Below are 139,572 nucleotides of genomic sequence, written 5' to 3' on the forward strand. Positions count from 1 at the left end.
TACTTCTAAATTCAAACAAAATATAATAACTAAATATTAAATAAAATATCAACCATGAAATCATATGCATTATGTTGACAAGTCTCGTAATTAAAACAATTAAGAGAAATCATACGTATTCTTTTATTAAGTTAATTGTAACAAAATCATAATTTGAACTTTTTGATTAAGGTATTAAGAGTGTAGATGAATTTGTAAATATTCAAAAATCATGAAATTTACAACAATTTAAATTTTTTTGTATCTATTTATAATTATCCAAAATCACATTAATAGGAATAAATATCTGACTAAAATTCGTGTACTACTCTTCCTAAAAACAAATCATTTTACTGTCCTAGCCAAGCTCAACTGATAAAAGTAAACCTACGGTTGGGGAGTCGAGACTTGTCCCGTGGCACTGGGCTAGTGCTAAGAATTGAAGCCCGGCATTGCTGGATCAAGAATGCTAAATGAGTGGGCCTAAGTTTACAGTGGGACGAAAATCGTTAGATCCCCATTTTAGCCGTTGAGAAGTGGTAATGATTGCAAAAAACACGTTGATTTCCAATCCAGTGATTCATTCCACTTGGATTCTTGATTACGTTGGATATTTTTTCATGTTTGTCTGCTGGTGTGCACCTTCTATGAGTGGGGTTGGGACTCCATCACCCATCATTCAACCCTTCTTCCTTCCTCTTTCTACCTGAAACCTAATAAAGGTTCACTTAAATTCAAGATCCTACTTGCACTTTCAATTCATTAAAACAAAAGACCGGGTTTCATAAATAGCAGGACGACTTTCCATGGCCGTAAAAAAATTCAACCACATCGTTTTCTCCTTGCCCAAATGGGTTTAGAGATAGAGAGAGCCCAAGTCAGCAAGTGAGAAACTACAATCAATAACGCCGTCCAAATCATAACTTTAAACAATTTTTTATCTTTGTGTCTTTTGTTGGTTCCCAAAGCCTTGCTCGGTCAAAATTTCAACTTAGGAGCTTCCAGATTTCTTATATTCTTCCTCCTCAAGTCAAAATTTCACGTTTTTTATTGAGTTGCTGGGGTAATACTGGTTATTAGCTGCCTAGCCCCAGTCATGTTTTCATATTATCATTATTACTAAATAACCACAGACTTATTTGTCCAATCCTCTAATCTTCTTCTTCTTTTTAAATGTTATTTTGTAGGATATATTGATACTTATATAAATGGTTAAGAATTTAGCAGATAAATTTTGCGATTAAATGGAAGGAAACATCAATTAGTTTACTTTTTTGGGTGGCTCTATTGGTTTATTTTCTTTCCGGATAAAATAGCGACCATTATCCCCAAGATAAAGACTATGGATGTTTCCCTTTTAGTACGTGCCGGGTGAGATTTCAGACCAATAAAGTGCGGATAAGCACGTGCATTTGCTTCCTAAGGTAAGAAATCCCATGCAATGGAGAACACGGGAAAACTTCACTTCTTACCAAACAAGTCAAATGCATATCTAAAGAGTAAAGGGTCGATTTCGAAAATACTACCATGTGGTACCCCACATCAACTCTTCCTGTCTGATGCAGTCATGCACAAAAATGGGCTTCATCGATAACTTGTCTTCTGTCCCCACCTTACCGGACTCATATGAATAAAAAAAAAAAAAGCTGAAAATGGCCAAAAGAAGGGGAGCACTCTCGGCAACCCTAATCATGCCTGTTAATTATTTGCCTACTTCCCCACGCCACCCTTCAAATTAAAAGCCTAATTTTCCTCACTTTAACCTATCTTACATCATTTGACCAGGCAATGAGCCCGTTTGGTCCCCTAACTTATCAAGCAATCAAGCCTTTTCCACGCAAATATAGATAGATGTACTTCTTATAAATGCAATCTTTTAATTTTTAAGATCCCAACATAAAAAATTTTAAGAAATAATTCAAGGTCTCACTAATCATATCTTATCGTATGAACAAAGTATTATCATTTATGTTTATAATGGCAAAACCTAGACAAATAATTTGTTATTTCTATTTTTATTATTTTTTCAATAATAATATCTTACTTGTCTAAAATTATATTCGACATAATACTTGAAAAAAATTTTAATTTTTTATTACATTCAATCAAATTATATATTTTTATTTTAAATTAAGTTTTTTATTATTCTCAATTTAATAATTGTTATTAGTAAAAATATTATTTTTTATTTTATATTCATATAATGTTATCGTAGAAAGTGAAAATATTGCGTTGCATCATATATTATAATATGTTAATATGTCAAATTAATATAAAGTTATGTAAAATGATAAATAGTACTTAATTAATAATAATTAATTATTAATTTAAATATTTATTTTATTTAAAATAAAAATATAAAATTTTGAATAAATGTAATAAAAAATAAAAATTTGTTTAGATTCTTTCAAATAGTTTAAAAATATTTTAAATATTATATCATTATAATTCAATAAAATTACAATAAATTGTCAATCCATTTAATAATGCTTAACACTTGATTAATTCAAATTAAAGAAAAATACTTGGAAACCTTTACTTTGTACTAAAGTTATGGTGGTACCAAATTGTTGAGAAAAAAGATGCTTGAAAATGGGGAGATTTAAAGAAATTCTAGATTGAACAAGAAATTGGTCTGAATTTGTTGAAGCTGTTTTAATTTGAAAAAAGGTTTTCATAATCTCTGCACCAAAAGGAGTAAGTTTCAGTCAAAGCGAAACAGAACTCAAAAAACACCCAATCGTATTTCAAGGATCCTGTCCACACACGTGGTCAATGCCACGTGTCAATATTCTAGTCATATCAAAATTAAACAATATATGATCTCCTACACAAGAACTCTCCCCTCCCCCCACGCCCTATGGCCTACCCTAGTGGCGCATTGCGCGCCGTGCGAATCAGATAAAATAATTACCGTTTCTAAGAAAAAGAATTAAAAATAATGCTCAATTAATTAAGCTAATGCTTTTTGTTTATAGATTAAGATTATATTTAGGACAGGATTGCTAAATAAAAAAAATTAAAAAAAAAGATTTTAAGTGGGGGCATTGGATGCTTTAATTAAATGGATCATTACCAGACAAAGCCTTATTCTTGTTTTAATTAATTTTCCATAGTTTCATCTGTGTAATAAGCTTTCTCTCTCCCAAGTCTTAAGCCGTGTACACATGGGACACAACAGCATGACAACAAGAACCAGAGAAGGGAAAAACTGACCGTCCACTTACGTTGTATTTTTCTTTTTTGTTTGCAGCTTTCTATTTTTTCTGTTTTTTTTTTACAAGAATATTATCATCATCTTCGACGGCGCATACGAGGAAAAAGAAAACCCTCTTTTTTTTTTTTTTTTTCCTCTTGTGTTCTAAAAGGCCTTCATTAATTAACAGAATAAATTAATTTAAAGCGATAATAGTCGTGTCTTTGATTTCTTTTTTTTTGGGGCTTTGCTTTCTCCAAAACGAAGAGAAAGAAACCGAAGCTTTTTTATTCACCTTAAACGGAGAGCTTTTTTTCTTAATATGGCGGCCGCTTAAATCCCTCTCTGTTTTCTGTCTTTGCTTATTTTGATTTTTTTTCCCCTTGCTGAAGTTAAAAGCCTAAAAGAATAGTTCGCTTTGTTGCGGCTCCATATTGTTCTTTGAAGGTAAGTTCGAATTTTTTTTCTATATTTTTGGGTTTTTTTTTCTCGATTCTGTGTTTGATTTCTGTCTGGAGATTAATTTTCAATCCCCATGTTCACCTCAAAAACTCCTTTTTTTATTTTGTTTTTTCCTTTCCTTTTAAGCTCTGACCTTCGTGGATTCAAAGTTTCTGTTTTTCAGATTGTTGATTTTTTTTTTTTTATGATTGAATTGCACGAATATCTGCAAAATTATGTGCGAATCATTTTGGAGAACCATACTTTATTGGAAGAAATTTGTAGTTTTTTTATTTATTTCCTCTTTTCTAACTTTTGTCTTTTTCTGAAGCTTGTTGTAAGTTGTAACTGAATTTTTTTTTTAATGGAAGGGAAGCAACTGAATGATTTTTTTTTTCAACTCAGATAGACGTTTAATTACTAAACCTTGTGTGAGTCAAAAGTGTAATTTTAGTAATTTCTTGAACTTGTTCTTGTTGATTAGATAAACAATCGATCTTTAGATGATTGATTATGGATTGTTGCAAAGAGGGTTTTCAATTTTTTCCACCTGAAAGGCGAAATTGATCAAGCTAGTAATTTTGGTCAAATTTAATTAAAATTTCAATTTTTTGTTAATTGTTTATGGCTATTCTTGGTTTATTTTGTGTATTTTAACAGTTGAGAAGCTTTAAGGATGTCTAAGAGTGAAGATTCTGGTAGCCCTGGATGGAGTGCATCGTTTTTCATGCAGACCACTGAGGATGTTGCAAGAGCAGTTGCTGCTGCTGCTGCAGCTGCGACTGCTGTTCGTTCTCCCCGACCCTCGGCTGTATATTCATCAAGAGATGAAAATGGTGGTAGCCAATTTCAGAAGCTACATCGTCATGTTTCAAGAGTGTTAAAAGGATTCTCGCAACCCCCTGAAGTGAGAAGTGGAACTTACAATCCAGAAGTTCTGACTAGCCAAAAGCGTCAATGGGCAAGCTTTCAGTTGCAGTACTTGGTATGGTACTTAAATTCGAGTGTACATGTTCTTGTTAATGCTACAAAGATCAGCAAGTGTCTGCTGAAGGATTATAACTCTTTTTATGTAGCTGTCATTTTTCTTTGTTTCAATAAGTCTTATAGTGCAGCATTCAGTACTCTCAAAGTGTGAAGTGGTTGCTTGTTTAATTGTCACTCAATATATATTTTCGAGGCCAATATGATGTCTGATAAACCTCATTATGAATTGTAATTATTTTTAACTGATAACCAAAATTTTCAAAGTGTTTTCATAACAATTTGTTGTTAAGTGTGCAGGATCATAGAGCTTTGAAAGAACCATCGAGGCTTTTCGAGAGCATGGTTGTTGTCGGACTTCCTCCTAATTGTGATATTCAGGCGCTTCAAAGGCAATATGTGACCAGAAAGTTTGAAGGTTCTGGGAAATTGCGAAATGCTCTTAGTTATCAGAATAATTCTCGTGTGGAACCTAACCTTGAACCCCAGGTAGGTGTTCTTTCTGAAATGAGTAACTTATCTGTAAATGAAGGGAAAAAGAGAGGAGGGGGGGCGGTGGGGGGGTTGCATATGGCTTTGGGTATTGATTGCCTTTCCTATACTTTCAGGTCTTATTTGTTTATCCCCCAGAAAAGCAGCTGCCACTTAAATACAAAGATCTTCTTTCGTTTTGCTTCCCTGGAGGCGTAGAGGTTGGCTATGTGCTCCCTTCTTATTATAAAATTTGGTTTTAATGATCCTGCTGATCTATGTTAATAACTTTGCTGTAAGTAGTGCTTAGTTGAGAGTGAAATATGAACACTAAAAAATGAACACTAAGAAGATTTTAAGTCATGCTGTAATCTGAACACCCAGTTGAGAGATTTTTCAATTTAATCTGTTTCTATCCTGTGTAAATATGTATTTGCAAAATAGATCTGCACTGTAAGCCGCTTTATCTGAAATTCAGTTTGTGTTATTTTAGGTTCATGCTATCGAGAAAACTCCTTCAATGAGTGAGCTGAATGAAATTCTTCTGTCACAGGTATTTATGCTAAAATGTAATGCTAATGCTCTTCCGCTTGATAAAAGATTATCTGGGGTTGTTTGCTTGTACCTTCTCAATGTTCCTTGTTTTGGAGTGTCACTTTAAAAATTAGTTGTCTAATTGAGTTGTAGATGTATTAGAACCGAAATCTTCTTCAAACTGCATATTTTGCATTTTTATCACTAAGTCATAACAGTTGATTGACAATGTAAAGAACTTCCTTTTTCCCATACTGATACCATAGTGGGGTCATATATGACACTGACAAATTTTTTGAGGTTAGGTCAGGTTGCAATTGCTTGTCTCCATACACTATATTAGCTACTTCCAGCCTCTGCATCTGGTTATGTTGTAAATTTAAATGCAGGAGTGCTTATATAAGCACACAAATGTACATGTGTAGTTGCATAATGAAAGGTTATGTCTTGTCAAATGCTAATTTTTTCTTCACAATACTTGTCTTGCAGGAACACCTAAAACAAAGTGACCTGTCATTTGTGTTTCGGTTACAGGTACCTTTGAAATTTTATGTTATTTGGTTCTTTATTGTTGAAATCTTTTTTTCCCCATTATGTTTTCTGCTTGCAGTTGTGTTGCCTATTACCTATGTGATCAAAGTTTGACATGTTGAATGGTGATCACCATTTTAAAATTCTGTAACTGTGGAGATAGTTACAGAAAAGTGACTCATGAGAAGCCTTCTTGAGCATTCATGCTCTAGCCAGCTAGTAATGGAGGCTAGTCTATTCTGGAATTTTGGTGAACTGACTTGGTCTGGTCTTTTTCAGATCCCAAAATCCTTGCTGCTCTTGTTTCTATTTTGTCCTAAAAGATTTTGCTTTAGTTTGTTGTTTTTGATTTGCTAGCATTTGTTAATGGCTGTTATCAACTTGTACTTCATGTGTCAGCAATACATTTTACTTGATCTTTAAGTTTATAAGTTTACAATACATTTTAATGGCTCTATCATTTATATATTTAAGGATGATTTGAATTTTATTTTTCTCTCATATCTTTAATTGATTATAAGAAGTTTAATCTGCTGTTGATTTTGCTGCTTCAGTTCTAATTTTCTTTCATCATGGCATTGTAAATTATGATGGCTTTCTTTCTATTTTTTAAATTTTTTGATGACTTGTTTTGTTTTTTTTTTTCCCTTTAGGTTGCTGATGATTCCACTTTGTATGGATGCTGTGTGTTAGTTGAAGAAATAGTACAAAAGCCCTCTGGATTGCTTTCTTTGATTTCAGATAAACAACCTGCCTACCCGTCTCTGAGTCGTTATGTGATGACCACTCGCAGATGTTATTGCATTCTTTCGAGGCTTCCATTCTTTGAGTTGCACTTTGGTGTGTTGAATAGGTGTGTTTTTTTACTTATTAGATGCAACACATGATAATGAGGACCACTAACAAATCTCTCCCTCTGCATAACTTACTATTGTTATTGTTAAGGGCAAACTATAGCTTGATTTGGTCTTACACTTTCGGATCTTTTATTTGCTTAAAATATACTGGTCAATTCATGCATTGATGGATTACACTTGATAAAATTAATTGGACTGAAATTTTTAGGATTTGATGCCAACAATATGGTTTTAGTTCATCTCAGTGGTTATCATGACTTTTTTTTCTTCTTTAAATTTCATGCAGCATATTTGATGAAGAAAGGTTGGAACGGTTAACCAAAAGTATTGGTGATATAGATTTAGAAATGTCAGAGAGTTATAGCAATGAAGCAAATATAGATGATGTATCGACAGATCAAGGAGCTCTAGAGGACATACAGGACACAACAATTGAAGCCTCTGAGTCAAGTTCAGGAGATTCTAAACTTGGAGGTACAGATGATGGGAATAGCTTGGAGCATCAAATGCTTGAGAGGGATTTGGATGTAAACAAAGCTGTTAATCATGATCCTGTTGTTCCCATTGATCTGGAAACTGATACGTTTGCAAGCAAAAAAGAATCTAGCGGCACAAATCCTGAAGATTGTGATACTGATGTTGATGATTTCACAACAAATAAGCAAGCAGCAGAAAGACGTTTGCCAAATGCTGTTCTGCCGCTACTGCGCTATTATCAGTATGAAAGCTCTGAATCGTCTTGCAGGTTCAATGTTTGCAATGCTCCCATTTGTTTAGTTGGTTACACATATTTATGGATGCTTATACGGTGAATCAATTTGAATCAATTTTGTATTGTTTTGCTGAAGTATGCTTTTGGTTCTTTTGTGTATTGGAGTCTTTCTTTGGGTCAATTTTTTTAATAATTCAGAAAGTGGCACTTTTATGCTATCTGTTGTTTTCTACATCTGCAATTATGTGCATGACTATACCATGTAACCTGCATATGATTTCAAATTTTAATATGGTGTGCATTTGTGTTTCAGTGTGCATTTAAGTCGAAGTTTTCCCATTTCGTCTCTGTGTCCAATTTCACAAACGCACATGTATTTACATGTTAATGTACAAATGTTTTTCCAGGTTGAAGTGATTTGGTCAATTGCTGTTTGATGAAACTATGATATTTATATGTTTCTATGCAGTTTTCAAGGTTCTCCTTGCGAAGACAGGAATTTGAGGAGTGATGTTGATGATACAGAAACAGAAGAGGCATCTATCTCTGGCCAGGAAGATTCCAGTGATCACCTTGATATCCTTGAATGGGCTAAGGTCTGAATATGTCTTGCTTTAAGTTGATTTAAGCTTTTAGCTTTACCCTTATGGCATGTCGCACTTGTTTTGTGGTATATGGTAGAAAATTTGATTTCTGCCAATTTCCAGGCAAACAATCATGGGTCATTACAGATACTATGTGAGTATTATCAGTTACCTTGCCCTGCAAGGGGATCAACACTTAGGTTTCATCCTTTGGAGCACCTTCATCCGCTGGAATATCATAGACCTGATGAAAAAGTTTTGCATATTGCTGGCTCAACCGTCGACTTGAGATCTTGCAGTACAAGTCTTGAATTTTCTGAGGTAATTATGATTATTAATTTCATAGGATGAAGTAACTTTGTTGTGTCTCTTGTTTTGGACTTGGTGGGTGAATTATATCTCACTATTGTCTGCTTTTATCAGGCACACACTGCCCTGTTGGCCGAAGAGGAAGCAACTGCTTTATCAACATGGGCTGTTGCATGCATGTGTGGATCTCTGCGGCTTGAACATGTAATCATATGTCCCTATTTTATTCGCGGAAGCACAACATGCTGTTTTAGGTTTTCGTTTTAGTTGAGTGTTGTTGATGCTATGTTTGACTTTTTGGATGTCATGTAAAATTTTCTCTCTTGGGTTTTAGTGTTGTGAATTTCTAGTGAAATAAATTTGTTTTTGCACTTTTCCAAATGGGCCGATATGTCCAGTGGTGATGCTGCATTAGTAATTCTCAGCTGTTGCTGTTCATTAATCTATGAAGTGCAACCATGATATTAATTGCTTAATGCTGATGTTTCTAATATTGTTCTATTTGTTATCGTGACATATCACCAAACACCATTAATCTGCTCTATTTTGTGTGAGTTAATTGTTCCTCTAGTTGTGATGGGCATTAGTGATTTAAATTTGCTTGGTCTTGTATGGATTTTTGAGAAGTTAGCAGAATTGATTTTTCTTGTACCCTGCAGGTGTTAACCATCTTTGCTGGAGCATTGCTGGAGAAACAGATTGTGGTTGTTTGTTCGAATTTGGTATGTGTTATGTATCATCTTAATTGATGGTGGTCTTTTAGTGGTTGACTATGTTTCAACTGCCAATCTTTTGGTTGAAACATGATGAATGTGTTGCATTTATGCAGTCCGAACTTCAAACCCAGTGTACCTCCTGTCCTGGCCCCAAGGGCTGGTTGCATTCATTAGCCTGGAATGTTTTATAATTAGATTCTTGCAGCCTGCATATTTAGGAGCACAAATGTGGATCTTATATGTGTATAATTAGGAGACCTCATCTCAATTCTTTGAATCAGATGGATTGTGTCTTGTGTTTTTTTCTTCACTAGTTGATAGTTAGAAGTATAGAACCTCTGCATTTAAATTAGATTTGAAATTTTTTGCAGGGAATCTTATCTGCTACAGTTTTGTCCATTGTCCCCCTAATCCGTCCATACCAATGGCAAAGCCTCTTGATGCCGGTATCATCTCTTAATTATCTCTTCAGATCTTCTAAATTGATTTTCGAACTGTTCATAATTTCAGTTCTTGCATTCATAAATTTCCAGGTTTTGCCAGATGATATGCTGGACTTTTTAGATGCACCTGTTCCTTACATAGTAAGCTTTCAAAACCGAGGCCCGATCAATTTCTTTTATTTCTTTTGCAAAAATGCTCAATGTTGCTTGCCTGAGTTATTTAGTTGGAATGGAAATCATAAGTCATAATTTGTTTATTAGTACAAATGAGACTATATTCTTAATGGATGATACTAATGTCAAAAGGAAAAGGGTGAGGGAAGACCAAAGATGAGGGAAACTGTCAAAAAGGATCTTGTTTTTATTGAGCTTATGAGGCTATAGTATCAAGTAGAGCACAATGGTGCTACATAACCCATGTAGCTGAATTCATATACCGGGAAAAGGCTTGGTTCTATAGTATATGTACAAAAAAACTCTTACTAAGTTTTCTTTCTAGTTATCAGGTAGAAAGTAATATGTTCTGTCTGAATAAATTATCTCCCTGTAAATATGTTTTCAATGTACCATGGCGCATTAAAGGTGAACATCATTGTGATGGAATATAGATTTTAATGTACTCTTCACATGTTATAATCATGTGTTTTTTCGGTTAGTTTATTCCCTGAACTCTGAAGTTGTACTGGCTTGATAAAATTTCACTCATTTGTAGGTTGGTGTAAAGAATAAAACAAGTGAAGTACAGTCAAAGTTAGCCAATGTCATTCTGGTTGATGCTAATAAGAACCAGGTTTGCATCTTCTCATATGTTTACATTGCATTGTAACTTATTAGATGCATGCACACCCTTTTATTTTTTTGTGAGGAAATGACTATTACGTTATTTTTGTTTTCTAACTCTGAGATTTAAATGTTTTGTTTGATTGCAAGCTTTTATAGTTTGATTAGTATGCTATTCACTCCCGCCCTCTTTTTTTTGTTTATTTTTCATATCGGGTGGTCTGCTTGTGAAATTATTGTTTCGGTGGAGAAACCAATGGTTTATGTCTGTTTTTGTTATACTACCATATATCTAATCATATGAAATTTCTGATAGATCTGTTTGATTTTTCTCAGTCTAACAGAAAGAAGTTAATTACATTGTTTTCAAATTTAATCTGGAGGTCTAAAAGCCTGCTGTCTTGCTTAGCAAACAGAAGTGTGAATTCACAAAAATTGCTTGCTTTTATTTTTCATCATTTTAATTCTTACAAGTTTGGACATTATGTTTCTATTACCTAGTTGCACTGTGCATTTAAAGAGGATGTTCATTTTTGAAACATAGTTTAGTTTAAGGTTTGAGCCTTATTTTCCGCTATAACTTTCTCATTGCATGATGTGATAGATAAAGGCATCGACAATACCGCAACTGCCACAACATAGAGAGTTGTTCTCATGCTTAAGTCCTTATCATGCAAAGCTTGTTGGGGAAAGTTATTTGGGGAGGAAAAGACCAGTATATGAGTGTACAGATGTGCAGGTATGCTTTTTGCCTGATCACTATTTCAGTTTTGCATTTTCTATGCAACCATTAAACCAAAGGACATTTTCCTGACGAGTTCACTTTACCTACAATGAATTGTATACAATTATGCCATCTCAGACATTCATGGGTGTGGTCCATGTGGGCTCAATATAAAGTTCAGGTGGACCCCCCACAAAGCTCATGATTGGCACTGAATAATTGTAGAATTGTAGAATTGTAGATGTAGATGATATTAATTTTTTCCTGACAGCATACTACTGAACTTGACTGGTGAGATTGTAGCATGACACTGCTTTCAATGTGCACAGCAGTGTCATTATGGATTATCTCATAAAGATGGCTACTCTTTCATATTTTGTTTCTTGCACTGGCAGATAGTTTTCATTTTGATAATAAACTCATATTCTGAAGTTTATTATTTGATTATGTTTTCATATGATCTTATTTGATTTGTTTTAATAGTTTGTTCAAGGTCATCTAATAAAGTGCTGCCGTCATTTCAGTGGTTTGCTAATTCTTGTTTCTGTGTTTTAAGATTGAAGCTGCCAAAGGTTTTCTATCAGTCTTAAGATCATACTTGGATTCTCTTTGCTCTAACATGCGGTCACACACAATTACAAATGTACAGTCCAACAATGATAAGGTTTGTGTTATTTTGAATTAGAATATTTCAGCAAAGCAGCTTTGTTTGGTTGTTCTTTTAGTAGCCAAATAAACCTACCATGCTGTCATACTGCTTTTGTCTTACACTGTATCAGTAGATTATTTACAATGTGGATTAGTAGAATTCTCTATCATAATATTGCTGTTGCCAGATATGGGTTACAAGTTTGTGTGAAAAGGATATCTGATCTATATGTCATAAGGATGTCAAAACCATACTTGGGTTTGTTGGATGGATATTGCCAACATACTAAGATCTTGGTTACTTATTAATACTATTTCAATTTGATCAATGTGCCCCTGGAGCCTGGAAGATTTATATGATTTAACCATGAGTATAGATTGAAATTAATTACATTATAACCCTCCATAAAGAAGATCAGTTAAAAGACTAATATGGCTTAAGTCGAGGCATTTTAGCCTCTTCAGAATTTGCACCATGCAGTGCAATGGGTGTTTTTGTGTAAAATGTCAAAAAGGAAATACAATATTAATTGATTATTATATTTCAACATTTTATTCACAATGTTTTAAGTGGGGAAGCCTCGGCAGAAAAGTAGGTCCTTTCCAATCTAGTCACGAACACAAAATTAGGGGTTTTCCCTACCCTTGGGTTGAGGAAAGTTTCTAAGCATTTATGTTTGAAAGAGGTAATTATGGTTTTATGCTATATGTAGATAGATAGCCTTGTGAGAATTTAGTCTTGCTTAGGCAGATGGAAAATTGAGTTGGAAATAATACAGTATTTGTATGTCCTGTTCTGATACCTTGTGTTGTTCAAAAAACAACTGATAAAATCCTGAATTTCTTTTATGTCCAGGTATCATTGCTTTTAAAAGAGAGTTTCATTGATTCATTCCCTAGTCGTGATCGACCATTTATGAAGGTGAGCTTCTCAATTCCCTTGGGCAGATGGTTGCCACCAGTCTTGATTTGAGAATAATTATTTTTTCCTCCATTGTTTATGTTTCTTTTTTGTGGAATGGTAGAATGCTTTTAAATTTAATTGTTAATGGTAAGCTTATATTAAATTCAAAAAGGCTATAGTACTAATAATAGCTGAAAAGATACTCACGGTTTTCCTCTCTTATCCCAGCTGTTTGTGGACACACAACTCTTCTCTGTACATACAGATCTTGTTCTCTCATTTATCCAGAAGGAATAGGACCACAACCATGCAAAGATGGCCTGGAATTGTAGTCTTGTAACTTGAACGTAAGTTCAGCCATGTATAATGTCCAAATATTTTATCAATATGGGTTAAAAATGTTATAGTTTCGTGAAAGCATTCATTTCTTTTACCCTTCATTTTCTCTGTTGCCATTTTCTTCTGGGCACCCTGAAATTTTAAGGAGTAATAATTAAACGAAATATTTATACTGAATGGGCATTGATCAGGCGGTAGCAGAGGGCTTGGAATTCGGCTTCTCTTTGTTTTACGTATCGTTAGTAAACAGCTCGTACAAAGACGAACAATGAAAAGAAGCCCTTATTGGCTATGAGGGTCAAGAAAGACTAGCTCTAATTATGAACTGTTATATGGCCCGTATCCAAGCTATTTGAAGTGTGAATAAGCAAGGTGCATTGATTGCATGAAATTTGCTGGACAAGACTACCTTGGTGTGGTGGGTAACGAGGCATGAGAAACATTATTTCTTAAGCATTTAGAGTGGACACATAGCATGTGCTGGCTTAAAATTTGCATTATGAAATGGCAGAAAATTTAGATAAAATAATGAAGTTAGAAGAATTGAAGGGTCTCTCTTTTTCATCATTATTTGCGTTTGGCAAATTTAAGGCAAACGAGTCTTTGGTAACACCCAACGAGGCAGAGGGAATGGGAGAGAGAAATGCTAAGGGTGGTACATGACTGTACTCAGAATGAAACTCTAGTATTGCTTTGCCCTCTTGGGGAGGGGGAAAAAACAAACGGAAACAAAGAGGATTTAGTGATATTCCATTCTTTCTGTTTGTGCTCCCTGAAAGGTTGAAAGTAAGTATATACATATTTATTAGCTTCAGTTGGAATCTATGTGCTTTTTCAGAGGTAGATGAAGTTTTCAATATAAACAGCACATCTCGAATCTAGAGAAGCAACCTTTGTTAAGGTCTTTGCTCCCTCTTACCGAACATTTAGCAAAACCAACAGTGTCTTTGCTGGGGTTTAAATTTTAATGGTCCATGGACCGTCCGTCCAGGGTTCTAGCAAAATCCTGTTGGGTCATTGACCAGTAAAATGATGGAAATGAGCTGTTTTTGTTAGCCTTCAAATATGCCTTGAGCCAATAGAAACACCCACCTTGTGCTACCTTGCATAGCCCTACGGCGGACCATGTGGCTCTCGTTTCCTTGACTTGATAGAGCAGGGGAGTGTAGGCAACATGGGTTTAATTGATGAAGGGAGTTGGAACTTAGAAATGAAATAGGAATAGTGATCTAGATTGTTGAGCAATAGTCTTGGAAGTCTTTGTCAAGCTATATAGGAGCAGAGGGTAATGAATGAGAAAACAAGCAAACTGTTGGCAAAGTGGCGTATACATGGAAGGGGTCATAAACTTGCTGGATTTTTAAAGACAGGAATGACCATAAATATTTGTAAGCTGTCAAACTGTTTCTGGAGTAGCATGTTTGAGTTTAATCCCATGACCCACATTTTGAGTTGTGCAACTGGAGCCCTGAAGGTAAAAACACTGGTGGCCAATGTTTCTTCCAGGAACATCAGTCAAGGTGAATATATATATATATATATTTGCATTTGCTCACAGAATCATAGGATCCAAGGATTAAAAAAAACATCTCTCGTTATTCATTAGTCACTACTTTCGGGAGCAATGCGAAGCAATGAAAGTGGGCTCTACCGGACTATGCTTAGGGAAGTTTGAAAAGGGTATTTCTTCAAGAAATGCAATGGGAGCTGGGCCGTTCTGGGAAGTGGGGTTCTTTTTTGTAGAGAAAAGGTGCTTTGCATGTGTTTGAACCTGCCAGAGGATAGGGACAGCGTCTGGGAACAGGGCCAAAGTGTCCACTATTTTGTACAACACCTGCCAAACTTATAATACAAGAATAGTGCCAGGGAATTAAATGCAACCAAACAAAATAAAGAGTGCTACACTCTCTTCCCTATCTCACTGCTGCAATGCTCTTTCCACCCAGATGAAGGCTCAATATTTATCCACTGACCTTAAAGTAAAACTATACAATAGTCCCAAACTACAGGGGGAAGAAGTATCATCTGGAAACTGTTCAAACAGTTCTGTCCACTTCACTTTTTTAGGACACGAACCATAGCTGTTATAGGAGATGATAATGAAATGCTGCCACAGAGCTGATGATCGCCAGTTTTTGCCTAAAGAATATTATCCTTGGGTTAAGCAATGAAACCAATGGATTCGGTCTCCACCCTCCATTAATAAAATAGGTATAAATCAATGGCAATGCTTAAGAGATTACCTAACTGAGCTGGTTTATGCAGACTCTAGACTTTAGCTTCTTTATAAAAGACAGGCAAACCAGCACATGTTCGTCTGATTTGAGAATTAGAAAAAGAACAAACTACGGAAAAATATACAAAGATATATTTTTGAGACAAAAACCAAAAAAAATAAAGGCACATGAGAGAAAAGTTGGAAGAGTTAGCCTGATTAGGCCCCAAAAGAACCCTAGAACTAACCTTTCATTGTCCAAATTTCCCAAATTGAAAAAGATCGTATAGTAAGTGGGGGATACTGGGGTCTGAGGTAAAGGAACAGAAAAAGTTAAAGAGTTAGTAGCAGTAAAAGCCCAAGTCCGTACAAACTTCTCAGGAAGGCAGGCATTTGGCTCCAGACACCAACTCTTGTAGTTAATAATAATAATTCTCTCTTTTGTTTTTACAGTCTTTTTAATCCACTCACCTTTAGTTTATGGGTTTCCGTAGAGATGTCAGAGACAAGAGCTGCCACTGAGGCAGCTTAGCTGCAGGACCAGAAAGCAACAGAGAGGTGCAGTCATAATATGAGCAGCTCTCTCCCTCAGGGCTCAGGAGTCAGGGAAGAAAAGAGAGAGAAAAGAGAGGTGGCAGCATTATAATCAGAACCATTAGTTTTATCCATGTACAGAAGATTCTGCAGGGAAATGGTCCCTGAAATAAATATACCTACTCTACACAGTCTACAGCAGCAAGCAGGCCTCTCAAGTAATAAGTAATGACCAACCCACAAACACACTTACAGAGAAACCAACCCACAAACACACTTGTAGAGAAACCAACCCTGTTTCCATCTCTTCTTCATGTTTGCCACTCTTCCACTGAACTGTGTGGTCTAATAACTGCCCTTTTTCCCCACCTTTCTTATTAGTTTGCTTTCAACATTTTCTTCTCCTTTCTTATTCTCTCTTGAATGATGAGTGGCAGAAACAGATTTCCTTTTACTGCATCTCAGTGGCAAGAGCTTGAACACCAAGCTCTAATCTTCAAGTACATGGTCTCAGGCATTCCCATACCACCTGATCTCCTCTTCACCATCAAGAGAAGCTGCTTGGACTCGTCACTATCTTCTAGGCTTTTCTCTCGCCAGCCCCAACATAGTAATGCCCAAACTATACCCGCTTAAAATTTCTAATGCTTTGCTTCCCTCCGTTTTGGTTTTTCTAGCCGTTTTTTTTCCTTTGGGTTTTAACAATGGGTTCTTGTTGTATTTGGCAGTTGGATGGAATTGTTTTCAGATGGGATTGGGGAGAAAAGTAGACCCAGAGCCAGGGAGGTGTAGGAGAACAGATGGAAAGAAATGGAGATGCTCAAAAGAAGCCTACCCAGATTCAAAGTACTGTGAAAGACACATGCATAGAGGCAAAAACCGTTCAAGAAAGCCTGTGGAAGTTACTACTGCAACAATAGCAAACCCTTCAACAGCAACCCCAAACATCTCATCAATCACCAAGACTCACCCCTCTTCTTTTTCTTCTCTTTCTTCCATGTCCTTGCCCTCCTCCGAGTCCCAACAGCACCACCATCAACTTCGTTACCCTGGTTATCATTCCCAGGTCAATCATCCCTTTTTATATCCCCATGCATCAAGACCTCCAGGGATTGGCCTGTCACCCCAAGAAAACACCACCCACTCTCTCCTGGACTCTGGCACTTACTCCCAGACAAACACTGATTATAGGTTCGCTTTCAAAGAACCTTGAAATTTCTTTACTGTACTTGTTTTATTTTGCTTTTTTTTTGTAGAATTCTTCATAATTTTAGTACTACTATTTGCTAATGAGTTAGGTTTGTTGTGGTTTTTGTGAAGAAGAAACAGTTATGTTTACGGGCTGAAAGAAGAGGTGGATGAGCATGCTTTTTTCTCTGAGCCTTCTGGGACAATGAGGAGCTTCTCAGGTCCATCTGTGGATGACTCATGGCAACTTACACCACTAACAATGAGCTCCTCTTTTTCAAAGCAGAGGAGCTGCTCTGGCTTACAGAGTGAATACTCGTACTTGCAGCTTCAAAGTCTCACTGATCACACCTCAAAACAAAACAAGCAGGATGATGAGCATTGCTACATATTGGGAAGTGATATCAAATGTGAAATGCCTATTAAATTGGAGAAGGGAGAACCCCAAAAGACAGTCCATCGTTTCTTTGATGAATGGCCACCAAAACATAGAGACTCATGGCTTGATTTGGATGATAAATCATCAAACAGCTCATCAGTTTCAACAACCAGGCTCTCAATATCCATTCCTTCCACTTCACACGACTTTCCCATTTTCAATTCAAGAGCTCATAATGGTACTATAAAAATAAAAAAGAAAGAGTTGAACTTAATTACTGGTTCTTTTGCTCCTAAGCCACTCGTTTATCTTTCTTTGAAGACATTTAACTCGTTTCTTCTTTTGGCCTGAATACTTAAATTTTTTATTTGCAGATGCTTGAGTATCCAGTGGTTGGTTTCTGCATTACGGTCCAAGAATGTACTGACTTGGTGGGGATCACTTCTTTCTGTGAATTCTGACTATTTAGTTTCCTTTATTTATGTCTCTTTTTTTTTTTTTTGCAAAATTTGGTGTGTGTCTTTAATGAAGGATCCAATGACTTCCATCTTTACTGGTTTCTGTTCTTTTCATAGTGCAAATTATAGTAGTTCATAAATATAAGATTGAATGGCTCGTCCAAACGTGATTTGCTGGCTAGCTAACAGGGTGATGCGGTGTTCTGGTGTTTTTATGTTGCTTTTAATTTCACAAGCACTTACTGGACCTCCTGCTGCTACTTATTGTAATAAATAATAATAGTTGGGGACCCCATGTTTCCAGGATTTGCTAATTTGTCGCTTCCACTTCACCTAACTTCAACTTTGCCAAACCCCTCTCTCTTTTGTACACATAATGCCAAGGCAAATGCTCCAATCACCATATTTGCATTCTACACTTATGCCCTTGTTTTTGGGACAAAATATTGTTCTTCAAATGGATCTTGCTTTTTTACTTTTTCCTCATTCTTCTTCATTATACAATAAAGACAATGTGTTTTTTTTTTCTTTTCTTACTAAATTAAGAAAATTCATCCCTTATATTGGAAAAGAGGTGAGAAAACATCATCTGTATGGTCCATAATAATCATTCAAGTGTTGGGAATTCAGGATTCCATTCCCTTTCCCTAGGTTTCAAGGATAGATATCCTCTTATGCATTATATCCTTTGGGAGGGCTATGCTTTTCTATTTCACTTCCAAAATATCGAACTCTAAGTTGGTAGCTGTGGTTTAGAACCATGGCTGAACAATTCCTCTCATTCCATTTAGGCTTTTCGGAACATATAATAATATTCCAATATGAATACAAAGAAGCATCCTCCATTTCCTTTCAGGCAGTCGCGGCAGCGTCTTTTTACCATGTTCATCTTCTACTTTGGCATAACTCAACATGCAACTTTAGTGTTCCACCAAGCTTTTTTGTTTCCATCTCTTTCTTTTATGTACTGCCTGCCCGTACTCACTTCTCATTAGTACAGCAGTGTACCCATAAACACCGAAAGTTTCCCACAGTATCTTGTTGTGATTTTTTTTTAACCAAAACGAAATTAAAACAAAAAAGAAGGGGGGTTCACCATTGTTAACCAAAAGTAGACTCGGGCTAATTAGAGCAGTTGAAGTCATGGGTATTTCCCCAAGTTCTAGCTTCTGTCTCTCGTGGAAAATAAAAGGAAAAAAGATACAGCGACAGCATGCTGAGTTACATAAAACTGGCTGGTCAATAGATAAAAGGAAGGGCAATTTGGGGTGAGGAAGAAAAAAAAAAAAGAAAGGAGCCAGGCCAGCCAAGCAGTAAGGAGCAGTTGAGGTCAGGTGAATTCAGATGGGTCAGGTTAAGCTTTGGCAAAAAGAGGACTGCCCTGCATCGCTCTGAAGCTTCTGGTGGTGGGTAAGTGGGTTGCTTTGCCCTAAAAACAGAGATAGAGAGACATCTATGTGCTTACAGAAAGGACTTACCCATCAGGCTCATCAGTTGGCAGTTCTCTCTGTAACTTAAGGTACACTTTTAATCCTCCACACATACACGCACGCACCCCAGCCCATCTGACTCTCTGACTCTCTGACCCTGACTCTTTCCTGTCATTGTTTTTTTGTCAGTCACCTCCCCTAAAATATCTGGCAGGGCTTCTCCTCGCATTTTGAACTACACCTCTCGTAACGTTGTCGTTTCGATTGTATGTAAACCGACCCCTTGAAAGATCACTTTTGACGTGGATGGACCTTCCGAGTCTGAATGTTTCTATATTTGACACTTTTTTCTGCCCATTCCGGATTGCATGTTCCCGTTTTTCATGTTTATCCGCGCTCCAGGCCTTTTAATCTTTGATAGCTTCCAACTCTACATCCGAATGATATAGAGAATATTAGCATGACCCACACAAGTCGAGCAATGGTTCAAAACTTTCTACCTTTCAAAAAAATATTCACTCCTTCACATTTGCCTCCACAACGTCATAACGTCCTTGGCTGAAATTACACCGTACAACTGCCAGACCTGATAGAACAAATATAATAACACAGTGCTGCGCGATATTGGCAGATGGAATACAAGTGCGGGCTTTGGCTCTATTACACTAACGTGGAAATACTTTCACTTACATTGGTGAACCCACGGCTTCCAAGGAACCTTAAAAGATTTGAAGAAAGATGTCTATTAACATCACTGTAATGTACAACATGAAGATTGGCTCTTAAATAAAAAACGGCATCATCTATAAACAACATTGTGATCCCCTCCACAATCAAAACAAATGAACTACTTCCCGTTTGCTCCACCTCAATCCTCCTCATCAAGCCCACCACCTCCATTTAGCTTACTGTTATCCTCCCTAATCTCTCCATCACTCTCCTGTAGCTCAGCCGAGTTCTCTCTGACAGGACTCGACTCTGTCCCCCTATGTAAAGGTTCATCATCATCAGATTCTGACCATGCCCGCCTCCTGCGTCCTGCAGCTGATGAAGGTGCGGCAGCCTTCACAAAGATAAACAAATAGCAACATCTCAGGCAACAGAGAATATGAATCTCCCTATCACTCCACAGTATCCTCCACATAAAAATCTAGCACTATTCCTTTGTATGTTATTAAAAGTTTTGCCAAATCACGTAATAAGCAGAAGCACGCCAACGCAGCAGGTATACAGCATGCTATTAGAATCATTTTTGTGAAAAGATTTTAACCGCCTAAAGAATCTAAATCAATGCATCAAAAACTATGGCATATTTATCTACTGTCATTGTAAGTCCTGCCAAAAAAAGGGTCATGGCAGTATGGTTCTGCCCATATAACATTTTAAATGCTACTGCACATCTAGTAATTCAATTAAAAATGAAACTACCTCCTACTCAACGACCAGTAACCGGCACTAACAAAATGTAATTAGATTTAAAATATGTCAGCTGCCAATAAAAGAAATGATAGTAAAAACATTACCGCCTCATCCTCCACATCAGAATCTTCTAATCCAGCAGCAGCAAGAAGATCCTGAGCATTTTCTCCATTGTCATCATCCTGATCATTCATCTGTGTTGTGGATTCCCCATAATTCATGTTGGCATCTTCATCTCCCAATTCTTCCCGATCATCCATCATGTAAGGTTCCTCATCATCCCTCTCATAACGTGATTTATTCTTGTCCTTCTTTCTCCTCTTTCCACCTTTTCTTCTCTTCTCACTATGCCCACCATCTTCATCATCAACTTCAGACCTTTCCCTTCGCTTGGATGCAGGGGTGCTACTCTTCCATTGCTCCTGGAGATGGCAGAAGACAAACAAATCATATGCAATGTCATAAAGCCCAAATCTTACATAACTAAATAGTGCTCTTTGAAAACAAATATAAATGAACCCTAAACGGTGTTAATGCCTGGATTGTCAGGTAGGTAAAATATCCCATAGAGACACAAGAAATCTATTACAGGACTATGCATCCCTGAGGCAGACAAATAAGTAATTAGATGTCCACACATAACAAGGTAATGGTCAAGTTTTTTAGTGCCTCCACAGCGGGAAAAAACAAAACTTCTAACAAGAAATTCTTTATTTCTGACCAACAGAAAATAGATTGCAATGAACCTTTACTGCAATATCTGACCAATCAGTAACAAAAAAAGGGAGAGAAGTAAGGAATAAGTTCTGAAAGTTGATCAACTCCATTTTTAATTCTTTATTATTAGTTTTACCTTGTGACTAACTTTTGAAAGAATTAAAATGATATTGGCTAATCTATAGCACTAAAGTCAGCAGCTTTGATTACATATAACATAGTTCAAAATCTTGCCTGTACACGCTTAAAATGTTCCTCTGCCTGCTGGAGTCTTTTCTGCTCATCTTCTTGTTTTCTTCTCTCCAACTATTTTGGCACAAAAGGAATTAGGCAAACATAAGCTAGCCATCTTCAATCAGAATAACAACATTCCCATCACAATAATCATAGTTGTAAAAAAGAAGAAAGCAAGTTTACAAAATGCAGACCAGGTATTTTCTTTGCTCTTCAGCCTTACGGCGGGCTTCCTCAGCCAATGCAAGTTGACGAGCTGCTTCTTGTTTCTGCCTGTTCTGCTGCTCTTCACGCTCAGCTGCTTCTCGGTGAACTTTTGCTGCTACAAGCAAGTGTTTGCAGTACTCAACATGGGTGTTAATCTTCTTCTCATCAAATCCATGAAGATGAAGGTTGGATGCAGCAGACAATTGACTAAATATACGAACAGCATTCTCTAGCTCTGCAACTGTTGAACGTACCTATAACATGGTGAAAAAAGGAAGATAATTAGAGGGCATATCAATCTCTTTTCATCCACTGCATCCAGTTCTAAACAACATTATCATTCTCAAACAGTATTCATTTTCACTGAACATTCCAACAGATCTCCACTCATGAATGAAATGCATCAGAGACGAGCCTCATTTCAAGTTTTGGATAAAAGGAAGCCAAACGGAGAAAGAATGAAGAGGAAAGCTGATATTACTGTAATGAAACAACCTCATCTGCAGTTCGCTTTTCCTTCTGTAATGTTGATGTCGAGAACTTCTGCATTGCTACTCCTGCATCAAACCTTAGTGTGTAATTTGACGGAGCTAAGTGGATGGCTCTCAACAGAGTTTTCTTGCACTCTTGCCATTGTTCAGCTTCATAATGAGTCCGAGCAAGGTAGAGAAGAATTTGAGAGTCTGTATTGTAATAGAACTTCCGCAAGCAATTTTGATACTGCAAGATGACAAGTATCATCAATAGCAATCAAGCTAAAGATCTAATTAAATGGAAAAAAGAAAAAAAGAAAGCATATTAAATCAATAACTCACCATTTTTACAGCCAAAGCAAAATTTCCTTGAGCAAAGAAAACATGAGCCAAATTTATCCACACATCTGGCATTTGGACAAAAACACTCCCACTTGCAGCTTCTTGAACCTACAGTAACTATAACTGGATCACAAACTTTAAGTTTTATGTTACATGTAATAAAGATGAAACAAATTATAAGCTCAAACCTGAGTAAAAATATCTTTTGAAACATCAAAGTGACCTTTTTCAGCCAAAACCACTCCAGCACCATTAGCAGCATATAAATTAGCTGTATGCTGAACAAGGACCTGTCATGTATATGGATAAATGAGCTGTATACTTACATGCGATACTTTATAGTGCACTCATAGTTAGCGTCTTCTCGTTTAATACCATAGATAATTGTTAATACTTATTCTGCTGCTATTAAATGCAGATAAACTAAAAATATTCCAATTACGCTGACTAACAAATATATTCTGGAAACAATAATTGGAATAAATGCAAGACATGCAACAAAATTTCTTTAGAAATTTAAGGACATCAGAAACCTAAGTAGAATAATCTGCTAATAAAAGATACTGCAAAAATGGCCCTTAAGGGTGAGCAAAAAAAAAAGAAGAAATCATACTCTTGTATAGAGTTCCTTGGCTTTTTCCAAATGGGTAGCTTCCAACTTAGGAGCTCTTTTCTCATTGCGAATTGCTGCAAAGTAGTTCCAGTTCCCCTACCAAGCGTCAAATAAGGATATATCAGATTGAAATGTTGTTTCGGTAACAATGATGACAGTGAAAAAGCAAACAGAAACAAAAACAACAAAAAGCCTATCCATAATGACAATGAGATGCACACAAGTGATTTTTTTTTGGATAATTGAAGTTGAATTCATTCATTCAAAGAAAGGGAAATCACCTGCTACAAGAAATACAATATAGGGAAGACCCCAAACTATGAGCAATACAAATAAAAAAGAGATTTTAAACCTTCTGGAAAGGCATTGTCAGTAGTTATTAGAGAATAACACCATGCCATTGTTGAAACTTGAGAAAAATAATGGCAAGTTAAGAGAAGAGGAAATGCTTTCTTAAAAGGAAAAGTAAAATGAATACTGTACACACCAGAGAAAGAATAGCATAGGAATCTTTCCCATCAGTTGCATCACTTGCGGAACGAAATGTTTCCTTTGCCTTAACCCAGTCATCATTCTTAAGCTCCAAGTCACCAAGCATAGATAACGCATTGGGGCATTTGTCATTCACCTTCAGTGCCTCATTAACCTATACTTACAAAGGGGGGAATCATTATCAGACAAACATGTATATGATAAAACAAGAAATAGCAGCTGGGATGTTAAAGGTTTAATAACAACCAGTTCAATGCTTAATTGAAGATTACTTCGAGCTTTTGCTATGGCAGCAAGCCTCAGATAAGCATCAACGTAGTCTGGATACTGTAAAAAAGTAACAAACTTGTTAAACAAAATAGAGAGTGCATACAAACCAATAGAGAAAGGAAAAGGAGAAAAAAAAGAGAGGATATTATGGCCATGTCTGTAGCCAAAATTATGGCATTTGCCATCAGTCAACCATGATGTATTTTAAGGAATCGATAAAGCGAAAATGCTATATCAGATTTCAAGATATACAAAAGAAAAAAGATAACAGGCCTATTTACTAAATTGGAGACAGTTTGAGTTAGCAAACGCACACAGAAAAAGATACAGATAGCCTGAAATTGAGGGGGGAGATCTAAAAAACATGAGCAACAGAATACAAATGGTTTTAAGTCATGCCAGAAACAGTGGAAAATCTGAACAGCAGCAAATCAGGTTGGTCTTTCAGCCAACTATACAATGGGTCCCTTACAATCAACTAGTCAGATAAATAGTTGTCTCCAACAACTTGTTTGCAAGTCCAGCTTACCAGATAGACTGCCCTTATCCTCTGTTGTGGTAAGGAATTAAGTAGAAAATACAAGTTAAAAAGGAATGCAAATTTGCAGATCATACCTTGAACAATATCAGGTGATACAATATGTTTGCAGTTCCAGTGTTATGTAACTGCTCATGTAATCTGGCCAGGTTAAATACAACTGTTACTTTATTCCAGGGTAGTTCTACAGGAAGACCATCTTCTTCCAGTCGATGAAATAACTGCATATCCTTGTAGTCAAGGATAGATGCACTGGCTTCAATAACATAGGATTTTGGCTTATTCCCAGTTAATATAAGCCATATACCATCTCCCAGAGCCTTGTTGAGACTTTCCAAGGCTAGCTGTAAAATACAAGAACATCAACTTCTATAAGTAAATTCCCAAGGTAGGCAAGCTAAAAATTGTGAAAATGTCAAGTGCTCCGAGTAGCAATAATCTAATTTCCAAGACAATGATAAGCAAAAAAATTAAATAGCAATGTAAAACATTTGCATAATAAAATTGAATAGCATTAAATTTGCCCTGAGAAATGTTCACAAACCTCAAACTCTTCCCTTTCAAAATGTAGAACGCCAATATTGTTGAGCACTTCTATTGGCACAGCTTGACCTCCCTTTTCCATTAGAGAACGTGCCTTTACAAAAGGTTTTAGTTATTAAAAAATCAATAGTAGATACATGAGTTAAAATTGAACAATTTTAATCCAGCAGGAGGAATGTAAAAAATTAGGTAACAATTCATGAGAAGGAAGCCCTACTGTTTTGAAGGCATCAAGAGCAGCTCCTGTGTCAGATGAAATTAACAACTCACCAAGATCAAGAAATGCCTGTGTAAAAGTTAGATCTATTAGAAACTGTAATACCAAATATTACCTAATATCGTCAGTTTAACTAAAACACATGCAATCTTGTAATCATGAAACTGCCTTAATGTACAACGCTGAGATAATAAAAGGTGGAAATGGCAAACCCTAATATCCACCAGCCTATCCCTGAACATTCAGGTCAATCATTCAAGAAAATATTATGTTAAATCATTTGAATACAATAGCAAACATCAATTCTGAAACATATATTGCAACTTTCTCTTCTCAAAGAAAATCATATATAAATTGTAACTTTCTTAAAATATTTAAACAAGAATATAAATTACCTGTGCATCACGGGGGTCAATTTTTATGGCCTTTCTCATAAATTCTTGGGCCTTTTCAACCTGACCAAGCTGAACATATATGTGCCCAAGAGCCTATCCGAAACAATGAATAAAAATTCAATAAAATCTAAAAGGAAAAAGCTCAAACAACAAAGCTCTAATGAGTTAAAAACCAACAATAATGCCATTTTTACTCACCTTCAATGTCTCACAGTTATCAGGGTAAACCTCTAAAACTTTTTCAAAGTTTGAAAGTGCACTCCTAAAATCTCCTGACTTTAGTTTCACTTGTCCCAAACCTGTTGCAATACAATCAAATTGACTGACAGCATTTAGTGCTTATGAGAGACAAATGACAGTCCATGAATAACATTGTTATAGTCATCAAGCTTGAAAAATTCATCTAATGATTTTCCTCCTGATCATCCAGTATCACTTGTCATTAAATGTTAGAAAGTACACCCTCCATCACACTGATGTTGTCACTTCCACACTTTAAAATTGTCTCATTCAAACTGACAACATGAATGGGACAAAGAGGTATTACTTTATTTGTTAATTCAAACCCATGTGATAATTGAGCTCATAGTATTAACAAATTAAACAACCCAGTGGCGTACTGCATAAAATTCAGCTGAACAGTTGAACTTGACAGTATATTAAATGTGTTTCTTACCATAGTACGGAAATACAAATTCATGGGGCTTATTGATTTCCTTGATAGATGCCATGTAATAGAACCCAGCTTTTTCATAATCCCCCTACACTAAGAAGAAATAACATTGCTCCCATCAGTAATAATAAGAATCAAAATCATCACAATTTGATAAGCATGACAAATTCAGCCACCTGAAATCTAAGTTTTAAGTTGCAGACATAAGACATCATTAACATTTACATTGACCTATGTAAGATTCTGAGAACAATAGGTAGCCAAATGTAAACAACATTATAGTTACTTCAGGTTAAGGTTGGCAAATTATCTGTCTACCAGAACTTCAATAGTAGATAAAGGAAGAAGCAACCTTATTATCACACTGAACTGCCAAATAATCACTGATATAAGAGTAACTATGGATGGTAAGAGATGAGTAAAAAATATAAATAAACGAGGTCACTTAGATAGCTGGCTTTATTCAGCATATATCCCACCTATTTCCTTTTAAGACAAAATCAGGTCAAAAGGGGAAATGAGATTTTTGCTAATGCATTTTCTGTTTGCTATGAACAAAGAACAAGAGATAATATCCTCAACTTTCCACATCTTTCAGCCCAAAGTACAAACATTAAAAAGCAGTCTATTAGAAATAGTGAAGCAAAGGGATAGCATTTGAACCTTGCTATGGTAAGAGCGTGCTAGATTATAATAAGAATGTGACTTTGTTGGTCCATGATTGGTGACAGCAAGAGCTGTTTCAGTCAGTTGCTCCACTAAAAAGTGTTGGCCAGTGAAGAAAAAGTGATTTGCTAGATAGTTTAGTGCCATTGCACAATAGGGATATATCTCAAAAGCCCTACGCATTTTGTCCATTCCTTTTTGAATCCCAGAAGCTGTGGAGACATAATAAATCATCATCACTACACTAAAATTAGAGAATAGAATGGACAACCAGACAATAACCAAAAGAAATAGAACATTGATTATAAGTGGAATAATCATATCTCCCAATCTACCTTCATTTGCTTGCAAATCCATAATTGCAAGTGCAACAAGAGCTTCAACATTTTCTGAGTCTAACTACAAACATTAATTTTTTAACACAAAGAGAACAGCATCAGCAGTGAACATATGGCATATGTAGTATTTAACTGTAATTAGAAACATAAACAACTGCAAAACTTTCATTTAAAAAAAAAATGTAAACAATTGAACCAACTTACCTGTAAAACCCGCTGAAATGCCAGTCTAGCTTTTTCAAATTGACCCAATTTATATCGACAGAGACCAATACCGAGTCTGACGGCCCCAGGACAATTAGGAAATACTTGCAAGGCCCTCTTGCAAAATTTATGTTTTATGAGAGTTAACATGCTTTTCATGATCTTAAATCCTAAAGCTAAAGAAGCATAAATGCTGAATAAGATTAAGGTAACAAACCTTGTATAACTCCAATGAATCAGAATAACGACTGCGGTTGAACTCAACACATGCCTAAAGATATACACAACAAGTTATTTACGGTAGAAGCATGCTAACAAATTAAACCATGCCCCAAATTGGGATCCCTAGGCCATTCCAGGCAGAACTTCACTCCTTTATAGAAGACACAAATTTCTTTAAATTTATGTGTGCACTGTTTATCAATTCTTTAAAGATTTGATGACTATGGTCGCTACGGAAACACCATCATAAAATTAACAACTCAGAGTAGGCAATTAGTCTGAATATTTTGCAAAATCTTCAATACAATCAACAAATCTAATTGCTAGCATATTACATTGAGAACAAATGAATAATTCAATACACCTGACCAAGAAGAGCAGGAACATTATCACGATCTCCTTCCAAAACAATTTTAAACGCAGCAAACGCCTGTTCTACTTCACCTTTTGCCAGGAGAAGCTGACCTGTAAGCAGTAGACATGTGCTGAAGTTAAAGGCTTTTCAAACAACATCAGTTGCCCTAATAATATGAAACAGTACATGACCCTAGTAGGCAGTAACAAGAATGATAACACTAGAAGTTCAGAAATGAACTAGACTAGACATCAAGTATAAGCTGGTGTCAATATGACAAGTAGCAAAAATATAAATTATATTTAAACTCAGTTCAAGATTGATCACCCTACCCCTTGTCTACAATGTAATTGAAACTTTAATGAGATATGCGATAACATAAGACAATTTTCACCTTTGCCAACCCAAGTCGAAGGCTCATGCATATCAATTCTTGACGCTTTATTGTAATATTGAGTAGCCAGAATAAAATGTTCCTCTTTTTCTCTTTGTTTTGTCTCAATTTTTCCAAGGTAGCTGTAGTAAGCCCCTAAAGCATTTAGGATAGCAATCCTCTCGTATCTAACATCAGCATAATATTCGTCTATTTCTGCAAAACGGAAAAACAACAATCAGATCATGCGGATAATGAATTTATCACAAATTCAACAAAATCAGTAACATAATACTAGAAGTAAGTAAAGTGCATGAAAAAGAAAGCGCTTGCATACCAGGACTGGATCCTTCTTCGAGAATTTGTCGAAATTGTTCAATCTTCCCTTGTTTAAAGTACTCCCTCTACACGATTAAGAAAAACAATAATAAATGAAAAGCAAATTTAAAGAAAAAAATAAAGACAAGTTTAAAAAAGAGCTAATTTTTCAAATTTAGACCAATTTGGGCAAGCATTTAAAACCACGTTCCGGAAAGAGACGAAATAAAGAAAAAGAAAAGAACGAACCGCGATGATGAGCCAAAGATCAAGAGGAGCTTGTTCAGCTTTGAGGATATCAAGAATATCAGAAGCGTCTCGTGGAAGCTGATCCAAAGCCACCCGCACTTCCTCTTCTGAGTTCTGAACCGGTATATAAACGCACGCCATTGATCTCCAGATTTCAACTAGAGATTTTTCGAAAATATTTGATGCGAGATAAACCCTAGCTAGCTCTACCTCTATCTCTGTTTTGCTCTCTCTCCTTTTCTGGTTTCTTTAAAAAAAAACAAAAAAACGGGTGAGAGAAGGAAATATTGTGAGCCAACTGGAGTGAACACGGGAACCCGTGTCGAGTGATTCTTCTTCGGGCGTATTTTTAATAATTTGGTTTAACGACTACGTTAGTCGTGGTTAAATAAGGTTTTCCATTTTTTTTTCTTTTCTGCTCTTTTTCATCTTTCGATGATTTGAGTTTAAAGTTTTGAATATTGCAATTATACCCTTTGTTTTTTTTCAATTTGCCCTAACCACTGTTTAAGAAAATTCGTTAAGATTAACTAAATATTTTTTTAATTAATATTTTATATTAAATATAGTAACTGAAAAATCATTTAATTAATATTTTTACATTAATATAATAATTAACAAAATATGTAATTATTTTTTACTATATTAAAAATATATATAGTTGTAATATAATAATCTTAAATAATATTATTGTAGGATAAATCTCTCTTCTAGAAGATTTGAAAATTTAAATTAAATATATTCTTCTAACAATTTCAATATTTTTGTTTTTGAACTCCGTCAATGTCTCAATGACAGTAAATATTTATTAAAAAATAACACTAAAGATAATATATTCATTATTTTCATTTATGAAATCGTGAAGCCAATCAGTGTGCTGATTGGATGACAACACATACAAACAATCTATAATTGGGTTTACATATTTTCGAATATTCATCACATGGTATTATTTTTTATTTATTTGTAGACAATCTAGGCATATCATGATCTATAATGATGTAATAATTTTATCTTTTTTCTTATATATAAAAAAAATATACGTAGTATAAGTCATCAAACTACCTATCAAGTATCAACTACATTAATCTTTGAATCTAAGGTTATATTAATAAATTTAAACTTTATGTAATTTCATTTTCATGAAATTTGAGGTTTGAGTAATATAATTAACAATAAATTTCATGATTTTTTTTATATCTTAGGTTTTTTTTTTGGTGTCAACTAAATAACTAAAATACATCATAAGATCATTGGAATAGTTACCTCAAAAGGTTACTACTTACATATTTAGATTTGAAAATATTGTGTTAAATTTTGAGAATAGGATAGTAGAATTTAAGTGTAAAAACCAAAAGAGGTGTAGACATGCACAAAGCACAATGAATGAATTTAAATTACATTATTGTAGGCAATAATTTAAATGTGGTGAAAGTAATGTATATTCTATAAAGAAAATATAATAAATATATAAATTAAGTTAGATTATATAATTAATCTCCATGTTTTATAAAAAATGTGAATTTAGTTTTTATATAAATTTAATTTTTATATTTTTTAAATTTATTAATTTCAGTACAAACATTAATACTATTAAATTTTGACCGTTAAATATGTTGATGTGATATTAATTGAGATGATATGATATTTTCTTATTAACGTGATTTTGATTATGTACTATGTTATCTTAATTAACATCATGCCAATTTGGTTATAATGTCACCTTAATATATTTAAAAATAAAAAATTAAGTTATTGAAATTTAAAATTATAAAAAATTTAATTTATATAAATTATTATATTATATAAATATTAAATCCACACTTTTAAAAAATATAAAGATTAATTATATAATTTAACCAAGCCCAAATCAAACATAAGGTTTTCTTTAAAAAAAAAAAATTTATAATTAGTACCACTATCTATCGCTTGAAACGGCACCCTCTTAATAATCAAGTCCCTAAAGCTAAAATTTCTTGCGTTGTCCTTCACAGTTCCGCGCTTGAATATCTGCGTTACCATCCCGACTCAAAAACGATGCCTCTTAAATGGTAAATAAACCAAAAAGTGTTTGCTCAAACTCCAACTCTCCCCATTTATTTTCATAATTTTTGGGTTCAAAATCCTGTTTCATTTTCGTTTGTTTTTTTTCCCTTAGGGTTCTCAATTGGCAGCCCAATGCAGGATCCACGGTGAACAGCCAAATCCTAAACGAAGTTTCACAATGCGTCGAGAGCATCAACGGCGTCAAAGAAGGGCGCTGGAAAGCTACTCTCACTTTCTACAAACCGATGTTACGAGGTCAATATCTATCTCTTTCTTTTTAATTTCTTTTTTTTCTAATTTAATTTTTATGGATTGGATTTTGAACTATTATTCTTCAGATCAAGCGTTAGCCGCCGACTTCCCGCGTGATTTCCTTGGGATTTCACTTCCAGAGCAACCCAACAAGTATTATTTCATACTTCGAGGTCATAAGATTGTTCTGGAAGCGGATTCTTCTATTCAGTTGATAATGGAGAAATTGCAGTCCTATAAATCCAGGGTCGCCCTTAATTTCGAGGTGTATTATTGCACTTCTCTTTTCAATTCCATTTTTTTTACAGCTCGTTGGGAATTTTTGTGCAATGGTTTTGTTTTCTGATACCGTTTTTATCTATTTATTTGTAGGGTTTTCAGTACCAACTCGGAGACTTTCAATTGAGAGTAGGGAAAGTTGTACCTACTCATTCTGAAAATTTGAGAGGAATAGTTATGGAGGTACGGTATTTTTATTTGTCTTATACTTTTACATATTTTTTGGAATGGTGGTGTGGTTAATTCTTTCATAAAGCCCTTTTTATGTATTCTTATGGTATGAGGAAGGTTAATGGTTTTTTTGTTGGTTAGCACATGCCATAAAGATTGGAACACAAGCTGATGTGGATTCTTCACTAAAACATATCCTGATTTCTATTAGTTAGATAGGTTTCGGCATTGTTTAATCATAAGTAGTGGGAAATTGTTGCACTATTTGTGGTTCATGCTTGCCGAAATGTTAAATGATTATGATTTTGTATTTTGTGGTACTCTGGCATCATAGTTGTTTTCTATTTGCTTGCAAATTCAGAATTGGTCATGTTTTTTTTTTTTTCGGAATTAATGCAAAACTTAATACCCTTTTGTTCGTCTGTCTTTTGGTTGAATTATCTGTGGTTGTTGCTTTGAAATTCTTGAGAAATTTGTTTGGTGTTTTAAGCTGTGGAGTATGATAATATGAGTAGTTGTCTAACTTACCTAGCAGTATTACTTTGAATCATTGAATTGTAATTCGTTCTAATTGTAATTGAAGTTGTTTGTTCCTTTGCAGGTGGAGTATCTTCCGATTTCTTCACTAGAGAAATCCAGACAAATCATGGATGAGTTTGTTGATATTTGGCAAGATACTGTATCTAAACGATCATTGCCCGGCCATTTTTTGCATATAGAACCAAACTTCTCAGATTATGGCCTTGCAGACCACTATACTTCACAACACACAGCTGTTCAGTACGCTCATGTCATGGCTCAACTTATTGCATCAGTGCAAGCAGGACAAGCTGCAAGAAATTAGTATATATATTTTGGCCATTTAGAAATTAAGATATTGATATTCCACAAAGATGGATATTGAGAGAGAGTTTAAGATGATCCATGTATGCTACTTGTATGACTGGATTCTTTCTGAAAGGTTGGAGTTAGGAATTTGAGTCTTTACATACTTTGCTACATATTCTTCAGCTTAAATATTACTCTTTAGTTTGAACAGACTGTAGAAGGAACATATAAAGTAAATGAAGCATAAATGGACAATTAAAAGCAACATTAACGCCTCCACCCCAGGCAACCTGGTATCAAGCAAAGATAGCAGCTTGTTTAATTTTATAGGGAGAGCTTAATCGTGAATCTGATACAGTTACTTAAACTGCTATAAAAATACCAGAATACAATTAATAAGCTAAGTTCTGAGCTGCATACTTCTAACATCTTGAAGCCGCCTACGTTAGGATACGTTGCAGTTCGATGTACAGTAACCCACCAAGGGTATCTTAAACCGACATGGTGTCATGGCACGAGTGGCGCACTTTTTGCTTTTTGGGTTTTGAAGATGAAGCCATCTAGGTTTCAGTTACACATATAAATAGTCCACGTTTGATCACGACACGAGTTTGCTATTTTAGTTGGCCGCTTCCTATCTCCTTCTCCTTCTCCTTCTCCTTCTTGTTACTGCTCTGCTCTTTTAGTCTTTTTCTATCTAACAAAGTTTAACATCCCTCACAGTCATATCTCCTTATTCGCTCAATTCAATTCTCACTCTTTATCCGATCTACCCAGATTGTATTCAGACATCAAGTAATCCTTTTATTTACTTGAAGACGAAGACTTTTGTTTATCTCCAATGGAACAAAAAGACAACAAAACCAACGCCCCCAGGAAGGTCTTTCTCGCACACATACCTTTGATATCTTCACATATTTATAGTTGAGCAGTGATCTTTATTCTATATGTGTTCTCTGATAATTCTCTTTTCTGGGGTTTTCGCAGATGAGATTTGCACCTAAAGCCCCACCTCGCCAAGCACCAAAGCTCGAGGTTAAAACGTATATATCATTTGGTATCTGGATAGCAATGCAAGGTGCCCATTCCTTGACTTTGAAACTGGCCTTTTAATCCCTATCTTCTTTGTTTTGGTTGTTTGCTTGTTTCAGGGAAGTGGTTGAGGACACTGATGCTGTTCAGGCGAGGGATTTGCTGCAGCGTTTAAATGTATATGTGTTTGCCAATTTATTATTGCCGTTCTTTTCATGTTTATCTAATTATCTTGCTTTAGTTTTCTTGTGTTCTTCTGTTTCAATCTTTTTTTTTTCCTGATAGCAAACATCGGCAAAGACAAAGCCTAAAGTTGAAAAGAAAGGTAAATTCTTTACACTGATAGGATGCTATTGAATAACTAATTCAGATATGTATTCCACTATTCTTCTGTACTAATATGCAGTTTTAGTTTCTCTTTTGTTCTTTCGACTTTCATTTGCATTCTTTATATGGAGCTAAAAATAAAAGAAGAACCAAATTGCTGCCTAAATTTCCTATAGATGGTACAATGATGGTCCATAAGATTGCATTTTATTGAGAAAATTTTAGGTTGATAACAATCCGGAACCAGAGTGCATATAGTAGCAAACATTAAAAGAATGAGAAATGTAGATATGATAAATGGCACCATTGCATTGAGAGAAAAGAAGCTTGTTTAGTTTTCATTCTATAGTAGTCTTATCTCTGTTCGAGAAGGTCCTGAACATATTTTGGCAACATTTTTTGAGAGAAGCTAAAAAGGTGAGACACCTCCTGAATCCTGATTTACCCAAGAAGCTTAAAACTTGATCTTGCTTCTTTTGTCATATGATTACAATATTAAATTTCCCTGACTTTCTGCTAGCTTGTTGAATGAAATAGACAATAAAGTAACAACGATATTTTCCAGACAAATACATACAATAGTTGCATGGTGTCATTAGTGCAAGGATTTATTTCAGGCACCTCATTTTTCTTCAATATATTTTGGCTATCTCTGTGCTTTGAAATCTGATGAAACCAACACCTCAAACAGGTGTCAGATTAATGCAAGCATCTCTACTTTTACCATTGCATGTTAAGTCTTAAAACCTTTGGTTGATCAGCTGCTTTAGTTTGATGGTAGATCCAAAAGATACTTCTATTGCAAGCTGTATTAAAAGAACCAGAATTTGGACAGATTGCATGCATTGTTTGCCAGTAGAAAATTTTACTGGGTACTATAACATAAATGTGAGTTCTTAATTCACTTTTCTTGATATGCAGTTGCTTCTTCACAGGTTGCATTCGGTCATGGAGGAGCATCAGCTTCAATGAAATTATTTGGTGTTTCCAAAGGTGCAAGTCGTACTAGCAGAGAAACTCTCAATGGTATGCACTCCTTAGATAAGATGGCTCACTAGCGATGAGATGCCTTCAGTCTGTTACATAGTGTTGATGTTTATGTAGGTGTTGTCCACACTCCAGGCTTGAGAGAGGAGAAAGAATACAGAGAACCATGGGTCTGTAAACTTAGGTTTATTAATGCAATTTAAGATGACTCTGCCTGTTTATTGGATTCCTTTGCTCCACTGATCACTCCCTCTCTGCATGTATGCCATACTTGGTTCATCGGTTTTTCCTTGTTTGGATGCTCTTGCAGGATTATTATAGTTATTATCCTGTAACCCTTCCTATGAGGAGACCATATTCAGGAAATCCAGGTATGTGGTGAGTTTCATTTTAAGAGCAAAAGGAACTGCTTATATTGTAAACATCAGACATTGCATTATAGTACTGACAATAGACACACCCATTTTGGAAGGGACCAGCCATTGTTAACTGGTTCACATCTTGTGGGTGGTTTGCTTGAAAGCTCAAAATTCTTTACTTCTTCTGGAGTTGAAATTTGAGTAGCTTTTATTAAATTTGCAATTGTAGAGTTTCTTGATGAGGAGGAGTTTGCTTCAGAGAATATAACTTTTGATGAAAATTTAGTGGAGCCAGCAGTGGAGCTTGGTCTAATGGTTAGTAGCATAACAAGTGAATCAAATATTATATGTGCCTAGTTTCTTTATGCTAATGCTCAGTCATGGTTGGTTACAGGACGAGAATTTGGAGCCAAGTATGTTCTTTCTTCAGTTACCACCAACTCTACCTATGATAAAGCAATCAGGAACAACAGCTGGGCTTGAGGTCGATAGCAGCTCAAAGCCAGCTGCACGTGTAGGTTCAGTAAAGAAGACATGTGGCTTAGAAGAGTTACCTGCAGGTCTCATGGGTAAAATGCTAGTGCATAAAAGTGGAGCTGTCAAGTTGAAGTTAGGGGATACCCTTTATGATGTGAGTAACTAACATTTTGAAAAACTTTTCATGTTAAAAAAGTAATAATTTCTGATTTTTTAGTTTCATTTAAATGCTAAAGGGGCTCTTGTATGTTATTTGATTACATGTGTACCCCATAGATTTGATGTTTGTGACGGTTACTCTTTTTACTTGTCATGTGTTCTGGATTTCAGCATGACAAACTTGCGTTGGTTACTATTCTGAACTTTTTTGAATCGGTGCAGGTTACTCCAGGTTTGAATTGCGTATTTGCCCAGGATGTTGTAGCTGTTAATACTGCAGAAAAGCAGTGTTGTGTTGTTGGGGAGCTTGATAAGCGTGCTGTTTTAACCCCAGATGTTGATTCTGTTCTGAATAGTATGGCTGATCTTTGATGGTTTTTTCCCCTTTTGATTTGTTTCTTAGTTTACACGAGGAAATTGAAAAAAACAAAATTATATGGTTATTTAACATTTATCAATGGAAACAGAATCTTATTGATTCTTCGGGAAAGAGAAAATGAGAAGTCAGTCAAGGTCTGGGGTTCAGAATCCAGCTTGATTTCCAATATAAATGAACTATAGAATCAGTCAGTTTGTGATAAAAATACTAATGAAATACACTAAACCAAACTCAGCTATTTGGCCAAAAAAAAAAAAAAACCCAAATTCTACAAAGTAGTTCTGCTTCTTCTTATGCATCTGGACTTTGGCATTCATGTGAGTTGTACCAAAAGACGTTTTGGCGTAGAAGATCTGAAAACCCCATCTGTTTGCTTGATCCCTTTACTTTTGAGTGAGGAAAAACTACGAATTTTTGATAGCCTTGTATGTTAGAAGCTCCGATGCTTAACTATGAAACTAGTTTGTTGAGCTCAGTTCTGACACTTTTTGATTTCTCTTTCCCTGATAGATTAATATTTTATGACACTTCATCGTTGTGGTGGTTCTCCCCTATTATCATACTGGACATAAGCTTTTCATTTGAGTATAATCCAAGCAAAACACTTCATTTTCTTCATGGTTTCCCTTGATTGAATTGAAAACACAGGAAAGTTTGATCTTTTCGATTACAGAATGAGACACGAGTGATATAAAAAAATGGCACAACTTGGGTTTTGATTCCTCATTTAAGCACCTCTTGGCTACGGTGTGGTTTCTTGGCCATTAGTTATTAAAATGTTTTTGGCACTTAAGAGTTAATGAAGAAAGAGTTACTTCTAAGGAATGATTGTAATGTTCAATTGAAAGGGCTGTTATCCAGAGAAGGGAAATAACTAGCATAATTAGCAAATCCTATTGTGCTAATGTCATTTTATTACATCACCCCTACAGAAATGCAAAACACAGAGCAGACAATTCTTCTCCCATCCAAATTCACATTATTTTTGAGATGCAAATCCACCACACTCCACATGCAGGCTTAGCTTGCCATCTAGATTTGGTGTAAGATTATATGTGCTCCATGCTGTGGTTGAAGGGTCATAACAGTGTAGGGGGCATGAGAGTAGGAGGGTGAGAGCTTGAATGAGAAATGCTGTAGAATCATAACCAAAGCCACCTTAGCTTCTAGCATGGCAAAATTTTGGCCAATGCAGGTCCTTGGGCCCCAGCCAAACGGGAAGAATGCCAGTTGATCTTTGGATGCCTTCGAAACTCCTTCAGAAAATCTCTCTGGTTTGAATTCTTGGGCATCATCGCCCCATAGTTCAGGATCATGATTAAGGAGCAGTATGGGCAGCGTTATATCAACTCCAGCTGGAAGAGAGATTTCTTTAATCTTGGTGTCTTTGTTAGTATGTTGGTATAGAGCTATGACAGGCGGATATAACCTCAGGACCTCATAGAGAATCATTGTTACCTGCAAGAAAATGTACATCATGAATATTTGGTCAATTTGTGGTTCATATCATCGCTTCTGCTGCAGTGTGACTTGGGTTTTTATAGGGAGCAGAGGAATACTAACAATCTTAAGGTGACTTATAGCTTCATAATCAAGCTCCTTCCCGCAAACTTTTAGAACTTCCTCCCTTGCCGTTTCTTGCCACTCTGGATGCAAAGCTAAGACAGTTATTGCCCATGTTAGCCAGCTTGCAGTCGTTTCTTGGCCAGCAAGGTAGAACTGTTTGCATTCCTCTACTATGTCTTCAATTGCCATCCCTCCTGCGCCACTTGCATTTTCTAGTAGAGCATATTGGTTATTATGTTGCAAGAGCATGCCTAGCAAGTCATCAGACCTTGCTTGTCCCGTTCTCATTCCATGCTCTTTCCTTCGGATTACATTTCTTAGAATCGATGTGATGTCTTTGTCCAATTTCTTTCTCCTCTGATTCTTTCTTGTAGGAATGAATCTGTACAATACAATTGATAAGAAGTAGTATCGCATAATCTTAGTACTACTTATACTCCAAACATTCAAGATGATTTTTTTTTCTTTTCAAAGGACGAACAGAGGAAGAAATTGACAACAAAATCTCAGACAGCAAAGAGGGTTTGTGTTGAATCAATATATGGAAATGCACCTGAAACCTGGAATGTATAATGACTGCATTGCTTCAAGAGTCAACGTTATTAGCTCTTTTTGAAGTTCAAAGATCTTCTTCCCTTCTTCATAGCTGCTTCCAAATGCTGTTCGGGAAATAGCATCAGCAGTAAGCTTTTGAAGTTCAGGCCAGACATCAATCTCACAACTTGATTGCAAACTAGTCATTTTCTTCCACTGCTCTATCATCTGTCCACAACTGACTGCGAACACCGGTATCATCCCCTGACAGATCAATCCAAGAACAACTTGAAGCATCTAAATGATTAAATAGGAGGTTTGAGAACAAACCAGTACTGTACATCATCTTGTTCTTAAGCCGGGCTTGGTCTTTAAATCAGGTTTTGAAAAGAAAAATATTGAACTAATTGAGCTGAATAAATAGAAAGAAGGAATGCCAGAATGGAACCTTCAGTTTCTCTAGGTGAAAGACAGGGTTTATCATCCTTCTTCTTTTGGACCACTGCTCGCCCTCAAGAGTTGTGAGTCCTCTTGAGAGAATGAGAATAAGAGGACTTAGTGGTGGCTTTTGGAAGTGACCTTGCTTGTTGGCCAGCACCTCCTTTACCAGTTCTGGATCCTTTATGATGACCCTTGGCCTTGTTCCCGCCCAACAGAATGATATCTTTCCTGAATAAAAAACAGAAGAAGAAAGTGTTTGAGAAACTTGTTTCAACACTTGAATTGGCTACTTGGGGAAATTTCTGAACTCTGCAAAGAATTTGCCATTCTCCCTTCATTAGCTGTATAAGATTACTAATACTCTTTTACTAGTAGAGGAAAAATAAAGATGAAAGAGCTTGCTTGCCTACCATATTGCTGCACATTATCAAGGGTGAAGGGGTCGACACGTGGAACAATCTGGTGGGTTAAATCAATGGGCTTGGACCATGCTTCAGTTATCTGCTTCACAAACTCTTTCATGTCCCCAACCAGCAAGGTGTAAGGTCTGCCTCCGATTCCCTGGTGCTTTAATAGCCTTTCCTGCCATTTGGGTTTCAACCAAATGGAGTAGGAAAGTCTTGCAACCCCATAGAGGAGGAGGAGAGAGACCAATGAAGAGGTTACTAAAACAAAACAATCCATCCAAAACTAAGACAAGTACTACGTTTTAAGTGAACTTCAGTATCTGAATGACTTCTGGTAATGTTGTACGATCTAATGTCCTAAACTTGAGCAATATATACAGCTTTCTGGTGCATTATCTGCTTGAGATAATATTTGACTTTCAAATTTAGTTCAAAGTTCTTTCCTTGTAACAGAAATGTCAAAGACTTAATTACTTTTATATTGCCACACTAATCTTTTTGTTTGTGAGACTTTGACCATTTAACTTGGAGAAGAAGGTGAATGAAGTTTGTTATTTCATTAATTATATCTTTAGAATGCTTCGTGGAGACCAAGTTATCTGGGTCAAATATTTCAACTAGCAAAGATCAAAAGAAACAATGGGGAGCCAATTTTAGAGGGGCTAGGCCACCAAGCCATGGCACGTTTTCAAGCGGAGATGGCACGGCTTCCACTTGAAAGTGAAGTCAGGGATTTCTTAAACATCTATTGGGACCAAACACCAAAAACTGCTGACACTGACACACTAGAAAATTTTAGTTGGGTTTAGGAAACATGCTCCTCTCGTAGATGGGCTTTCAAGTGTTTTGAAAGACCGTCCAAAAGAATAGTAGGAGTAGCCCTAGTAGTAGTTGAGCTGATCAGCTGGTAAACAGGCTAGGCCCATCTCTCAGATTCCTAGTGTGCAGCTCCCCCTCTCTCAGCACGACAAAATTAAGCCAACATGTGGCAGCTCAGTTTTCCCCCAAAGAAGAAGAGGAAGAAGAAGAAGAAAAGTAAACAGGAGATTAAAGCTTGGGATACCCACCTACGTCAAAAGGGAAACAAGAGATGTGCAATAAAGAAAGAAGTCAGCCATTTTCTGATAACACTGATGCAAATTAACCAGGAATTTAAGCAACAAATCACCTTTCACTTTGTCATAAATGCTTTAAATTCACAAAGTACGCTCACTCATAAAAGTTGTCGTCTACGACTTAAATTATTAACAAAAATATGTTGTTAAAAGAACCAAGTGGTAAAACCGAAAAACACCCAAAAAGGAATTTAATTTGCGCAAAAAGTTTGAACAGAAGACATGCAAGAATTTTTGGTTGAGCTGCAGCATTGTTATTTTCTACGTAAAGGTATGGAATCAGGTATTGCTTCCTTCACATAGTTTCTTTAGTCGAAAACACTACACTTTTTTCTTTTATCAAACATTCCAAAAGCCTTTCCTTGAGAACTTGATAGCTTGGTGACTGTTGAACTAATTATCTACCGATAATGGGAAAAACTATAGATATAAGAAAGGAACTGCACAACCAAACTGTTTGGTGGCTGGCTCTCAAAAAGCATGATGCCTTGAGAAGCACGTTCATATGACTTTATGATAGATATACTTTAATTATTACTTACATAGTTATAACATCGAGTTCGGGTTTAGGTACGGGTACTTCAAAAGCAATTAATTGTTGCTAAATGAGAGTTTCTTCTTCTTTATACTTCATTTATCTAAATTTGACTCCATAATTCCTATAATGGTGAAGTTGATGGGAAAATGAGACACAAATCTATGTGTTTAATTTGGACTCAATTCCCTATACAAGTGACCTAAATAGGTCAAGTGACACAGTAATTAAATTTACATGTATCTTGCCACAAAGCATGTAGGTACTCAAATTCTACTTACAATTGTCTCATTGTCATTAACAGATTTTCTTTCTGCAAATGGAGTTAATTCCCATAAGGAAAAAGATTATTAGGAGACAGAAGTCTAGCCAATAAGAGAGAATTACTTGTGCTTGTTCAACTAATCCATAATAAACAAAAGGAACAATCATCCTCCACATTTGGCAATTGCTAAGATGTGAATGGTATATATCAAATGATTCCTAGCTAGCATTAGCTGAAACGAACTGGCAATACCTCATAATGCCATAAAGACCCCTTTTTGATTTCCACTCCAAAGAAATGGCTCATCTCTTTCTGAGTTGGAGGTTTGCCCATCGGAATATAATGCTTTTAGCCTTTTGCTGTTGATTCAATTCATCTACAGTGCTTGAATCGGAGGATGGTCATAAACAACTAGGTGGCGGGCTTGAGAGAGAAAGGGATACACCGAGGTGTGATAATGCACAAAAGGTTCTAGAACGTTCACATGGATAATTTGACTTGTATGTTTAACCCAATGGTTTTCAAGAGTTGATTTTAATGCAAGAAAAAAAAAAATTGGCTTGTATTGTTCACACCCTTTCAGTTCTTCATCTAAATCATGGGTTATGGAACTTAAATCGTTTTACCTCAAGGTAATTTTTCTATAGGGTCGAAGACAACATGAAATCACCAGAATTTTGCATCCATTTCCCACTTTTACTAATAATCTTTCTATTGTGATAATAATTTTTATATATAAATATATGTTAAAATTAATAAACTAGAATTTTAACATTAAATGAAGTAAAATATAAATTCAGTATATTTATTTAATATTTTAAAGTAAAAATATGTAAAATAATTATAATTATCCACAATTATTTTTTATATTTTGAAAACGGTGTATGATAGAATCAATAGAAACATTATCAAATACATTTTTTAATATATGTCAACAAGCAATCATTCATCCAAAATTATTACTTATTAGCATAAACTAAGATATTAGAATTAAATAAAATATGATCTTATATAGCAAATTATTAGGTTCAATAGCTATCAATGACAATTTTTTATTCATTGATCAAAACTAAATATTAGAGTCCACAAACTATATAAAGTTAAATATAAAAATCAAATAATCAAATAATATATTTATAAAATAAAAAAAAGAATCATAATTTCAAGATATTATTTGATATGCAATACTATTTTCTATTAGTTAGATTATAATTATAAACCTAAATTATTAAATTAATCAAAAAATATTGAGATATGAAGTATTTAAAAACTTAATTTAAGTTGAAAATTACTTATAATTGAAGTATAAATAAGTTGTTTTGAGATAGTAAAAAATACAAGAAGAATTGAGAAGAGGAAAGACTTGAATTTTTGAACAAAGAAAGTCGTTTAGGCTTTAATTTTTTAAATAAAATTTTAAATGATAGAAAGAAATTTTTTATTTTTATCTAACATTTAAATATCAATATATAAATTACTTCTTAATAAATTATTTTTACTTGGAATCTTTGATCCCACACCTTATAAAGTTATTAAAAAAAGGTGAGCTCATTAATATATTAAGTACCATATTTTCTAAATAAATAGTATAAAAATTAAAACTTGTTAAGAAGTGAGACACCAGTCTCTTTAATATGGGTCCGCCCATGAAACAGACCCATTTGCCTTGCACATCATTGCAGTGAGGGTTGCCACTTTCTCTCAGTGCTATGCACAAGATAAAAGATTATGAAAAGAAACCTCTTCATTGAAAATTTGTAGGGTCATATACGAATTGAAAAGAAATGAAGCATGGTCCACGGTTTGAAGTTTAGTTATGACTTGTAAGGGAAAAAACAAAGAACTTACTGCAAAATAAATGAAGGTAAAAAAGGAAGGTCAGTGACGAGAGAAATCACCAAAAGTTATTGCCAACGGAACCCCCCCTTATCTCTATCAGCATTCAGCAAATGTACAATTCCATGTGGGTCTTTTCCTGACCAAATCAAACAGCTTTTGGTTGAGCCAGTTAATTTATAATATGGTCACTGAGATTAAAATATTCATATTTGTCATGGTCTTTCTCCTAACCCCTTTTGGGTGAAAACTTTTTCCACCGATTTCGTGAATTATTTAGTAAACAAAAATAATATTCTATTATACTTCCAACAAGACCAGACAATCTTCCTGCAGGAGGGCATGATGGGACAAAGACTTTTGGCTCTTACTCCGCTGACCCCACAACTTTTCTCCAATAGCCTGGGAGATAGGTGTTGTCCTTCAAATTGGGGCACGCATCCCAAAGCCATACTTTTAAACTGTGGGTGCCCATTGAGGGGTTCTGAAATTTCGTACATTGAATTCGTTAAAATAAAAATAATTGTTACAATTAAATTTTTGTGATCAGAAACGCACGTGGAAATGTCGCCCTGATTTTAAGGGTGGGAGTAGTTGGTTGTCGTGGACTCGGGAGTACCTGATTTTAATTATTGAAAAAAAAACATAAATTACATTTATTTTTAATTTTTAATTATAATTTTTCGTAAATATGTTAATTTTTAAAATAAATAATTTATTTTAAAAAATATTTTTTATTAGACTCATAAATTTAATAGTTAATTAATTATTAATATTTTCGTTAATTTAATGACGTAATAATATTAAAAATATAAATTATCATTAGTTAATTTTAAAATTTATTTTTATATAAATTATAATTTTAAATTTTTTTTTTCTTACAAAAAAAAAATTCTCTCCCATAAGAGAGGAGCACTGATTTGGTGCTCTCAAGGAAAGAAGCACAAGATCGATGCTCCCTAAGGAAAGGGAGTACTTGTGCTTCCCTTTTGGTGCTCCCTTCCCTTAGGAAGTACCTATCATGAGGTGGTCGATCCACGAATGCGAGTGTCACCGATGGATTACATTGTTTGAAAAAAAAAATAAAAAAAATATTTTAATTTTTTATATTTTTATTAATAATATTTTATTTTTTTGATTTTATTATTTATTTTAAAAATTAATGAATTTGTCCAAAATTATGATTAAAAATTAAAAAATAAGAAAAAATAAGTAGGAGCATAGTGAGATGTGAACCGTCAATGAGGAGTTGGAGAAGATCAGGTGTGGGGTCCACAGCTTTATTTTGAAGTCCATTTTAATGCAAACAAAACAGACAAATCACCGAATGTACAATCATGCCATAAAGACATTTAGAAAACAGCAGGTAGTGGCTTGTCCTAATTCCTAACATAAATCTAGAAATAGGAACTTAAATTATTAACTACCACCCAATGGTCCATGAGATTTGTGGAGAGAGAAAGAGACAAGAGAGGGAGAGAGATCCAATTTTGGTTATTATTCAAAAAATTGGAAATAAATAAATAAATAAAGAGAATAACGTATTCTCAACAAGTCAAGTGATCCAAGTTTTTCTTACTTGAATTTGAATATGAGATAGTACATACATAGATTATATTTTACTTTAATGATCTTGATTTATTAAAATTTTTCATAGAAATAATGAAAACTAATTATTACATTTATTAAAATTATTTTAATATATAGACCTCTTGCATCTTAATAAAGATTGTGTTAAGTAGCTATATATGTTCTTTTCAAAAAAAAAAAGTAGCTTTATATGTTCCTAAAATGTAAATAGAACATTACATTATGTAAGTAACGGTGGGGTACTTGACAATTGAGTGCACAACGTTTTTCCTATGAATGGGTTAGGAAGTTAATAAGATGGGAATGCTCTGGTGCACATTAATGTTTCCATTGTTGACCACTTTTCATGTCAGTAATTATTTATAGATAAACCTTAAGTTGTAATAACAAAATTTCCATAAATCCATCCATTCTTCAGTAAGTCCACTGATTAATTTATTTGAAAATTATTTGTTGCAAACAATTAATTAGTTGTATACACATAATTGAAATAAAAATGATAACCAAAAAAAAAAAACATTACTGTAAAAAAAAGAAGAAGAAGCAATTTAGATCAACTAGAAAACAAAACTAAAAATAGAAAAAAAAATGGAAATCAATTCCTAGCTAGACATATTGACGTGTACCATTACATGTTAGGTTGTCGTGAACAAAGTCAAATGAAACGAGCAATTTTTCTTCTTTATTAACCAAAGCAGGAAAAGAATTCCTTGTCAGAAAATTTCTCTCTAATGACAAGTTTTTCCTCGACCGCATGTGGATTGTTTGAATTGGCAAGTATATGTTCCTATTTTTTTGAGAACTACTATTGACTTAAATCAATGAATAATGAAAAAAAAAAACAAAAAGAAGAAGGAATATTAGGTAAGAAAGGAAGGGAGTTGGGACTCGTTGGGTAACATGTTGTAATGGCAATTATTGTCTGAAATCTAAATCATTTTGCTGTCTTGACGAAGAACTTGGTGTTTACCGAAATGTTAATTAAACACGTGGACAAGTGCTTAAATTATACTTTCCCTCAATTTAATCAAGATTTTCTCGATTCTGCTCTTATTTTAATAAAATATTTTGAACCACAAATTAATTAATAGTTAAATATTGGGATATATAGAGTTTAGGCTGCCAAGTGTCAGCTAATTGGAATTTAATGACGTAGAGTTGGAATCCTTAATCAGATCATTAAATTGTCCATTCTTGCACCTCTAGACATCCACAACGTGCAAAATGCAAAAAAGTGGTTGGATTAAAGCTAGTTTGAGAAGAAACGTGAAGGAGTAAATGACATAATTGGACTTATTACTATTAATAATTGATTAATTATTTTGTTTAGCCGTTACTTACTTGAATTCACGTGATTTACTATTAATAAATGACATAATTGTACATGTAAATAGTAGCCAGCTATCTACATGTAAACGTATTTTCATCCTAGAAATACAAGTGTTTTACTATTTGAATACCTTAGGCTTTACCCATAAACTTTATATAAGTTCAAGGAAGAACATTATTTTATTCAAATTTTAAAAAATTCATTATAAATTATATTTAAGTGGCAAGTTAATTGACAATTACAATTAAATAATTTGACTCAATTTGAAATGACCAAGCAAATTATGTATAACCTTATTATAAAAAAAGTTGATTACCCGGTGAAGAGAATTGAAGCAGATCTTTCATTATTAAAAAAATTACAAAGCTTTTTGCCCACGTTCATGGCAAGAAGAAGACAATTTGTGTTCTATAATATAAAGAAAGCAAATTCGGCAACTAATCTACTTGAAAGTTACAATTCAACGTGATAAAAGGTTGCCTTGGAATTATTTTTCAATGGGAGCAGGGCCCAGGAGATATCATAGTAGGACTATATGATTAATTTTATTTTTTTATTTGTGACATTAGTTTTTTTTGGAAGGTGGATTTTATTAGTCATACAACAGACATGCCATTGTTAGTCTCAAGTTATAGCTGCCAGAGACTCCCATTGACATGAAAGCTGGCTTGGCTGAAAAATAAATAAGCTATACAAAGATGGGCAATAAAATCATTAGTTATATCTATCTATTTTGTCTTCTCTATCAATAGAATCATAACTCACTTTTTTAAAATCAGGGCATAATCATGATTAATTTTGTGGTTAATTTACACCGGAATAGAAATTCTTGATTCTCTCGTGGTGTTTCGTTTGGGGATTTGTTTTATAATTTTGTATCATGTGTTCTTTGAACTTCTCATATTCAAATTTAAAATTTAAAATTTTAAGATTAAAATTTTTTATTAATAATAAAAGTTAAACACGTGTCGCAAAATTACAAAATAAAAATTAAACGAGATACCAAATGAAGGTAAAAAGTTTCTTTTATTAAATGTAAGCGTGATATATATTTTATATAAAGTAAACATGATAGGTAAGGAGTGATGTATGTATATACCTAAAAGTTTAGAATCCCTCAATTTAGATTTTAAATTCAAGTGATTCGCTTATGCATATTTCGTGACCCCTTTTGATTAGAATATCCCAAGGTGTAAAGATTTGGCTTTAATTTTCCAATACTTTATTTATAAATAATAGTATTCATTTCAGCATTTGTAACATAATGATTTATCCACCCGTCACACATATAAATATATTTTATAATAAATTATATATTTTTGCAAACTTATATAATGAGAGAGAAGCACCTGAGATGAAAATGGTGAGTCAAGTAAGTAGTACTGCCAAGTTACTCTTACTTTATTTCGATTTAAAATGCTTCTCTCCCTGTAGGACAGGGCAGAGGGCGTCTTTAAGTTGAAAAAAACTACTGGCATCCACCAAACCAAGGCTTTCATAGTCTCACGCGTCAAAAGCATTCAATATGCATCTTGACCTCTCATCGTAAGAACAACTTTGCCGATGGTCTGGCCAAAGCAGCTGTTATGCGATTGGGTAAATTCTCTGTAGTTTTTTAATGCTTTGCTTGCCACTGGTTTGATGACAATGATCTATGATGGTTTGCAGTTCATCCCTTCTTTTCCTTTTTTATATGGATGATGGATATTCATTTTGAGGATTATTTGCATTTTCAGATGGGCATGAATTTTTTCTGCCCTTTTGCTTTTTTCATGTGTTTTGTGGCTGAATTGTGTGGCCATTTAGGACCCAGGGGACTAATTGTTTTTTTGTGGCTAAATTGTGTAACCCATTTTGTCTCTTTGTAACAGGGGATTAGCAGCTGAACGGGTTTTCTTTACCCTCTCTGTTTTTTTCTGGCAACCCCCTTGCCAGCTCTTTCAGTGAAATGTTCATGCCCTTCAAAAAAAAAAATATGTATGTCTACTTTCTCAGTTCCTCGTATGTATGTCCCGATTCCAAAGGCATCTATGTCTACTTTCTCAGTTCCTCGTACGTATGTCCCGATTCCAAAGGTCTATGAACCTTGTCTTGGCCATGAAAGCTTCCCTCATAACTGGAAAGTAAACTTGAAAACGTTTCTCCAAGATAAAGAAGACAGTAAAAACACAAAGGAAAACGTAATACGTATACCGTGAATGATGACATTCAATTAACAACGAACATTGACACGCATGAGCTCATGACGAGCACGAAACAGAAAAAGCTCTTTATTTCTTTATTACAAGATTCTCCCCGATAAGCACAAATTAAACCCATTTCACATCTAATTTATTTATTTATTTAACTCAGGCTGCCACAAACATTCCCACGTGAAAATGTGATCCAAAATTCGTCTAGACGTCGACAGTCCTCAGATAGTTAAAGGCACAAAAAAGAAAAAAAGAAGAAGCTAGAGTATTAGCATAGTCAATTATTTTCTCTACAATATGGAGTAATTACTCTGTTATTCTGCGAGCCATTCCTCTCCGTAGTCAAGAAATGAAGCCAAAGAATGGGGATTTGAAGCCACATTTTGTTGAGCGTGGTGGCTGGAGGTCCAGTCTTGTAGTATTTCCTCAGAGAAAATGAGAGGCTGGTCGGATGAAGGCGATATAGCATTGCTACTATCATTGCTATAATTAAGGCCCACTAGATCAGAAAAATCAGAATTGAGAAGTTCTGATAGACAAAACTCTCCCATGTTGAAGTCAACCATGAAATCGAAGGGTTTATTATGAACATTCTGATCTTCATTTTCAGACAAGGCCTTAATTGGTGAAGGTGCCGATGTTTGAGTCATTGGTCGACACTCCCCATCTATTGAAGGCTTGGCCTCTCTGTTCCTGTCAAAAGGTTCAATCTTTTGATGAGGGTTTATGAAAACTTTGGAGCACCTGATTGCCCTTGTTCGGACAACATGTGATGAGGGAGTGCCAGCGGCGGTGGCCAGCTGGGCCTCTCTTTTCCTCGTAACTCTTCCATTAGATTTGTTGTGTCCTGGAGCTGCTGATGGGTTTTGGTGATGTTGTACCTTTTTCCCTAAGTTAGTGTTCCAGTAATTTTTTATTTCATTGTCTGTTCGCCCTGGAAGCCTCCCAGCTATCAAAGACCATCTACAGCAAAGTAGTAGTAAACAGTATCATGGAAATTGCTTTATCAAACTTTGAGAAACAGAAGAAAGTTGCATGGAAATTGCTTTAAACAAATGAAAAGGACAATAAAGACCATGTTTATGAGTTATGAAAGAGAAAAAGATGAAAAACCTGTTTCCCAAGAGCTTATGAAGTCTGATGATAAGCTCTTCCTCGTCTGCTGATATGTTACCTCTTTTGATATCTGGTCTCAGATAGTTCAACCAGCGAAGCCTACAACTTTTCCCACATCTCTTTAAACCTGTACAAGAAAAACGATTACCAGGTTTGCCTCATTGTTTTAGAAGATAAAACCAGAGAAAACAAACTCAATTATCCTGTTGATGATGCCACCAAAACTTGCCTGCTCTTTTGGGGAGATTTCTCCAGCTGCCTTCACCATGTGCTTTAATGTACTGGGTGAGGATTTTGTCTTCATGGGCAGTCCAAGCTCCTCTGTTCAGGCCCTCCTTCGAACAGCAAGGGTTCCTCCCCATTTGGCACTGTTCCCACCCTCTTTCTCTCTTTCTAGGCAGATGGGTTTCTGATGATTTTTCCAAGTTTCTAATAATTCTTGGTACGTCTCCCTTCGACCAGGAGATAATTTATAGCTGCCTTTGTACGACACTATATTATTGTCTTTTATTTATGAATCATATAACCTGATGTGGATTCGATGAATATAAAAGTTCTACAAAAAAGAGTAAAATATTATTAATGGCCTTCTTCCTAAGATTTGCAAAAGGGACCACGTTACTACACATAGAAGAATTAAACAATACAAAATTACAAAATAACTATTATATATATATATATATATATATATATGTATAAAACTTTATTCAATTCATTGCCCTTCCTCACAACTACCACCCAAGTTAATTTTCTGCTCCCTCTTGATGATGCAAGCAAGAATATTCAGACAAAGATTCAAAAGCGACACTTACACCATAATCCAAACAATTCTTGTTCTCTTTTGAACTTAACTTTAGTTTAATATCGATGTGTTTTATCATCTTCTTTCTTTTGACAGTGAATGAATAATCCTTAATTTCCACACATTATACAGATGAGACATATAGTGCAGGTAGCATTGATTTTGCCCCTTTTTTCTTGCCAAGGAAATGACAGTAACCACATGTTCCCTTACTTTAACCTATAGGGAAGGCAAAATATATGTAAAAGAAAAATTACTACTCGATTTTTTATGTGGATTCGATGCACGGGATATGTCAGGCAGGATGGAAATGAACTTTTTCTTCTTTACTCCAAATTGTATACTTTAAATGCCAAGTTGATTATTTTAAATATGGCATACATGTGAAGGAGCAGTTGCTTGAATGATTTATTAACGGTATTTCCATGAGAGATGGATATATATAATTGGATTTTTTTATCCTCCCAGGCTTGTGTAGCTACTACTGCTGGTTGATCAGAAGTTGAAAATTAATTTATTGGAAAAATTAGATCAACCTAAAAAGTTCTCGATGATTACTTTCACCTGCCCTTCTACACTTTTATTGCTCTATGAAATTTCCATTTCCCTCAAAAGCGCTCAAACTAACTTTCTTGCATGCCTTGGAAAGTTTGTTGCCAAACCCCAGCCGCCCCCGCCTTCCCCCACGCTCCCAATTACAACAGGTACTATGCCAGAATAGATGACTGATTGAGAGGTACGCAGTGCCAACACGTCTTACAAGCTCTTGTCACTAGCAGAGTTCCCATCAAAAATCAAAATTTCTTTGTGTCTAACTTCAACTTTGGACCGTCTACGTCCCCATCATAGCTGCATTGCTGTGTTTATTTCTTAACTAATTAACTCGCTTGATAGTAATTTTCTATTTACAGTATATGAATAACAACAAAATAGAACGAAGAAAGTATATGGTTAAAAGCACGCTTGGCTTGTAACTATAGTCAACAATTTTGCCCTTCAATGATTCACTTCATACAGTCACAGATTGAGAACTTTTGAAATCCGACGGATATTCTATACACACACATATATATATGGAAAGGGACGGAGCCTCCTTATAGGATGGGCCGCCATAATTTTAAATTTTTTTCATATACTATATAAAATTTTTTAAATTTGTTTTAAATTTTGTTAATCACTTCCTCAAAATAATTTTTTAATTAATAATTAATACAAATAAAAAATAATAAAATTATTTCATATATTTGACTCAATTTTAAAGTTTTTGTAATTTTTTCTTTTGATTTATATAACTATTATTTTTATTTATTTATTTTTATTCTATTTACTCATATGTTTTAAATCTCTATAGATTTTCTTTCACAAATTTCTACAAACCATCAATTATTATTTTTTTTTTATTATATCATATGTGGATTCTATCTTTTACTTGTCATGTTTTTTTTTCTGTTATGTTGATTTTATTTTCTATGATTTTAATCTTTAAAAATAAATAAATAATTATATAATTTTCAAATATACGTTATAGTGTTGCACTGTTGCTTAGAATTTCATTAATATATCATTTTTTATTCAAAATAACTAATGCATTCTAACATATATGTTGCAAACTTTAAATAATAAGAATATACATACAAATTGATAGAATGAAATAATTGTACTTCTTTCTATACAATTTTATTTATTATATATATTTTTTTAATGGCTCTCAAAATAATTTTTTTAATAATTAGTTTTATTATTCAAACTGTTTAACAAAATTAAAGTCATTATGGTTAGCGTACTTCTAGTTAAGCTTAACAAATAAATTTTAAACTAATATGTTAAGTCTATCAATTTTTTTTTAAAAAAATAAAAGTGAATCTACTAATTCAAACCCATTAAATTTTAATATAAATATAAGTCTATCATATTATATTATATCTTAACAATTCATCTTAATGGCTTATCATAACATATTATATTTTAATAATTTAATTCAATAACCATATATGTTAATTAGCAATTTAAGAAGCAAATAGAAAATAAGATGAAAGTTAGAATACACAAAGTAATAGGTAATTTATTTGAATTTGAAAAATTATTTTCTATTCCACTTTTGCGAGTAAAGAATAAGAGAGACTCTTTTTGTAGTTTCATTCAATTATATATATAACATCATTATTATTGTTAATGTGTATTTTTTTATATATCCAATATCTTTTTAATTTTATTTACTCTTTTGGATGAATGATAATTAAATTATATATAAAATTCTTTTTAATTATGAATGTTTTTTTTTTTAAATGTTTTAACTCCGCTCTTATGTATGGACGCAATTAACGTACATATATTCTGTCCTCTTCCTAATTAGCTTGCTTCATTACAAATTAATCCTCCCCTTTTTAACCCCCCATTTCTAGAAAAAAACCCTGCTAATTTGAAAATCACATTTCTTTAAAGAAGATTGGAAGTTTAACAAAATCATAATGATTCGTCGTCCTTAATTCCTATTTCTCATAAAGAATTTCTTACAATGTTGTTTGACATGTGAAAATCAAATGATTATATATACATATATCCTTTTTCCGAATTCAAGGAGCTCCACATCAACAAAGTTCACCCGTCCAAGCAAAAAACCGCAAATTCAATGATAACGAGAGGTGTAGGTATAAAGCTGTATGCAATTCATTATTAATTACGAACAAAAATTTTGAGTTACATAATTCGAAATAATTCTTTTCTATGTCATGAATCTCAACTAATCATCTCGGTATTTAAATTCAATTTCATAATAAAACTTTCAAGGCGTCATAATTGCTGAGATGTAATCAGCTTGGAGACTGTATTAAACTTGTAGTATTAAAATCAAACCTACATATCATCCTTAACTCATCAAATTAACGAGTTAAATTTGGACCGTTTCAATTTAACAAGTCATCTAATTAAGGATCCTCCTAGAAAAGCCCACAGACAAGACGTGAGTCGACTTTGGGCGCTCACAAAACTACGTCATCACCACTCAAAAACTAAATCATTAATATTATTTTGGGGAGTGTATTTGAACAATTTAACAGTATTTGCGATGATTTTGACAAGTAATAGTTATATTTTGACAGTCTGTTGACGTGGAAAGGAGGCCCTTCCCAACACTAAGTGCATTCTAAAATATCCCTGTTAGATTGTGTTCCCTTCATTGTTGTACGTACAACTTGTCTTTGAAGGTTTCCTATTATATGATCATTGTCAAAGGCAACCAAAACTAGTGGGCTTTATCACTTTTGGGTAGTGATTGAAGTTGAAAAGGTCGAAATTGTCAAGGTCATATTTAATTCTTTGTTCCTGCATTTGAATCAACAATGTGCAATTTTTGTGCATTTCTCTTGCGCAGCTCTTAAATGCGCTTCGTTTTTTTTCCGGCCAAAAGCGATCACGGTTACCATCAACTTCAGTGCATTGGCCAGGAAAGACCTGTTTGCATTGCATTTTTAGCCTTTTGGTTTTTTTTTTTGGGTGGGGGGGCGCTCCATGAACGCTGAACCCCATTCTTATATATAAGGCAAAAAATGTATTTAAGACGGGGGATCAATTCATAAATGCATCACATAAAAGACAATATTTAATGTGATTTGACACTCATTGCCTATATCTAATGAGTGAGGGAAAAAAAATCTACAACAAACACAAAGATTGCTAACGATGCAAAACGCTCAAACACAAATACTAAATTCAAGCTCTAAATCAAGCTTGCATTCATTCATGCTTCTTAATAGATTTAATAATTTCAGACACGACACGATAAGATATAAAATTAAATAAGTTTGATTTTAATCTTATTATGTTTCATATCTTAACTGTGTCAGACATAAATAGCATGTTTAAAATACATTTAAATAAATTTAATTAATCTTCTTAATCATGTTATCGTGTTTAAACGTGTATATGTGATATGTTTATTAACTTATTAAAATTAATAATCAAATATTATTTTAGTCTTACTTAAATAACCCTAAACAATTATTTTAAAAGGTTTTTTTGAATTTCATATATGATCTGACATTGACGAGCAAATTTTCAATTTTGATTTGAATGTTTGAAATTGTTTATGGTTGATGATGTGGTTAATGATATGTATTTAATTATGGTTGAAAATTATGAACGATTTTAGATGTTATTAGTATTTTAAGGTTAGATGTTTATGACGGACTTTTATTAGTATGATAATAAATTTTATGTATGTTATTTGTGTTAAATTTTATTATATTTGATGTTATGATTATTTTGTTATAATTTTTTTTACAATTATTGATTTTAAATTTGAATAATAAAATTATATTTAATTGTAAATATTTTAATTTGTAGTGTTAAACATGTTAAATGTTTTAGTTGTGTTAGAAAAAAAATTATGTTTAATTGTATTTATTAATCGTGTCGTGTCGTATAAAAAATCTTAACACGTTTAATAAATATGTTAGTGGTATCATGTCGTATAACATGATTATTAAACATATTCGTGTACGTGTTTTCAGATCTAATACGAATAATTATTCGTGTCGTGTTTAGATTTAATCTTATCTTGTTTCGTGTTGACACGATTAAGATACAAAAATATAAATTGCCAAATCTACTCCTAGTGTTTATACTCATTGAATACTCTTTATCCCACCACCATGAGTAAGAATATAATATTGCAAGAAAAATATCAATACATCTCAAGTATAAAGTAATCTACAAGGTATTTGGTGTGTTTCATTCCATTAACATAAGATCTACACTTGCGACCTTCAGATCTTTCATAACAAAAACTTTCTAATCAGGAGCGGTTTCAGAAATTTTTCTAAATAGTATTATATCTAAAATAAAATAAGAAGGAAATAAATTATAGAAGATAATTTTTTAGAGAGAGTAGTATATGTTTTGAATTTTTTTAATAAAATCTAAAATTATAAAGGAATTTTTTTTATTTTTTCATGTAATATTAAAATATTAATATATAAATTATTTTTTTATAAATCTACTTTAACTTGAAGTTTTTGACCACACCCTTTACAAAATTATAAAAAAATTAATAAATTCATCAGTATCATTAACTGCATAAGGCTCTAGCATAAATAATATACCAAGAAAATTTTTTTTAACATTTCAATGAATAAGTGATGTCATGTGACACCACTCCTCTCAATGTAGGTCCGCTCATGTTTCTAACCCAGATCTAAAAATTCCAAAGAGCACCAATAGATCAATCAAGAATTACTCCACCTACGACAAACGCTTTGCTGTAGCAAATCTCATCTTGCATGTTTTCAATCTCACAAACACAATCGGCAACAACAAATCCTTTCAAACCAAATCATCATTCTTGTATCATTACTTGTTCATCATGATAACTTTCCAACCATAGTTCTGATACTAGTTGGGATTTCAAGTAGAATCGTATTTAACATTGAGATCAACACAAATAAATCACACTAAAGGCAATATTTAATGTGGCTCGACGCTTATTGCCTACAATCATGAACTAGAGAGAAAAATTCACTATAAATGTAGAGATTATAAAGAGTACAAAACACCAAAAAATAACTACTAAATACAAGCTTTGAAACAAAGCCAATTTCATGCTCCCTAGTGTTTAAACTCATGGAATACTCTTTATCCCGTGTGTAACCTGGTATTTTTCCACTCTTCCTCACATCTCATTCACCTTTATAATACATAATTCAGAATACAAAATTTCTCTTCTTATAAAACTAGCTATGATTGAGTTACTAAGGGAGAATGTTATATGTTGGTTTTTTATAGTCTAACTAGCTAATTAGCTAATAGTTGTAATCTAATTAGTCAATAATATTGTATTTTCACTGTATAACTAAACTATTGAATTTGTATAATTATTTTTGTGAGGTGAATTTGTATAATTATCTTAACACTCCTCAAGGTGGAATGGTAGATGCTAACTTGAATTTGGAAACTAAGTCAAACTAAGTCTTGAAACCAATTAGTGGCTACATGATGATCCCGGTGGTGTTACCTCAAAGTTTGCATCCAATCTTAGATCCATCGATTATAGTTGTTTTTTTTTTTAAAATGGTTGCAATTGGCTTGAAAACTTAAAAAATCTCTAGCATAGAGTCAGAATTAATAGAAACAGAGGCCCAAATTGAAACCACAAAATTAAAATTAATAGAAATAATGACCTTATAGAAATGCAAACGTGGTAGAACATGTGACTAAACACGTGACAGATTACATGATAGAACATGAGATAGAATACATAACAAAATATGTGGCAAAGTACGTGATAAAACATGTGATAGATTACGTGACACACATCAATATATGTATAACCAGTGCATGGGACAAGAGTTGTCATCCATGTGGGATGTGTGAAACAAGGATTGTTGAAGCCCAGGGTGGCCCTAAGACTATGTTACAAGAAGAAAAATCTTGTATTCTAAGTTATGTATTACAGAGGTGATATATATATATATATATATATATATATATATATACTTAATNGATATATATATATATATATATATATATATATATAATCTAACTTTAAATAGCTAATAATATTAAAGTCTAACTAGTTAATTAACCAATACAATAAAACTTTTATAAATTAATAACTTCGATTAAATAATATTTTTGATTGGTCCCGATTTGGAACCAATGTGGTAAATTAATAGTTCATTAAATTTATAAGATAGAATATTTAAAAAAAATATAGATTCCACTTTATATATAAATTAATAATCTGTTTATATATCAAAATTATATATATTGATTGGTTAGAGTGTTGTAAAATTGTTTTGAAGTTAATTCGGATGTATTATGGACGATTTGATTTGGATTCAATTAGAAAATGTACTTAACTGAAATGGAGTAATTAAGTGAGGGGGTTCGCAAGCATCCAAATCCAAGAATAGAGCTTTAAATGAAATTTAATTTTTTTTTGTTCTGCGTTACTTTTGCTTTGTCAAAAAAATTAGGATGAGTAAGACAACACCCACCTTTTAATCAAGAGATAGAGCCCTCCCAAATTAGGGTTACGATGAGTAAGAGAAGACCCTACCGAATTTGCATGCATTACTGATCATATAATATCAAAATCAGCTTTGAATTTTCTACAAAAATATGGGTTTTCAATTCCAATTTACATATAAATATACCAAGAAATGGCCTAATCAGTCTGATGGCGATGAAATGACATACCGAAAGAAGTTAGACGTCTAGTGCATGGACCTGCTAGAATTTTGACCAGGTTTTGTATAGCTGTATCCAACATCATAACACCAATGGTAGCTTTCAAAGTAGAGACGCTCCACAATTAATTAATGGGCATGGGCCATACGATAATAACCCCATAGCCAATAACTAATTCAAAAGCCTTTTTCCATAGAATTTTTAATTATTAGTTTCTTTTTAAGTGTTGTCTGGACACATGTAGGTTTTAGATTGCTGCAATATCTATATATTTTGTTTCATTTAGATGGTTTCTCGGTTTTGTTTTGGTGTTCTATTTGTAATCTTTTATCATATACGTCTTGCTAACCTAGTGATTAATTAGCATGGAAAAAAAATATGGTCCAAAGATACATTAACATCGCCTCTTTGGACGAATATTTGGGCAGCTCACTTAGACTCGTAGGTCTGCCCAATATTTGGCAAAGTTGGACATCTCCTCCTAAGGTATTTGGTTAAGTTTTCGGACTTCTTTTTGTCATGTTAGGTTAAGCTTGGGAAAAGACAAACTATTTCAATCATGAACTAGGCAATCCATCATTTTAATAACAAGTTATAGAATAATTAAAAAAAAAGTAAAAAGTGAACTTTGAATATAATAAGTACTGCAACATTTTTAAAGAATTCAAAAAAATTTAAAATGTAATATTTTAAGGAATATAATGTATGATATTTTTTCGAAAAGCAAAAATTGGATTAATTAATGAAGACAATTTACAAAAAAATAGGCATAAAACTTAAAAAATCTTCTAAATTATTCAAAAATTTTTAAATAAATATTTTTTTTTATTTTTTTCATTTAAGCTCTTATATTTTTATTTTGAATCAAATAAGTTCACTAATAATTGATTAACTATTATTAGTCAAAATGTCACTTGTTATTATATGTCACATGATATATTGACATATAATAATGAATGATGGCATGACATACTAAAATAGTATGGTGACAAGGTAATATAGTATTTTTCACCCTCTATGTCAATATCACATAGTTATAAAATGACAAGTGTCATTTTGATTAATGACAATTAGTTAATCATTAATTATAAAAATTTATTTAATTTAAAATAAAAATATATGTATTTGATTGGACATAATAAAAAAATAAGTACTTATTTAAATTTTTTAAATAATTTAAGCCTTTGTCAAGTATTATACTCAAAAGGTAATAAATCGTAGACCACTGAAACTCCCTCTCAAGGAAGTAAATCGCACGTTGCAATGGACCACTAAACAACCAGACTAACGTCTAATGGTAGACAACTAACTTCTTGAAAACAGTCAATTGGGTTGTAAGCCCCCAATCCTCTCTATTGAAATCAGGGAAGATTGTCCTCATATTGAGAGTCTTAAAATGCAATTGAGAAGATGGCAAATTCAGCACACCCCTAGAGAAGCAAATGATATCGGGGATGGTCTTCCTAAAACCGTTGTTTAATGATCACAGGTATTGCGGATGGTAAATAGCTAGACTATGGCTAACTCTTTGAGAGGTAACTTACCTCTGCATTTCCTATGATCTGAGATAGATTGGGATTGTGGTAAAATTGCTCTGTTTTCCCTAACTGATCTCAAAGAGACAGGATTATAGTTGTCTTTATTGAGTAGTCTGTTTTATTTCTATTACATATGTAAATTAACTACTGGGATTGCTGTTCTTTGTCTGGTTGCAGTGTGTAGTGTTAGGAATGCTATGCTCAGCCTATGAAAATAATTGCTTGCTGATCAGCAGGGAGTCACTGTTTGATTTCCTTGTAGGGTAGGGGTTCCTTGTGATGAAAGTGGTGTTGTACTCGGTCAAGGTCATTTTGGTCTCATTCACTGTATTATTTATACAATCTTCGTGCCTTTCACAAAAAAAAAAGTACATATATAAGCATCCAAAGCTGAGGGAACGTACACAAAGTTGGAGATCAAGTTAAGCCAAAGGCGACAATGCAATGGGTCCATTGCTTCCTCTCAATTTTAATTATTGTTCTTTGTACCGTTGATCGGTCGATATCTAATTGAAAATGCTTACAAATTATCTCGTAACATGAATGAAAAGGACCTAGTTCCCATGGTTTAGAAAATCGCCATGATTCAGACATATGGTTGTAGTTGCACACATGGAGAAGTCGAAACTGAAAAGCTGATCGCTGAACTTTGTGGGTTCATTTGGTGGAACCGGCTCTGCCTCTAGACGTAACGGTGAGTGCTGCCAGCTCTCCTGGTTTTTCACTTTTGATTTTTCATTGAAGAGGTCAAGAGAGAATTAGCTAAGTATGTCGACATGGTAGTAGGAGCCAGGCATAAGTCTGGCATACGAAGTCAAGAATAATAGCAGAATGAACAGTAACAGCAAGAGAGTTTGGTGCATCCATATCGGACTTCTAAGCTGGACTTCTAAGCTATCTCAAACTTTTGGTGCAATCATTTAAGATTGCAATGATCAAAATCTGTCATGATTATGTTTTATTGAATGAAAAGTTCAGAGAAGCTTTTTTTATTGACAATAAACTTGACTTATGTAGATACTTGACTTTGGTTAATACCTATTTTCAAAAGAATTATGTTACTACATAATATTATACAGAGAACAACCTAAATAAGTGAAGTGCTACTTCATACAGAATAACTAAAATAAATAAAACACTACTCCATATGGAACAACTAATACAAGTAAAACAATTATTTCGGATAAAATAACCACTTCACTTGGGTGATAGTGAAAGTAACTCAGAATAAGTGACAAGATTTATGGATTACTTTCATCTTGGGATGTTCTGAAGAGTTTGGCTTGATGGCTCAGATATGGAGATAGTTAAGAGGTCTTCCTCTTAACCTTTTCTTGAAGAACAAATGGTTTACCCTCTTATCTTGTTCTTGTATACCTGTTCACATACACTTTCTTTTCTTGTACCTATTGTTGTACAGCTTACTCCCCTGTACCTATTCATGTACAACTTTTCTCTATCAGCTCCTACTCGAGAACATATCTCATTACATATAATTATTTTAATAGCCACATAATAAATTTTTAACCGTTATTCAATATTAACTCTCAGTAACGGTTACCTAACATTAAATCTCTCTTTAATGATGTCATTCATTACGTATATTAAAACTTTGTTTTGTAACCGTTACTTCTGATACTACATATAGAGCTTTCACAATTCAAAAAAGAGAACTTTTTCCTTCACTTGGAGAATTACTCTACTCTCACTCAAATCTTTTCTCTATCTTATTCTCATTGAGAACACCTATTCTTTTCTTATCTTCTTCTACCTGCCACAACATTTAGTACTTCAAGAACTGTTCCAATCTTCTTCTTCGTCACCTCCGATACATCCCTTACTTGTTTACAACGCTTCCTCTTCTTCTTATCACAAGAACCCCATTTACAACCTCTCAATCATGTATTGAAAAAGGGTTGTCATTTTATGCTCATATTACTTAAAAAACGAAATAGATTCCGAACTCGTAAAATCCTAATTACGGAGGAGACTACAGTGAGTTTCTAATGTTCTCTTTATCTAGCAAAAGAAAAAACCTGAGTTTCTAATTTTTTGTACAGGAATAGTCTTTGTCCTTTCCACCCTTCATGAGCTTTTATATATGACTTGCTCAAAACTCCAAATAAGACTACAGTTGTTCTGCATAATTAAATAATGCTATCCAGCAGCTATCCAAAGGGCAAGTTAGGCAGAGCGGGAAGTTGTTCGATATTCTTGACCCCCCAGCAAATGGCCTAACCAATGATCTTCCGTAACAGGGGAGATCATCACATACAGAGGCGGAGGGAGGGACTAACAGGGCCCGCGGCCGCCCCCCTCAAAGTTTTTAAATTTTATAATCTTATTTTTACAAACATTGAAGATATTACTGTCACTTTTACAAACATGAAATCTTGATTCCGTCATCCATCACAACCTACCACGTGAAGCAAAGAGTTCTTGCCAAATTATGTCAGAACTGTTTTTCTATCTCTTTATAGACCACGTGATACTGTTCTTCAGTAAACCATAGCTCGGGGTCGTCTCCCAACCAATACCATAACAACTTGGAGCCACTCAAGATTTTCATTTATATTGCTATGTACAAGTGATCTACGTGCAGCTATTATCTCAACTCTGATAGATGCTCAGGTTTGGAATCTGTACTAAGATGGCAAAAAGGTCCAACTGTAAACTTGGAGGGAAGCAAAAAACAATCAACTAGCTAGGACACCATCCGAAGAGGGCAAGACAGTGACTTTTAATGTAGATTGATACAGCAGTCAGCAGAGAGAAAATAATTAAGGGAGCTGGGAGGCATAATTGTGTGGGGCATAGGTACACTTATTATTGCCTCACACTACGGTTGTACTGTGGTCCCCCGAAACTCTCGTATTCGGCCAAATGCGAGGGTCACTTTTTAGGGTTTGGCCCCAACAGTATAGGTACACTTTTTTATACCAAGGGTAAAGGTGAACAAAACTTATTCACAGACAAGTTCTTTTCATGCATGTGTCGTTAAGGCACGTTTGAAAATCATTAACCCACATTTGGTTCTCTCGAGAATTAAAAAAATAAAAAGTAATTATTATATAGTTTAGTTCACTTAATAGGATAATGAAATGAGCTATGTTATTACAATATTTATTCAGTGAAATCACGTTATAAAATGAGAAATTTTATATTTTGAAATTGTATATTTTATGAAATTGAACGAAATGTATACAAGTTTTAATCTCATTTATAATCTAATTCTAATTAATTAATAGTATTCTAACTTAATTAGTTAACTAGACGTCAATTGTAACTTAATTCACTAACTAGTCAATTATTATAATCTAATTAACTAACTAGTCAACTAATAGAATTGTATTCTTGTTGGTGTTGGGTCATCTCTTGTTGTTTAGCATTTTCGTAAATGTTAAGGGGGAAAGAGGGGGATCCAAATAATTTTTGTATATTTCTGGAATGTTGTGTATGCAAGAATAGACAGGGATGAACTCTTGCAGGGGTAGGCGGGAAATGGGCTTTGATCTGTACAGGGAGTGTTTTTTGCTTTTGACAGAGGCTGAGGTGATTTTGGGATGGTAATCCTTGGTTTGGCTAACTTCGGCTTATCACCTCAAAATTATGCTTTTGTACACACAAAGGTGAATTTTTTTATTCCCTCGAAGTGAACGTACATATTACATTTCATAAAAAAAATCATATTCTAATTATATCACTAAATTATTAAATATGTACAATTACTTTAACATTCCTCAAGTTGATATGATAGATGTCAATTTGAATTTAGAAATTAAGTCAAACTAAGTCTTCAACGCTACTAGTTATTGCATGGCGATCTTCAGTGCTAATATCCCAGAGTTTACATCTAATCTTGGACCCCCAAATTGTAGTTGCTTTTCGCAAAATGGTTACAATTGGCTTGAAAACTTACAAAAGTGCATGTGTCATAGCACACATGATAGAATACGTGACAAATTATGTGACAAAATATGTGATTTAACATGTGAGAGGTAGATGATGTGGAAAATCCTAAAATCAGTTCATTAAATCTTAACTGGATGAACGCCAAGTGGCTGGACCTCAATCTCTCTATGAGAGATCTTGCCAGATATCCACGTGAGGGAAACAATCCAAGCCGTATCAATGTTGTCAACTGGATTAAAAAGCCAACTGAAATGCCATGGAAATTGAGTTCTTTAATCATGCAAATACACAAGCCGCTCGGCAGTATATTGAGATGGGACATTGAGCATATTTTGAGGTCTGCAAACGAAGCAGCTGATAATTTAGCTAAGGAAGGGGCATTACGAACCTAGGACTTGTTGTGGATGCTCGATGAGGATAAGAGAATTGGAGAGGGTCCCCCGGTTGCTCCAACATGATTGTTTGCGACACTACAAGATGACTTTGGCCACCCCAATTCTCTTCCATGTGCGCCTGCTTGGTTCTTATTTTTTGAATGACTTGTTCAAGGCTCTGTTCGAATTTGATTTTGTTTGAATGTTTTCTGTATGTAGTTGGAAAAATTGGGTCATTTGTATGAGGTAGGTCTTCTTTTTGCTTTTGGGTAGGGGCTGTCACTATAAAGTGATGCTGTAATTTTGTTTGGTTGTATGTTATTTTTTATGTTGCATGCTTTTGTATATAAGGGAATGAAGGTTCCAAAGAGAAACTTCATCGTTATATAGGTTTATATTAATGACATTCATGCTTTCCAAAAAAAAAAAATCCAAGCCGTAATGCAAAGACTAAGAGAAATGTGGAGTGGGAAAAACCAAGAGTTGGAACCTTTCAAATTCAATATGAATGGAGCCTTAAGAGGTAACTCAAGAGATTCGAAGCACCCGAGTATTTGACTTATTGGTTGATGCGTGATTCCTTTACTTAAAAAGTAGGGTTCGAATCTCCCTCCTCCAATTATAAAAAAAAAACTCAAGAGATTCGAAAATAGGTGGCATTTTACGTGATGAACATGGGACGCTCTTGCCTATTTCTCCAAGTCAATTGGGTATTCCAACTCTAACATGGCAGAGCTTTTTGCTCTCAAGAGGGCAGTTCAGATTTATGTCGCTGTTGGATGGCAAATTGCTCACCCATTTTTCCTTGAATGTGATTTATATAATGTTGTCCAATGGACACTCAACCCAACTAAGGTTCCTCGGAGAATGAGGTTTATTGCTATTCAGCTCTTAAATCTCCTAGCTAAAATCCACCATTGGTGTATTTGTTGTGAAAACTCATAAACATTTCTCGAATTGTAAAATAGAGAAAAAAACGAGAAAGAAATGAACAAAGAAAAAAATAAATTGTAAATTGGTTCTTTCATTCATTCACAAATTTTCAATACAGTCTTGGTATTTATATAGCAAAGCTCATGCAACTGACAATTGTAGACATCTAAAAAAAATAATAAATAAAAAAATTAATTAAAAAAATAAATTGTAATAAAATAAAATAATTTTAAAAAAAAGGGAGAGAAGGAATGGCTGGGCGTACGCCCAGCCATCCCTTCCCCAACCACCATGTATGATGGGGCTCTGGCCACCAACTCCTTGGTGCCAGAACCCCATTGCCGGGTTGTCCAAATTTTTGGACAACCCGGCTTTTAAGGACACCACCTGCAAAACCAAAAGAGGAAGAGATCAAATACGAAAAATCCTAAACTACCAGCAACAGATAACCACAACAAAAAAAGATGAAAAATTTGAGAGATATAGGAAATCAAGGGAAAAAAGGGGAAAGGTTTCCTTTTCATCGCATGGTTATTGGGTTTTAGATTTTTTAGGGGTTTGGACCGTTTGGAGGGCAGAGAAAGTGGGGTTGTAGATACCGCCGGTTGGAGGAAGGAGACTCGGTCTTTGTTTGGGAGGGTCGGATCTGTGGTGGGTGGCTAGAGAGAGGAAGTCGCCGGCTGTAGGATGAGATAAGGTTGTTGGGATTTGGTTTGCGAGAAAACAAGAGAAAGAGAGGAAGCCGTCGGGTAATGAGAGAAGACTGGAGCGGCACCAGCTTAAGGGAGAGAAGGTTCGAGCTGTCGGTTAGAGAGAAGCAAAAGGGGGTTAATACGTCGACGCCGGCGAGGAGAGGGAAGGTTTTTAGAGAGAAGGCAAGGAGAGTGGCCGACTAGAGAGAGAAAATGAAATTTGAAAATGAGAAGAAAGGCAAAAAATGGGGTTTATATACCCAAGTTTAGAGTCTAAACGGCGCCGTTTCAGTGGAGTGAGGAATTAAAAGGGATCAACGCCTAAACGACGTCGTTTGAGGGAATCCCCAGAGGCCCAAAACGGTGCGCTTTGGACGCCTCCGTGCAGCCCAGATAACTTGGGCCATCATTCTAACCCAAGCAAGGTGAGGCCTTGCCCATTTATTGTGGATTTGGACTTGTTATTTAGGGCTTATCCAGTTTATTTAATTAGAAATTTGCTTAGCTTAGATAAAAATTAAAAAAAAACTATGGAATGTTTTAAAATATATAATAGATTTAGTTTACCTCCCTTTTAAAAAAAATATAAATACTAACAATAATAATAATAAGTGAATAAAAAATATTTATATTATAAATATATTTAGAGGCTTGCAAATAAAATAATAATAATAATAATAATAATAATTCATGATACAAATATAAAAATAATAATAATAATAATATAAATGGAACAATTATTTGAGTATTACTACCTAAAAGGGACAAAGAGTTGTCTCTTTCGAATGGGTCACTTAAGTGTGGAGTTCGAAACGGATTTTTAGCGAAGCGTCGGGATAAATCTGAATTCTATACTCCTATACCCATTAGTCTGAATAATTGTTGTTTAAAATAGTATATAAAAAATTATAAATAATAATGATAAATATATAAATAAGTCAATAAATTACCTTAAATTATTAAGCATGTTATTATTACCAACCAACTAATTAATAAACATGGTCATGTAGATTTCATCATTTTATACTGTCATTGCATGCCACATTTATTTTGCAAATGGCGCGAGAATCCCGATGATGGGATTTCCCTGAGGAGCTTGTAGAGACGAGTTCTTCCGGGGATATCTCTAGGTGAGAAAAATTTTGAGACTTCACCAAAGCGTTGGGATGGTCTTCGAATGATTTTCCAATAAAAGATTACCGACTCCATTATTTAAAATAAACAAGTCATGACATCATTTTACGTTTGCATCATGTGCATACGTAAAACTAAATAAAAAAACTCAGTCAGTCAATTTAATAAAAATTTAATTAATAAGTAGGGATTAAATTAAAAGTAGGCTATATTAAGATAACTTAAGATTAAATGGTACCGTTCGTGAAACGGGCACCACGGAGGTGCTAATCCTTCTCTGTGCGTAACAACACTCCCGAACCCATCTATTTTTTTAAAAATGTGGACCAGTTCTCGTTCTTTCGACGAACCTAAAATTAATTTAGGACTTCATCGATTAGAATCAGATTAATAGGTGACCAATCACACCTATAGAAAAAAAGATTGGTGGCGACTCCTAAACCATTTAATTTTCGCCTGCGTTTGGTGGTCGGGTCCCCGGACCCGCACGTTACGACAACAATTCCCAAAGAATCGGGGTTGTTAAGAAATTAACAACAGATTAACAGAAAACTGAAGCTGAAGACTCGGGAAACTAACAGCTAAATGAATAAGAAACATCAAAACAACATTTGCTTACACGTTTCAACTAAACTTGAATAAACGACTCCTTGACTTGTCGTTTAACCAAACCACAAGTTTACCCAAGCAAAATGATTCATTTCATTAACAACTACCATAACTAACATTTAAACGTTAATGCATTAATCGAGTTTTCCTTCAAAACTCTTCAACCCAGGTTTTAATCATCTTTCAACATACCCTCATGATTGAACACCTGGTAAACACCTAGCCTTCTTCTTATAAACTCAAATTATCTTTTGACAATTCTTTTATGATGATGTTTGCAAGCTACATATCTGTTGGACAATACATCAGTTCAATCTCACTTTCTTTAACTAGTTCTCTGATTGCATGGTATTTTACTCATATGTGCTTTGTTCTTCCATACTGTACAGGATTCTTGGCAATTGTTATGGCAGACTTATTATCTACATGAATCAAGGTGGCCTTTTCTTGTTTGAAACCAAGATCACCTAACAATTTCCTCAACCACACAACATGATTAGTTGCTGCAGCAGTAGCTATATACTTAGCTTCAGTAGAAAACTAAACAACAATTTCTTGCTTCTTAGTATTCCAACAAAAAATTTCCACTGTCAAATGAGAAACAAAAACCTCCAGTACTTTTTGAATCTTCTAATGAGCCTGCCCAGTCACTATCACTATATCCTTACTGTCGTAATGTGTGGGTCCGGGAACCCGACTGCCAGACGTTAGTGAAAACTCTAAAAGTTAAAAAATTAGGAGTCGTCACCAATCTTTTTTACTAGGTGTGATTGGTCACCTATTGACTCGATTCTAATCGATGAAGCCTTAAATTAATTTTACGCCTACCGAAAAGAATCTTAAACTGGTCTACGTTTTTCTAGATCTAAGTTCGGGAGTACGGTTACACCTGAGAAGGATTAGCACCCCCGGGACGCCCTTTCCATGAACGATACCATTTTTAGATTATCTTATTAGGCTTTAATTTTTAATTTCACTATATTTTCTTAGTTATTATTCTCTTATTTTATCTCCTATTTAACTTAAAATGGAATGCAAATGTGAGCCAAGATGAAATGCATGGCGTGGGATACAAATGTTGGACGAATAACCTTTTATCAAGGACGTTCTCCCGAATCCGCCTATCATACTGGTGGGATACGAGGTGTTCTCTCACCTAGGGAATTATTCGAGAAATTCACCTTCGCAAATTCGATGAATAAATCCCATCATCGGGGTCATCGTACTTTTTTTTTAAAAATAATATTTTCGTGCATAATGAACCTAATTCGGGCAAAAACCTTTTATTAAAAATGTTTCTCAAGCCTTCCCATTATATTGGTGGGGCCCGGGGACATTTTTTCACCTAAGGAACTTTGCGAGGAATACTCGCCTTCGCAAGATCCTCGCAAGATCCCATTATTGGGACTTAAACTCGAAAACAAAAATATTTATATGCAATGATGCAACATATATATATGCTATGCTAATGCAATTATCTACTTTTTTGTGTCATTTTTTATTATTTAATTATTATTTTCATTTTATTTTATTTTTTTATCATATTTTCTATTTTATTTCTAATTATTATTTTTTCCATACTTTACATTTTTTTTATTCTAAGTTACTTTTATATTTTCCTTTTATAATTAGATAAATTGTTTATGATTCCATGTTATTTTAGTGAACAAAAATTTTATTTTATTTATTATACTATTTCTTATTTCTTATATTTTTATTATTATTATATTTTTTCGTAAGCAATCTTTTATCCAAACCTAAAGCCTAAAATCTTATTTTATATATCTATATTTAATTCTTTTTTTCCTTTCTTACCTTTGTCTTCACATTTTTTTTTATAATATTTATTAATTCATAGTTTGTGCCACTTGATATTTAATGCTTAATTTTAAATTAGTTGTTGTTTTAGATTTTTTTTTATTATTTATTTAATGTCATGTATATTGCATTTTCACAAATTAATTATTTACTATATATTTGAATTATTATTATTTTTTATCATTTTTTATCTATTGTTATTTATTTATTATTTTTATTGAATAAATTTTGTATAGTTAAATTTTATTTATAAAAATTTCGGAATCTCAAAATCAAGACCCTCCCATCGTATTGGTGGAGCCTTAATTCAGATTTCGAACCTAGGGAAAATTAGCTCGGGATTGCGATTCTTCGTGTCCCGACCAATCATCCCATCATCGGTATTGTTTACTTGTCTTATTTAAAATTGAATAATTCTTCTATTTGCTCTTGTTCTCATTATTCCTTTATTTGTAGCTACATCTATTTTATAAACTATCTCCTTTAAATACTTTGATAATTACATATTTAATTTTACCACAATTTTTTTTATTTTTTCATTCATTTCCATTCATAATTTCTTTATATCAATTTCTCTAATGAAGTTTATTATGTCTCCCATTTCGACCCTCTTACATCTTATACTATATCTTGAATCTAGCCATACATTCCTTTATGTGTAGATTATCCATTTAAATAAATTTATTCCTAATACTAAATACTTACTTTTCCATGTTCAATATCCCTCTAAATTTATTTATTATATTATTATTTTTTGATTAAATGTTCATTTATTTTCTTATAGATTTTTGAGCTTATTTAAGCCTTAATAACCTTTTCTATCTAATTCATGACATAATCAAATATATTCATTCATTCATTCATAATTTTTTTTATATTTTTATTTTTCATTTTTTTTTGCATATATGTATATATTGCTAAACACTTTATTTTCATCCTTATCTTTCTTTTATATTTCTACTTCCTTTATATGTTTTCCTTTGTCATTTTAAAATTTTTTTATATATATTCTTTTATTCTAATTAAGCTCAATTAATTATTCTCATATCTAAATAATAAATCCACCACAATACCACAAAGTTAACATTAGAGAAAGTAAGGAGTATACCTTCAATGGGCTGACAATAGCCCAACCCGAATAGCTTGCTTCAGTTGGCTCGCTGTTCAGTCTCCTGCCCAGTAACCTCCAGGTACAAAACTACGCTGTTTTGATGTCTTACCCTAAGTATAAAATGGCTTTTTTTCCACCCTTTTTCATTTTTTCCCTTCAAATTCTCTCTTTAGTAGCCGGATCTCTCTCCTCTCTCTCTACAAAAAATCTCACTTTTCTTCTCTCCTCTCTCTCTCACCGACGCTGGCTTTCTCAACCCTCTCTAGCTTGCCAGTCGCCGACCACCCAATAGCCTTCCCTTTCCTGGTGCCGTTCGAATCTCTCTCTCCTCCCTCTACCGGCAACCACCCAAATCAGCTTCAGATCTCTCCCAACGGTAACGTAAAACCCCATAGACTGCCCTCCTCTAACCGGCGACAAGAGGCCCGCAACTCTCCTTCCTTTGCTCACCCTCCAGCCGTGGCGCAAAACCCCCCAAAACCTTCTTTTTTAACCGACGGTAGGAGACTCAAGATTCTCCTCCCAAATTCGACGGCACCTAAAGTTTTCTATTATGATTTTGAGTTTTTCTTTCTTTGTTTTTTTTTTGTTTTTGGGTTTGATTGTGGATTTTTTTTTTTGCTGCTAGGAAGCTTGCTAGGGATTTTTTGGTGCTGGTTGCTAGGATTTTCTAGGGTTTTTGATTGCTCGTTCTTGGCTGCCGCTCTGCTATAGTGCCCATTCCCCTTTATACTCGGTTCTTGGCCTCTGGAAGGGGCACGCTCCCACTACTCTGCCAGACGTAAATTTTTCGCGTCTGGCAGGGTGAGGGTGGCGCCTGGCAGGGTGCGTCCGCACCCTGCCAATCGTACCTCTCTTTTTTTTTTATTTTTTTTATTTTTTTTATTTTTTGTCATTTTTATTCATTTTTTTGTTTATGATTTTTTTTAATTTTATTATAATTTTTATAGTGTCTACACTTACAATTCACTATTCTTATTCTTCACATATCTCAATCCATGATTCAGTGTACCTTTCACATACCTGATAATTCTTTTTACTACAATGAAATGTAAAGCTGATGGAGCCTGCATAAATCTTGAAAGAAGACTTGTAGAGAACATTATATCAGGCTTTATTGTTGACATGTACAACCAAGAACCAACCATACTCTTGTAAGTTTCTACATCAGCTTTTCCAGATCCATCTTCCTTGGTCAAATTGTTCCTAGCTGCAAATGGAGTATCAACTGCCTTACATGAATCCATACTAAATTTCTTTAACAAGTCTTTTGCATACTTTGACTAATGCAGAGCAATCTGATTAATAAGTTGCAGTATTTCCATTCCCAGAAAATATGACATAAGAACCAAATCTGTCATTTCAAACTCATTTAACATTTGTGCTTTGAAATATTCTAGATAAGTCTTGTATGGACCAATAATCAACATGTCATCAACATATAGTGCAACAATGAGCACTACTGATTCATTGACCTTTTTCACATACAAGGTATGCTCATTTACACTTTTTACAAACCCTTGATCATGAAAATGCTTGTCTATTCTTTTATAACAGGCCCTCGGAGCCTATTTTAAACCATAAAGTGCCTTTACCATTTTACACATTTTGTCCTCAGAACCTTCTTATACATATCCCTCTAGTTGTTCAGTGTAAATATCTTCATTCAGTATACCATTTAAGAAAGCTAACTTTATATCAAGATGATAAATCTTTCAGTTCTCTTTGGCAGACAACACATTAAGGAATCGAATAGTATCATGCCTTGCAACAGGTGCAAAGGTCTCAAAATAATCTATCCCATAGGTCTGAGCATAGCCTTTTACAACAAACCTGGCCTTATACTTTTTTATTGTCCCATCAGTATTTAATTTAGTTTTGAAAATCCATTTTACTCCAATGACATGTTGGTTTTCTGGTTTGTCAACCAAAATCCAAGTGTTGTTCTTCTCAATCAAGCCTATTTCTGCATTCATAGCAACTTTCTAGTTAAAATCAGACACAGCTTCATTGAAATCTATAGGTTCACCTACAGCCACATTGCATCTACTATATATGTGTCACGACCCAAATTTCGGGCCATGACAGATGCAAGGGCCCAATGGGCATAGCCCACTAAGCCCAAGCAACCCTATTTATGAAATTCTATTTCATCATTCTCACCATCATTTCTAATCACAAATCTTTATTCTCAACTATACGTATTTCGATAATAAACAAGACAACCAAATATTTATATTTGTACTAATCCAAAATATTGTCATTCATTGTCATCTCATAATGGCATCATCATATCACATATACATCTATTGTTTGTAGCCTAAATCTTAGCGATTTACATAGAGTGTAAATCCACATACAAAATTCTTGACGACCAGCGGAGTGATTTAGGTGAGGGCACAGCTACTGAATGCCATATACATACCAAGGGGTGAATACGAGTGGTCTCTTTAATCTCGATCCCAACTAGCTACAGATCTGAAAACATGCAATTTAAAAGAGTGAGTATAAACTCAGTGAGTGACCAAAGAAAAGAATAAGCAACGATAAGAAATGTTTTAGAAAACATGATGCACTTACGGTAAAACCATACAATTTAGTCTAAGTTTTGGTTAAAACCCCTTATCCCAAACTTTGAATGTTTAATCCTTCATGTTACAAGATCCATTATAAACCATGAAGTTGAATAGAATGAAAATTTCAGTAATGACCAAGCAAGACAAGCAAACAGAGGTTTTTCTCGTTGCAGCAAAGAGGTAGTCTTGATTTGCATATACTTCTGTTTTTCAAGCATAACTCCCACTACAGAAGTTCAATTGATATTATTTTTAGATCATTAGAAAGCGAAGAGGCTGGGCTACAACTTTGATGTTTACCACTTTGCCCAGTTCTGATCGGAAGGTGGTCAAAATCTTTGTCGAAGTGAAAGCATTGCACTAGAATCTTGGGACCACCCGAGAGTTTCTCGCTGCAGCAAGAACCAGGCCAGTGTAACCCCCCCTAACCCGAGAGTTTCTCGCTACAGTGAGAGACAAAGCAACTTAGTTAAAATGGGTCTTGTCATATTAAAAAAGCCATTTTCTTGCTAAAATGAAAAGTAATTTGGGAGCAATTAACAATGCCAACATACAACACAATCACAGATATTTTCATAAATTTTCTATAACATTTATATATATACATACATCATCATGCATATCATCCCGCCACATTCAGCTCATGTGCACTCCCTACACACACAATGCAATATCATCATCATCAGCTCATGTGCACTCCCACACCGCACATAGTCGGGTCCACATTATCACACAAAAAGAGCATACAAAGCATAATATACATATCAATAAAATGTGAGAACGCATGAACTATTCATATTATACATTTCACAAGATAGAAACATATCATCAAAAGCTTGTCCCCCAAATATATTTTTAAAGCAAAAACAATTGAAACTTTCAAATGATTTATTTAAACAAGTAGGCACTTCCCAAAATATTTTAAAATGCAAGTTCACTCACCAGTCTTTGTTCATGTTTTGGTGGGCTATAACTTCGATTAATGTTCCGAATAGAGGTGTGGGGTTTCGTTGGAACCTATCACATACAACAACATCACCATCAACCCAACTAGGCATTAATATCATTCCGAAAGTTATTTCCTAAATCAAGTTCTACTAGTCATCTCTAACTAACTTCCAACTACTACTAAATGGCTATTATTTGCACTACTCTAGTCACACTAAAAATGAATAAACAACCTCAACAATAAAACACTCACAAATCTAATTATTAGACATTATCAACAACTAAAGAGATTAACCTTAACTCATACTCACCTTTATAGTCTTTGTAGTTGAATTCTCTTTCAAAATTCTTTAAACTAATAAGGGAACTCACACTCTCTCTCTCTCTACACATCCAGCTAGTAAGTGAATGTACTAAAAAAAGACTTTTGAAAGCTGTTGAGATGTAAAAGTGGAAGAGCATGAAAAAACCCTATGAAGGAGTGGGCAAAAGCATGAAATTTAAGGTTAGTTTGAGAGGGTGATGGAAGCTTTGAGAAAAGCTTTCATGAAGGATGAAAGAAACGTGAGATGGGAGGAAGAAGAAGAAGAAGCTGCTGGAAAAATGAGGAAGCTGCTGAAGGAATGAGATATTTATGCTTAAAGTTTATCCAAGTTTCATACAATTTACCAAAATGCCCTTAACAAGGTGACTTTGTCTTCCTCCTATTATTTGTGCAATCTTTTTACTTCTTTGACATTAAGACAAAGTCCTTAATAGTCTAGAAATACTCGGATTCACGAAAATATAAAATTTTTTACCCGAGATGTAAAATGACCGTTTTACCCTTATTATAAAAATTATCAGTATTTCTATTTTCTTCATTTATTTATCATGATATACATCATTCATTTATTCCTTAGGCCTACTTAGGCCTTAATAATATTAGGAAATCTACTTTTAGGAGCTCACCAAGAAAATGATAAAATTACCCTTGGTTTGTGTTATCGCGTCTACTTTTAGTTACGGGTTTATAGAGGTCGAGGTTTCACAATATAAGGGTATTGGGTGTCACAATATGTCTTGTAAACATCTAGTTCCCCTTATTGCTAATCTTTAACTTCAATGTGCATAGGTTCCCCATCAGAATCCACCAAAGGATTAGTTGCATCAACCACTCGATTAATATCCTTTCTATCACTTTGATCTGTTCCCTCAATTTTTATTTTTTTCTAATTCTAATATTGCCCTTCATCTACAACTACATCCCTACTTATTGTCACTTTGTTTGATTCCATATTGTACACCCTATAACCTTTGGCTAATTCACTATAGCCAATAAGTACTGTAGTAATTGCCTTAGGATCAAACTTTGTTCGTTTTTCATGAAAAAATTTCACATAGCATATCGAACCAAAAATCTTCAAATAAGAAACAAAGGGTTTAAAGCCATACCACAATTCATAAGATGTCTTCTGTGATAGAACCCTTGTCACTATTCTGTTGAGAATATAATTTACAGTGTTAACTGCTTCAGCCTAGAATTTGTTTGGCATATTCTTCTGATATAATAGGCATCTTCCCATTTCAGCAAGTTTCCTATTCTTTCTTTATGAAGTTCCATTTTGCTGAGGGCTGTATGTGACTGTTACTTGGTGCTGGATACCAAACTCAGTCAAAATTTTGAAAAATTCAAAAGCAATATATTCAATACCATTATCACTTCTCAAGGTCTTTATGCTCTGTTCTGAGTGATTCTCCACTAATGCTTTGAATTTTAAAAAACTCACTAAGGCATCTGATTTCTTTTTGAGAAACTAAACCCAACAATATCTTGTATAATCATCGATGACCAGAATATAGTACTTATTACCATTTAATGAAGGAGTTTTCATGGGGCCACTTAAATCTGTATGCCCCAGTTTTAACTTTTGACTAGCTTTCCAAGTCCTTTCCTTTGGAAAAGATTTCTTTTCATTTTGCCAAACTGACGTATATTCATCAAGCATTTTAACAGTTGGTAAGCCATCAACTAGATCATCTACAGCCATCTTAGTCAACAAACCATAGTTCACATGCCCTAATCTTTTGTGCCAAAGTTCAAAAGGATCTAATTCACTGTAAAAAACTACTTGACTAGCATCCATCAGATTTAATGGGTAGCAATTATTCCTTATTTCTACAGTAATTATTTCTGCCCCTCTCAGATCATATATGGTACAATATTGATCTTTGAACAACAGTGCATAATGACTCATGGTTAGCTTTCCCACACTAAGTAGATTTTGATAAGCTTCAAAGACATAATAGACACTCGTAATATATTTCACTCCTGTGGGAGTCTCAACTAACACTGTTCCAATGCCAAGAACCTCCAAATAAACTCCATTACCAATCTTTACCTAAGAGTTAAAACTCTTGTCTAATTCTGAAAACAGTTTCTTATTGCCAGTGAGATAGTTAGAACATCCACTATCTATAAGCCAAATATTATTGGATAATGGGTCAGCATCTGTCCTGGCCATGAACAATAGCTCTTCATTCCCATCTTCATTTTCTACTACTGTTGCTTTCTCTTCAACAACAGCCTTCTTTGCTTTACATACCTTTTCCACATGCTTCATTTGATTATAAGACCTACATTTGACATTAGGTCTATACTAACAGTAATTACTTGTATAATTTTTCTTTTTACAATATGGACAAGGTGGATATCCTTTGCCCTGTTTGCTATTCATATCCTTGGTTCTAGCCACTAAAGCATTCTCAACTGAATCATCAATCCTAATAGCTCTTCTTTGTTCTTGAGTTAATAGTGCATTTGTCAGTTGTGTTACTGAAATTCGAGACAAGTCTTTAGAATCCTCTAAAGAATATATTTTTGCTTTAAATTTTTTAAGAAGACTAATCAAGATTTTGTTTACTACCCTTCTTTCACTAAATCCTCTCTAAGCAATCTCAACTGATTCACCACTTTCAGGACCTTGTCTATATAGTCCTTAATACCCTCATCTTCTCTCAATCTTAAAACCTCAAATTCTCTCAACAAGTTTAGTATCTGAATTTGTCTTGTTCTATCACTACCTTCAAACTCTTCTTTACCCTTATCCCAAACATCTTTAGGGTTATCACATGTCATAATTCGGGTAAAGATAAAATCAAAGACTACTGAATGTAAACAAGAAAGAGCTTTATACCTCTTAGCCATTTCCTCATTGTGTTGCTTTATTGAGCAGAAGTCGAATTTGCGTGCTTCTGGATTGAAGTTTCTCCTCCAACTTCAATCACTTCCCAAAGATCAAATACTCTGAGAAATGCCTTCATTTTGATAGACCAAATTGGGTAATTTTCTTTTGAGAAAATCGAAAAAGCTGAGGCATTGTAGCTAGATGAAGCCATAACTCGATCAACACTAATTTGAATACCAAATTTCTAAAAGCAACTGAAAATTAAATGGTTTTGGTCCCTTAAGAACTTGAACGCTCTGATACCACATTGTGAAAACTCAAAAACATTTCTTGAATTGTAAAACAGAGAAAGAAATGAACAAAGAAAAAAATAAACTGTGAATTGGTTATCTCAGTCATTCACAAATTTTCAATACAATCTTGGTATTGTCGTGACGTGCGGGTCCGGAACCCCGTCCGCCAGACGCGGGCGAAAATTAAAATTCTCAATGTGTGGGAGTCGCCACCAATTTTGTTTATCTAGGTGTGATTGGTCACCTATTAACCCGATTATTAATCGACGAAGTCCTAAACTAATTTTAGGTCCGTCGAAAGAACGATAACTGGTCCACGTTTTTTAGAGATGGGTTCAGGAGTGCGGTTACGCACGGAGAAGGGTTAGCATTTCCGTGACTCCCGTTCTACGAACGGTACCATTCAATCTTAAGTTATCTTAATATAGCCTTTTCTTAGTTTAATCCCTATTTCATTAATTAAATTTTTTATTGAATTGTCAGACTGAGTTATTCACTTGGTCTTACGTATGCATATGATGCAAGCGTAGAATGATGTCGTGATTTGTTTATTTTAAATGATGGAGTCGGTAATCTTTTATCGAAAAATTATTCGAAGACCATCCAAACGCTTTGGTGAAGTCTCGAAATTTTCCTCACCTAGAGATATCCCCGGAAGAACTCGTCTCTACGAGCTCCTCAGGAAAATCCCATCATCGGGATTCCCGCGCCATTTGCAAAATATGAGTGGCATGCAATGATAGTGTAAAATGATGGTATCTATATGCACGCGTTTATTGATTGTTTAAAAAATTTTGGTTATTTTATTTATTATTTTTATTATTTTTATATATACTTTATTTTTTGGTTATTTAAATCCATGTTTGTTGTTGGTCAATTTTTACTTGTTTTCAAAGCTTATCNCAATCAAATAAATTAATTAAATTAAACTTTTTAAATGATTAGATTAACTTTGTTTAGTAATATTTATTTGAATTAACAAAATCTTTCTACATATATTATTTTCTAATAATGACTATTTGACTTAATGGGTTTTGAAATTTAGAGTTCAGATTTATTCCGACGCTTCGGTGAAAATCCGTCTCGAATTTCGTACCCGGAAAACATCCGCCCGAAAGAGGCAACTCTTTGCCCCTTTTTGGCGGTAATACTCAAATATTTTCTTCCAATTATATTATTTATTATAATTATTATTTTATTTTTTTTATTTTATTATTATCTTTTAATTTTCATATTTTATATTTTTTTATATTTTTATCTTAATATAATATAATATATATATATATATTTGCATCATAAATTACTATTATTATTATTTATTTTATTTATTATTATTATTATTAAATATAAGTGTCCATATTATATAAATATTTTTTCCTAAAAAAAAATAATAAATGCATTTAAATTAAAAATGGGCTAGACCCAAGCAAAACAAAACAAAAAAAAGGTTATATCTTGTTGGGCTGCGATTGGCCCAACTCGGCGACCCGTGGGAGCCCAAGTCCAGCACCTCGGCCTGTTTCAGGAAGCCCGCACGGTGAAGTCCAAAACGCACCGTTTTGATGCCTGCGAAGCCGCTCAAAACGACGTCGTTTTGCCTGGTCCTTCCAGCTTCTGCTTGCCTCTCCGAAACGACGCCGTTTTGCCCACGAAACCTAGGTATTTAACTCCCTTTTCTCTCTTTCTCTCTTCAGTTTCACTCCTCACTTTCTCTCTCTAGCCGCGGCGCCTCTCCCTTCTCTCTAAAAATTTTCTTCTTCTCTCTTCGCCGGCGATCTCACTCCTCTCTTCTCGGGTTTCTCTCTCTTAGCCGGCGAATCACTTCGCCTTCCGTCGGCCGATTCTTCCCTATTCCCGTCGGCCTCTCTCTCTCTTCGCTCAGATCTGAACATTCCGTCGGTCTCTCTCTCTTCGCTCAGATCTCCCATTTCGTCGGCCTCTCCCTTTTCTCCCGGATCTCACCTTTTTCTCCTTGTTTCTCTTTGTGTTGTTTCTCTCCCCTTTTTGTGGCTAACTGCTGTTGTTTGTTTCTCTTTTTTGCAGGGTTTTTAAAGAGCCGGGTTGTCCAAAAATTTGGACAACCCGGCGAGGGGGTTCTGGCACCCCTGGAGTTGGTGGCCAGAACCCCCATCACGCGTAGTGGGTGGGGGATGGGATTGGTACGCCCAGCCATCCCCATTTTTTTTTTATAATTTTTTTATTTATTGTTATTTTATTTATTTATTTAATTTAATTTAACTTAATTAATTTTTTTTATTTAAGTGTCTACAGGTATTTATACAGCAAAGCCCACGCAACTAACAATTCCCAAAGAATCTGGGTTGTTAAGAAACTAACAACAGATTAACAGAAAACTGAAGTTGAAGACTGTAGAAACTAACAACTAAATGAAAAAGAAACATCAAAACGACATTTGCCTACACGTTTCAACTAAACTTGAATAAACGACTCCTTGACTTGTCGTTTAACCAAACCACAAGTTTACACAAGCAAAACAATTCGTTTCATTAACAACTACCACAACTAACATTTAAACATTAACGCATCAATCGAGCTTTCCTTCAAAACTCTTCAATCCAGGCTTCAATCATCTTTCAACAGTATTAAGTACATCCCCATATCAACTTATGAGGCAGCCGATGAACTGGCTAGATAGGGGGTCTTTCGGCCTCAGGACCTATTATGGATCAAACCTGAGGTAACTGTTGTCATACTGAATCTGCCACTATTGAACCCGACCATCATGAATAGTGATTGAGTGAATATTTTATATTCTTTGCTTTTGTACTACTGAAGGTGTCACGATCTGTCTGATGCTGGCTCTTATTGCTTTTTTCTTCTTTTTTTTTTGCTTTAATGTAAAGGGCAAAACGTATCATGTTCTTATGGGATGTTGTATCGCCATTACTAGCCCTCTACTTGTTCTCAGATATTGTACAGGGGAAGGGGTGATAGTTTGCGTTTGGGAAAGTGAGGACTTGCCAGTCGCTCCTGTTTTGTATAGGCAATAGTTTTGTTTGACTTTTTCGAAAGTGTACAGATTACCAATGAAATGAAAAGAACTCCTTATTGCTTTTCAAAAAAGACCTTAAATCGATTCAAAAAAATCCTAAAACCAATTCTCCAAATCCTAGAACCATTAAACCTTAAAATTCGTTTAAGAAATTCTAAAATAGGTTCAAAAAATCCTAAATCCAGTTCAATATTAACAAATGAATTTAACATAGAGGACTATGATAAAACCTATCTTAGCTGGTGTTGGAGCGACATTAATCCTTTGCTAGTCTGCAATCAGCGAAAAAGTACAGTTTCTAGGATTCTCATTAGACCTCACAAGGTCAAGAGTATGGAGTTTTTGTCTCTTCCATGGACAATGGTAAATTGCAACAGGACTGTACAGAACGTGATGTTCACAGGCCTTTCTTTGATGTCGTTTTATTCGAGATGGTAATCTAGAGCTCAGTGATGATATGGTAAAACTTATAGTCATAGTTCGTAGCCTTAAGGAAGGCTTCCCATGTTTGGGAAGAGTTAGATCAATAGGTTCACTATAAATTTGCTGTTAATTTATTGAATTTGTATCGTACTGGGAAGCTTGGGCAGTATACTCTAAACCCATTTCTTGAAACACTTGGTGATCTTTTACGAGCTATAGATCAAAAGAATTGATTCGTTTTGTTTAAAAAAAAACATATGATAAATCACGTAAAGACAAATCATATGATGAAACGTGTTGTAAACAAATCATGTGACAGAACATATCGTAGATTTTCATATAATGTAATTAAACATGTGACAGTTGATGTGTCAAATAAACTGTCACATTAATAAAACAAAAAAAAATCTAATCAAAAGAAATTTATTAAAACAAACTAATAAGTTACAAAACTCAAACAATCCAACAACTATTTGCAATAACAGTCTTCAACTTAAACGATATTTGAAGACTTTGAAATCCAAACCCTCTTCTTCTTCTTCCTCTTTATTTTTTCTTTGTATAACAAAGCATTTATTATAAAAGGAGCCACGCAGAAAGGGAGCAAACTCCACCCAAAACACAAGAAGTACATAGAAATAGCTCAATCTCATCTTCTCCGTTTTCATTACTAAGCGCTGAGGCTTTTCTATACTCTTCGTGGATCTTTGGGGTCCGCACTGTTTCTGCTTCCTTCCTCTTCAAAACAACTACCAAACAAGGTAAAATAAAACATTTTCATTTTTTCACTCTACTAGTGCAGTCTACCCCCCCTAAATTTTTGTCATTAAAGTTAATTATTCCGTTTCATATATTTTTGTCGTAAACTATACAAAAACTTAATTTACACATGAGTTTTTGCTCAATCAAGATATTAATTTACTGAGTGAAAGCCCACTACAAACCTCAGTCGTATGGCAGTAACCAGCAGGTGTGGACAGTAGTACAGTGGCGCCACATTACATAGCTCGAGGCTATATATATAAATACACTGATTCTAATCTAAAATTTAGATTGCAGCTTGCCCTAAATGAAAACGTAGGGCCAATATTTTTTTTTTTTTTTGAAGAGCACGTAGGGCCAATATTAGCAACAGTTAATTCTTAAAACAACTGAAATGAAATATTATTAACTTGTTTAACATAAATTAATTTTCTAAATTGAGATAAGATGCTAGACTTAGGAGATCCAAGGTTTCACTTGTTTGGAAAAGGTCCGTACTAGGCCGCCAGTTATCAGGCCTTGCTAATTCATCCACCGAACTGTAAAGCTCAACATCATCAATGTTTAAGTTGAAGCCATTGCGGCATTCCCAATTGTCCACCACATTCTCACCATTTTCGTCAACCTGTTGAGTTTGATGCAAGTCCGACATTGGAGCATCCGATACAAGAAGTTCATTGATGTCAAAGTCAATCAAAAAATCCATCGAATTATCCTCGTTGATGGCTGAAGAAGAAGGGCTCTCACTGGCAGTGGTACTTTCAGATTTGGGGACTGAATTGTTTTCAGCTGTCTGACAATCTGATAAATGTGGGACGTTGACATTCACAGCCTTAGTGCACTTTACTGCTTTAGTTCGAATCACCTTGTGTTCAGCTGTCGTGATCTCCATTTGGGAGGATTTGATGCATCCCAGTTTTCTGAGCTTGTTAAGCTGCATGTTAGAAGTTTGGGTACCCTTGGGAGTAACATTCTTGTTGCCTTGCACTCTCTTACTCAAATTGGTGTTCCAGTAGTTTTTTATTTCATTGTCTGTTCGTCCCGGCAATCTTCCGGCGATGAGAGACCACCTGAAAGCACCCCAAAATCAATGAGATGATCTCGGTTGAGTCTTACACTGCAGACAATCACGTTCACCACAGGTAACATTAAATGTGAAAAATGAATGGGCAATCTCTGACAATTAGGCCCATCCAAATGAAGGCCGAAGTCACCATCAAGGGGTCTAATTTGGTGGGTCAGGTTCCCTTCCTTTTATTTTCAACTATAGTAAGTCTAGTTTACAAGTAGAAATTTGAGAGTCCCATCAAAACAGACAAATAATTGAGAAATTTGACTAATGATAAGAATCTTAACGGGCAAAACCAAAATCTTAAGCCACTGTTTCGCCGACGTTTAGTACAAAATAGCTCAAGACCATCATTTTCCTGCTATTATTTTACTTTTGCTTAAAAGAATTCACCGTACACCGGAACCAATTACTATTGTTAATATTGTATGATGATTAACTTTCAATTTATATATATATATATATATATTATGTTGATTAATTTACTATTATTAAAGCTGGAAAACTATTTACTGTAAAAAAAAAAAAAGACTATTTAAGTTACCTGTTACCAAGGAGCTTATGTAGCCTGACGATGAGCTCTTCTTCTTCGGAAGAGATGTTTCCTCTCTTAATATCTGGCCTGAGATAATTCAGCCATCGGAGTCGGCAACTCTTCCCACATCGCTTCAACCCTATATATGCCGTATAAAAACACAAGCCCATTACAAAGATTATACAAATGTATTTCCAGCTGAAAGGAAAGCAAATAAATTAAAACACCAGAAAAGTAAAGTTTTAAGTAAAGGATATACCAGCTCTTTGAGGAAGGTCTCTCCATTTCCCTTCACCATGGATCTTAATGTAGTTGGTCAGGATTTTATCTTCTCTCGCAGACCATGCCCCTCGGTTGAGTCCTACTTTAGCACAGCAAGGCTTCCTTCCCATTTACTATATATGAGGCCTTGCTTGCTAGCTAGCTAGCTCTCACTCTCTTTTTAACCAACTCTGCTGTAGGAGTCCTTACAGCTTATTATCGCTCGTCTTTTTCTGCTTTGCTTCAACCCCCTTGCTTTATGTAAAAACGCAAATACTTGCCTATAAATATGGGAAGCTGCTCAACAACTTTTGCACAATCCCATATTGAATATGGCTGACCTTTGCATCTACAGGCACTTGCCCCTAAATAGTATAAAATTGTAGGACATGCCAAGGATTAAAGCAAGGAATCGGAACGCATTTCTTTGTCCAAAAACGACAACTTGTATATTTCATGTCTCTTTAATTACTTGGTAATTTTTTTTTTGCCATAAAAATGTTAATCTTCGACTAACCGTTTTAAATATGGTTTGAAACTTTGAATTCTGAGTCTACATCATGTGAGGACCAATACCGTACTAGAATGAGATTAAAATTGCATTCGGTCACCTTTCCCTTGCTGTAAGCCATCTCTCCATTACGCAACTTGTATTTCATCAAATAGAATTGTAATTTTCACCATGTACAAAGTACGTGTATATGGTAACTATAGAAAAATATAAACTTAAGGTCATGTCAATTATTGTACATTGCCCTTAATCAACTGTCATGTCAAAATCTATGCTGCTGTAGCATAGATAGGTGTAAGTATCCGTACATACGACGAAGAGACAAATTAAGCATAAGCATGTGAGACGAAAAAATTAAGTTGAGTTTTGAGCTAAAAGAAAGAAAAGAAAAAAGGGTTTTACTTTACAAAATCAAAATGTACTCTATTTTTTTTTTAACTTTACAAAAGGGAGTATGATTTACATTCAAAATTTCTATTGAAACTCCATCCTTACCTTTACATATTAATTGTCAATAATAATTGATATAAGAGTTCTCTCTTTGAAGCCACACTATATGGACAGTGCTCTTCTCCTAAGTAAAGAAGCATCGGTGCTGTACATATACACCTTGCAATGTTTACATGGCTTTAGGTCATTGTCAATTATTGTCGTTAATGAATTGAAGCTAATTATTGTGCTGACTAACTTGCAAAAGTGAATGTAACAAAATGAATTATTTGTGTACGGTGTTGACTGGGAAAATTACTCTTTCTATTGGAGCTGGTGTGTGTGTTTTTTTTTTGGGATGCCTAAAAGGGGAAAATTAGGATGACAGCATGTGATCTCTTGTTTTGTTTTTGTCACGTTTCTCTTAGCAGGACTACAACCTGGCTGAAATTCAGAGACTGTACACTATATTTAATCACAAACACAAAATTATAATTCAGTTCAGGAGATCGGAGAGTATGCCCGCTAAAGCCTAGTTAGCTTATGAGCACTACAGTGCTTGTTAGCTGATCTAATGATCAGCTGCATCGTGGATGTAATGACTTTGGCCCCTAGTTACCTTTGGTTTTTCTGTCATCATCATCGTTTTAATCTTGCGATTATTACAAACCTTACTTGAATAAGATCTGTTCTATGGGCTCGTACCTCCGTGTCCCTTAGCACGAGGAGACAGGATATCAAGTCTGGCGGATGAATTATGTCCTTGTGATCAGAGCGTGATTAACAGCTTCTCTGGTCCTGGTGACCAGTTGAAGCAGTAGAGGATCGTTGTTGCCTGGTGTTAATCCACCTGGAATGGTCACAGGGTTGTCTGACAGACTTCCAAAATCTTTCGAAAAAGAAAAATCTTGCAACTATCAAAATGTTCAGTATTTGCCAAATGAAGGTGTTTTGTTTAGTATTCGTCTGCCTTCGTCGTTCTTTTCGAGCCCATTCCACTTTCATTTTACCTATCATTAACGTGTTGATTACAAACCCACCAACGGCCTCCCTTTTTTTGTTCTGATCATTTCAAGAATGATTTTTTTTATATATATATAAGGGAAAAGATAAAAAATATTACATTATCCTAGGCCATGATATGTCTAGACTGTCTGCAAATAAATAGGAAATAATATCATGTGGTGGATATTCAAAACATGTAAACCCAATTTTAAATTTTTTGTATGTGTTGCCAAACCAATCAGCACATTGATTGGCTTCACGATGTACGTGAAAAATTGTAATATCTCAACTTTGTTGAACAAGCTCTTTAATCTCTCTCAATAACTAAGCATTCAGATTTAACATAGAAAATTGAGAATAAATTTTTTGTAGAGCTAACATAGAATCAGTTTCCACGCAAATTTTCTTGAGACCTCTATTCCAACATAATGTCAAACCTTGATCAATGCCCCATAGCTCAGCTGTTAAAGAAAAAGTGATACCAATTTTTTGACAAAATCCTGCTATCCAATTCCCATACTCATGTCGGATCACACCCCCAGAAGCAGCCACTTGGCACTACCATCAGCATTCAGTTTTACATACCCATTCTTAGGTTTCTCCCATGCAATTAAAACTTCCTGTTTCAGTCTGTGGTTCTCTTTACCCAGTGTGTCCCGTGCTTCCTTTGCTTTTGTCCAAACTTGTTTTGTCGCATTGGCAGGCCAAATAAAAGATTTATCAAATAAATTCATGTTTCTCCAAAACCACAAAAGCCAAATTGTATGTATAAAAATAATGGCCCAAGGAATACCTTCCACAGGATCTTTACTTGCTAGATTCTTTAATACCCACGGTTTTAGTTCTTCACTAAAAAAATCACTACTATGTATATTTGGACGTAGCTGTAGCCAAAGAAGTTTTGACTTACCACAATCTCGCAATGCGTGCACCAAGGTCTCAACTGGAGCTTCACAACGAAAGCAGAAAGCTGTCGATCTCAAATGCCGCTTCAAGAGCCACTCTGATGTGGGTAGAGCCTCATGCAATATGCGCCAAATAAGCAGCCGAACCTTGCTAGAGCTAGTTAGCTGCCACACCGATTTCTAGTAGCTTGCCTTTGGGAAAGAATCCATCACTTGTATTTCATAAGCTGATTTAACAGTAAACTCACCATCGCTTGTCAATTTCCAAAATCCCGTGTCCATGATTGTATTACCTGGGTCTAATAAAGTCGCCATGATACTCAAGATGACGTGATGTGAAGAACATCACCTGTAATATATCCTTAATAAATAAATAATCGCTCGATTTAGTAATAGATATTTTGTAATCGAGTCCCATGCATTATATGATCCAATTAAGTAAAATTAGAATATTTTACAATCAGATTTGGATAATAAAACTATTACTAGTCATGGGTTCAGATAATGGATTATAAATAATAATTTTTAATATTAAATTTTAATTATATATTATTGTTTAAATTATATATGTTTTTTATATATAAATTTTTTATAATTAATATAATACTTACACAAATTCATTAATTGTTTTAAAGGTGATTTCAAACTTTAATATATTTTTTATGTACTAACTTTAATTAATTAATGTAATTTTTATGAATGATATACATAAAAATTAATTTTAAATTTATTTACATTGAATATTTAACGGATTTGAATATTTAATAAGTAATGTCTAAATTATTCAAATATTAGTTCAAATAACAACTTCAAATTTTAATCAAGTATTTATATGTATTATATAATAGGATTCAAATACGATATTTTAAAAGTAACAGATACTGTAACTGTTAACCTCTCTATGGAGCATACATTCAAAAATATTAAATTTAATTGAAAATATGATCCCTATCAAAGTAACAAACAAAAATAAAGACTTGATCATCACCAGTGGGATCTATGTCATTAAATTCTCATGCCTCTTTTGGCCCACCATTTGTTTTTCGAAGGTGCTAGACAGTGGAGGTTTGAGCTCCTTGACTCTTTTAACTCTAATTATTAACTGTATCACATAATTTTTAACTATTGGGAGTTTTTTCTAATTATTTTTCCTATAATTATATATCTATATATATGTCACATAAGTTTTTTATTATTTTTTGTTTAGAAATATTTTATAATTAATTTGTACTAATTATAATTCATTAATTGTTCTAAGATTATTTTAAAATTTATTTTATTTTTTATGAATTAATTTTAATTAATTAATTTAATCTTTATCAATGATATACATAAAAATAGATTTAAAATTAATTTTAATCGAATATTTAATAAATTCGGATATTTAGATATTAGTGTCTAATTAGATATACGGATACAAGTTTAAATAACAAGTTGAAAATATCAGTAAGTACGGGACAAACTATCAAATAGGATCATGTACCAAAGAAAAAAAACAAAGAACACATGCTAAATTGCTTGATCATCACATGTGGGGGTTTATGTCATTAAGTTTTCTCATGCATTTTTTGGCCCACCATTGTCCCTAGGAGATGCTAACTGGTGGAGGTTTGAGCTCCTTGATTCTTTTCAACTCTAATTTGTTTACTGGACCACATTATTTCGGAATCCAGGAAATTTTTTTCATTTTGTCCCTTTTGTTCTTATTTTAATAAATTAAGAACACTCAAGAGGAAAAGTTTTTTTTTTATGATTAAGGGAGGAGAATTCGAAACTTATTTTTTAAACAAGTGATTATACATCAATTAATAAATTAAATGCTCAAGTGCACTCAAGAGAGAAGGTTCATATTCCGCTTCCTAGTGTATTATAAATTCTCATTTTTAATAAAACATTAACAAGGTGTTGGCCCGATAGGTTTTTCAATATATATATATATATATGTAAAGAGTTTCCAGACTCCAACACCAATATTCATGGAAAATCGTAGTAACCAAAGACTCGATTAGGGGGGTCCATCCAGAGGTTTAGAGCTTGCCTAGGACAATGATGTGCTCATGGAGTGCTTCTGCCTCTTGTGTACGTGGAAATCCAACAAAAAGCAAGCCGCAAGCGCAAAATTTGCGTTTGATTTCCTGGTCCCCCTTGAGTTATTAATCAATACTAATATTTAACAATAATTACTGGCATACTCTGTTTCTCGACGTTACTAGCCGCACGAGATACACGTTGCAAATTCCAAAATGAGAGGCCATTTAGCAACCAAGAACAATATTGGGTATTAATAAGATTAAGAATATGATAATTGGCTTTCGGAAATGGCCCTCAAGAGAAGTAACAGTTTGAGTGAAACAAATGAAACAAGTGAAAACTGTAAAAAGCATGGATCCAACAGCCGTGTTTTCGCATAACTACCGTTCAAAAAGCCCCGCGTGACTTCACCTACCTCTTCCATTTGATTGCATTGTATCATTTACCTAACCTCACTGACGTGAAAGCCATCAAAGGGTCCCATCCCATCCCATCCCTCCCTGATTGCAAAAGGTGACCCCTGGTTCCACTCCATGGATGCTGTTATTCCAACAAATTTGCTTCTCCTACAATGGATTTGTTTCTCTTTTCTCGGCTTCTCGCCTTACGTCTTCATATCACTTGTATCCTTGAAGATACAATTAACAATTCCTAACACCGGATCAGTTACGTGGACGTTTCACAGTATGTGGTTGATATATGGTTGAAAAATCCCTATCACTAGGCTTCTCTTTCTTTAAAGCACGCTGCTCTGTTTCGTTTTTGTGCTACGTAATATTATTTTAACACCATGTGACTCACTTGTTTGCGGGCTTTTGAGCCTCAGAGAGAGAAAACGATCACTTTGAGACCGCTGAACTTGGACCTCATCTTATAACAACGTGATGAGCGCGATTTTTTCTTTCCGAAAATGTCATAATTATTCCAAGACATGGCATCTGTGCAAAAAGTTACAGCAGAATGGGAACATGATGTGAAATCTGAGCAGTAACGACAACCTCAACAAAAGGAAAGAATCTACAGCCAAAGAGGTAATGAATTACACATTTTTGAGAATAACAGCTAGGTAAGTGTACAAGGCATTCAGATTCAGGGGGAGAACACAGTTCATGGCTTCATGCTTGCGGGTATATTATAGACAGCTTAGCACCGAGGATTTGCCAATTGTACCATGGGTACGTAAAATAAGAGCTGGCGTGATTACTGATTTATTAGGAAGGCAACTAAACATGTTTTTTTATTTGTTTTGGTTTTGAAAAGCTGGTATTCATTCATTATAAAAAAAGGAAAACAAACATGAATGGAAGGAACCAGAACCTCCCTCCACCTAAACACAGACTGCAGACATACAAAAATGAATCTGCTGATTCAAAATATCACCCCTGACTTCCCCAAACCAAAAACATTTACAAACCCCACAACCAAGGAGGTTAGCAGAACCTCCTAACTGCAATCAGAGATAATGGAGACAAAAATAACCCCCAAAAATGAACATGTTTAAGCAACTACCTCCTGTACACTAGATGACATTCTTTGAAGACTAGTTCTACGTCAAGCATATGCATCCACTGTCTTAATTGGGTCCATTTATATGATGAGTGTGTGGTTATCATTCTCTTGAGTGCGAGCAAAATATTATGTTGTTGTTGTTTAAGGGGGAAGAAAGAAATTGACTGGTTTTGTTGAATTGTTGATAACAATATCAGACATCCCTCAATCAGTTGCAATCACAAGGGATTTTAACACAGCTCCAAGATTTTTTAACAAAGTGAGAATTAATTTTTAATCCAAGCAAAAAACCAAAAGAACCCGAATGGACACACTACTTGAGAAAGTGCAGATGCTACAGGACAAGGACAACTGAAATTCAACTAAATAAAGGGCAGGTACCTCCAGATGGTCCAACTGTATATCATTTTGAAAACCCTCGATCAATCCTATTCAATGATGACTGGCAAAAGAAAAAGGAAAGTTCACGTACAAGCGATACAACCAAAAATAATCATCAGTTGCAACGTCCACAAGGAATTTTTACACAATTCGAATAATTTTTTTCAAGAAAGTGAGATATTTTTCTTTGCCAAGCAAAAAACCAAAAGAATCCGACTTGTGAACTTTCTTTGCCAAGATGAACACGTTGCATGAGAACGATAAATTATAGTTCTGTACAGAGAATGTCGAGGTTTTGAGTTTGCTATGCTGTTCTGCTGTACAATGACCTCAGATCCTAATTTTTGTACCTTGCTAGGGAGAGCTACTCCCTTTCCAATGAAATTCACTTTTCCAAAAGAACATGAGAAATATGCAGATGCTACAGGGCAATGACTACTGAATTTAGCTAAATAAATGGCAAGCACCTCTTGATGGTCCATCTATTATCATTTTCGAAAATTAGTTCACCATCCATCAGTCACTGCTTTTAAAAAAAAAAATCATCAATCAATCGTTAAAGCACAATTAATAGCTGAAAAGGTCCCATTTAAAGTGAACATTGGTATTAATTTATTCGATAAGTCTCTGCAATAGTGATTATCACATAGCACATGTTAGTGAGGAACATTGACCTCTACTTTATGTCGACAAAACTAGTGAAAAGTTTGGGGGAAAATATTTAAAAACAAAGTAAAATTGCATTTCACATCCAGAAAAGATTGTTGCACATGAGTGAAAAAGGTAGAATGTCACTTATTATTTCATGAAGTTGCCTTGACTATTAACTTTGAGGCTTAGCATGCATCCTTGACAAAAAGTTTCTAAAACTCCAGGTAATTTGCTGGGTATATATTATGAACAAATTAAAGGGTCTTTCCTCCTATTAGAATTGTACTAATAACAACATAAAAGGAGACTCCGAGAGTTTTGAACTCAAGAAATCTTAGACCCTCCAATGGCAAGTACGTATACAGGTAGAGATCAATAGCTAGCATTGACTAATTCAAAAGTAAACAATGGGTAGAATACTTGATTTGATTACTTGTCTTTAGAATACTAATATTCTACATTAATAGTGAGTGGAAAATGATTAAGCTTGCCTCATTTATTTAATTGAGTCAATATCTTGGTCCCTGTATAGCCCAACCAAAATGTAATCTTCCCATTGAAGGATGTTATAAACTGATTAAGCAAAACAATTAATTAATTATTTAATTAATTAGTTGTCACTTAATTAGGTCGTAATCAAAATTTTTATTCATTTCTTGCTTAAAACATGCAAACCCTCCATGTTTCCAGGGTGGTAACGTACATGCTAATTAAGGTTGAAAAAAAAAAACAAAGAAAGAAAAACATAGAAACATGGGAAGAGATTAAGAGTCCTAATTAAGCAAAAGTGTGATGTTGAAAGAAAGCTGCAGAAAAGGAACGTTGATCAAGCTGTTAATAAACTCACAAATTGGTTAATTTAATTAGCTTTCTGCATGTGGTTAGAAAGAGAGTCGGTGAGCTACATAAAGGGAATCCTGGACCAGTTCTGTTCCCCAGGTATGTGAAGGATTGTATATGAAAGCCTTTGATTAAAAACCACAACATTGCAAAACAAAAGCTTAAGATTTTTGCAGGCTGCATCACTAGCCTTGCGTGGTTATCTTCCATTTTAAGGTAACCTCATCTACAAAAAGTGCAATTTGGCACGTCGGTCATTTATTTTTGACAGATCTTGACTAGGATTAATTCAGTTACTTAGCAAAATACATCAATTAATGTATTACAATTATTGAATTGGTTTGAAATTAAATACTTCTTTTTTAAAATAAAAATGTCAGTCCTTGAATTTTGAAAACTATCATCAAGGAAGATACTCTTTGATATCTCAAAAACTTCGGCTTAAAAGTATAATTTGTTAAGCGAAGGTTAAAGAATGGGTTTTGTTTATGAAACATAATCATATATTTTCATGGAATTAAAATGGCATTAGTATAAAAATAAGTAATTAATAACATGGTACATTTTCGTCTAACTTTCTCTCTTTTCCTTTAAATTTTTATTCTGCAATTATGTTTGGATCCGATAATCAAACTCTACTGAATTAGTCAACAGGTTTATCGCCCCATGCTCCACGTGGTTACTACTTCCTACCAAGAAAGTCGTCGCATCAATGATGAGCCAGAAGCTCTAAATCAAAGTACCGTATGATCGACGTTCTCTCAATTTGTCAATAATTGTTGGCTCTTGGTCTTAATTTGTTGCTTCCCATTTAGTCAACTTTTTGTCCTTGTCTTGTTTTATTTTATTTTTTCCCTCTAATCTTTAACTTATCCTTCTTTCTAGTTAACGTTACTTGGTTAATCTAATTAAAGTAAATACTAATTATATTGAAATTTATTGTTTTATATACCTATAATGGTAAAGTTTTTAAATTCCAAACATAAGATTAGATGAAAAATATTTATTCATTTAATATATTCTAATAAAGCTCCTAAATTTTTCAAAAAAAATTTAAAAAAGTTTTTATTTTTTTTATTACATCTAATCAAACTCTTGTATTTTTATTTTGAATCAAATAAGTATTTATCATTCATAATTGACTAATTGTCATTTGTTAAAAATATTACTTATCATTTTATATCCACATGACATTAACATGTCGTTAAATTGATATAACTTTAACGTAAGGGGTAAAAAATGTCACATAGTCATATTATTATATCAAATTAGTATATCACGTTATTGTCGGTTATAATATGTCAATATGTCACATTATCATCAATTATGATATTTTAACATGTCACTTTTACATCATGCGATATAGAATGACAAATAATATTGTGATCAAATCAATCATTACTCATAAGGACTTATTTACTTTAAAATAAAAATATAAAAATTTATTTAAATTTTTATGAATAATTGAAGAATTTTTTTAGATATGATATGTTTTTTAAAAGGATGATAAAACAATATTAATTCTTTCCAAACTTAGTGGATTGATTTGCCAAGACGAAAAACATATGGTATGCTTTTAGAGAAGAGGGAGCACAGAGAATCTTCCCTTGCATCCACAACCAATAACGACTTGGTTCAGGAATATGACAAGTTATTGGAATGCCGGAAGCGTGGTACCCAGAATTACACCAACACATAAGACAAAAGCACTGTGCCACATCTTCACTTCTCTGCAGGTTTTCTCACATAAATAGTCCAAGAATTCAATAATACCGTGAATGACAAAACTAAGGACAAAACAAGTTATTAAAACCTTAAGAAAAGGACCACAGCGGTAGCGTAGTTTGCTGTTTTACGTCAAGTTTTTGGTTCTAAGTAAAAAGAAATGACTTTAATTAAGTCTTTTAATTACGCAGACATAATTAATTTTGGTAAACTTTATATACAGGATAAATAATTATACAACAATTAATAGAGACTTGGAAACCGCGATGCCTGGCGCCAGCTCTTGTGGACGAATCAAGCTCAGGCATTAACATGTTCTTTGTACTGTTTTTCATATCAAATATTTCACCAAAAAAATCTCTTTAATAATTAGGATGTCAACGATTTGCTCCTATTTCAAGGCCCGAGGCAAAATCAAGTAAGCAGTGACCACGAGTGACCACCCAAAAGTTGGATCAGATTTGAGTGTGAGATGTCGCTTTAACAAAAGAATCAACAACGACATTATTATTAGCTTCGTTTAACTGTTGATTCATTAAACAATGTACTATTTATCTCATTATCTAGAACTTTAATTTTATTATACATTCAAGGTCTAGGCACTTAAAAATTTTCCTACCAACCCAAGATGAATGAAGCAAAAACTTGAAGTGCAGTCTTAATAGCCATTAATTTTGGCAAAATTAAAATCTTGTTGTAATTCAAGATGACCAAAAATAATAATCCAACAACAAAATCTCTTTAACAATCCTTTCGTACGAGTTCTTAAAGAAAGCATGCAGAGGGGGCCAATCCTTACTCTGTTACCGTCCAAGTTTATCTTTTCAGTACTAATTTTTAGAAAGAGGAACAAACTGACGAGTATCATGTGCAGAAAACAATTAATGTCATTGATTCAGTTTTGAAGTGGAAGACTCTGAATCCCGCTTTTGCCAAATATTTACAAGAGTTTTGGGAAAACAGAAACTGATGTTGCTTTCAATTTGTGGTCCGACCTTGAAATTTCAAAGAAATAAAAATGTAACTGTCGTTGGTTATTAAACACAACCATTAGTGGGGGGGGGCAGCCAAGATCTTTGGTACTAAAGTGACTTATCCTTTGGTCACTGCCACCCGATTAAAGTACGCTGGCACCAAAGTAACTTACACACAAAAGAAGACAATTAGAATTTAAAAAAGAGCAAATAGAGCAGGCCAATCGCAGTAAGAAACCTGCATCCGACAGGGTGGTTGGGCTCCTAAAGTGTGGGAAAATTTTTCATTGTTGATCAAATCTTAGTTAGCCCACGTCCAAACTACAGACCACAGCTTTCAACTGAACCAACAACATGAAACTTGGCCCAAGTCAAATAATATATCGTACCCGTTTGACTTGATTTATTTTTAATTTATTTACTGTTTAAAAGTAGAAACTGAATCAAATAAAATTTTATAAAAAATTCTTAAAAAAAAAAAAAAATAATTTTTTTAAAGAATAAAATCTATTAAAAAAAAGCTCCAATTAGAAACCTTTTCTTAAAAATAAAAAAAAAAAACACATCAACTTATTAAGAGAGTTATTTTTTTTCAAAAAGATCTTCTATAAAAAAAAACTCTCTCTCTCTCCCTATCAATCTCCCTCTCCTTTCTTCCTTTTTGCAAATCATCATTTTAGTTTTTTTGTTCTTACAAAAATTAAAAAAAAAAATCCAAAATTCAAAACTGCATTGTAGTATTATTTCTCCTATTTTCTTTCCATTTTTATTTGATTTATTATTAATTATAAACTTATGTTATATAAAAATCTTTTTTATATTTTCAAAAATTTATTTTAAATAGATAAAAAATAAAATTAATTTTTTTTATTTTGAGTAAAGAAATTAGTGATTAATAAAAGTTATTTATTAAATACCTTTATGATAATTATAATTAAAATTAAAGTTTATATAAATTGTTTTGCCAAACAATTTATTTATAAAACAGAGCTTATAAAAAGTAAATTTACCAAACAACTTTAANCATCTTTTTTTTAATGATTTATTATTAATTATAAACTTTATGTTATATAAAAATCTTTTTTATATTTTTAAAAATTTATTTTAAATAGATAAAAAATAAAGTTAATTTTTTTATTTTGAACAAAGAAATTAGTGATTAATAAAAAGTTATTTATTAAATACCTTTATGATAATTTTAATTAAAATTAAAGTTTATATAAATTATTTTGCCAAACAATTTATTTATAAAATAAAACTTATAAAAAGTAAATTTATCAAAAAAATTTAACTTAATTGTAAAAGCTATTATTTTTCATAAGAGCTTTATAATAGTTTTTAATTTAAAAAAAATACTTAAACCATGCTCATAATCAAGGAAGCTGATGACTTATAAGTGTTTCCTTATCAGATTTCAGATTAATTGTTTCCACCAGATGCTTCTTGACGCTCAAGAATGATGCGAATAAAAAACAACAAACGATGTGGAATTTGCTGAAAACTTAATTAATCTACTTTCCATCACATTTTTACCCTAATTTTTCTCTTCAACTCTCCTCAACCCCTCTCAACTTATATCTCAATCTTTTTCTTTTAAGCAAAAAATCACGTACCAACCAATAAGTCAAATATTCAAACACCTATCACTCTTCAAAGTTAAAACAACAAATATACAACCAAGTTACAATTCTTCATATTCTTGGTCTTTCTAAAATCATTTCAGGTCAATTTCAACTTACACCTGAACATTTAGCTTATTAATTGATACATTATCTCTCTACGAGTAAAGTTCAAATCTCTTTTTCTCAATTTAAAAGATTAAAAACCCAGACTTCATCGACCAGATCCAACCCGTTCAAATGCCATCTCCAGCCGAGTACATTCTGAGCACTGATAGACTGGATAGTGTGAGGCTTCACTCTAACTGACTTGCCATTGCCATGAGTTAGCTTCATTTTTAAAATGTTTATTTGCAGTATAGTGTCAGGCCAATGATGAGATGAATTCTAAATATTTTTGTAAAACAATTCAACAAAACTCAATCACATGGGGTCACTACAATTACTACAAAAACAAACCAATCCACATTTTCCTCACAACAGTGCCTTACCCAAAAATATTTTTGTAATTCATTTTAGTTTCAATCCTCAATCACACCGCTCTTTCGAAAAACGGGGCATTTGCATGCAATCATCTAAAAGCAACAATTAGAAACAAAAGATGCCTTCAAGATACATGTACTTAATGTTGCATCCAACCTAAATCCATCTCATAATTATTCAATGTTGAATGTTGTTCCAAAAGCTTCCATTAACAAGAAACAAGATTTTCCATGTAGTATTTTCGTACTTAATAATCTTTCAAAGACTTGAAGATGATGATGATGGCACCACATAATCAATAACAATAACACCATCCAAATAATCCCTAACCTTCTGCTTCTGTAAGTTGACAAACTCTTCATTCCCCTCTGCTGCCTCCATTTCCTCTACTCCAGTAAAAACAGCAATCGAGGCAAGCGAAAAGCCCTTAGCCCTTGCAGGTGAGAAATTCTCCCCGCAGGTGATCTGTTGAATACCAGAGATTCCCTCCTTAATCCCTTTAATTACCCCTAAAATCTCACCTTGCGCGTCACTGGGAACATTTTCTTTGAGTTTCATGAAGGTTAATTTGATGGCAGAACTAGGCGGTGGGGACAGTGGAGCAGGATCATTATCGGCAACCCAATCAACAGCCATGATATCATCACAGATGGGGAGGACATTTTCCTTGACCACACGCATGTGATCAGGATGTGCAGAATATGCGCTCAAATCCTCTTTGGACTTGTACCGGCTATGGAGCATGTGGGTGAAATTGGAGATCGGAGATCTGGTGCGTAGGACTGGACCAGCAGTGATGTGGAGGACAGGATCGAGCGAGACCAAGCCGTTGAGGCCATTGACCATCGCATTGACCTTTGCCTGCTCGGTGTCATCTTTGACTTTGAAAAGAACCACATGCTCAATGATGGACATTGTGATCGAGGATTTTGGGGTTTTGGTGGATAAGGTGAGGGGTCTTTTAAGGTATTTGGGAGACGAATACGTGAGGGGAAATGGAGAGGAAAAGAGAGGGCGAGCTTTCAAACAAAGCATCAAAATCAACTAGTAGACTAATCTTAAAAGTAAAATTAACAAAACTTCAACGTGCCTGCAAATTTGAGATCATATTGGGATAAATTTCCACCTAAATATGGTAAAACCTTCCAATCAAGCAAAACAACTCCATAAATTCAAATGAACCCTTTTAAAATTTCAAGAATCCAAAAGCAGCATTAACATTAGTCTGTCAATTAAAAGATGAAAAGGATAAGTAAAGTACCCATTTGGGAGAACAACCTATATGATAACATAATCTCTAACAAAAATTAAAATAAAACATAAAAAACAGTCGAAAACGACCAAACCCATTCCTTGGAAAGGAGCCAAAATCTGAGATTAATAATCAAATCCCAATAGATGCAACCAAATGAATCCTTGCAAGTTCCCTTTTCCCATTTAGTCAAAGAGAAAAACTAGAAACAGATCTAACAGAAATTTGTAAGATTAGCTAAAGCATATCAACCAGAAAAAATCAAACAGATTATTATTAGAAGTAAGAGAGCTGAGCTAGTGGAATGACACTAACCTGAGAGATACGGCGGCTTGCCAAACCTTGTGGTGGAATTGGAAAGAAAGAGGAGCGGATTTGGACTATCGGGTCTTTGTTTTGTTGACAAAAAAGGTCAAGAGCACGTGCGTCCGTTTGGAAGTATCTGAGCCGGCACAAGACTCGGATGGGCCGTGTCTGACCCGAAGCAGTCTCGGGCTAGCTGGGCTGAACCTAACAGTAAATGTCAAGGATCATGCCACGTCTATTTAATCGGTCGTTTTTTATTTTTTTTAAGTTTTTTTTCAAAAGTTACTAAAAAAATAAAATTAAAATGTAAGAGGAAATATTACAATTTAATCAAAATGGATAAGTAATTAAAATATAACACCAATTATATTATAATTAGTTTATATAGAAGTATAATTGTTTATTTTGACATTTTAAAAAACCACATGTTTTATGTATAATCTTTCAAAAACTTTATTAAGTTTTATATTCAATTTTTTTTGCCTTTTACTCCCAGAAGCAAAAGTTAAAAAATTAAATAGGTAAGCGCCAATCAAATGAAACTTTAATTTTAAGTAATCATTAGAGAAAATTATAAATTATTTTTAACCTTTCAATTCTCTTAATAATTTAATTTAGAAAATTGAATTAAAATTTTGAATTCTATTATAAGATGGATATAATAGTAAGTATAAGAGCAGCACTAATATTAATTAATTTCTAGCAACTAGGATTCATTTAAAAATCTTACTTTATCAAAACTATCGTTAACCTTAAATTGAAAACAAAACGTCATCCGAAACAAACTAAATTTGATCAACAAAAAACGAACAATAATTATAATACTCATAATTATAGACTTTATATTCTATTTAAAGTAAGTTCGTGAGTGACAAATAGTTTTTTTAAATAATATTTTTAAAAAATCTTTCATTCAAATAAGTTTTTTTTATTATTGTGTCAATCAAATTTATATATTTTATTTTAAATTAAATAAATATTTATGATTAACGGTTGACTAATTATTATTAATAAAAATGTCACTTGTCATATATATATATATATATAGTATTAATATAACATTAATATAGAGAATAAAAANATGACATGCCAACTTGTCATATATATATATATATATAGTATTAATATAACATTAATATAGAGAATAAAAAATACCATGTGACCATATGATCATGTTACATCATTATCTATAATAATATATTAACATGTCACATCAATACTACATAACAAATAAATAACGTTGTAATTAACAACAAAAAGATTTATTTTGCTTAAAATAAGAATACAATAATTTGATTGAAAGTAATAAAAAAATTATTTAATTTTTGTTAAATAATTTAAAATTTTTTTAAACATTATGCATCTTTTTAATATATATGTGAATTCTTTGAAATTAATCTAGACTGCATAAGACAAAGAAACTATAATGTCAATTTTTCTTCATGGATTTCATATTCTTGTCAAAAGCTTGAGATTGTAACTATCAATTTGAAAATATCAAATTCTAATTATTGTGATGTATGAAATGATGAGCAGGTGGAATAAGGCATGTTACTGATCCCACCATGATAGCTTTGCATGTGTATCACGTACAAACTAACCACATGCAAATGCAATGCAACCCTCTTGCCCATTCACATGCACATAGGACCCAACCCATCAACTCAAACTCTTATTCCCTCCGCTACGTTTGTATTGCCGCTTTCTAGGAAAAAATGACCATTGCCTCCATTTAAATCATCGAATTTCTTTTTCCCCAAGTGTTCACTGTCACATACACTTACTCAAATTTGGTAATATACTATTTTTTCTTTGCAACAAATATGTACATTTTAGACTTAATTAATTAAGACCCTTTTTGGGAATCAAGGAGGAAACCTTTTCTGATATTTGATTTATTGATTCTTTTTCCAGGTGTCCCAGAAAAGAACAAGGAAGCTGTAAGTAACTGAGCGTCATCAGTTGGTACCCAAAGCAGCATTTGGTACCAAAGCTAACTCACGGCGGCGTTTTTCAAGTTCTTCAGCTAACTTACAAATTATAAGTAACTGCCCTTGTTGGGTTCAGTGCTTTTTCTTCAACCTGTCTGGTAAGCCTTCAAAGATTGGAGATTCTATTCCTCTCTCTCTTTCTCTTCTTACACTGTTCAATACCATTGCCTGCGTATTCATTTTTTCCATTCCAAGTCATGGAGTAGTTGTTGCCTGAATGCCTACATTGGTTTCATTTATTTGTTATATTTCTATTTGAGGGTCTGCAGATGTTGTTTTTGCTTATTTCTTGTTCTGTTTATTACTGCTCCTTTGCAAATAGGGGTAACTGTTTTCAGAATGGCTTTCTCTTATTGATATCCTTTTGTCTTTGTTTTATTTACTTTAAAAATTCTGGCTTGCACCTGTTATTGTGGTTTTTGGATTAAAAAGGAGGCATTTTACAATGCTGATATACAATGTTGGATGTTTTGCGGTTGAGCAATTTTTGTTTGCTTGGCTGAAATGGTAGCAAACACAACATCATCATGTTAAAAATTGTTAAAAAAGCAATGGGTTTATTGATTTTAATGAATTCTAATCAGTCACCATTCTTAAGAAGTCAAGAAGATGCTCATTGTTTAATTGTCGTTTTACTTTTTCCCTTTTTCTTTTATTTCAGGTAGAGCGCAAAGCGGCAGAGTTCTCTCTAGTTTGGCTATATTAGGTGATGTTAACTTCATGATTCATCTTAATAATGACACCGGTGTTCTCTTTTGAATTCAAATGTCTATCACAGCAGCACTACCAGTGGACTTAATTTCAATTTCAAATCATGATATCTATTATTTGAAGTATGATGCTTTAAATTTACTCTTATGAAAAAATGAAACATCACAAGAACTCAGAAGAATTTTTATGCTTGTTTTGTGTTGCTAGATAAATGATTCCTGACACACTGGTTTATCGTTTTACTTACAAAATTCGAAATGGTTTTGTGACTTCCTGGGAATTATTGCTTTCATTGCAGGAAGCTACTGATAATTGTAATGATTGAATGAATCAAGGAGACAAAGGATTGGCAAATTGCAGGTGAGCCATTGTAGCAGGATATCTATCATGTCAAATGATTATGTGAAAGTTCAAAGGAGACCACCTATGGAGCTCTTAACATGCCCCCTTTGTTCCAACCTTTATAGGGAAGCAACTACTGTATGTGTCTGCCTTCATTCATGTAAGTTTTGACCACAGTTTGCTTTTTCCAATGGCTGCAATGCTCTCACTATTTGGTATCTGAAATTACTCATTTAGAAAATTTGTTTACATCCTTCCAACTCTGGGGTTTTAAAAGCCTTACCACTTGTGAAGAAAATTCAGTTCTATGCATGGTCTTGGACTTAAGCAATCCTCCAAAACTTAGCTCAACCATTTAAAGCAGCAGAACCTTGAGTTTATTATACATGAATCAAATGAATCAAAGATGTTTGTTGAGTTAGTATCCAGAAACTACTTTACAACCTCTTGTCAAAACAACTGGAAAATACTCTTCTTTTAGATTTTCGGTTTCTTTTTCCTCCACTAATTTGGAATATATCTAAAAACACCCAGTGCTTGCAATTGCAAATGTGGTTCCTAGATATCTCCTTTCCCATCCCTTCTTAAGATGGCTTCTATTTCAGAGGTGTCTGTTCGTCTGAGGACAACTATATTCCTACTTTAAAACTGCTCATTGAACAGTACGCATCTATATTGGATATGAATGGACTGAATTTATAACTATTGGACTATGCTGTTTAAGCTTAAGGTCGAGAAATTCAAATGAAAAAGGTGCGCTACTGAAACTCTTGTCAAATTTCCTGAAAATGAAGGATACTCATAATGTGGTGGTAGAGTTTCTTTTTTTTTTTTGGCCAAAATGTGCTGGTACAGTTGATATTTCTAATTACGTTACATTGAATTAAACTTTGTCCTGCAGTTTGCAGACAATGTAAATATCAAAAACTTGAGGAGGACAACAGAAACCATTGTCCAGTGTGCAATGCCTATCTTGGTTCCTTTCCCGAGGAGCTGTTAAGGTAAATTCAAGTCTTTTATTTTATTTCTTTGCAGCTTGTTTGTTATACATTAGCTAAAACAACATTACATTAGACATACATACATAAGTGCATCTCTCTTTCCTTTTTTGGTACATGGTTCCAGATTATCATTTTACAGTCCATTTACTAAGCTTGAACAAAACATGGAGTTGTCCTATGTTACTTATGTTGAATTAATTGCATTTGTCCTCTCTTTATTGTTTTCATCTTGCTGTTTTATTATGCTAGGGTCCTTGTCCCTTGATATTACTGGCATCCATGTTCTTTTACAGAAATGACCATAACTCGCGGGAACTTGTAATGCAAATTTTCCCCCTCGGAAAAACAAGTGGAGAGGAGAGTTCAGAAGCTTCTTCTGTTAAAATTAAAAATGCAGAAACTGCTGCACCTACTTTAACTGAAGCAAATATACAGCGTCAAGATTTCAGCATGCCAAGAGAAGCCAAGAGAATTCATGATGACCGAGATGTTACTAGATATAATCTTCATTTGAACGAAACACCAAATGGGAGGTCAAATCATTCTGTAAATGCCATCAAGAAGCAGGTATCATTCTTCTAAGACATATTGTCTCTTGACACTAAAACAGTTTTTATGCATCTCAAAGTATTTTGTGTTCCATGAGTATTCTTTTTCTTCTACTCTTTCTTTTTTTTATTTATTTATCAGAATCAATTAACAGAGATGGAAATGCCTCAAATTGCTTATGTTTCATCTGAACCTATAGCTCATGCATTTTTTCTAAAAAAATCAAAGAAAGGAGGTCCATGCTGGGAATATCTGGCAGGTCATGAAGAAGGTGAAACTTACAAGTCTATCTTGAATGAAACCAAGGGTCATGCACAAGTGAAAAGGAGAAGAAGGACAAAGAGAAAGCCTTGCAAGTTTCTGACTGGCCAAAGAGAGGATGGTTCAATGATTTGGACTGAGAAAGAGATGCCAAAACCTGGTGCTAGTGATCTTGGAAAGTCCATTAATTCAGGGAAACAATTTGGTGGAACTTTATCTTTAAAGGAGCTTCCTGGTTATTCTTCACGCCCTGTCTGGTTTTGTCTGCTTGCATGTCAAGAAAAGTAAGGAAACATTTGATGACCAAGTCTTTTCATAGTTTTTCTCGCTCAGAGTTAAAAGTTTTCTTCTACTCTCTTTCAGGAAAGGCATGGCATTGCCTCAGATACCAAAACCCTTTATTAGTACCAGGTAAGTAAAGTGTATTTGCAGGAACACAGTAAATGAGGAATATTACATACAAAAAAAAAATTCATGCTCATTTAAAAGGTCTTTGGTCTTGTCATTGGAAATGGTTTTTAAAATGTCCAGTCAGACTTCTTGTATGGGATGTTAGGGTGACTAATGAAGAAGATTTACTTGCCTTGCAAATGTAAATCTCGATGAATAGTGATAACTCCGGAAGGCTTAGTGAAAATAAAGAAGGCAGTTATCATAAGCATGATTCATATCAAATGAAGGCTGTTAATGATGACCAGCAATAAAATTGCGACTGTACTGGTAGAACTCTGTTGCATTATTTCATGGCTTCCTTAGCCAAAACTTATCCAAAATTGTAGTTCCTGTCAACTTACATTTGATGTTAATGGGGATTGCGGATTGCCTATTAATTTGTCAATTATTGTTGATTCATAATTTTTGTGATTTTTAAAGCGGGATCAGAATTTCTGCAATTATTTCAGGGACGGAGACCTAGCAGTATCCTTTGTGAACAAGTACCTCGCTAGGAAGCTAAACCTCAAACATGAATCTGAGGTATTGTTGTATTCCCGTGCTGATTTACGTTCAATAATTGCGATTTTTCATACTGTCACTCAAAAGGTCAGTCATCGTAACACTAATCTTGTATAAGAGTAGGCTGGAGATTTAGGATTGTCGAGTGATAGCAACTCTGATAGAAGCTCCTAAAATGATTGCAATAAGACAATTTCAGCAGCAGGACAGTCCAAGATATGTGACTATGATAATAATTTTATAGTTGGATTGAGATTACTCAGTTCAACATCCACGAACTCGAAGCAAAGAATAGGTTATATAGTTGTCCTGCTTAGTCACTGATCAGTCCTAGTTATCGTGCAGATTTGCAGGTATAATAATAGCCGGTTAGATAGACTATTGATTTGATTGTCAAATAGGACAAAAAGGGTTAGGGGTGGGCGCAAAGTGGGGGACACACATTATTTTTCTCCATCAAAATATAATTTAGGCAACATGCTTTTATGCAGGTGGAAGTCATGTGTTTAGGTCACTCATTGGTCCCAACATTAACGCTTAACAACCTGATAGACATATGGGTAGATGCCGTATCGAATATGGGACCAATGTCGGTTAACTGTAATGCAGACAATGGTAATGGCGGAAACTTTGTGATGGAATTAACATATAGAAGAACCAAGAAGCAGAGAGCGCTGCAGTCAAATTTGGATTTGATGGAACCGTGATATCCTCCACCAGCGGATGATTTTCTTGTTGCTGATGACCATTTCAGATTATCCAGTGTGGTAAATTGGTAATTTTCATAAAACAGAAATATCTGAAATGGATGCTGTGAATTGAAAGAAGGATTCCAAGTCCCGACCTTGCTACAGGAGCGTGATATCTCCTTATTGTACCTAGAATACAACTGTTTCAATCAATCATATTTGTCGTTTTTGTTCATTATTGCGTGTTGATTTCACTAGTTTTGGCCGACTGATATCAACTCAGGTCATCTTAATAATTGCAAACTCAGTCCTAACGACAAGGAAGTTTGTTGTACAATGAACTTGTCCACCGTAAGTTTCATTCAGCTCATTTCCTCTACATTTAAATCTAGGAAATGGTTGAGATCAGTCCATTCTTACAATTGATCATGACTATTCATAGCATTCTACTCTTCAGTTTCACTTCTGTCTATGCTTGTCTTCTGGTGACAATTTTGATAAAATATATGAACCATGAGAAATTATTTAATTCCTGCGCTAGCAATATCAAGGATAGGGTAGATCCAGAATTAAAACCTCGACACGAGTTGAAGAAACATGAATATTGCAAGTTTTTTAATTACCGAAAGATGGAGTCTGTATGGACCTGATTCTTCTTATTATTATTGTTCAACACCAGAAATGCAACCAGATTTAACATCAATTCTAAAACGAGGAAGAAGGAAACTGATTACAATAGCAAAACTGAAACTTGGTTGGCTGCAAAGCTTGGTCATTCATGCAGCAGCTGCTCCCTGCAGCTCCTTCACTTTTGCGATATATTCTGTCATTGCTTCTTCTTTGGTCTTCCCTGTATAACATACATTCAGCATTTCTTAGATTAAGATAAGATTAAGGATACCATGCACGTCATTTGTCTTTTTTTTTTTTTGTCCATTTCTATACCTTCAACTGCTTTCCATGCATCCCATTTAGCCCTGTCTGTGGGGCTGAAAATTCCCGGACGGTCTGCAAGGTGAATAATGATATAGTACACCTATCAGGCAACACTCGGCAACAGCAACCAGAGAGAGGATGGAATGAGATTTACATACCGGTATTAACATTCCCCACTGTTGCTTGCTTGTAAAGCCCATATAAAATCAGTTTGTCTGCATCTTTCGTTGTCGGAGGTAAGGCCTTAGCCTTGTCAGCAGACTCTTTAAACTCCTCCTATACCACATATTTTTGTGTAGAAAAAGCAACCTTGTTAGAAATGAGACTTGACAGCAATGAGAAAGAGAATATAAGTAAAAAGAAAATGAAAAATCAGCCCTCAGGTGGAAGAGAAGGAAAAGATAATGCTACCTGCAATGCCATGTTTCGTTGTGGACTGTCTATTGCCTGGAAGGTGTAGACGACCTTTCTCAAGCCAACATGAAGCTTAGCTGCTATAAATGGCAAAATGGGCCCTGAGTGGCGGGATTAACAAGGAAAATCTTTCTTGTAGAAATGATCATGCAACAGACTTAAGAGCGTATAAATGTAGATGAACACAAGAAAGAACATGGCATTCCCTTCTAGTTTTGCCACGTGGAACCCGAATTTTATGGACCACATGTAAATTGACTAGGTCTACTTGCTCCTTGCCTCCTCTTTAATAGTAGTAACAGTTTTGTCAAGAATAAATGTCATGGTCCCAATCGAAGGAACATAATCATCCTTCTCCTCTGATTTATCCACCATGAATTTTTATTCGGGTGAAATATAAAAATTGAAGGTTATGAAGGTGAAGTAAAACTCTGGCAACCGAAAGGGTGAAATGAAAACACAGCAGAGTTGGGAATTCCTAGATTTTCATTTGATGAATTGACCAAACACATTTACACAGGGCAAACTGAACAAAAGTATGGCAGAGTGAACAAAATCCAACCCAAATACTGTCGGATGGAGAACCGTATTGGCAATAAGTGGCGTCACATTTTCTGGTCACGAAGCTGCTCCCATCTGGGGGCTCATCCTCGCCCACTTGCTCTCTTTCGTCACATTCAATTTTTTAATTTTCTTTCCCAGACTTCACCACAATCCCCACGTGGGAGCCCACTTGCATTCAAATGCTTGTCCTTTCAGTACCAGTTGCTACACTCTAGATTATCACCACTTCCATGATTTTTACTGCAAGGACATGTGGGTTTTTTTAGGAAATGAAAACGTGTATGGGTTAATAATGGGGAATAATAAAATAAGAGCAACTTTAATGGTGGCAACTGAAACAATTGCCGTCAGATTGTCTCCCACACAGGCAACCTACCATGGAGATTACAGATAATCATTGAAATCATTGGGGTTTTAAATTGTGATTAAACAATTTCAAACAACCACACCAGATCAAAACATGGGGCATTTGGGACCTGTTAGCTGCCTCCCAAATCGTGCGTATCGTGCACGGTCGCGTACTGTATTATGCTTTTCTTTTCTTTATTTTTTTTTCTAAAGCCACGGAGCAACCAAGAAAGGGAAACGGCTTTGTTCTAAGAACCCTGTGGCCCGGATAGATTCTCCTTGCTTTAATAAAATTTACCCTGAGTTTAGTCCCAATCGCTTTATTAATAATAGGACTGGCCCATGATTCCTACGATAAGTCAATTTTGATGGGTTTATGTCGTTTAATATTTTGTTGACTTATAACATAATTGTTCATTTTTTAAGATTGATGAATGCATGAGCCGTATGACAGGAAAGAATTTTTAAATATTAATTACTCATTAGTACTAAGCTTTGTATTGTCAAATTTTAATTTCATGCTTAGCTAATTCATTGTATCAAAGTACTATTTATCGGTTTATGCGGTGCATTAACATCACTGCCAACTTTGTTATGCTTCCAATTCAGTCCTTAGACGGTGTATTTATCCAATAAGACAAGCTATTTGCGTCAATTATTAACTAGAAAAAAAAAATAATTGGTTGAGGTTGCCCCATTGGATTTCTGTTGGCCCGAATTAAATTTAAGTATACAGTAACTTTTTTTTTTTTCTTCTGTTCGGGATTTACAAAGAAGGCTTTTCCATTAACAGGACATAAGTAAAACCTCTTATCTTAATAGGGGTGATTGACAAAAATCACATTCAATTGTAAGTAGTACGAATAAACCTAACCTTTCATGTTCAACAGGAAGTTGGTCACAAATTGGGATATTTTTGGCAAATTACTTTGTGCTTTTTGAACACACCAGGGTGAGTCTTGATTTTATGTCAAACACTTCAAAATTTTAAAATATTAAAAAGGAACAGGAAAATGAAGAAAAACTAAACAAATACATATATATATATATATATATATTATATATATATATACATATATATATATAAAACAAGTAAGAAGATTTCATGTCTTACTCCATGATCCATAGGTAAATTCGTGTTGGATTGCAACCTTTAGTTTAAGAGTGTATACCAAAATGTCTCTCTCTTTTATAGTAGTAGATTGAATGTAACATTAACATTCTTTAAAGCAATATATTCATATTTTTAAATATATTTAGAAAATAAAGATTTGAATTTTATTATTTTTTAAATAAAATTATATTTTAATCAATAAGTGAAATGTTTGTACGTGATATACCCGTGATATTAAATTACTATAATTATGCCTTTATCATAAAATCATTCATATTTCCCTTATTATAATTCACTGCTTGACCATAATTTTTTTTCTCCTTCTTTGTTTAGTTTAAAATTATAAATAATAATATGTTTACAGTTCAACATGTGGTTTAATAATAATAATAATAATATATTTTTAAAAAATAATTTCAAATTTTATATACAGAGATATAGGTAAAGGGAGTTAGTAGCCATAAATGCTGGAATGATGACAGAGGGGACGAGGCAAATGTAAGTGCGTCCGTATTTCGTGAATGAGGCCGGAGGCGCAAAAACATCAGCGTTGGATTTCGTGTCCCCCTATAATTTTATAATCTTTATCCTCCCCTTCTCTTTTTTTTTTTTACTACTCCTATTAGGGCGTGATGGACCTGTGGGACCCTTCCCTTAGCATGGCCCCACCACCAGCTGAAAAACAACCAATTTATGGGCTTTGGCTCGGGAATCTGGATAGACTCGGATACGAACCTCTAGATCTCCCGAGCCTCACCTGACACGCGTCTGTCTTTGATTCGCTCAGAACAGTTGTTCGTAAGATTTTATTGTTGGGCATTTTAAATTGTATCGAACTTCCCATTCTCGGCCGAAACGAAGATCCGCGGGCGGACTTGGGGCAGGCCTATACCATTATGCCACGCCCCACCCAACCTCTTTTACATCGCTAAATACACGTACGTCGCCCTTCACATTCCTTTTCTAACGTTGAAATTTTAGTTTAAATTGGTTGATATTTATTAGTAATAGTGAAATCGTTTTCATCATTTGGCGGAATGGTTCTAAATGTCGATCTTTTCAATTTATCCTACCCTGTATTGAATGCTTGGAATAATAAATCTTCCTTGACAACTACAAACCAACGTTTCATGACTTTTCCTTTCAGTAGTTTCCACGAACAACAATACCAATTTCTTTCTATATACTTGTTATTCATTAGGTTGTATGTTGGTCACGATTCATTACTTTCTTATGATTTATGATGTGAAGTTGAATTATTATTATTATTATTATTATTATTAATATTATAAGTAAGCTCGTGTTATAAGATTATATGAATATTTCACAATTATAAATAAATTAATAATCAAATATCTTAGATATAGAATCATTAATTCATTAAAAAATAAATAAAAAAAGTCAACACAAAAATTCGAGAAATATCAAGTCATAATGGTTCAAGAATTTTTGCCTTGCGGTTGAGGAAAAGTTAATGCAAGTACGCACGATTGGTGTTTAAAATTTGAGAAAGTAATGCGAGATATGTTCCTAAAATCAAACCAATTGAACCAACTAAAATTCAACCAAAACATGACCAAACTGCTGTTTGCGTGTGTAAAGTCTTGATTCGGTACATGTTATAAAAATTTAACGGAGTCGCTATGCATAGGTTTTTCCAAAGAGAACTTTAAATGTTTTTGCTATTGAATGATGCGTTAGCTTCCAAGTTTGAAAAAGTTAACCCAAATAAATTACCACATATCCCCACGTCTCAAAATTCATCATTAGTCAACATTAACCAACGCAATCATGTCTTACAACCACCAAATAAGATCAAGACAATACTATTCAATCAACAAAGCTCATTCTAAAAGATCCATGTTTATTATAACTCGATGTTAAATCCATTCCATCGAAAACCAAAAAAAAAAAAAGATTTTATATTTGATCTCAAACAATATCTCTTTTCGTGTAATAAAGAAGGATACAATTAACCCATGTGTATAGCAATTACAAAACAAAATTGCTTTTGGTTTGTAACATGAAAGGCGTGTAGAATTATTTTTGGTTTGTTTTTTAATTTGTAACTAGTTTTCAACCTGAGTTCGACATATAGTTTGAATATTAAAAGATCATTTGAAATAGTTAGATAATTTAATAATATATTTCAACAATAAATTGAATAACAAAGTATTTTTCAACAACATTGTAGGGGAAATAATAATAGTTGTAGATAATATCATAACACATTCCCATTATCTAGAGGTTTTTAGTAGCAGTTTTGAGTCCATTAATCAAAATAGAAAAGTAAATCAAAAAATTTTCATTTTTTGTAACCTAATCCTTTTCCTTTTTTTTTTCTAATTGATTTTTATTCTGAAACAATTAACTAATTCTAAGAAAATTAAAAAAATCTAAAATCATATTATTATTTCATTATTTCTATTTTCTAATTACTAAAAAAAATACATAATTAACAATAAAGAAAAAAATAAATACCAAATAAAGCAAAAAATGTGCATAACTCTTTTAGGCAACTTTTGGAGCTAACAATTTTATTTTTGCTATCTTGGTGAAACGCTGTCGTTTTCGCGTAAATAAAAACTCAACCGCTCCTCTCTTTTTCTCCCCTTCTTATTTTTTGTTACTAAACGACGTTGTTTTCGCTACGTATTAAAACCCTCTTTAGAAAACTTAGCCTATTTTCTTTATCCACTCTCTCTCCATTGGCGCACCTTTTCTCCCTTTCTCTACAACTTCATTGGAAAACCAAATCTCTATATCTGAAGCAATTGTCTCTGTTGCAGTTGCCATGCGAAACTCCAAATCCAAAAAACAACACAATCGAAGGGGAATAATGCAAATACCTCAACCGATTGAACCCAAGAAATAGAAACCGAGAGAATAATGAAAGAGAAGAAGAAAATAAAGAGACACGGGACAAATAAACCAAAAACAAAAAATCAATAAGAAGGGAGAAAAAAGAAATAAAAATATAAAAAATACCCTTTAAATATAATAAAATATCAAGGGACGAGTGTTAAATGTAAAGCAACTATGTAGTTACAAATCAATATAGTTTAGATAAGTTTGAGTGAAGGAAAAAATTAAATTTTTCTTAATTTTTAAAGAAATTTATGTGAGTCCCATTTATGGATAGGAGACTCCCATTGGAGTTTGGACAATATAGTGACGTTCTTCACAAAAATCATTTTGATTTGGTGATTATCTTTGGAATAACCAAATCCCACACCAAACCAAGAAAAGGGGACAAAAAAAAAAAAAAAGAAAGAGAAAGCTGAAAACGACGTTAAAACATGTTCCTTCAACAAATACTAAACAATCACACAAAAACAATGACATCAAAGATCAAACTCTATTTTATAATTTATATAGAGATCTCTCATCTACCAAAACAAACATGAATATAAAGTTGTTTAAGATATCTTGGGTTGTGGGGCCTCCTGCATAGATGGCAAATTTCCATCACTGTTCAAATGCCACGTGGCTCATAATGAACCAGCTCCAATCAAACTCGTCATGCCAGCCCCCGGATCTGAGCAAAAACACAGAAAGCAATCCCGTCCCCCACTGAATCCAAAACGAAATTAAAAAAGAAAAAAAAAAGTAAAAAAGGTGGGATATATATTTAGAGAATATAGAACTAAAATATTTAGACACAAAGAGGTCCGAGCGTGACTGTCAAATCTACATATTCTCTCTCTCTCTCTCTCTTTCTTTCTTTCGCTCTAAAAACTCTCTCTCATGATTCAGAAAAACTCTGTTCTTTTAATTTTTGGTTCCTGAGATTCGATTCAATCGGCGATCTTTTTCCACTGATCCTCGGGAATCCCTCGTCTTCCTTCTTTCAATCTGTGTCTCCTTCCCAGAATATAATGCTCCAGATTTTCAAGGTACATCTATAGAAAATATAATATTATATTTGTAATTATTATTTATGTCTATCTATAGAAAAGAATAAAAAAAACATGTAATAATATCTCCTTCTTTGTCTTCGTTTCTCTTTTGTTTAGTTAAATTAATGGTTTTTTTTTTTCTTTCAGCTGTTGGCTTTCTTTGAATTTTTTTCCTTTCTTACAAGACTTCGATCTTATCATCAGCTTCGTGTTCTTGTTTTAACACTGTCTTTGGTTTTTTTTTTCTTTTGGTTTCCAATCTGGGAATTTTGGAGTGGTTGTGGAAGTTTTGTTTTTGCTTTCAGAAAGGATTTTCTTTTGCCAAATGGGTGATGGGTTTTATGCTTCTGTAACTGCAACTTTTCTTCAAAGTACGTTTTTGTTTTTTGGTTTTGAATTCCCAATTTATGGTCCTTGGTTTCCGTTATTTTCCTTTTCCCTGAATTTGAAGCGATTTTTTTTATCTTCTTTCTGTTCAATTTGATAAATAAAAGCTATGTACATTTATGTTGTTTTTGTTTTTTATTGATATATCTGATTTTCATTTTTGTTCAAAAACGATTAATAATGCTGTCTCTCTGCAGCAGTATGGTACTCTCTCATGAGACTAATCTTCTCTGCATCATTGACTACCTATATATATCTATTTTTTTCTTTTTAGGTCTTTGAGATTCTTCTTTGAAACTCTGTGCTTTAGGTGGGTATTTTCTGAGTACATTAAAAAAGGTTCCCTTTTATGGAAATGGGATCTGCTTTTTCACATCTCATCATAAATAATAATAATAACAACAATAATAAAAATAAAAAATAGTAATAAGTAGTACTTGTAATATTATTTTCATGTTTGTTACCTGATCCTTCTGTGAAAAGTAGAACCCATGGAGGCCATGATTTCTACTGCAGGCCTTTGTCTCTTATGCCCAAAATGCCTTAAACAATTCCAACGCCTTCTTCATGTTTTGTCTGGGGTTTTGCTTTAGATAAGTATGTTAAGAGTTCGGATATGATTATGGGTATTTATTAAAAATAAATAAATTACTAGTGTATTACTAGGAGCCTTTTTTTTATATAACACATTTAACAACTGCTGTCTCATCTTTTGTTCGCTCTTATATTCTTCTTTTCTCTTTGTATTTTTGGATTCAGGCCCGGTTTTGATTTGATAGAACTCTGACTCAGCAAGTGGGGAAAAATATGGAGGGTGACGCGTTCTCAGGGCTTGGCAATGGTACTCAGATAGATGGCAAGATCGTGCAGACATTTCAGAAGAGCTTTGTTCAGGTTCAGCATATCTTGGACCAGAATAGGCTGCTCATCAATGAGATAAACCAGAATCATGAGTCCAAGATCCCTGACAACTTGAGCAGAAATGTTGGTCTAATTAGGGAGCTCAACAACAACATAAGAAGAGTGGTTGACCTCTATGCTGATCTTTCAAGTTCCTTCACCAAGTCCGTGGATGCCTCGTCTGAGGGGGATTCTAGCGGTGCTATGAAATCAGACGGCAAAGCTGGTCACAAAAGAAACAGGCCGGCTTGATTTAGAGAGAAAAGTTGGGTTTTTTTCTTTTTTATTAGTAATTCTTTTGCATGGTGCCAAATGAAGAATCTTCACAGCTTTGTTGAGGTAGTAGAAAATGGTCAGATTCTGTAACTCCCCTCGTATTAGTGATGAACTGTCTTTAGTTCTCGACTTACTGCTCACATTTGTTAGTCAAAATAATCGGTCTAAAATTTCTTCTATTGCATTGTAACTCCGTGTAACCCTGGATCTAATTGAAATGAAGCATGTGGGTGTTCATTTCTAATTTTTGCTGCTGTCTTGGTAATGGGTAATAAAAGTTACTACTTTTACAATTAAACCTTCTCAGCTTCTCTTTCCCTTTTTCCTTTTCAATGTTATAAATGTCAATTTTTAGTTGTTTTACAAGGAAGGAGGAGCTGATCTTTTTGTGTCATGCAATTAGGACTTCTTAAATTTCACTGATAGAAAAAAGAGGTCTCAGAGCTTTTAGTTTATCCTAACTTTTTCTGTTTCTCAAAAAGGCTGATATCTATTATGCCTCTTTACAAATATTTTCTCTCTCAGATTCTTTACATGAAGGTTCATTGTCTACTTTTGGATGGAAACTCTCCATTATACCCTTTATTCCCTTTTCAACCTCAATCCAAAGCATATTTCTTCTAGACCTTAGCTGAGAAGCAAACACTGAAAGAGGTCTGAAGATACTGTTTTCGGTCTTCTCCCATGATACCAACGCTTCTCTTTGCTGCGGAATCGCTGTTCACATTGCTTTTGTTTATATGCTTTGTTAAGAAACTGAAAGCAGGTGCATACATCTCTGAGAAGATGCTCTGAAAAAATTTGAAGGAAAGCAGCTTTAGATAACCATTGTGGTTCCCAATCACATACCACCACAGGATCAGAATCTCAGATAAGAGATGATGAGCTTTTGACTATTTTAAAAAAAAAAATGTTGCAGCCAATGGCAATCTCTTGGATGGTATTGGGTAAAGGAAAATAAAGTATTGTATAGGGGAGGGGTTGTTTAAGACAAAGCACTAGAGTTGCTAGGGACAGACAGATATGTGTAAACAGTGACCCGCAACAACACGACAAGGGGCCCGAGGTTCTTCTTTTGTGATGAAACTGAACTTCTCCATGCTTATCCCTTCTCCTACTTAGGTTCTTTCTCTTTTACTTTTTCCCCCTAGTTTTGCCCTTTTATTTTATATTCTCTTTATGTAATAAATGTCTTTTACGACTTCCTTCAAGTTGATGATTCCTCCCCCCAGCTGCTCTCTTTCTCTGATTGAGCAGGTGTCTTTGTTGATGGACCCACTTTACATGGCAACCTGATATCCTGATCCTTGGAGACGAAAGGCCCACATGAGTGATTGCTGGAAAATGGCTTGTTTCTGGTTAGATTTTTTAAATTGGTGGTGAGGGAATTACCTCATCTACCATTTGGTCCATGCTCCCAACACACACGTTCAACTCACTTTATATCTATTATCCATTCTCCCATTGCCTTTATCTGTCATTTAAGCTCATGTTTTTGTTCTTTCTACTTCTTTTCCATCTCATCCTGACTGATTCTTCATTCTCCCCCCACACCCCACTGCATCTATGTGCTCATAACAAAACATTATTGCTTCATTATTATTATTAAATCAAAACTTTATAGTATTTGCTTTCCTATCGACTGTTGCAAGAAAAATGTCGGCTAACAACCATGGTAGAGCTAATAGCCACCAAAGTGCTACCTGGCGTATTGTATTTGTAAGCAAGTGAAAATTCTGGATTCTGATTTATTTATTCATGAAGCTCAACAGCAAATGCATGATCACACCCAACAACATATATATAAAAAAGAGAATCTATCCTAAGGAGCAATAAGGTTTTGATTATGACAATTAATTCATGGCATAAATATATTTCGGTAAAACGTCTCTCTCATAGGTGACATACAAGTACAATTTCAAGTAAAGATTGTTATTATTCATATTCAGACACATTTGTGGAGGCCTTCTCTTTTGAAAATGAAAAGCATATATCTTTTATCTAAACACTGAACGTGATTTTAAATGCCACCACCACATTTTTTTTTCTCATTGATAATTAAGTTTGGAAAATAAATTTTTAAAATAACTAATTCTTTTTGGAAGTACAAGGTGACCACCATAATTGGACCACCAATCCTTACTTCTTCTTTCCATGTTATATTCTCTATTTTAATCTCCTTCAATGTATAAAGTAGTTATTTATCTACATTAAGAAATAAACAAAAGTATTAATGTTTTTTGCTTAAGTATAAGGATTGTCCTTTAAATATTTCACAATAATGTATAAAATAATAATTTTGAAATAAGATTGAAAAGAGATAAATCTTGATGACACCGATCGATATCAAATCCAACGTAGGCCGGCCAGTCAAAGCAGTCTAAGAAATCCCTTTGAATTCCACAAGATCAAACAAAATGGTAATTACCAAATGATGCCAATATGTATAATTTAAATAATAATAATAATAATAATAATTTGCATAGTTTAAGGTAATCATGTAAGTTGTTGAAGATGGAAATAATTCTGGTGGCTGGTTAAAGGGTCTAAAAACCTAGCCAAGGCAAATTAAACATGCTATAACATTACATGTGGAGTGGGAATCTACTTTTTTTTTTTTGGCTTTGCTTTCTTTCCTTTTTGTTCCTTGCATTTCCAGCAAATAGGTTGGAAAGGAACCCCAGTCTAGCTTCCCCCACTTTTGTCCTATAATAATCAAGGATCTCTTATGGGGTTATCAACATCATTAGTTGGAACAGATTGTGGTCATCCAATTATAATAACCCATGTTTTCCTCTTGAAAACGACTAATTATGCTCTAATTATAATAACATTAAATAAATGAAAATTTTCCAGGAAATGGGCATGGAGATCTCCCAAAGAGATGCAGGAAAAGGGTTATCTTCAGCATTTTCTTAGGGTGACCCACAAAAAAGGAAGCTGCTTTACAACAGATGTATTAAGTAATTAGAGTTGCAACTCTGATTGGGCAATCTTAAAAGAAAATATATGGTTGTTTAACTGATCAAACTGTGAGTCGGTAAAGAAAAAAGGCTTTCCCTTTTCTCCATAATTGTGTGTTTGAAAAAGGATAGGATTACAGTTGTCTCATTGCTTAGAAAAAAGTATGTCCATATACCATTCCCCCATTCTAGTTTCTTTCTCTTTACTTTGATTTGCAATAGACAACTTTATCACAAGATGCTAAAGAATTCCCAACTTTTCTTTTGAATATCTTTGATGTTGAGGAAGGGAGATAAGATTGGAGCTTACGACACAGCTAAACTTATTTTCTTTTGTACTGATTCTATTCTTTTTATATCGAAACACCCCTTTGTTTTTTTATCTTTTACTCATTCCTCCAAATGCAAGTAAATTATTAGACTGCTTTTGGGGTTCCGGTTCCATGCCTATACACTGCTATTTGCGCAATGAAAAAGTTGGACGTTCCGTGATTTGTTAGGCACCTTTAATTTAAGCTCTTCCCCCTTCATTCTTCAATCCAATAAAAGGATACTCTTAATTATGAATTGAAAGGCTAAAGCATTTGTGTTTGTCAATGAATTCTAGCCTCTAGGTTAAATCATGTTGTAGAGTGTTAGTGTACATGAAGTTTAAATAGAACTCAAAGAATTGGTAAAATTGATTTGAAGACGAGATTTTTAATAGATGTTATTTTAAGACTTAGTTTACTCTCGTGCAAAAGGAAATTATACAACTAAGTTTACCCTCGTGCAGAAGAAAATTATACGACTAGCTTTAGGGATACAACAAAATCAATGTTTAACTTCGTCTTGTGCTTTACGAAAGTAGACCGTTAGATAGAGTTTGCAAAGTTGTATTCAATACTCGGAGTCTACGTTTAATAGCAATAAGATTATAAGGAATTTGGATTCCTTTGATCGATGATGGAGCTCCGGTGTTTATGTTAATTTTTAGAACATAACACTTCTCTAATCTTAATTTTTTTTACTTTTATTTTATTTGTTTTTGATGTGTCAAAATAGTTGGCAACAAGTGCTTGTAACTGTTTCTTCTTCAAGGACACAATACTTTCATTAATGTACCATTTTGTCTAAAAGATATATTTACATTTTATAAGACAATTTTTGGATAAATGTATTGTTTCAATAATCATTTTATGAAATGACAACTATTCATTCTTTAAACATAATTTTTGAGTTATAATTTAAAACAATAATTTTTCATGTTTAAACTTTTGAGCTATGGTGTTTTTTCAATTTATCTAATAAATTTTAGATGTCATTTTACGAAGAGATATAACCATTTACATGAAAATCTGTTTACAATCCAATAGTCATACTATGTCACTTTATGTGATATAACTTTTGAGTTAAAATACATAACTTTTGATTTTGAAAATATACCAACATAGGATAATTTATGTAATAAAATTAACTTCTTTTTAGTGTCTAATAGAGAATCTATGTTTAACGAGTACGTTAAAGAGCACCCTTTAGTGTTACTATGTAAAGTATTATTTTTACATGATGTTTTGAAAATCATCACCTTAAATATGAAATATTTTATTCAATATAAGAAAATATTACTATAAGCAAAATCTTGTGTTATAACTAATATTAGCGAATGCTTAATTTTCTACATTGGTGTTATGAAGCTAAAATACCAAGGAATCTGACAAATTGAATAAAATCAACAATTAACGAAACTTTATTTCATAATGTAGTTGTAGTACTAACTGGGTCGGAGTAATGGGCCGCCAGGTTTGTAACGATGAATGGTTTTCACTTTCTAGTTCATCGGGTCTGAACTACAACCTTCTACGGGCCCTTTCCTTTTGTCGATATGATCCAATTAATCCGACCCGGTCCATGTTTGGAAATTATCCATATAAACCGCGGTTCCGAATCCCAAACCCTAGCAAGGGTTTGCAGAGCTTCACGCAGCCGTCTTAAGATCTCATCTCTCTGCAACTTCCCTTCCTTCCCCTCACTTTAACCCAAAAAGCATGGCAGCTCAAATCAGCAAAAAGCGAAAGGTATTGCCTCCGGTTTCCTCTTCTCATTTCTTCCATTTGTTTCGTAAATTTCATCGAAATGATTTTGTTTATTTGCCATTGCTTTCAGTTCGTCGCTGACGGAGTCTTCTTCGCGGAACTCAACGAGGTGTTGACCAGGGAGCTGGCTGAGGATGGATACTCTGGAGTCGAGGTCAGAGTTACCCCCATGCGCACCGAGATCATCATCCGAGCCACCCGCACCCAAAACGTTCTCGGTATCTTTCTAAAAATATTGTTCTTTTTTCTAGACTAAGGTTACTTCTTTTTTTCTTCTCGATTTTGAAATTTATGATAATTGGGGATTATAGGTGAGAAAGGGAGGAGGATTAGGGAGCTGACTTCAGTGGTTCAGAAGCGATTCAAGTTCCCAGAAAACAGCGTTGAGCTTTACGCTGAGAAGGTCAACAACAGAGGCCTTTGCGCTATTGCTCAGGCCGAGTCTCTTCGCTACAAGCTTCTCGGAGGTCTTGCTGTCCGAAGGTACATACTGAAAATCGATTCATTTTACAGATTTTAAAGCCTGTTAATGCTAAATTTAGTGTTCATGTCAATGTGTGACTTTATATGCAATATATTTAAACGGGTTTAAATTATTAGAGTTTGTTAATTGTTGTTGTATAACGTCATCTACAAAGCAGATTGGTATTTCACTACCAATTTTTGTGTCGGAAGATGACAAAAGCAATTAGATAATATATTTCCTGTGTTCCGTAATCCTGCTGAAAATTCATTCGGTTTTCTTGCAGCAACCTTAAGGAGGGAACAATGTCAATTTTTTTCTTCTTAATTTCTTGTTGTGATATGTAATTGATTTTGTATGCAAATGTAATGTATTTATAGATGTCAAATGACCTGGTTGTGCATATGAAAATTTTCAAAATCTATGTTTTCTTTTGTTCAATTTTGGTTTTAGCCAGCTGTTTCGTGTCATAATTTGACTATATCTAGTCATCTATAAAGCAAATAGGTTATTCCTGTACCGATTTTGTGTCGGAAGATGACAAGATTAATTCAATCCTCCATTCCATCATCCGGTTTGAAATTCACTGTTTTCTTCCAGTAACATTTGGGAGGATACATATTCAGAGCTATCAATTTCGTTATTCATTTTTTGGTGCAATTTTTTGGTGTCTCTGTGTGTATGTTATGGATTTTATTTGAAATTTGTGAACTTCTTGTTATTGTTATAAATGGTGTAAATTGGTAAGTTCTTGTTTGTGGATTCAAGTTGATAGTTGGGATGGTTGTTATTCTATTTCAGGGCTTGCTATGGTGTCTTGAGATTCATCATGGAGAGTGGTGCCAAGGGATGCGAGGTTTGTAAACTAGCTGATTTTGGAGTTGATATGATATTGTGTCCTTATTTGATTTATGGTTTTAACTTGTATATTTTTTTGGCTTCCTTGTGCAATAGGTTATTGTTAGTGGAAAGCTAAGGGCACAGCGAGCCAAGTCTATGAAATTCAAGGATGGGTATATGATTTCTTCTGGTCATCCAGTCAACGAATATATAGACTCTGCTGTCAGACATGTTCTTTTGAGACAGGTTCGCAATCCATTTGTTTTCTCTGGTTTGCCCATTTTGATTGTCATTTCTGACCAAGTTTCTGGTTGTTAACACAGGGGGTACTAGGTATCAAGGTCAAGATCATGCTTGACTGGGATCCCAAGGGTAAGCAAGGCCCTACAACTCCACTACCTGATCTTGTCACAATCCACTCTCCCAAGGAGGATGAAGAGACCTTCAAGGTTAAGCCTGAAACAACAGATATTGAGATTCCGGTGGTGGCTTAAAGCTCAATGAGTACCGTTTTGATGATAGTCATCTATTTAATTTTGGGAGTATGCAAGTGCCTTAGTTTTTGTAGCCAAAATTTGGCTTCAAGGACCTCTGCTGGATGTTTTTGTATTTTTCTTTGATGTTTCTCAAATTTTTTTACACTAAATTAGTTTTCATTAAGGATTTATTATTTTTTTAAGTTTATAATGTCGTTGTGGTCTCTGCCAGTGTTTGGTGTTTCATTCCCTGTTCAGGCAGGCCTTTGAAATCTTCACACGTGATGATGAGCTTTGCGATTTTGCTTCGAACTGCACACCCTTTTGTTTAGAACACTCTTTTTGGCCAAGAAAGAGAGGAGAATAAGAGAATGGAGAGATAAGAATAAATAATTTTTTTGAATGCCTTGAATGCTGAAGATGATTATCCATTTGCCCCCCATGGAAGCTTTCCAGAGTCTTTCCAAAATGGGTAATGCTCCTGCCTGCTGTTTACTGGTTGGTTAACGGTGATCAAAAACTTCCAAGCAAAACTTATTATACTCTCAAATCGAATTTGTAAAGCCTCCACTCGCGGTCACACAAGAAAGATGAAAAAATTAAAAAAAAAATCCCGCAACGCTGCGTTTAGAGTGAAAACCATCGATCGAAGTTCAAATGACCCGCCAGCTATGCGGGCTTGTAACTGTAAATATGTCCTAAACAGAAATTTGGTCCCCATTTTCAGGTTTCAAAAATCAAAACAAAATTCTCCTCCATCTCAAGTGGTTAAGTCGGTTATACCCTTTCCCCCAAGTCCCCGCCATCAGACCATTACCTTACCCATCTATCGTTTCTCACTTTGCCTCTCTCCCGCCGGACAATTACTGTTAATCTGTCTAAAACTTCATCTCAAAAGATTTTAAATTCCTTCACATTTTATAGGCCTTTAGGGTTTTTGGTCGCGAGATTTAGCTTTAGTGACGAAGATGCCAGTCAATCTCACGCGCAACGCGATTGCGTCGATCAACACTGGCGATGTGAACTCGAAGCCGTTGGTTCAGGTGGTGGATATCAAGCTGATTGGCAATTCTCAGGAGAGATACCGGTTTCTACTATCCGATTCCGAGTCCTCTCAGCACGCGATGCTCGCCACTCAGCTCAATGAACAAGTCAGGACCGGACGAGTCAAGAAAGGATCTATCATCCAGTTGATCGACTATGTTTGCAGCACTGTTCAGAATCGTAGGTGCGATTGACTGCTTTTCTACTTAAAACTAATGAATTAATTTGAATGTTGATATACGAATTTTTTTCGGACAGTAAGTATTGATATACGATTATGTAGTTTCAAAATTCAGTTTGGGAAGACTTGAGATTCAAATTTGATCCTTTTATTTTTTAAAATACAAGAGCAAAGTTCGCCCTTTTTTTTTTTGGGTTGAAGATTTGAGAAATTCAAATTCATTTTTATTAAGCGTTCAAGTTGATTGGTGCCTTGAATACAAAGTTGAAGGAACTTTTAAGTAGATGAATTATCGTTAATCCTATCCACTCCTAATGAACTTAAATAAAAGGTAAGGCTAGGACCATTGTCGAGTAGATTATTCATATTCAAGTTATCAATTAAAGTAAGGAGGAAAGGAAATCATATTATTCATTCTCCACAGTGTATAATTTGAAATCAAATATGTTACATAGCCTTCAGAAACATGTTTTGAAAATAATTACGTTTCATGCCTTATAAGTCACTACATGTTCGTGGAAGTTCTATTGCTTTCAGCTCGTTTGATTGAGAGTTGGTGACATGTTCATTTAAGAAGTCTTGGATAAATTTTTTTGTTGTTCTCTCTGTGCAGGATTATTGTCGTGCTGAATATGGAGACTATAATTCCAGAGTATGAAATAATTGGGAATCCAAAACTTCTTACGGATTCTGATTCAACAACTAACAAGTCATTGCCTAATCTCACGCGCAACGCGATTGCGTCGATCAACGCTGGCGATGTGAACTCCAAGCCGTTGGTTCAGGTGGTGGATATCAAGCTGATTGGCAATTCTCAGGAGAGATACCGGTTTCTACTATCCGATTCCGAGTCCTCTCAGCACGCGATGCTCGCCACTCAGCTCAATGAACAAGTCAGGACCGGACGAGTCAAGAAAGGATCTATCATCCAGTTGATCGACTACGTTTGCAGCACTGTTCAGAATCGTAGGTGCGATTGACTGCTTTTCTACTTAAAACTAATGAATTAATTTGAATGTTGATATACGAATTTTTTTGAAAAGTAAGTATTGATATACGATTTTGTAGTTTCAAAATTCAGTTTGGGAAGACTTGAGATTCAGATTTGATCCTTTTATTTTTTAAAATACAAGAGCAAAGTTCTTTTTTTTTTTTTTTTAGGTTGAAGATTTGAGAAATTCAAATTCATTTTTATTAAGCGTTCAAGTTGATTGGTGCCTTGAATACAAAGTTGAAGGAACTTTTAAGTAGATGAATTATCGTTAATCCTATCCACTGCTAATGAACTTAAATAAAAGGTAAGGCTAGGACCATTGTCGAGTAGATTATTCATATTCAAGATATCAATTAAAGTAAGGAGGAAAGGAAATCATATTATTCATTCTCCACAGTGTATAATTTGAAATCAAATATGTTACATAGCCTTCAGAAACATGTTTTGAAAATAATTACATTTCATGCCTTATAAGTCACTACATGTTCGTGGAAGTTCTATTGCTTTCAGCTCGTTTGATTGAGAGTTGGTGACATGTTCATTTAAGAAGTCTTGGATAAATTTTTTTGTTGTTCTCTCTGTGCAGGATTATTGTCGTGCTAAATATGGAGACTATAATTCCAGAGTATGAAATAATTGGGAATTCAAAACTTCTTACGGATTCTGATTCAACAACTAACAAGTCATTGCCTAATAGCAATTCGCAGCCTTCAGTGAGGTCTAGCAATTATAAATATAGAGCCAATGTTCCCACTAACAATGTCCAGAGCTTTCGTCCCACTATTCAACCCCCCTACCAGCCACCTCCAAATTACAAAATTCAGGGCCCAATAATGAAGAATGAGGCACCAGCACGGATTATTCCTATTGCTGCTTTGAATCCTTACCAGGGTCGTTGGGCAATCAAGGCTCGTGTGACTGCAAAAGGGGATCTGCGTCGCTACAACAATGCTAGGGGAGATGGGAAGGTCTTCTCCTTTGACCTCCTTGACTCTGATGGAGGAGAAATACGGGTGACCTGCTTCAATGCTGTTGTTGACCGCTTCTACGATGTTATTGAAGTTGGTAGAGTCTACTTAATTTCAAAGGGTAGCTTGAAACCTGCACAAAAGAATTTTAACCATCTGAAGAATGAGTGGGAGATATTCTTGGAATCAAATTCAACTGTGGAGCTTTGCCCTAATGAAGATGGCTCTATTCCAAGACAACAGTTCTCCTTCAGACCTATCAGTGAAATTGATAGTGCTGAAAACAATTCTATACTTGATGTTATTGGTATCGTGATAACTGTTAACCCTTCAGTTCCTATTTTGAGGAAGAACGGTATGGAAACTCAGAGAAGAATTCTGAATTTGAAGGATGCATCTGGAAAGAGTGTTGAGCTAACCCTTTGGGGTGATTTCTGCAACAAGGAAGGTCAAAAGCTGCAAGAGATGGTTGATTCTGGGTTTTTCCCAGTTTTGGCTGTTAAAGCTGGCAAGGTCAGTGACTTCAATGGAAAATCCATTGGCACTATTTCTTCCACGCAGCTCTTTATAAATCCAGATTGTCCAGAGGCTCAGGGCCTTAGAGACTGGTTTGAAAAAGGGGGGAGGAATACTGCTTCTATCTCTATTTCTAAAGAAAATTTGCCTGGAGGATCCAAGAATGAGATACGTAAAACCTTGTCTCAGATCAGGGATGAAGGGCTTGGAAGATCTGATAAGCCAGATTGGGTCACAGCAAGGGCGACTGTAGTTTTCATTAAAACAGATAATTTCTGTTACACAGCTTGCCCATTGATGATTGGAGATAGACAATGCAATAAGAAAGTGGCACGGTCGGGTAACAAGAGATGGCTGTGTGACCGTTGTAATCAAGAATTTGAGGAATGTGAGTACAGATACCTTCTCCAGGTTCAGATTCAAGACCATACAGGACTGACATGGGTAACAGCTTTCCAGGAATCTGGGGAAGAAATCTTGGGATGCTCAGCGAAGGAATTGTACTCATTGAAATATGAATTGCAGGATGATACCAGATTTGGTGAAATTATTTGCAGCAGACTCTTTAACCAATATGTATTCAAGCTTAAAATCAAAGAGGAACTCTATGGCGATGAACAGAGGGTGAAAATCACTGTAGTTAAGGCTGAAAAGGTGAACTACTCTGCAGAAAGTAGATACCTTCTAGACTTGATTTCGAAGAATTTGCAAATTAGAAAAAAATTTTGAACCAAAGTAATGATTTTAGGAGCTGGAACTTTGGTCCTATGTAGTTGATTAACATTTCTTTGGCATTATTTGTTACACAATTGTTGTTAGTGATTCAAGTTTTGAATATGAATTGATCAAATATTGTAGGGATCTTTGAAGAAATGTATAGTGGCTATAATTCTGCATGTTCTTAATCTGAGGTGTTGCATTTTACTTTTTTTAAAATAAAGCTTAAATGACTTGAGCTAATGATATTGCTTATGGAGCATAATCATTTCAGCAGTCGTAGTTTGATGTATTGAGCATTAAATCTAAACTGCCATTGGCGGGTTTTGCCATAGAATGTTTTGTTAGATTCCTGATGAAGTAATCTAAGAGATTGGAACCTAATGTAGAAGATCCCTACACATTGCTGCATAAACTTCTGTTCGTTTCCATAATTTAGCTGCACGCAATCTTTTATTTGTGGTTTATGATCGCCTATTAGTTTGAAAATGGCATGGCCAGTGAATATTGTTTGGGTCTGCTTTGCCTTCGTGGAGGTTGATCAATCATGATGGCTCTGCAAGGCTGTGCCAGAGCAACCCATCCATTGATTTGTCCTATTTCTGAAAGAGGATGTGTTTGCACCAATTTTGTGTATAAGAAAATAGAAATTTCAGAATTCACAGGGTCTCAGCCACAAATTACACGCACTCAGAAGACACAGTTCATTAATGGAAACATCGAACACATACATAAACAGGGATTTTTTTTTTCTCCAAAAAAGAAAAAATTCACTGCATCCCAGAATTATATGGCTCAGCTACGCTTGACAGGGTCGAAGTTGGCCACACCAATCACGGCTCCAACAAGGACAACAAGCACTACACCACCAGCTACAATGCTAAGCAAGAAGTTCTTGAGGGATGGGGTAACTCCATCGGCGGCTTGAGCCACCTCGGGGATCACCATGGATGTTGTCAGTGCAGCAGCCGTCAACCCAGCGACAGCCTTCTCCTTGAGTGAAGAAGCCTTGACTTCCAGCCTCCCATTTGGTCTTGCAGTAGCCACTGCCCTCGATGGCTTGACTGGCGGTGGCTTGAAGAAAGCCTCGGAGCTTGGCACCCTCTTTTGGCTAGCACGAGTTAATGGCAGAGCCATTGAAACAGCTGAAGTGGAAGCCATTGGTTTTCTCCTGTGTCTCGCCCTGAGTCTAAAACCAACACCTTCTCTTCTTGTGAAAATTTTCTTCTATGGAAATAGAGAAGACAGGGTGTTGCAACGTGTGTTTTTGAGAGCGGGGGTGTTGGGGAGGGGTGTAATGAGAGGTGGAAATTAGAGATATCAAGCGGCCTTGTCATCGCTATCTCTGTCCTATGTGGCAGCTTCTCAAGCTGGAATTGATGGATAAGGTTATCTTATTGGTCCAATACCCAGCAAGTTTGAAATTTGGGAGAGCATTTGTATGGTTGGCCACCCACTGACCCAGAAAGAAAAGGGACTGATTTCTTTTCTTCTAGTCTGTGGTTCGTATCTATTTGGGCTTATTTTGGGCCCATTAGATGGGCCGTTGGCCAGTTTACTTTGACCAAACTATCATCTTGAAGAGTGTAATTATAATTTTAAAAATATAAGTAGATTTACTCTTAAACAACATTATTAATTTTATTTGTATGTCAGAGTCAATATTGAAGCCAAAAACTAGATGAATTGAAGTACAAATATTTTCTGACTTACTTGCCAGCTGATAAAAATTTACATAACCTTTTTCTTAATTATATATTAACAACATTGTGAAAATTGATTTATAAATTCATTTAGATTGATGTTTATAGGAATGTAATAGGCAGATAATAGTTTGTTGAATTTAAAATAGTAATTAATTTATCTGAATGCTTAAGTTAATCAAGGTAAAACATTTTTAACTTTCTCTAAATATCCATTTTTTTTTTAAAAAAAAGAACATACATTTATTAATATATATATATATATATATATATTAAAACTTTACCAATATCTCAATTTTTAATACAATCCATATTTAATATCTCAATTTCTTTTTTTTTAATATCTTAAATTTAGAAACTTGTGAATACTCTGAAGAAAAGAAAGTTGAACTCCATCCATGTAGTACCGAGAAATAACAGAGCTTGTTAAAATCGATAATTGATTGAAATAATACAAAAAGAATTTCTCAACTTGAAATTAACCAACAACAAAAGGAAAACAATGCAAGCTATTTTTTCACCAACAAAAAAATAAAAAAATAATATGAAACAAATAAAATCTTCCAGTATTTAATGACACCATGCCATCATCGAGTAGGTTGATGAATTGCTGAAGCTGCTGCTGACCCAACATAGGTGACCTGAACTTCTTGAGGAAGAAGATGATATTTAATATCCAGAGCTTCGAATATTCTCTTCAGTTCTAAGACTAGTTCCGATCTCCGGCTGCTCTTATCTCCATAGTTCTGAAAGTTTATGGTGTGAGTAATATAGAGTCCCATTTTCATCTTGTTCACATCTTCAATGTCCTTAACTTGTACACTGTGTCCGGGGCGCCAATGTTGAGGCTTACTATCCAGGTACCTGATGGAAAGTTGCAAAGTCATATATATATGCAGCATAGTACTTATTCGAAATCAAAGGTAAGTAAGACATCTTTCAAGCATTGTTGCAGAACTCCAGCTAGGATATTGTATCAATAAGTTCCATAGCTTATAGCAGTATATTTTGCGAACATAACAGTGAAGAAAGTTTTGAGTCAACATACTCTTTTATTTTAGCTTTCAAAGCTCCAATTTGCTCTACTGATGTGGAAACATCAACAGTGAACTCCACAGAATCACTCATCTCTGGGCTTCTGTAAAAATTGCTGATAGGTTTGGTAGCTAGAACTGAATTTGGATAGAATATTTTCTCGTTGTCGTATCTCAAAAATACTGTTGTCAGAATATTCATCTCTTCAACGACCATCTGGAAGGCAAAACTATGTCAATCAAGGTGCTCTTGCTACAATAGAGCCATATGTTTTCTTAGATTAATCATTCACCTGTATTCCATCAATGACACAGCGATCACCTACATCAAATGGGTGCATCACAAATACAAATATGATGGCTTCAAATACAGTCTTTGCAGTGTTACCAAACATGAATGCCACAAGTAAAAGCTGAGATGAAATGAAGACAAGTATTTGGGTTGTTAAAACTCCCATCATAAGTAGCCACACAATGATGATCACAACAAGCAGAATCACTGAGATAAGCTTGTTCAGCTCTTCAATTGCTGTCTTTGTGTCATTTAAGGAATGTGCCAAAGATTTGCGTTCAAGGTAAACATTCACCTGCAAACAAGCAGCAGGCAACTGGATAAGTTTGAATTGCATTCATCTTGTTTAGGTTCTGAACTGCTAAAATGATGCTCAATACCTTCATGTCACAACTTACAACAACTATTTATAAGCAACATATTTCAGGATAATATTTTCATTTCACAATTCTTGCAGCAAAACACTATTACACTAAATCTACTTTTGCATATTTAATGCTGAAACATCAAAATTTGCATGCAAACAGAGTCCCAAAGTTGGTTGAACCAATATTAAACGAAACAATAATCCAAATCATCCAAATTGATGTAGAATACTCAAAAAGGCATATAATACAAACAGCATAAGAAACATATAAATATAATATACAACATAGTAATAATAATAATATAACTGATAAAGAACTTGCCAGCCAGTTCTTTAAAGTTGATCTCTTGATCTTTCCAGATTCTACAGCTCCTTCAAACAGTGGAAGCACATTGTTTACTTCCTCCTTTTTCATGTAGCGCAAGAGGTCTTCCTCTTCAATGTACCTAGTCCATTAGAGAGGTGAGACTTTCTTTAAGCAATGAAATCATCTTTAAAGCTTTTCAAAAAAATAAAAAATAGAGAGGTGAGACAATTACAGAACAAACTATTATAGGATTGAAGAGTTTTGATAAGTTAGATATACTCACTTGCTACCAGACTTTGCTACATTTTTGAATATCCGATAAGCAGCAGCCTTTGCTTCCCATTCACTAGTTATTTCTTTATCCTTTTGCTCATTCTCCTCATCATCAACATCTTCAATGTAATTTGCAATAGTAGACAGCCCTGAGCCACTTATCACATTAATTAATCCTTTCATGGTCCACGCAGATACTTTCTCTTGCCTCATTTTCTTAAGCCTGTCTACATCAATTACCTCTTGCTTTTCCCCTCCCCTATCTTTGATCAAATTCTTGAAACTCAACTGGCCCATGCTAGTACTGCTCCCAACCTTTTCTGCCATCTCCATCATTGGCGGACCCGACAGAGCTCGAAGAATGTACTGATGAAAAATCGATTCCTGAATCCTATCAAAGAATCTTGTACATTGGAAAGAAGAAGCCAATAGCTTCACAAAAAGCGTTTTCACCAGCCATATAGCTGATCCAATGAGACAGGAAGCAAGAGCTCTAGTAATATTATTTAGAATCCGGTTAGTTTTCTTTGATCTCTTAACTCCATGGTTAAACAACAAACCCCATGCTAGAAGAACCAAACCCAACCAAACCAATACCCGAACACTCCCTTTCAATCCGAAAACAAAATATAAAACCTTCTTCTTAAGCAGATAGTTCTTTTCAATCAAGAAAACAACAATATTCATCATCCATTCAGTAAACAATCTACCACAAAAAATAACCAATATCAACACACACCACTTCCACAATTCCAAACCCCAAATCATAGTTTTTTCCAGCTTGTGCACAGTTAAACTAGCAATCAGAAGCCCCATAATGCAAATAAATGCTACAAACTCGATCAAAAGTAAAATCTTCCACTTTTTACCTGAATTTTCACTCAGTTTGAGATCAGCAGTCTTGTAAACCTCCTCATCATCTTCCTCCTCTATGCTTGGAGAGATTAAAGGATTTTTTGGAGTAACGGGAGCTGATCTCAAATTCTCTTTAGGAGTAGTAGCTTTGTTGCTTGGTGAAGCTGCACTAGGTGAGTTCCGATGAGGTGATGAACTTACATTCACTATCTGTGTACTCTTTTCTTCCACCAATTTGGCATCATTTGGATAGGCCGGCTCTACCAATCTTGATTTTGGCTTCGAAAACGCTGACCTTCCAAGGGACTTTCTTGGAGTAAGCTTCTTATCAGTGGGAATTTTTGGCGGCTTATTGGGAGTGGGACTCATCCTTGCAATCTCACTAGAAGGAGAAGGACAGGTTACGGGCGTGGAGACTTGGACTCTAAGATTCTCAAGCTGTTTCAGCTCAAGATTCTTAGGAGAAGAGTAAGAACTAGCTTCCGTCATTGAAGAAAAAGTTTTAGAATCATTGTTTTCCTTATTGAAGACAAAAGAATCCTCAGGACTCGAAAAATGGAGAACAACATCGTTTGCTCCTCTCTTCTCCACCAAGCCTTTTCCAGCTTCCATATCAGCTTTACTCTACTCTTGAAACCCAAACTAGCCACTTGATTTCAATCACTCATATTCTGCCCAGTTTCTGTTTATTTTCTAGGGAAATTGAAAAAAAAAAAAGAAAAGAAAAAGGGTTAAATTTTTTCTGTTTTTTTTTTCTCAGCAAACTAGCAGAACAAGAAGCGCAGAACAGTTAATGGTGGAGAAAAATGATCAGCAACGACCCTTTGATATAGAATACCGCAAAAATATTAGCTGTCCATTAATTGCTTTCAACAACATAAATGTAGCAATAATTTCCATAAAAAAAGCCAATCTTGAAAAAGACAGGAAAGCTAAAAAACCCATTACACAACAAAGGTTTTCGGCAGCCAACAATGCTCTGTTTCGATCTGCAAAAAGTTGACTGGGAAGAAATACTCAGAAATATAGTTGCAGAATGCAGACTTTCAGCTCAGGCTCTGGAGTCTGACCCTTTGGCCTTCGCGGGCTACCCTACGTTTAAAATAAACAGCCACATTCCTGACCATCTATAAAACGACAAGACACAACTTGCACCTTTTTCAAAAAGTCCCCCACAAGAGTGACAGTAATGGTTAATTATATACTAGTTTATTTATTTATCCAATTATTAATTTAGAGTTCGGTGAGGGTAAAACGGGGATGTGAAACCTTGTGCCTCTAGTCAATACCGTGGAAGAACGGTACAGGAAGAAGAGCATATCAGATGACTCAAGGCATGGCTGAGTTGGATCAGAGTGTATGTGGGGCCTGCGGAGCAAGTTTGCTTAATTGGTTTTCCATTTTCATAAAGGATGATAATAAATAGTACTGTAATGGTTTGTTTAATAAACAATAAACGTGGAACATGTGCTTTTTTAAGATTAATGATGCCGACAAGGATCATGTCAACCTTGAGGGAGTTGTGTTTTTTTCCTTCTTGGCGGTTTCAACGCTCGGGTACCAGACTCATCCTGGGAAATACCAAGTCAATTTTTCCAGCACAACAAGTTTGGGGTTTAATGGTTTATTTCATAGATAAAAAAATGAGTAAGGTTTGCAGTGGGCAGTAGGACTAAATTTTTGTTGTGATATACTTTTATATATAAATATAACATTTAACATAAATGAGTGAAAATAAAGATAAAATTTAAAATTTTTAAGAATTTAAACATAAATATTAATAAATTTTATAAAAAAAAATCTCTCCAACTCCCTCTCTATTATTATTATTTAATTTGAGTGATCTCTATATTTTTAAAGCTCCTCATATCTGGTTAGGGTTTCTCACATGAACAGAAACAGGGGATATAATTGAGAAAGCAAAGCAAAGCAATTTTTCAAGTATGCACCTTCCCGTCCATCGGTAGTCATTCGCTGCTTTAACATTTGGCTTAAACGCTTGATTCCTCTTTGTATTTTATGCTTTGAATTATCTGAATGACTGTATTTATGAATTTTATAAGCACTGTAAAGACTGGATTTGTTTTCTGAATGCTCTCGACATTATGTTGGTTTCTGTTTTGTTTCCAAAGGTGTTCAAAACCTTTTGTAGTTAAGCTATTGTTGTATCGTACTGGGAATTACATATTCTACTATATACGCAGAACTTTAAACGTAGCTTGTTTTAAATCATGGCTTTGAGTAGATAATACCAGTTATCTTAGCTTAATCCTCTCATAATTAACCAAGACATTAAATTAAAGATGTAAAAAGAGAGAGAGAGAGAAATCTTATAACAATGTATGTACAACCAAAAATCTTTGTACCTAAATCTGAAATATTATCAAGTCATCACAAGCTGACCACTGCTCCTTCCAAGACTACCACTAGGTTTTATACACCTAAGGTAAAAGAAATAAGAAGAGGAACAAAAAGCAAAAATAGCATGAAGATAAGGGTGCTGTAACAATGCGGCATGGAGAGTTTTTCTCTTGGTTGTCTCAGGATGATTGGCTCATAATCTGTCTGAAAGAAGAATGCTGATTCGCTAAACATGTGTGTCGATGGAAGTCTTAAACGATCAAACTGACCATTCTTGAAATTATAAACTATTGCCGTATAATATCCTTGTATGAAGATCATATCAGCGTTATATAAAGTGTAAGCCGAATAAAAGCCATTCTCTTTGCAAAAGTCTGCCAAATTTACTGTGTGTTTTTTACTCCAAAGCTTCCCATAATAATCTTTCATGACCCATAACTCCGAAAGAGGAATCTCTGGTCTCTGGTAGATTAATGCCAGTTTCCCTTCATACTCTGCAAGGTTCACATGGTAGCAATGATCTCCGTGGCAGAATGACTCTGGCAGTGAAACCGACTCCCAACTCTCTTTATCTTCATTGAAAGATAGTATGTTCTTTTTGTCCCCTGTGGATGTAAGCCAATGCAGCCCACCATATGCTGATATAGCATGCCCCAAGTCGAAAAACTCGTCATAGGATAACATTACATCATCGAGTTGCTTCCAAGCCCAAATTTCTGAATCAAAAATTTCGCAGGGATAACGTCTGTAATTATCGAGCTCTGGCTCGGAATACTCCGACTCAAGCTCTGGTTCCTTTGGCTCGGGATCTGAAAGTCGAACTAGCTTGAACCGTAAAGGGTCTGAACCAATCACCAGCATGGCAGTCTTACAAGTGAAGTATCGAGGATTTGGGTTTGGTATGGTTTCCCACTGCCTAGTGCTGGGCTTACAAACATAATAGCGGTTTTGTGAACGTTGGCTCTCGCAAAGCATCAGACCTTGATCAGCAGTAGCACGAATGTGCACAGTCTCAGGTAGAAAATCAAGGGTTAACTGATCCGAAGCAACACCTGGATTGTCTATGGAACAAAAGGTTGAATAGCCCCGACTCTTTTTTGAAGTTTGAATAAAATATCCTGCTATTGTGTTTGTTCTCTGACAGTGAAGACGCATGAAGCTTGATTCATAGGTGAGACTGTTGCATTCCCTGGAGAGAAGTCTACACCTCCTTAGCATCTTCAAAGGCATTCGTGACAAAATCTCAAACATGACATCGGAGCTCAAATCACAGGGCTTCATTGTGAAGAAGAAACAGAGACGCAAGCAGACGAGCAAACTAACACTGGGATAATAAAACTTCGGTTAAACACCGCGGAAGAACCAATACATAATATACAGAGGGCTAATATTTTTCTCACAAGGACTAGTTCTTCTATTTCGAATATTATTAGGAAAGGTTTTATTCTCAAAATCTTTTGGAAACTTGATAGAAAAGAATGAGGTGATAGATCAGTCCCTGTTTGGACTTTTAGACCTAGAGACTTTTTCTCCCCGGTAAACTACCTGGCACCCTCCAATTCTCATTTTCTTTCCTCCCAGACACTTCGAATATTATCCCACACTATTACCATTGAAAGCTCTCTGAATTTGGATACGTTTGGTAAATGGTGACAACTTAGAGTTTTTATATCTTGCTCTTATTTTTTTTTGCCAGCAAATTCTTTATATAAATTTTCAAAGGTCTCTTCTTAAGGACACAACTCTCTTATTAAGGTATTTTTATGTCTTAAAACACATCTTTATATGTTACAAAATAAAATCTTTAGATAAAAACATTGTCCAATAATTACGTTATAAAAAGATAACCATTTATACTATAAGATATAATTTTTTAAATCATAACTTTTGGGATTCTTTTTTCAAAAATACCTATCATACATTAGGTGTTTTTAAAAATAGCTTTCTCTATAATTTTAACTATTTTTTACCAAAAAAATTTAATTTTAGATAAAATTACTCTTAATGAAACTGACCCATATGTTTAGGTTCGCATCTTAAATCGACTCATATCCTTTGAGCTTTTCTCGTCAGACTATTAATTTCTGGAGTATTCTTTGTAAAAAAAAAATCTTTAAGTATTTTGAGTATTTTAAAGTAGTTTTTGATATACAAAGAAAAACCTTTAAACTTTTTGAGTATTTTTAAGTATTTTGGAGTGATTTTTGATATATGAAGAAAAACCTTTGAGTACTTTGAGCATTATTCGTCAAATAGGCATATTCATTGATTATGTTGTTAAATGGAATATAGTGTATTGTTTGAAGCTGTCGATTTTGTTAAATGAAATTCAATAGTTTTGATGGTTTTTAGGTATTTTATAACCGGTTTTTGGATATTGCGTGATTAGTTTTAAGCATTACGTTACTAACTTTTCGATTTTTGGGCATTACGTGACTAATTTTTAGACATTGCGTTACTAATTTTTAGATATTGCGTGACTAATTTTTAAGTATTACGTGACTAGTTAATATAATATTGGGTGATTGGTTGATAAGCATTGTGTGACTGCTTAGTAAAGTATTATATGACTAATTAGTAAGGCATTACGTGACTAGTTAGTAAGGCATTGTCTAAAAATCAGTCACGCAATGCTTAAAATTTAGTCACATAATGTCTAAAACCAGTTATGTGATGATTAAATCACGTAATGTCTAAAAATCAATCTCATAATACTTAAAAATCAGTGATACAATGCCTAAAAACCAATAATACAATACCTAATAACTGATTTGACTGCTCGTAACCAAGTTTAAGTTGTCAAAGTCATACAGTGTTTTAATTTACAAATATGTCTAATTAATTTCAACCTTTCAACTTTAGGATTCTATGAATAAACCAAAAAATCCAAAAACCTAAAACATATACCTTGATGTTATCTTTGCTTTTTGAGATAGTAAGAAAAAGCTTGATTGCGAGATAGACAGTATTTGGCAAGAGAGAGAAATTAGGATTTAATTTTGAAATTTTTGTCTGGATGACGGGATAGAGAAAACCGAAATCATTTTAATTTGTTTAAAATTGTTTAAAGGGTATTGTTATGAAGTCATGCCAAAAATTGACTAAAAATAAGTAAAATTATAATGAAAGATATTTTGAATTGAACTTACAATGAGGGTTATTTTTCATAATTTCTTTTAATTTATGAGTAATAGTGTTTTTTAATTGTTTCATAACTTTTAGATTTATAGGTGCTTTTTCAAATACCACTTTATAAGATCAACAATTCAATAGTCGCATTATGTAACATAACTTTTCAATTGATGTATCTGTCCAATAATTACAACTTATCATTTTGAAAATACACCAACACTAAGTGCTTAGCTCAAAATAAGTAGGCGTTGCTGGAAAAACTTGAACTCAAAGAAAAAGAAGTCGAGGGAGTTCAATATTGGTGAAAGAATGAAATTTCAGCAATTGTAGATGGAGATTTGAGGCACTTTAATTAAAATTTCTTTAATTTGGGGAGGCACTGTTTCTTTGGCTAGGAAAGCAGTTGGAGCCTTGAACAAAAGCAAGTTGGGTTGGCTTATAAATGCCTTTTCATCTGTTCTAAAGCGATATCTTAGATCCTTACTATCTATTGTATTCGACTGTGTAAACATGAATACTAAAAAGTAACAACAAAGGCCATTCTTCTTTTCTTTTTGGCTTAAAATCCAAAATGATTTGTGCATGGTACAAACCCAGACATCAGTCAATGACTAAGTGTAGAAAACCTGTTGTATTACAAATTGAAAAATCTTTGCCACTTTGGGCAACTGAATCATCCTCTCCTTTTCTCTCTTCTTCTCTGTTCCTCTCTGTAGTACTGCTGGGGATGAAGACCGGTGGAAGCAGCAATATGAATGGACAGTTTTTAGGAGATTAAAGGGGTTCAAAGAAAGAAAGAGCTGAGAGAAGTTTGTTCCATATTCTTTAGCTTGACCGAGAATATTGCCATAATCTGAATACATTTACCAAAGAAAGTAACTGATTCTTGTGCCATATCGTTTATCGTCATGGACCTCAATGCAATGGGTAGTTTGGTTCGAATCATGGCTTCAAATAAGACTACTTCCCTGCATACAATTTTTGCATTATTGCAAATTGAAGTAAGATGTTGAACAACATCTTTGAACGTTGCTATCCAAGTTTTCCGCTTGCCGAAAACATGTCTTTCATAAGACCATATGGATACAGGGCATGCATGATGCATGCATCAGGCATGTAGCAGACAAACTCTTTCCACTGTCCTATTATAACTTAAGCAAGAAATCTAGTACAGTTAGATAACTTTAAAAAAAATTCTATATATGTATCATTCCCATTTTCATCCAATGAGGATCTTCTCAAATGAAATCAAGAGGCTGGCCAATCTTCCTTTTAGGCCTTGTGTACTTCACCGTGCCAAAGATTCGAGTCTTACACTGAGTCGTGAATAGAAACAATTCAATCTTCCTAAGAGACACATGACTTGTTTGACTATTTTGTGCTTAGCAGAGAACTGAGTGATCTCTTAGCTCACTCATTGTTGGATCGTCCCATAGGTTTCGTGCACCAACTATTTGTCCCACATATTTAATTGTCCATAGGCAAAGAAATGAGATAGATAAAAAGAAAGTGAGAGACAGAAGGAGAGGTTTCTTATCAAGAATCAATCATTTTCACCACCACCCTTGTTCACTGTCTAGTGATTGTGCCTTGCTTTGTCTTCATTCTTTTTGGCCAAAGATTTTGTGCAACATTTTTCTTCACGACGACATAACAACCACGGCTTTTAGATTAACTACCAGTTATTTTTTATTATGCCATGCCATGTACACCATTCTCTTCATGATTTGCTCTACATATAAATCTTCACCTCCTCTGTAAATTCTTTGCCATATCTGAAACCCCCCTCCCCTCCCCTTTAGTTTAATATGGGGGACACTCCAGGCCCTTCATCCCCTCCCCTTTCTCCAAAGTCAAATTTGCCTATGCTTTATTACGGCCTGGTCGTCGTGGGAACAGCTGCTATCGTGCTGGCTATATACAACCTTATCATCATTCGGTGGTGCACACAGCGGCGGGATGAGCCCAGGCAGAGACCTACCAGGCTTGCAGAACTAACGGCCAGCCAGAGTTTTGAAAACCCCAGCAGGAACTTGCTGTCAAGTTTCAAGTACAGGAAGGAAAGCAGCAACATGGGATCCCAAGACCCAGGTGGAGAATATGAATGTGCAGTTTGCTTATCAATTTTCGAAGACGGAGAGGAGGTGAGGCAGCTACCAAGGTGCAAGCATTCTTTCCATGCTCCTTGCATAGATATGTGGCTGTATTCTCATTTTGATTGCCCGCTTTGTCGTGCCTCTGTCGAGCCTTCTCCGTTTTGTCATCGGCACACAGTGGTTAATTCACCAGAGAATTCCAGGGAAGATTTGCTGGATACCAGCATCCCAGTTTGAGTTCGCCATTTTTGTTGATCTGTTTTCTTCTTCTTTTCTTTGCTAATCTCTTTGTTGATTGATTAGGTAGGGAAAGTCTGATACCCAGTCTGTCTTGGTCCTGGTCTTTGTCGGCCTGGGATGCGTGACGATCTTAATTCTTAACCAAGACTAAACCAAGGATGCCAGTCAACTCGTTTTAGTGCTCCAACTGGGTTAGGGTTGAAGCTGGACGGAGCCAGCCATGTCGCTTCCCTGTGTATTTAGAAATCAAGTTTTGGTATGTAGCATACACAATTAATCCCAGAAACTTCTTGCACTTATTGTGTAACAACAGAATACTCGTCGATAATGCAGTTTTGTCAGAGGGAGAGTCTCCATTGACGATGGAAAGAATAAAAATCTCATTCCTGCCTCTGAAAAAAAAAGACAAAAACATAAACATTTCAACTAGCTATTCTATGTTTTTGTGCCTGCAATCAGCAGGTCCTAAACTGTGCAGCAAACACTGCAATGCAAGTAATGCGAGGGCAAGCTCGGAGGTGAAGTTTCCCAGCACAAACAACTTCACTTATAGAACCCACTGTCCTAGCTAAAGAATACCATGACTAGTTGAACAGCAGAATAAACATCACTCATAGAACCCACTGTAGTAGCTCCTCCACCGGCAAAACAAACTCAAACTTCTTACTATCAACATCGCATTTAACTTCAAACAAAAAATCGACGGTATCATGTGCCAGACACCCATAAGATCAGAAAACTTGGTAATAAATCTTGCATTTCCAGGGTTCATTCAATGAGTTTCTCAGGGACCACAATCTTGATACTTTATGTTGCCCATCCAAACACAAATGAGGCAATGCCAGAATGGGCACACATGTAGACGTACACAAGAGGTTAACTAATCCACCAAAAATTGAACAATAAGCTGTACATCTGACTCCAATAGAGTGAATGCAAAACCTATTTACTGCAAAAGCATGTATAAATTTACATAAAGTAATTTATTATAATTTCCACATATTTCCAAATCCTGAATCAATAAACTCTGGCACAGTTTCCAAAATGTTACAATCCAAATGCACTTTCACATATAACATAGAGGTGATGTCTGTATTATACAGAAGTAGCTAGGCATACTTACTACATCCTTCTCAAATTATCTAACCTTGCCTGTAATTCACTATCTATTCCACTGTCATCATTCCCAGTTGTTTCTGCCTGTGCAACCTTACCCTTTGCAGCTGGTGCTGCAACGGCAGCTGATGGTGCATTTACAAGCTGTGAATTAGATCAAAGTAAGCAAAGTTAGTACATCTTAACAACTTAAATTGGGTAAAAAAGCCAGACTAATCAAGCTATATGCACTACAATGATAAGAATGGTGAAAATAGTACCTCTTGATTGATGTCAATTCCAATCTCATCAAGAACCTGGTTTACAAGTTCTTCTGTTTCCTCCTCTTCCTCATCCCCTTCCAAAGCATCGTCAATTGCATCACCCATCACCTCAGTCATCATCTCCATCTTCTCATTCTGTCTCTCAAACTCTTGCATAATTTTCTGCAAGGATGGCAAGTTCATCTGCCTGTTCATCTGGCCCATTGCCTTTGTCACACCTTTCATTGCCTCACCCATTGCTTGTGTTGATTTCAGTGTCTGGAAGTTGTACAGAAAATTAGTCAAGCTTTAAAGTTTAAGATACACAGGCAATAACATCAAAAGTTGCCATTAACTTGTAAAAATTGACAAGGCTTCAATCTTGAATCGTACTTCAAGTAGCCTAGGGCTTTTTAGAAGTCAGCTAGCCCAACCAATTTGTTTATCCTCTGCCAGAGACAACCAGTAGACAAAGTGTTTCTCCATATCACATTTGGTGACTAATCAATTTAATTATTAATGCCCTGACTCTTAACAACATTTTCAGATGAGAATAGAGATAGATTAATCTTGCAACTTATCCTCTTTTTTCATTTTGGAAAACAAAATAAAGTCATATTTATTCCTATGCATATAGCATTGCCATATTTCAAAACTTTCTATACTAGCCCCCTAAATAGTTATAGCTGCTGATGTCCATCTACTTACCAAGCATGAGAAGAGATCATAATTTTCCATGCAAAACACTTTAAAAAACAATTGCACACTTCAAGTCATTGACACAGAGACAAAATGGATAGATAAAAATACATACTTGAATTCTAAGAGATACACCCTGGAGCTGTGATTTAAGCTTATAAAACTTTTCAATCTGATGTCGTGTTCGGATAAGGTCCTTTGCCATCACCTTTACAGCTCCCTGAAATAAGATTGCCATCAATCAAAAAATTTTAAGGATGTAGGCCAAGTGGCCATGAAAGCCCATTCACGTTTAACAAGAAACATGTAGATCATGTATAATAACTTTTACAAGTCCAGAAGTTATAAGAAACCTAGTTTCACAAGAAGAGAGATGGAAAATACAATCTTGAAGCACAATGAGAAAAGAAATGGCAGCATGAGTCCACTAATATGAAACAAAATAGACATAAGCAGAACTCAAGCAGCAAAAATGCCAAAAGTACAACCTGAGATACATAATTGATGCATTTTGTTTCAAAATGACGGAGAAAAAAGAAGCACATAAATGCTTCCATAAAAATTGCAAGATGTTTATTTATGAAAGAGCTAAAAGCAACCTCATGTTATATTTAACATCGCCAATACATCAAACTAATCCTTCCAAACATGCTATAAACACATAAAAATAGAGTAATCAAGCACTGAATCACACCATGTTATATTTAACATCGCCAATAAAAGCAACCTCATGTATGCCAAAATTAACCTTTCATTTCTCATGATTGCCTAAAAGAACATAAATTTGTCAAGCTAATAAGCACTTGATCGAATAGCATACCAATTTTAAAACAATTTAACAACACAGATGTAACAAGTCAAGCAAACGAACACTAATGATGTAAAAAATACAACGTACCATCTGCCCTTGCTTTGCACTCTTCTTTATCTCTGCAATCAGTTTCTTCTCTTGCGTCTGTAGACCTTGCCTTTCCCTCTCTATCTCTCTGATAGATTTGTCCAGCATCCTCTTATTCTCCCGCAGAAGCTCTGAAACCAAAATCCATTCATAATTTTTAGATATTACCCA

At 34.5% G+C, this 139,572-nt stretch overlaps 19 protein-coding genes and 2 long non-coding RNA genes across 32 annotated transcripts in view; 10 read left to right on the plus strand and 11 right to left on the minus strand.

Annotated features, from left to right (window-relative positions):
* LOC18588299 lies at positions 3,091–13,364 on the plus strand. Of its 3 annotated transcripts, none has more exons than XM_007012604.2 (19): positions 3,091–3,622; positions 4,277–4,601; positions 4,901–5,089; positions 5,209–5,292; positions 5,565–5,624; positions 6,095–6,139; positions 6,790–6,989; positions 7,280–7,738; positions 8,175–8,301; positions 8,413–8,610; positions 8,713–8,802; positions 9,258–9,320; positions 9,686–9,760; positions 9,848–9,898; positions 10,470–10,547; positions 11,142–11,276; positions 11,818–11,925; positions 12,766–12,831; positions 13,042–13,364. In XM_007012604.2, the coding sequence occupies exons 2-19, from the start codon at positions 4,293–4,295 to the stop codon at positions 13,108–13,110; spliced, it is 2,406 nt and encodes an 801-aa protein (XP_007012666.2). In that variant the 5' UTR covers positions 3,091–3,622; positions 4,277–4,292; the 3' UTR covers positions 13,111–13,364. The 3 variants fall into 3 exon arrangements, with proteins under 3 accessions (XP_007012666.2, XP_017983357.1, XP_017983358.1); XM_018127868.1 differs by having other exon boundaries at positions 7,280–7,711; XM_018127869.1 differs by lacking the exon at positions 3,091–3,622 and having other exon boundaries at positions 4,526–4,601; positions 4,894–5,089.
* LOC18588300 (growth-regulating factor 1) lies at positions 15,972–18,107 on the plus strand. 3 transcript variants are annotated; one of them, XM_007012606.2, is made up of 4 exons: positions 15,972–16,511; positions 16,630–17,092; positions 17,222–17,706; positions 17,843–18,107. In XM_007012606.2, the coding sequence occupies exons 1-4, from the start codon at positions 16,325–16,327 to the stop codon at positions 17,848–17,850; spliced, it is 1,143 nt and encodes a 380-aa protein (XP_007012668.2). In that variant the 5' UTR covers positions 15,972–16,324; the 3' UTR covers positions 17,851–18,107. The 3 variants fall into 3 exon arrangements, with proteins under 3 accessions (XP_007012668.2, XP_007012669.2, XP_007012667.2); XM_007012607.2 differs by having other exon boundaries at positions 17,231–17,706; XM_007012605.2 differs by having other exon boundaries at positions 15,973–16,511; positions 17,225–17,706.
* LOC18588301 (protein CTR9 homolog) lies at positions 19,991–29,632 on the minus strand. The gene is made up of 24 exons (XM_018127609.1): positions 29,215–29,632; positions 28,985–29,051; positions 28,669–28,863; positions 28,284–28,384; positions 27,915–27,968; positions 27,698–27,814; positions 27,491–27,554; positions 27,153–27,367; positions 26,493–26,577; positions 26,015–26,115; positions 25,817–25,909; positions 25,422–25,490; positions 25,206–25,298; positions 24,739–25,005; positions 24,100–24,180; positions 23,849–24,007; positions 23,362–23,457; positions 22,937–23,038; positions 22,749–22,856; positions 22,429–22,653; positions 21,921–22,187; positions 21,727–21,798; positions 20,880–21,197; positions 19,991–20,419 (listed from the first exon to the last, which is right to left on the minus strand). Exons 1-24 carry the CDS (start codon positions 29,353–29,355, stop codon positions 20,225–20,227), a joined length of 3,285 nt encoding a protein of 1,094 aa, XP_017983098.1. The 5' UTR covers positions 29,356–29,632; the 3' UTR covers positions 19,991–20,224.
* LOC18588302 (mediator of RNA polymerase II transcription subunit 20a) lies at positions 31,136–32,991 on the plus strand. The gene is made up of 5 exons (XM_007012613.2): positions 31,136–31,265; positions 31,373–31,515; positions 31,599–31,777; positions 31,885–31,974; positions 32,564–32,991. The coding sequence occupies exons 1-5, from the start codon at positions 31,252–31,254 to the stop codon at positions 32,804–32,806; spliced, it is 669 nt and encodes a 222-aa protein (XP_007012675.2). The 5' UTR covers positions 31,136–31,251; the 3' UTR covers positions 32,807–32,991.
* LOC18588303 lies at positions 33,410–36,715 on the plus strand. Its single transcript, XM_007012614.2, has 10 exons — positions 33,410–33,670; positions 33,778–33,833; positions 33,942–33,999; positions 34,108–34,147; positions 35,071–35,175; positions 35,254–35,306; positions 35,447–35,507; positions 35,725–35,810; positions 35,890–36,126; positions 36,354–36,715. Exons 1-10 carry the CDS (start codon positions 33,632–33,634, stop codon positions 36,501–36,503), a joined length of 885 nt encoding a protein of 294 aa, XP_007012676.2. The 5' UTR covers positions 33,410–33,631; the 3' UTR covers positions 36,504–36,715.
* LOC18588304 (cytochrome P450 72A15) lies at positions 37,357–39,735 on the minus strand. The gene is made up of 5 exons (XM_018127041.1): positions 39,462–39,735; positions 39,059–39,279; positions 38,630–38,874; positions 38,074–38,458; positions 37,357–37,968 (listed from the first exon to the last, which is right to left on the minus strand). The coding sequence occupies exons 1-5, from the start codon at positions 39,733–39,735 to the stop codon at positions 37,543–37,545; spliced, it is 1,551 nt and encodes a 516-aa protein (XP_017982530.1). The 3' UTR covers positions 37,357–37,542.
* LOC18588305 (transcription factor TT2) lies at positions 48,311–49,916 on the minus strand. Its single transcript, XM_007012616.2, has 3 exons — positions 49,667–49,916; positions 49,435–49,564; positions 48,311–49,284 (listed from the first exon to the last, which is right to left on the minus strand). The coding sequence occupies exons 1-3, from the start codon at positions 49,797–49,799 to the stop codon at positions 48,636–48,638; spliced, it is 912 nt and encodes a 303-aa protein (XP_007012678.2). The 5' UTR covers positions 49,800–49,916; the 3' UTR covers positions 48,311–48,635.
* On the plus strand, positions 58,759–59,954 carry LOC18588307. 2 transcript variants are annotated; one of them, XR_001929286.1, is made up of 2 exons: positions 58,759–58,959; positions 59,140–59,954. It is a non-coding gene; the product is annotated as an uncharacterized LOC18588307 (long non-coding RNA). The 2 variants fall into 2 exon arrangements; XR_001929285.1 differs by having other exon boundaries at positions 58,759–58,913.
* Positions 71,871–73,140, minus strand: LOC108663430. The gene is made up of 3 exons (XR_001929410.1): positions 73,064–73,140; positions 72,422–72,564; positions 71,871–72,023 (listed from the first exon to the last, which is right to left on the minus strand). It is a non-coding gene; the product is annotated as an uncharacterized LOC108663430 (long non-coding RNA).
* Positions 80,860–82,900, minus strand: LOC18588308 (myb-related protein 330). The gene is made up of 3 exons (XM_018126694.1): positions 82,591–82,900; positions 82,341–82,470; positions 80,860–81,797 (listed from the first exon to the last, which is right to left on the minus strand). Exons 1-3 carry the CDS (start codon positions 82,721–82,723, stop codon positions 81,152–81,154), a joined length of 909 nt encoding a protein of 302 aa, XP_017982183.1. The 5' UTR covers positions 82,724–82,900; the 3' UTR covers positions 80,860–81,151.
* LOC18588309 (stress-response A/B barrel domain-containing protein UP3) lies at positions 95,766–97,298 on the minus strand. Of its 3 annotated transcripts, none has more exons than XM_018128494.1 (2): positions 97,223–97,298; positions 95,766–96,745 (listed from the first exon to the last, which is right to left on the minus strand). In XM_018128494.1, exon 2 carries the CDS (start codon positions 96,688–96,690, stop codon positions 95,914–95,916), a length of 777 nt encoding a protein of 258 aa, XP_017983983.1. In that variant the 5' UTR covers positions 96,691–96,745; positions 97,223–97,298; the 3' UTR covers positions 95,766–95,913. The 3 variants fall into 3 exon arrangements, with proteins under 3 accessions (XP_017983983.1, XP_017983985.1, XP_017983984.1); XM_018128496.1 differs by having other exon boundaries at positions 95,766–96,797; positions 97,223–97,266; XM_018128495.1 differs by having other exon boundaries at positions 95,766–96,880; positions 97,223–97,265.
* Positions 98,955–104,090, plus strand: LOC18588310 (E3 ubiquitin protein ligase DRIP2). Of its 4 annotated transcripts, XM_018126749.1 has the most exons (11): positions 98,955–99,006; positions 99,128–99,302; positions 99,866–99,910; positions 100,214–100,275; positions 100,383–100,417; positions 101,159–101,258; positions 101,552–101,825; positions 101,949–102,352; positions 102,432–102,479; positions 102,971–103,043; positions 103,514–104,090. In XM_018126749.1, exons 4-11 carry the CDS (start codon positions 100,241–100,243, stop codon positions 103,727–103,729), a joined length of 1,185 nt encoding a protein of 394 aa, XP_017982238.1. In that variant the 5' UTR covers positions 98,955–99,006; positions 99,128–99,302; positions 99,866–99,910; positions 100,214–100,240; the 3' UTR covers positions 103,730–104,090. The 4 variants fall into 4 exon arrangements, with proteins under 4 accessions (XP_017982238.1, XP_017982236.1, XP_017982239.1 ...); XM_018126747.1 differs by having other exon boundaries at positions 100,214–100,417; XM_018126750.1 differs by having other exon boundaries at positions 100,214–100,417; positions 102,036–102,352.
* On the minus strand, positions 104,341–105,194 carry LOC18588311 (acyl-CoA-binding protein). The gene is made up of 4 exons (XM_018127076.1): positions 105,059–105,194; positions 104,806–104,923; positions 104,657–104,719; positions 104,341–104,561 (listed from the first exon to the last, which is right to left on the minus strand). Exons 1-4 carry the CDS (start codon positions 105,068–105,070, stop codon positions 104,488–104,490), a joined length of 267 nt encoding a protein of 88 aa, XP_017982565.1. The 5' UTR covers positions 105,071–105,194; the 3' UTR covers positions 104,341–104,487.
* LOC18588312 (protein ELF4-LIKE 4) lies at positions 110,726–112,795 on the plus strand. Of its 2 annotated transcripts, none has more exons than XR_001929159.1 (2): positions 110,726–110,983; positions 112,133–112,795. XR_001929159.1 is itself a non-coding variant. In XM_007012625.2 (2 exons), exon 2 carries the CDS (start codon positions 112,181–112,183, stop codon positions 112,523–112,525), a length of 345 nt encoding a protein of 114 aa, XP_007012687.2. In that variant the 5' UTR covers positions 111,820–111,970; positions 112,133–112,180; the 3' UTR covers positions 112,526–112,795. The 2 variants fall into 2 exon arrangements, 1 of the variants encoding a protein (XP_007012687.2); XM_007012625.2 differs by lacking the exon at positions 110,726–110,983 and adding an exon at positions 111,820–111,970.
* LOC18588313 (40S ribosomal protein S3-3) lies at positions 117,442–119,678 on the plus strand. Its single transcript, XM_007012626.2, has 6 exons — positions 117,442–117,569; positions 117,658–117,805; positions 117,899–118,070; positions 118,852–118,906; positions 119,005–119,136; positions 119,214–119,678. The coding sequence occupies exons 1-6, from the start codon at positions 117,540–117,542 to the stop codon at positions 119,382–119,384; spliced, it is 708 nt and encodes a 235-aa protein (XP_007012688.1). The 5' UTR covers positions 117,442–117,539; the 3' UTR covers positions 119,385–119,678.
* LOC18588315 (replication protein A 70 kDa DNA-binding subunit A) lies at positions 119,800–124,328 on the plus strand. Its single transcript, XM_018127519.1, has 3 exons — positions 119,800–120,594; positions 121,205–121,561; positions 122,172–124,328. Exons 1-3 carry the CDS (start codon positions 120,335–120,337, stop codon positions 123,796–123,798), a joined length of 2,244 nt encoding a protein of 747 aa, XP_017983008.1. The 5' UTR covers positions 119,800–120,334; the 3' UTR covers positions 123,799–124,328.
* Positions 124,456–125,083, minus strand: LOC108663457. The gene has a single exon (XM_018127520.1). The coding sequence runs from the start codon at positions 124,945–124,947 to the stop codon at positions 124,582–124,584; it is 366 nt and encodes a 121-aa protein (XP_017983009.1). The 5' UTR covers positions 124,948–125,083; the 3' UTR covers positions 124,456–124,581.
* Positions 125,904–129,697, minus strand: LOC18588316 (mechanosensitive ion channel protein 10). The gene is made up of 6 exons (XM_018126599.1): positions 129,566–129,697; positions 127,773–129,310; positions 127,505–127,628; positions 126,817–127,110; positions 126,538–126,740; positions 125,904–126,353 (listed from the first exon to the last, which is right to left on the minus strand). The coding sequence occupies exons 2-6, from the start codon at positions 129,227–129,229 to the stop codon at positions 126,077–126,079; spliced, it is 2,355 nt and encodes a 784-aa protein (XP_017982088.1). The 5' UTR covers positions 129,230–129,310; positions 129,566–129,697; the 3' UTR covers positions 125,904–126,076.
* Positions 130,954–132,602, minus strand: LOC18588317 (F-box protein At4g19940). Its single transcript, XM_007012631.2, has one exon. The coding sequence runs from the start codon at positions 132,257–132,259 to the stop codon at positions 131,051–131,053; it is 1,209 nt and encodes a 402-aa protein (XP_007012693.2). The 5' UTR covers positions 132,260–132,602; the 3' UTR covers positions 130,954–131,050.
* On the plus strand, positions 134,446–136,753 carry LOC18588319 (RING-H2 finger protein ATL39). Its single transcript, XM_018128188.1, has one exon. The coding sequence runs from the start codon at positions 135,919–135,921 to the stop codon at positions 136,441–136,443; it is 525 nt and encodes a 174-aa protein (XP_017983677.1). The 5' UTR covers positions 134,446–135,918; the 3' UTR covers positions 136,444–136,753.
* The window catches only part of LOC18588318 (vacuolar protein sorting-associated protein 2 homolog 1), a 2,992-nt gene continuing 795 nt past the window's right edge, over positions 137,376–139,572 (minus strand). Inside the window, exons 2-5 of the mRNA XM_018128187.1 lie at positions 139,402–139,532; positions 138,619–138,723; positions 137,823–138,083; positions 137,376–137,706 (exon numbers count right to left, since the gene is read on the minus strand). Of these exons, the coding sequence (XP_017983676.1) occupies positions 137,569–137,706; positions 137,823–138,083; positions 138,619–138,723; positions 139,402–139,532 (635 nt within the window). The 3' untranslated portion in view covers positions 137,376–137,568. The remainder of the gene's footprint in view (positions 137,707–137,822; positions 138,084–138,618; positions 138,724–139,401; positions 139,533–139,572) is intronic.

Source organism: Theobroma cacao, chromosome 9, assembly GCF_000208745.1.
Source record: "Theobroma cacao cultivar B97-61/B2 chromosome 9, Criollo_cocoa_genome_V2, whole genome shotgun sequence".
Classification (NCBI taxonomy): Eukaryota; Viridiplantae; Streptophyta; class Magnoliopsida; order Malvales; family Malvaceae; genus Theobroma; species Theobroma cacao.

Bases quoted from the DNA above. Each gene is read 5' to 3' on its own strand.
- LOC18588299 (XM_007012604.2), top strand. From the start codon at position 4,293: ATGTCTAAGAGTGAAGATTCTGGTAGCCCTGGATGGAGTGCATCGTTT. The intron at 6,140-6,789 runs GTACCTTTGAAA...TTTTCCCTTTAG, and splicing joins CATTTGTGTTTCGGTTACAG to GTTGCTGATGATTCCACTTT. The intron at 6,990-7,279 runs GTGTGTTTTTTT...AATTTCATGCAG, and splicing joins CACTTTGGTGTGTTGAATAG to CATATTTGATGAAGAAAGGT.
- LOC18588300 (XM_007012606.2), top strand. From the start codon at position 16,325: ATGATGAGTGGCAGAAACAGATTTCCTTTTACTGCATCTCAGTGGCAA. The intron at 16,512-16,629 runs GTAATGCCCAAA...TGTATTTGGCAG, and splicing joins CTCTCGCCAGCCCCAACATA to TTGGATGGAATTGTTTTCAG. The intron at 17,093-17,221 runs GTTCGCTTTCAA...GTTTTTGTGAAG, and splicing joins CAGACAAACACTGATTATAG to AAGAAACAGTTATGTTTACG.
- LOC18588301 (XM_018127609.1), bottom strand. From the start codon at position 29,355: ATGGCGTGCGTTTATATACCGGTTCAGAACTCAGAAGAGGAAGTGCGG. The intron at 25,299-25,421 runs GTAGGGCTTCCT...CCTTTTGTAAAG, and splicing joins CTCTTGATGCCTTCAAAACA to GCACGTTCTCTAATGGAAAA. The intron at 25,006-25,205 runs GTTTGTGAACAT...TGTATTTTACAG, and splicing joins TTGAAAGGGAAGAGTTTGAG to CTAGCCTTGGAAAGTCTCAA.
- LOC18588302 (XM_007012613.2), top strand. The intron at 31,516-31,598 runs GTCAATATCTAT...ATTATTCTTCAG, and splicing joins CTACAAACCGATGTTACGAG to ATCAAGCGTTAGCCGCCGAC. The intron at 31,778-31,884 runs GTGTATTATTGC...ATTTATTTGTAG, and splicing joins GGGTCGCCCTTAATTTCGAG to GGTTTTCAGTACCAACTCGG.
- LOC18588303 (XM_007012614.2), top strand. From the start codon at position 33,632: ATGGAACAAAAAGACAACAAAACCAACGCCCCCAGGAAG. The intron at 35,307-35,446 runs GTCTGTAAACTT...ATGCTCTTGCAG, and splicing joins AAGAATACAGAGAACCATGG to GATTATTATAGTTATTATCC. The intron at 35,508-35,724 runs GTATGTGGTGAG...TTGCAATTGTAG, and splicing joins ACCATATTCAGGAAATCCAG to AGTTTCTTGATGAGGAGGAG.
- LOC18588304 (XM_018127041.1), bottom strand. From the start codon at position 39,735: ATGGATTGTTTTGTTTTAGTAACCTCTTCATTGGTCTCTCTCCTCCTC. The intron at 39,280-39,461 runs GTAGGCAAGCAA...TTTTTTATTCAG, and splicing joins TGATAATGTGCAGCAATATG to GAAAGATATCATTCTGTTGG. The intron at 38,875-39,058 runs GTTCCATTCTGG...TTGATCTGTCAG, and splicing joins TTCACCTAGAGAAACTGAAG to GGGATGATACCGGTGTTCGC.
- LOC18588305 (XM_007012616.2), bottom strand. From the start codon at position 49,799: ATGGGGAGGAACCCTTGCTGTTCGAAGGAGGGCCTGAACAGAGGAGCT. The intron at 49,565-49,666 runs GCAAGTTTTGGT...TTTCTTGTACAG, and splicing joins AAATCTCCCCAAAAGAGCAG to GTTTAAAGAGATGTGGGAAA. The intron at 49,285-49,434 runs GTTTTTCATCTT...ACTTTGCTGTAG, and splicing joins CATAAGCTCTTGGGAAACAG to ATGGTCTTTGATAGCTGGGA.
- LOC18588308 (XM_018126694.1), bottom strand. From the start codon at position 82,723: ATGGGAAGGAAGCCTTGCTGTGCTAAAGTAGGACTCAACCGAGGGGCA. The intron at 82,471-82,590 runs GTATATCCTTTA...CGGCATATATAG, and splicing joins AGACCTTCCTCAAAGAGCTG to GGTTGAAGCGATGTGGGAAG. The intron at 81,798-82,340 runs GTAACTTAAATA...GGGTGCTTTCAG, and splicing joins CATAAGCTCCTTGGTAACAG to GTGGTCTCTCATCGCCGGAA.
- LOC18588309 (XM_018128494.1), bottom strand. From the start codon at position 96,690: ATGCTTTGTTTGAAAGCTCGCCCTCTCTTTTCCTCTCCATTTCCCCTC.
- LOC18588310 (XM_018126747.1), top strand. From the start codon at position 100,303: ATGTCAAATGATTATGTGAAAGTTCAAAGGAGACCACCTATGGAGCTC. The intron at 101,826-101,948 runs GTATCATTCTTC...TTTATTTATCAG, and splicing joins TAAATGCCATCAAGAAGCAG to AATCAATTAACAGAGATGGA. The intron at 102,353-102,431 runs GTAAGGAAACAT...ACTCTCTTTCAG, and splicing joins CTGCTTGCATGTCAAGAAAA to GAAAGGCATGGCATTGCCTC.
- LOC18588311 (XM_018127076.1), bottom strand. The intron at 104,720-104,805 runs GTATGTAAATCT...TTCACCTTGCAG, and splicing joins AGTGGGGAATGTTAATACCG to ACCGTCCGGGAATTTTCAGC. The intron at 104,562-104,656 runs GTATAGAAATGG...TATGTTATACAG, and splicing joins TGCATGGAAAGCAGTTGAAG to GGAAGACCAAAGAAGAAGCA.
- LOC18588312 (XM_007012625.2), top strand. From the start codon at position 112,181: ATGGAGGGTGACGCGTTCTCAGGGCTTGGCAATGGTACTCAGATAGAT.
- LOC18588313 (XM_007012626.2), top strand. From the start codon at position 117,540: ATGGCAGCTCAAATCAGCAAAAAGCGAAAG. The intron at 117,806-117,898 runs GTATCTTTCTAA...TGGGGATTATAG, and splicing joins CCGCACCCAAAACGTTCTCG to GTGAGAAAGGGAGGAGGATT. The intron at 118,907-119,004 runs GTTTGTAAACTA...CTTGTGCAATAG, and splicing joins GTGGTGCCAAGGGATGCGAG to GTTATTGTTAGTGGAAAGCT.
- LOC18588315 (XM_018127519.1), top strand. From the start codon at position 120,335: ATGCCAGTCAATCTCACGCGCAACGCGATTGCGTCGATCAACACTGGC. The intron at 120,595-121,204 runs GTGCGATTGACT...CTCTCTGTGCAG, and splicing joins AGCACTGTTCAGAATCGTAG to GATTATTGTCGTGCTGAATA. The intron at 121,562-122,171 runs GTGCGATTGACT...CTCTCTGTGCAG, and splicing joins AGCACTGTTCAGAATCGTAG to GATTATTGTCGTGCTAAATA.
- LOC108663457 (XM_018127520.1), bottom strand. From the start codon at position 124,947: ATGGCTTCCACTTCAGCTGTTTCAATGGCTCTGCCATTAACTCGTGCT.
- LOC18588316 (XM_018126599.1), bottom strand. From the start codon at position 129,229: ATGGAAGCTGGAAAAGGCTTGGTGGAGAAGAGAGGAGCAAACGATGTT. The intron at 127,629-127,772 runs GTGAGTATATCT...CTAATGGACTAG, and splicing joins GTAGCAAAGTCTGGTAGCAA to GTACATTGAAGAGGAAGACC. The intron at 127,111-127,504 runs GCAAGTTCTTTA...GCTTGTTTGCAG, and splicing joins CAACTTTAAAGAACTGGCTG to GTGAATGTTTACCTTGAACG.
- LOC18588317 (XM_007012631.2), bottom strand. From the start codon at position 132,259: ATGAAGCCCTGTGATTTGAGCTCCGATGTCATGTTTGAGATTTTGTCA.
- LOC18588319 (XM_018128188.1), top strand. From the start codon at position 135,919: ATGGGGGACACTCCAGGCCCTTCATCCCCTCCCCTTTCTCCAAAGTCA.